At 43.0% G+C, this 144,179-nt stretch overlaps 1 protein-coding gene and 1 pseudogene across 3 annotated transcripts; one reads left to right on the top strand and one right to left on the bottom strand.

Annotated features, from left to right (window-relative positions):
* The first annotated feature begins 6,488 nt into the window (after positions 1–6,488).
* On the top strand, positions 6,489–6,597 carry LOC137373295 (U2 spliceosomal RNA; annotated as a pseudogene).
* Positions 6,598–22,709: 16,112 nt separating this feature from the next.
* On the bottom strand, positions 22,710–79,735 carry pomgnt1 (protein O-linked mannose N-acetylglucosaminyltransferase 1 (beta 1,2-)). Of its 3 annotated transcripts, none has more exons than XM_068037098.1 (21): positions 79,560–79,735; positions 74,834–74,936; positions 58,738–58,853; positions 56,925–56,990; positions 54,056–54,169; positions 46,455–46,572; positions 46,193–46,291; positions 44,670–44,797; positions 43,289–43,359; positions 41,868–41,943; positions 40,825–40,908; positions 40,341–40,382; positions 38,273–38,331; positions 37,983–38,055; positions 33,843–33,971; positions 28,948–29,073; positions 28,440–28,504; positions 28,123–28,167; positions 26,132–26,267; positions 23,667–23,776; positions 22,710–23,354 (listed from the first exon to the last, which is right to left on the bottom strand). In XM_068037098.1, the coding sequence occupies exons 1-21, from the start codon at positions 79,560–79,562 to the stop codon at positions 23,282–23,284; spliced, it is 1,836 nt and encodes a 611-aa protein (XP_067893199.1). In that variant the 5' UTR covers positions 79,563–79,735; the 3' UTR covers positions 22,710–23,281. The 3 variants fall into 3 exon arrangements, with proteins under 3 accessions (XP_067893199.1, XP_067893197.1, XP_067893198.1); XM_068037096.1 differs by having other exon boundaries at positions 79,396–79,735; XM_068037097.1 differs by lacking the exon at positions 28,123–28,167 and having other exon boundaries at positions 79,396–79,735.
* Positions 79,736–144,179: the final 64,444 nt, after the last annotated feature.

The raw sequence follows: 144,179 nt of genomic DNA on the forward strand, positions 1-144,179 counted from the left end.
TTTTGTGCAATACTGCAGTATAATCCTTTGCATTGTGCTGTATAAAAATTAGTATGTCATTTAAATATAATCAGAGAATGCATTTAAAGTCAATAAGCCACACAGCTGTCAGGCCATCAATGCTATTATTTTTTAGTCTACCTGGCAGTGGCCTGACAGCTGCTGTAAATGCAGGAAAAGCATAGCTATAGTTAATTTTAATCAGGGCAAATCTATGATAATTACTTTCTCTATTTTCTGTGAAGATAACAGCAGACTGGCATAAAACTATGGAGTGGTATGAGTAATAGTGCAAGTCACTTACTCTATAATGTCCTCTTTTGCGCTGTTATGACAGTACCTTCACCACATGAACTGCAGCAGTTCAAGAAGAAGGAGGCTCACCACCATATTCTCAAGTGTAACTAGGGACAAGCGATAAATGCCCACATCCCAAGAATGAATTTTTAAAAATTCCCCAGGAAATGTGGCCACAGTTTCTGACCCGTTTTGCTCTTGTAGCACAAATGAAATTGTTGAAACTTGCTTGAATCTTTCTTGTAGCTACTAAAGCTGTATTATGTCTTTTGTCAGTGATAGTTGGTATACATGCAGTAGCTAGGTAGCTCATTACAGTTCAGGCACACGTACTCCTCTGGGCCTTTGCCTCCATTTGCAGGTTCAGGTCGTGCCGCTCTTCCGGGTCTGGCCTTCAGGGTCGGGTTGGGTCCAAGTCGGGCCGAGTCCGTCCCGGGTCGGATATACACAGTAAGAATTGCAGGTAAGTGTTTAAAGGAAAATAACTTACCTGAGCTACGAGTCTGGACATCCAGCAGGGAAACTGAGACTGCGCAGTAAGCATCTCTACGACATCATCACGCTCCTGCTGTCGCTTCCTGAAGATTGGGAGTCCGAAGGTAAGTAAAGGGAGCACTGCGATGGTCGGGCTCGGGCTCGGGCTCGGGCTCGGGTGGAACTTGGAGGGACTTGGGCCGGGTGGGGCTCAGGTCCGATGTAGTTCTGTCAGGTCCGGATCGGGATTTTTTTGTGACTTGAGCAGGCTTTTACTGGAGAGGGCAAAGATTATAAGAACTATACAAGACAGGTGAGATTGCAGTTTAGATAGTCCATTCAGGCATATCCTTGACTGCAGTGTATATGGCCAAAGTCTATTCTCTGGAACTATCTGAATTAGATTCCCAAAGAAAGCCAAAACCAAACTCTGCACACTCTGCAACCAGACCTGGAGACCAGTTCAGGCACTGGCATAGCTGTCAATGGCTATCAAAGTTACAGTTGCTTTTGCCATTTTATGCAACAGACTTCTTCCAGAGGAATGTGAAGATTTCTGTCACACTTTCCAATTTTTAGTCCAAAATTCTATCAAATTTGGTAACTGCTGCACTTGTGAGGGCTGAGGTTTTTTGCGTGGAAAGTAGAAAGTGCCTTATCATTAAACACAGCTACAAATGTCAAACAAACATGCACCAATATGGGTTAATGCAGGATGGAATGAATGCATGAGCAAAGAGATGAGCCATACCCCTTGGGGGAGGTGTCCAAATTCAGCTTCCCCCATTCCCACTACTGTCTCCATACCCAGATCATCAAGGACTCCTCCTCAAAAATAATCTAGTGTCACAGCTTTGGTAAGCACCTTCTGTCTGCTAGCACTGTCTCCTGTTATGAGCAGCCTTCTTCTGAAAGCATATATGAAAGCAACATATGTAAAGAAGAGGATTGTGAGATGAGGTTTACCAAAGTGGCTCAGAAAACTATCATTTTATATGATTTGTTTTTCTCTATCTACTCTATTAATTCCTTTCAAAATCCTGAAAATCTCAACCTCTGCGGTTTAGGGAATACAAGCCTCATTTATTATGTAACCTTTCCCCATATGTAATTTAACTCTTTGAGCTGTACTCCTACCCAATAATTTGTCTCCAATTCCATGAGCTCTGTTAGACCTTTATCAAATGCCTTCTGGAAGTCCATATAAATGACAATCATAGACATTCCCATGTCTCCTACTTTAGGTACCGTTGCCACTCAGTCAGAAGTTGTGGGTTCAAGTCTTATTCCAGAGATTTGAGCACACAATCATGACTGGCATTTCAGTGCTGTATCAAGCGAGTGCTGCGTACTGTCAGAGATGCTATTTTTCAGATTAGATATTAAACTGAGGCCCTGTCTTCCCTCTCAAGTGGATGCAAAACATCACATGTCGCTATGCAAAGAAGAGCAGAACAGTTCGCCCGATGTCCAGGCCAACATTTATCCAACAACCAACACCTAACACCTAAAAGAGATTATATGGTATTGTCTCATTGTAGTGTGCAAATTGGCTGCTGTGTTGCCTACATTACAACACTTCAATAGTACTGAATTGGCTCTAACTAATGGAAATTCAAGTGTCTGCAACTGAGCACAGATGCAGATCTGGGTGCAAGTTTCTTTCCTTCCCTCTCAGAGGTGTGTTCTATAGGGAGGCATAAAGGACAGAATGGTGCAAGTAACAAAAATAATTATTCTCCGTATTACAGTCTAGACTTAATGGGGGTAATTCTCAGGATTGAGGTAATGAGGCCTACCATCAGCTCACCACCCAATTGAGATTTCCCTCTTCTGTCAGGGTCATCACTGCCCACTCCTTCCTCAGTCAATGCTTGCAGATTTTCCAGCTTTCTGGGACACTTACTGTCAGTTACCAGGGCTGCCATGTGGAAGGCTGTAGTATGCCCTGTGAAGCAGTGGTAAATTACCGGATGGATAGAAAACGTCTTGTAACAGCTTCTTTTCACTCCAGGTGGTCCCAGATTTACCAACTAAGACCATCTTTAGGAGCTTTCGTTCCAATCTGGAGGGTGCTTCTGCCCTCTTAAGGCTTCACCACACATCTTCTGGTGCTGCAGTGACATCCTTGCTTTGGTACGTCAGGGATTCTCCCTCCTGTCCCACTCCCCCACCCCTCCCCTCCCCTCCCCTCCCTGGTTGCACCCTCTTTCTGGTGGGAATCCTGCTGGGAACATCTCTAATTAGCCCTGACCCAAGACAATGGGTTGGAGTTGGAACAGACATGAAGAAGCGGATGACAATATTAACCTGTAAAATCTCCATCCTGCAGAGAAGCTATGCCCACACCTCAGATAGCTATTGATAGTGAGCGGGTAAGTGAAACCACTTACTGTAATATTACTTACTAGTAGATTGTAGAATTCCTGCTACAATAGTGTCTATGATGGCATAGTGGTTATGTTACTTGACTAGTAACACAGAGGCCTGGATTAATAATCGGTGACATAAGTTTAAATCCCACCTTGGAAGCTGGGGAATTTAAATTCAGTTAAATAAATCTGAAATAAAAAGCTGGTATTTGTAACGGTGATTGTAAAACTACTGGGTCATTATAAAAAAAAAACATCTGGTTCACTAATATCCACCTGGGAAGGCAATCTACAGTCCTTAGCTACTCCAGACCCACAGCAATGTCATTGACTCTTAACTGCCCTCTGAATTGGCCTAACAGCCACTCGATTGTCTCAAGGGCAAGTAGGGATAGGCAATAAATGCTGGTCTTGCTAGTGACACCCAGATCCTGAGAATGAATTAAAAACAAAAAAAAAGCATCCAAGTTGAAAATTCCTATAGTAATCGTTCTGCTAAAGTTACAGCAGGACATGGGGAGAATTCTACAGACACTCTAACATCCCTGCCCCAGAATAGTCAATCCGATTGCAGCACAACCACTGTGGGGTGAGAATTGCTATCCTGTTCAATCCTATAATCGACAAGAAATGTTGTAGCAATAGTATTAAATTGAGAAGAATTGTGAACTGGGTTATGGAGACAAAGCAGATTCTCTCCTTGTGAAAAATATGTAAGAAGATAGAGGATTTCTTTGAAATACTTACAGAAGTATCTGTGCAGATTGGTAGAGACCTTCCATGGAAACACAAATGAGCTACCTTTTTCTCCAGCATTTGCTTGTACAAACCATACCTGCGGGACAGACATCATCACTAGTTAATTAGACTAATTTGTAGGGGAACGAATGGGACACTTGTTCAGTAAAATAAACACAAATTTCTATTTGATAGCTCAAGGAATTTACAACTGACCAGAATGGCAAAAACAAGTACATCTATGTTGAATATCTGGAATAGTTAGTAGCCAGGAAGTATGCTGTTATTTTTTAGCCATCAGCTGTATTTAGTAAACCCATAAGATAGGATTTTTTCTGAGCTATTGACATTCCTTTTATGGATACTGAAGAACATGTTAAATGTTCAAATTCTAACAGCAGTTCCTTTTTAATTCATTCACCAGAGAAAATTATTTGTTAAGCAATGGTTTCCCTAGCAACACTCAAATCAATGGATAGGAGCTCCAATTAGTGCTCAGCAGTGACAACTTTTCAATTGGTAATGATAAAACCCATGACGACCTGCTAATTTAAGACGACTTCTAGGATCCCATGGTATCACTATGTTCCATAGCACCATCAGTCCTTAGTTTTATTCCTTTTTAATGACTCATTCTCTTACACAGTCAAATTAATTTTTTAGCAGACAAGAGTTCAATAGGTAAAAATGTATTGCCTGGTGTGATAGCGATACAGGAAGGTACCAGAATAATTTTTCCCTGTACTGGGTTGGATATTCGAAATCAGTTAGCAGAAAGTATGCTACAATTGGCCTTTTTTTTTTCATTTTACATGCAAGTGTTTATTACAATATTTACAAAAATACACAGCCATTGGTCAATACCTTGATTAGATCAAACCAGTTGTAATAGCAAGACACATCTAGTTCACTGTCTAGTGAAAATTACTGACTACCAAACAGAATTTGCCCCAAAATCTTAAGTTAATTAGCCAGATTTATCCCACTTAAAAAGTCAGCATTCATCGATACAATTAACATTCCACAGATTGGAATCAAGTGGTGATGAGAAACATTTATGCCATTGAGATATCATGGATTGAGCATCCATCCCAACAGGGACACAATTGGCCTTGATGTACCTAGACTAAGGTGGAAAATATCAAACAGGTTCTCACTCCAGATTGCAATTCAGTGACCCTTGCTGAAAATGCATGTGTATTAATATTTGGATAAAGATAGGAATGTTGTCAACTCTCATCAACATTCGCTGTCTCGGTTAATACATTGAAATGTATCACTACTGGCACCATTAGAAGTGCAAAGCAAATTCAGCAATTCCTGCTGGAAAGCAGTGCTCAAAGGGAACACAAGTTGGAAAATTGGCACATCACAGGCAATCTGAGTCATATGTTCAACCAACATTCATATCCTCCATATCCGCATACTTCTAGTAAATTGCTGGATAGGTAAGAGGAGCTGGAGCTGGGTATATTTGAGAAGCAGGGTTGCTTAGGTGAATTTTAGCTCCCTGTGGTCACCCAGGCGGCAATCAACTAACAGTAACAAACAATAATTGAACCTGGGATTTTCCTGTTCTGTATTGCTTAACTGCTCACTGTGTTAACCAGTTGATCTATTAAAGAAACATCTAAAACTTGCCTTTTATTGCATTTGTTACAAAAACATTTAATGTAGAAGTGGATCCGCAATCCCCTGAGCTTCAGTTATGTGCTGTATCAAGAGTTTGTGTCCTAGTCACAATTTGTGTGTTTGTTTTTTTGGCTATTGGACCTTTCTTAATCTTTGGAAACCTAACTTACTAACCTACATTGTCAGGCTGAATACTGAGCACATAACCAGAAAAATAGGCACCCTGGCACCATTGGACTCAGATATTTGTTTCCTTTGTTGCTCCAGCTTTGCTGTTCCCAATTACACGTTCTTTCTAAGTGGGTTTCAGAGCCTGTGGAGACAGTAGCACCACTTTACTGCACTGCTACTGGATTTTGGCAGATGCTGCCAGCACTATGGGTAAATGCTACAATAGAATCCCACAAATTTAAACGAGATTTTTTTCCTTCAAATTAGAAAGCTACTGTTACTAACAAACTGAACAAACGTAACACTTTAAAAAAAATACATTTTTTATTTTGAATGTTTTGTACTTTCTCTGGACACTAAAAGGTTAAATTCATAAGGGTTTAATCAGTGAAAAATTATCACATCGCTGACGATTAAATCATTTGACTTTCATGTGACTAACAGCTTAATGGACTCATGCAATCATGTTGTCTTCAGGTGCTATTAATCTAAGACTCCCTTTGTAAAACTGGGTGCGGTATGTTTGCTTTGTTTGATGGATTTAAGCATTTCTGAAGAAAAAGCAAGCTTTAATAGTTTTGGGTGGTAATTAAACTAGATATGGAATCATAAACGTGTCTGTGCTTTTGTATACAAAGTATGCAAAACAGTAATAAGATATTGCAGGTTTATACATCTGAATTTAATACTGCAGCTGGCTGCTTCCAGTTTAATGTAAGTACTATGACCCCAGCTGGAAAGTGAGTACATGCAGTTTTGAGATGACCATAGAATAAGCAGCTATGATTGATCTAACATTAATTAATCACTTCTCGGCCTTTTGGCTAAGATCAAGTGTAGTATCTGTTCTTATCAGTGCTTACTTGATTGAGAAGAGACCATGATCATTGCTTTTTGATCCTGGGGAAGCTTTGAGTAAAATGGCTATAACCAATCTTCGAGCTTCGGGCCAGGGAGTGTGCAACACCGTTCGGGTGGTCGTGAAGGACAAGAAAGGAGATGCACCGGTCGATCGCACCTTCTTCATCAAGAAAATTCTCTTCGATTGCTGCGCATCTCAAGCGACGGACGTCTTCCGCCTGCAGGATTTCCCCAGTAGTGGATACTTCGACGTGACGTTCCGGAATGTGGCGGGATGCATCAAGTTCCTGAAGGCCTTCAAGGAGAAAGGGGACCGGGAGCCACTGTCGATCCTCACAGCGGAGCCGCTCTTCACGCTTCCGTCACAACGGGACCGGGTGGTGACGATTCACCTCTACAACCCCCATGTTCCGGTGGTGGATGTAGTCTCCCTTCTCGCCAGGTACGTCGAGGTGGCCGGCAGCAGCACTGATGTCAAGGACCCCTTTGGGATTTGGACCAGCAAGCGGCAGGTCAAGGTCACCTTGAAGGTCGATCCCAGTGGAGCCATCATCCACCCTCCCTCCAGCTTCGCTATCGGGGGAAGTTGAGGCTTCTTGGTCTACGCTGGGCAGCCCAGAGTTTGCCGCACCTGTGGTCTGCCCGTTCCAGGATTGACTTCCTGTTTGTGTCCCGTGCTGTCACGGTCGGATCCACTGACGTTCTTCTCCGACCACTGCCTCTGACTGGCTGACTGTCACTTACAGGACGACCAGCGGGTTGGCAGAGGGACGTGGAAGCTCAATGCTACACTGCTGACCCCAGAGAACGTTGAGGAACTCAAAAGGGATTACAAAGGTTGGAGGACCGTGAAAACCCTCTTTGAGTCTCCAGTTCACTGGTGGGAAGCGATCAAGGAGAACATCAAGAGGTTCTTCATCCACAAAGGTGTTCAGAGGGTGAGAGAGAGACAGAGGGAAATGTCCCGACTCCAGAAAAGTATGCAAAATCTGCTCCGGTTGCAGTCAATGGGGGTCAAGGTCAAGGAGGACCTCCAAGAGGTGAAGAGCCAGCAGACCTCGCTGTTTGCCAAGGAGGCCTCCAAGATCATCTTCCAGTCCAGAGTCCGCTCCATCGAGCAGGATGAGACGTGCTCGCGTTACTTCTTCCAAAAGGTATACAGAGAGAGCTCTGTTATCAGCAGCCTGAAGGAGGAAGATGGCTCGGTAACATCTTCGCAGTCCGACATACTAAGGATCAGCAAATCCTTTTATGCTGGGCTGTATGACGCGAAGCCCACAGACAGCAGAGCCTCCCAGTCCTTCCTGTCATCTATCACAGAGGTCTTAGATGACAGCAGGAGGGAGAGACTGGACAAACCGCTAACTCTGGACGAGCTGACAAAGGCCGTCGAGTCCTTCGAGACGAGTAAAACTCCCGGAAGCGACGGCTTACAGGTCGAGTTGTACTCGGCCCTGTGGGACTGGGTCGGCCTGGACCTGCTGGAAGTATACGAGAGTATGCTCCTGGCCGGCAGCATGTCAGAATCCATGAGGAAAGGCATCATCACCCTCATTTACAAGCAGAAGGGGGAGAGGGCAGAAATCAGAAATTGGCGGCCCATCTCACTGCTTAATGTTGACTACAAGATTCTGTCCAAAGTCATAGCCAGTCGAGTCAAATCTGCACTGGAGTTGGTGATTCACCCCGATCAGACCTGTACTGTACCCGGCAGGAAGATCTCTGATAGTCTCGTGCTGCTCAGGGATACGATCGCCTACGTACGGGACAGGACAGTGGACACCTGCCTCATCAGCCTGGACCAGGAGAAGGCTTTTGACAGGATATCGCACACCTACATGATGGACGTGCTTTCCAAAATGGGGTTTGGGGAGGGAATCTGCAATTGGATCAAACTGCTCTACACAAACATCAGTAGCGCAGTCTCAATCAACGGGTGGGAATCGGTAAGTTTCCCGATCAAATCTGGAGTCAGACAGGGCTGTCCTCTCTCCCCGGTCTTGTTTGTTTGCTGTATTGAACCCTTTGCTGAGTCTATTAGGAAGGATGCAAGCATAAGAGGGGTGACAATCCCAGGCAGCGGAGGCACTCAGGTTAAAACCTCCCTGTACATGGATGACATCGCCGTCTTCTGCTCGGATCGGCTGTCCGTGCGCAGACTGTTGAGCATCTGCGACCAGTTCGAACTGGCCTCGGGAGCCAAAGTTAACCACAGCAAGAGCGAGGCCATGTTCTTTGGGAACTGGGCTGACCGATCCTTTGTCCCCTTCACCGTCAGGTCAGATTACCTGAAGGTGCTGGGGATATGATTCGGAAGGGCCGGGGCGTGCACCAAAACCTGGGAGGAGCGAGTAGCCAAGGTACGACAAAAGTTGGGCATGTGGGGGCAGCGATCTCTCTCCATTGTGGGTAAGAACCTGGTCATCAGGTGCGAGGCGCTCACATTGTTGCTCTACATGGCGCAGGTCTGGCCCACACCCCACTCCTGCGCTGTGGCAGTCACCCGAGCCATTTTCTGCTTCATCTGGGGATCTAAAATGGACCGGTTCCGGAGGGACACGATGTTCAAATCTTTGGACAAGGGCGGGAAAAATGTACCCAACGTGGCCCTCATCCCGATGACCACCTTCGTGTGCGGCTGCATTAAGCTGTGTGTAGATCTCCAGTATGCAAACTCCAAGTGTCACTACGTGCTGAGGTTCTATCTGTCCCCGGTGTTGCGAAGGATGGGCCTGGTCACATTGCCGCGGAACGCTCCATGCAGTTGGACCGTGCCGTACCACCTATCCTTCGTGGAGCAGTTTCTGCGGGAAAACACCTTGGACCACCGGTCCATCAGGCAGTGGTCTGCACGGAATGTCCTCAAGGCCCTAGGGGAAAAGGATACGGGGGATCCTGTCGGATGGTTCCCCAAGCAGACCGCCAAAGTCATTTGGCGGAATGCCTCATCACCAGAACTTTCAAACAAGCACCAAGATGTAGCTTGGCTGGTGGTGAGAAGGACCCTCCCCGTCAAATCCTTCATGCACACCCGAAGTCTCGCCCCCTCTGCACAATGCCCCCGCGGTGGCTGTAGTGGGGAAGAGACGGTCACCCACCTCCTCCTGGAATGTGCCTTCGCAAAGCAGGTGTGGAAAGAGATGCAGTGGGTTTTGTCGAGGTTCATCCCAAGCAGCTCTGTAACACAGGAGTCTGTGCTCTACGGGCTGTTCCCAGGGACGCACACCGAGACAAACATCAACTGCTGCTGGAGGACTATCAATTCGGTGAAAGACGCCCTTTGGTCTGCCCGAAACTTGCTGGTCTTCCAGCGCAAAGAGTTATCCACGACCGAATGTTGCAGACTGGCACATTCCAAGGTCCAGGACTACATGCTGAGGGACGCACTAAAGCTTGGGGCAGCCGCAGCAAAGGCTCAATGGGGAAAGACCACAGTGTAAGGTCCCCCCACCAAGCTGAACTGAGGGGCTGGATCCATGGAAAACCCCTCGAACTGTATCGGGAAAATTTTGTGTGCTGTAAATGTAAAAATGTACATGGCATGACAATGAAATGGAAGGGTTGTGAGGCAACTCATGATTGTATAGAAGGTAACTGATCACCTTTGCACTGTCTGTATTCTTTGACTTGATGCTGTTTTAAACTGTTTGGGAATGTAATTATTACAGATGTTTATGAATAATGTATATTTTGGAAATAAAAAAAAAAATTAATTTGCAGCATGTCAGAATCCATGAGGAAAGGCATCATCACCCTCATTTACAAGCGGAAGGGGGAGAGGGCAGAAATCAGAAATTGGCGGCCCATCTCACTGCTTAATGTTGACTACAAGATTCTGTCCAAAGTCATAGCCAGTCGAGTCAAATCTGCTCTGAAGTTGGTGATCCACCCCGATCAGACCTGCACTGTACCTGGCAGGAAGATCTCTGATAGTCTCACGCTACTCAGGGATACGATCGCCTACGTATGGGACAGGAGGGTGGACACCTGCCTCATCAGCCTGGACCAGGAGAAGGCTTTTGACAGGATATCGCACACCTACATGATGGACGTGCTTTCCAAAATGGGGTTTGGGGAGGGAATCTGCAATTGGATCAAACTGCTCTACACAAACATCAGTAGTGCAGTCTCAATCAACGGGTGGGAATCGGAAAGTTTCCCGATCAAATCTGGAGTCAGACAGGGCTGTCCTCTCTCCCCGGTCTTGTTTGTTTGCTGTATTGAACCCTTTGCTGAGTCTATTAGGAAGGATGCGAGCATAAGAGGGGTGACAATCCCAGGCAGCGGAGGCACTCAGGTTAAAACCTCCCTGGACATGGATGACGTCGCCGTCTTCTGCTCGGATTGGCTGTCCGTGCGCAGACTGATGAGCATCTGCGACCAGTTCGAACTGGCCTCGGGAGCCAAAGTTAACCACGGCAAGAGCGAGGCCATGTTCTTTGGGAACTGGGCTGACCGATCCTTTGTCCCCTTCACTGTCAGGTCAGATTACCTGAAGGTGCTGGGGATATGATTCGGAAGGGCCGGGGCGTGCACCAAAACCTGGGAGGAGCGAGTAGCCAAGGTACGACAAAAGCTGGGCATGTGGGGGCAGCGATCTCTCTCCATTGTGGGTAAGAACCTGCTCATCAGGTGCGAGGCGCTCACGTTGTTGCTCTACATGGCGCAGGTCGGGCCCATACCCCACTCCTGCGCTGTGGCAGTCACCCGAGCCATTTTCCGCTTCATCTGGGGATCTAAAATGGATCGGGTCCGGAGGGACACGATGTTCAAATCTCTGGACAAGGGCGGGAAAAATGTACCCAACGTGGCCCTCATCCTGATGACCACCTTCGTGTGCGGCTGCATCAAGCTGTGTGTAAATCTCCAGTATGCAAACTCCAAATGTCACTACGTGCTGAGGTTCTATCTGTCCCCGGTGTTGCGAAGGATCGGCCTGGTCACATTGCCGCGGAACGCTCCATGCAGTTGGACCATGCCGTACCACCTATCCTTCGTGGAGCAGTTTCTGCGGGAAAACACCTTAGACCACCGGTCCATCAGGCAGTGGTCTGCACGGAATGTCCTCAAGGCCCTACGGGAAAAGGAGACGGGGGATCCTGTCGGATGGTTCCCCGAGCAGACCGCCAGTCATTTGGCGGAATGCCTCATCACCAGAACTTTCAAACAAGCACCAAGATGTAGCTTGGCTGGTGGTGAGAAGGGCCCTCCCTGTCAGATCCTTCATGCACACCCGAAGTCTCGCCCCCTCCACACAATGCCCCCGCGGTGGCTGTGGTGGGGAAGAGATGGTTGCCCACCTCCTCCTGGAATGTGTCTTCGCAAAGCAGGTGTGGAAAGAGATGCAGTGGTTTTTGTCGAGGTTCATCCCAAGCAGCTCTGTAACACAGGAGTCTGTGCTCTACGGGCTGTTCCCAGGGACGCACACCGAGACAAACATCAACTGCTGCTGGAGGACTATCAATTCGGTGAAAGACGCCCTTTGGTCTGCCCGAAACTTGCTGGTCTTCCAACGTAAAGAGTTATCCACCACTGAATGTTGCAGACTGGCACATTCGTGCTGAGGGACGCACTAAAGCTTGGGGCAGCCGCAGCAAAGGCTCAATGGGGAAAGACCACTGTGTAAGGTCCCCCCACCAAGCTGAACTGAGGGGCTGGATCCATGGGAAACCCCTCGAACTGTATCAGGAAAATTTCTGTCTCCTGTATAAAGTAAAAATGTATCTGGCAGGACAAATGTGAAATGGAAGGGTTGTGAGGCAACTCATAATTGTATAGAAGGAAACTGATCACCTTTGCACTGTTTGTATTTTTTGACTTGATGCTGTTTTAAACTGTTTGGGAATGTAATTTTTACAGATTTTTATGAATAAAGTATATTTTGGAAATATAAAAAAAAAATTATCAAGTTTTCCTATTGCACACATCAAACACTTTGTCAAGGGAATGTATTCTTCAAATCTTCATTGAGACTTGCTTATTTATATCTGTATATCTGTCGTATCATTCTGACGATGCTATCTTCTACACATACTTCTGATATGTCTTTCTTTTTCCTGAACCGAGGATTCTATTTCACCATGGTTGATAGGTTCCTCCACCATTCCATTCTGTCCCATTTCCCGCACTTCTGCTCTCATCCATTCCCCTCCCTCCCAAAACCACAATAGGGTTCCCCTTATCCTCACCAACCTTCACTTTCAAAAGATCATCCGCCACCAGCTCTAGTATGATGCTGCCACCAATGCCTTTTGGCATTTCACTGTTCCCTCCAAGACACACTCGTCCATCCATAATCACTCCCAACATCCTTGCCCCTTCCCACTGCATCTTCTCATAAGGCAGGAGATGCAACACGTACTGTTTTTATATCCTTTTTCAACGTCCAAGGCACTACAGCACTCCTTCCAGGTGAAACATTGATTTGTTTGTACCACTTACAAGTTAATATACTGTATTTGGTGCTCATGATGCAGTCTCTGCTACATTGGCAAGACCAGATACAGACTGGGTGATCACTTTGTGGAACTCCTCCATTTAGTCCGCAAGCGTGACCCTGAGATTCTGGTCGTCTGACATTTTTATTCTCGGCCCTCGCCCTCCTACACTGTTCCAATGAGGCTCAACGTGAACTGGAGGAACAGCACTTCATCTTTCGATTAGGCACATTACAGACTTCTGGACTTAACATTTAGTTCAACAATTTCAGATCATAATCTCTACCCCATTTTTTTTGGGGGGGGGGGGTGTGGTTTTGTTCTTAGCAGCTGCTGGTGGTGATTCTGTTTTCCACCCACACCTGTTCTAGATGCATCATTTGTTTCTTTTACTTGGCCCATTAGCATTTCCTTTTGCCTTGCACCATCAACCCTTTTGTCATTTAATCTCTCCTGCCCTCCACTCTGTCACAGTCCTTTCCTTTTGTGCTTTCCTCCGCCTTTATACTTGCTTTAACCTTGTTACATCTCTAATATTTTTCCAGTTCGGATGAAAGGGCATCAGCCTGAAACTTTAACTCTTTTTCTCTCCACAGATGCTGCCAGACCTGCTGCGTTTTTCCAGCATTCTCTGTTTTTATATTCCCTACAGGCTTGGCTTGAATGAGTCTTTGTTCCACTGAGCAATACTTCAGGTCCAGATTGACAGTGCTATAACATCTACTTGTATTTATATAGCATCTTTTAACATGATAAAACATCCAAGGGTGCTTCACAGCAATGTTATAAAGCAAACTTTGGACTCCGAGCCCCATAAGGAGCAATTAGGGCAGATGACCAAAAGTTTGGCCAAAGAGGCAGATTTTTCAGAATGTCTTAAAGGAGGAATGAGAGATAGAGAGGTTTAGGGAGAGAATTCCAGAGTTTAGGGCCCAGGCAGCTGAAAGCATGGGCACCAATGGTGGAGTGATTGAAAGCGGTGGTGCCCAAGAGGCCAGAATTAGAAGAGCACATATATCTCAGAGTATTGTGGGGCTGGAGGAGATTTCAGGGAGAGATTTGAAAACAAGGATGAGAATTCTAAAATCAAGGCGTTGCTTAACCCAGAGCCAAAGTAGGTCAGCAAGCACAGAGGTGATGGGTGAATGGGACTTCATAGGAGTAAAGCCACAGGTAGCTGAGTTTTGGATGACCTCATGTTTACAGAAAGTAGAACGAGAGAGTCTGGTCGGGAGTGCATTTGTGTATTGTTTTCATGTGATGAAACAATATTTTGAAATTCAATATAATGTTCAAAATCATATTACATCCACTGCATTATATAAAAATGCATTGGAGTTGACATTGTGGGCGGCACAGTGGCGCAGTGGTTAGCACTGCAGCCTCACAGCTCCAGGGTTCGATTCTGGGTACTGCCTGTGCGGAGTTTGCAAGTTCTCCCTGTGTCTGCGTGGGTTTCCTCCGGGTGCTCCGGTTTCCTCCCACATGCCAAAGACTTGCAGGTTGGTAGGTTAATTGGCCATTATAAATTGCCCCTAGTAAAGGTAGGTGGTAGGGAAATATATAGGGACTGGTGGGGATGTTATTGGAATATGGGATTCGTGTAGGATTAGTATAAATGGGGGGTTGATGGTCGGCACAGACTCGGTGGGCCGAAGGGCCTGTTTCAGTGCTGTATCTCTAAACTAAACTAAAAATTGTGCCAAAACAGTCCATTATACTGTGCATCATTTAGCATTAACTACCATCTGATCTAACTCATCATCTGCCTTTCCTAATTGTCTCACAATGAGATTGAAATGCACTGATTCATCCACTTCGACGATAACATAAATGACTAAGAATGGCGGGATCTGTGATCTTCCGTTAAACTGTAAATGCATTTGAGGAAGAAAGCTGAAAAGGTCAATAAAGAAATAAATTTGAATCAAGACTGAAAATGCTGTACATACTCAGCAGGTGTGGCAGCATTCGTAGAGAAAGTTAACGTTTCAGGTCAGTGACCCTTCGTCAGAGCTGGGAGTGAATTTTCAAGCCAGGCCGGGAAAGGCTGGAGGGCAGGAGAGAACAAATGGGAAGGTCTGTGATAGGATGGCAGGCAGGAGAGAGCAAGTGACAAAAGGAATGATAGCCAAAGGCAAAAGAAAGGCAGTAATGGGATAAGAAACAAAATAATCAGTCTCAAGGTGTAAATGGGAAGGCAAAATCACTACCAACAGATGCCGTCCCAAAAAAGGGGGCAGAGATTATGATCTGATCTTGTTGAACTAGGATGTCGGAGGATACCCCCTCCCAGAACAATGATAAGTTTCCGCTTTTCCTCATCTTCCAAACCACGAGCCTTCGCATTCAATGGATCATCTTCTGCCATCTCCAGCATGATACCACTGCCAAACATACATTCTCCTTCCTTCCTCTTTGTCTTCCGAAGGTACCATTCCTTCCACGACACCCTGGTTCATTCTTCAATCACCCCCAGCACCACCGCCCCTCCCACAGCACCTTCCCATGCATGTGCAGGAGATGCAGCGCCTGCTCTTTTATCTCTTCCCTTCTCACCATCCAAGGCCCCAAACATTCCTTGCAGGTGAAACAATAATTTACTTGGACGTCTTTCAATTTAGTGTGCTGTTTTGCTGCCCACGAGGTAGTGTCCTCTACAATGGGGTGGTTGTTTTGTACAGCACCTTTGTTCCATCCGCAAGAATGAGCCCAAGCTTCTGGTCACCTGTCATTTTAATTGTCTGTGCCACTCCCATTCTGACCTTGAGGTACAGCAGCTGATCCTTTGACTAGGCACTTTACAGCCTTCTGGATTCAATATTTCAACTGAGTTTTTATTTCAGATTTCCAGCATTCACAGTACTTTGCCCAAATAAATCTGAATTTGAGTTAACTTGTTATTTCAAACTTTGATATCACGTAATTGTGTTGTATTGTACATTCTAGTAATTTGATAAATAATTCTTGAACTTGGTTGCAATTGCTACTGCACAGAAATGTATTATGGAGCCCCCTAGCTGTTGATAGAAACATAGAAAATTACAGAACGGAAGGCAGCCATTTGGCCTACTGCATCTGTGCCAGCTGAAAAACAGCTATCTAGCCTCATCCCACTTTCCAACTCTTGGTCTGTGGCCTTGTAGGTTACAGCACTTCAAATGCGCATTATATAAACTTTTTAAATGTGATGAGGGTTTCAGCCTCTACCACCCTTTCAGGCAGCGAGTCCCAGAACCCCACCACTCTGTGGGTGAAAAGGTTTCTCAACGTCCCTCTAATCCTTCTAACAGTTACTTTAAATCTATGCCCCCTGGTTATTAAGCTATCTGCTAAGGGACATAGGTCCTTCCTATCCATTCTATCTAGACTCCTCAAGCATTATAAGGCTGATCAGAAACTGACACGCTGCTTTCAGAGACAGTCATAAACACTACAGTACCCATCACCTCAGTCAGAACTGATGTGAACTTGAACTTCACATGTCAAAACCAGCTGTGCACACTGACCTAAACCAAACCAAGAGATTACACAAAGGGAAGTGGGCTCAGTGATTGGGGCTCTTCGCACCGGCACATTGTCCCAAACTCAGCACAGTACCAACATTTCTAAACCCACCCTTCTCTCAGACTCAAAACAGTTTTCATAGAATGATAGAAGTTACAGCAAAGAGACCATTTGCTCCTCTGTGCGTGCTGCCACTTCCTGTAATTCCAAACCCCTTTTACATCCCTTCTTTTCAAATATTTATCCCATTCCCTTTTAAATGATGTCCTAATCTCTACTGCAATCGGCACTTATGGGGTGATGCATCCCATGGTCCAATAGCACTCACTTCAAGAAACTTCTCCCTTGGTTCTTCCAGTGAAAATCTTGAATCTGCATCCCTGGTTCCTTATTCACTTACCAGTGGAAATAATTGTTCACTATTTATTCATGGTAAAGTCCCCAAGTTTCACCCCATTACTGCTGCTCCCCCCTCTGTGCCACCCCCACTCACCATGCTGCTGCTTCTTTCGGCTTTGTTGAAATTGCCGCACCCCTCTCTATTCAGTACTCCACAGATGCAAAACTACATTATTATAATGGTAACGACTACCATATTAATAATGTTATCATGGCATGGCAGATGTAACTCATTTGACTATTAGATTTAGCTGGGATCAATTTAACAAAGGCTACAGTTCAGCATTTGGTTTGAAGGACTATGCTTCTGGTGTCCTTTTCACTTTGTACGTTTTATTTGCATGTTTTACGATAAGAGTACAAGGGCATGCAACTTCTTTGCTCCAGAATTAACTGTATAATTACACAAAGTTGAATCTTCTTGTGCAACATGCTGATTTTAAGACATCAAGGTATGCCCCTGTGAATTCCCACAATTAACCCTCAGATCAAGTTCATCGGGCATCTTCTCTCTTAGTCATTGCTCTCAATGTAAGAACACATGTTGACAAGTTTAATACATTTTAAAGTAATTATCCAAACATCCAAATAAACCCAACGAACTGTATATTTTATTTGTAAAAATAAGAACCTACAAGAAATATTTGTTCATTTTTTGATAGTTGTGCATGCATATAATTGGTACATTTCTCGTCAATAAAAGCTTTAAAATAAAATACTACACAGGAATTCCTTTTCAGGGCTTGGTTTAATTTCTTATCTGAAAGGCAGTATCTCTGGCAATGCAAAAGTCCCTTGGTCTTACACTAAGACACCGATTTTAACTCTAGGCCAGTTTTCAGCAGGTGAATGTTGAAAACTCAAGCGTGGACTTAAAACACACCTGCTGCAGCCAGGAAAAATCTGGGGGTATTTTAACTCCCAGGCCTCATTGGAATCTCATGTGCAGGTTTCCAACCCAATTCACTGACATGCTGCAAACCCACCCACTTCCAGGGCATAATTTCTGGCTTATGAGCCAAAGGCCCGAGTAAGGACCTCCTAAAGTGAGGATGCAATACTTCATGCAAGACTCTGCTGTTAAGACTGGTGCAGCATGAAACTGACATAGAAGGAGTCACAGACAGGCCCCCTCGTTCTCGGAGGACTGCAGATAAGTGCCTCTTGAACTTAAGCTTCTAGTTGTCTCACTCAGGTTTGTAAAGCCAATGCCATTAAATTTTATGCAGCAGGTTGCCTGCTGAGCAGGACTTCTGACCCACCCAGTTAAAATTGTGCCAGGGGCCAAATTATGTAATTGGACCTCTTTCTCGCTGGTTCGAGTTGATCCCACAATCTGGAATTTAACTGAACAGCCAGATTGACTGAATTAAAAATTAAGTCTTAAGTGCTCAAGTCCTGGAGGGACAACCTCCTGACTCAGCAGTTAAAACAACACTTGTCATCATTTTCCCCAAGAAAACTAGCTTACCCATTCCTATTCAAAAACTGGATTTATAGAGCATTAATTCTCCATTTTTCCAGAAAACTATACAATTGATTGTAACCCCTATCCTTAAAGGAAGTTACAAAACACAGTGCATAATAAACAGTGAGAAAAATGTTGGAAACACTATCCTCTGTGGAGAGAACTGAAAGTGTGTACACATGAAACATCAACTCCTTTGTTTAACTGCCAGGATCTATAGTTTTATACTTGTTGACAATGTATAAAAATCCTTTATTACGATGCTGATCAATGCAAAATGATTGTACAGTCAGAAGGCAAGAATATGATTTACAAAAATCTTTTCTTCAAGTTTAGTCCATTTTCTTCTTTCGGAAAACATGAGGACAAATCCAACCCACTCAATTACTGCCGTATCAGTTTACTCACAATCATCAGCAAAGTGATCGAAGGGGTGTCAACAGTGCTATCAAGCGGCACTTGCTCAGCAATAACTTGCTCACTGACACTGTTTGGGTTCCGCCAGGGCCACTGAGCTCCTGACCTCATTACAGCCTTGGTCCAAACATGGAGAAAAGAGCTGAACTCCAGAAGTGAGGTGAGAGTGACTTGCCCTTGACATCAAGGAAGCATTTGACCAAGTATGGCATCAAGGAGCCCCAGCAAAACTGGAGTCAACGGGAATCGGGGAAAACTCTTTGCTGGTTGGAGCCGTACCTAGCGCAAAGGAAGATGGTAGTGGTTGTTGGAGGTCAATCATCTCAGCTCCAGGACATCACAGCAGGAGTTCCTCAGGGTAGTGTCCTAGGCCCATCCATCTTCAGCTGCATCATCAATGACCTCCCCTCCACATAAGGTCAGAAGTGGGGATGTTCGCTGATGATTGCACAATGTTCAACACCATTCACGACTCCTCAGATACTGAAGCAGCCTATGTCCATATGCAGCAAGACCTGGACAATATCCACGCTTGGGCTGATAAGTGTTAACATTCACACCACACAAATGCTGGGCAATGACCATCTCAAACAAAACAGACTCCAACCATCTCCCCTTGACATTAAATGGCATTACCATTGCTGAATCCCCCACCAACATCCCAGGGGTTACCATTGACCAGAAACTGAACTGGACTAGCCACATAAATAATAATAATATATAATAATAAAATAAAAACAAGAAATGCTGGAATCACTCAGCAGGTCCAGCAGCATCTGTGGAAAGAGAAGCAGAGTTAACGTTTCGGGTCAGTGACCCTTCATCGGAAATACTGTGACTGCAAGAGCAGGTCAAAGGCTGGGAATTCTGCAGCAAGTAACTCACCTCCTGTCTCCCCAAAGCCTGTCCACCATCTACAAGACACAAGTCAGGGGTGTAATGGAATACTCTTCACTTGCCTGGATGGGTGCAGCTCCAACAACACTCAAGAAGCTCGACACCATCCAGGACAAAGCAGCCCACTTGACTGGCACTCCATTTACTACCTTCAACATTCACTTCCTCCACCACCAATGCACAGTGGCAGCAGTGTGTACTATCTACAAGATGCACTGCAGCAACTCACCAAAGCTCCTTTGACAGCACCTGCCAAACCTGTGACCTCTACCACCTAGAAGGACAAGGGCAGCAGATGCATGGGAACACCACCACCTGCAAGTTCCCCTCCAAGTCATACACCATCCCGACTTGGAACTATATCGCCGTTCCTTCACTGTCGCTGGGTCAAAATCCTGGAACTCCCTTCCTAATACACTGTGGGTGTACCTATACCAGATGGACTGGAGCGGTTTAAGAAGGCAGCTCACCACCACCTTCTCGAGAGCAATAAATGCTGGCCTAGCCAGCGATGTCCACATCCCCCAAACAAGTAAAAAAAAAAAATCAGAATATTTGAAAGTAGCCACTATGAAACCACTACTTAATGCTTCAAAAAGCAGTTCTGCAATACCAGCAAGAGTAGCTAATGCAAAGAATCACAGAATGGTTACAGCAAAGAAGGAGGCCATTTGGCTCGTTATGTCCATGCCAACTCCCTGTCGGAGCAAATCAGCTAGTCCCACTCCCCAGTTCTTTCCCTGTAGCCCTGCAAATATTTTCTCTTCAGCTGCTTTCAAAAGGGAATTGGATAAGCCAAGATCGACACTGCCTCCATCAGACTCCCAGGGAGTGCATTTCAGATTCTAACCACTCGCTGTGTAAAAAGGTTTTTCCTCATGTCGCCATTGGTTCTTTTGCCATTCATCTTAAATTGCTTTCACTGGTTCTCGACCTTTCCGCTAATGGAAAGAGTTTATCCCTATCTACTCTGTCTGGACCCCTGATGATTTTGAACATCTCTATTAAATCTTCTCTCAACCTTCTCTTCTCCAATCTATCCACATAACGGAAGTCCCTCATCTCTGGAAATATTCTCACAAATCTTTTCTGTACCCTCTGTAAAGCATGGTGCCCAAAATTGGACAGAATACTTTTAGTTGAGGCTGGACTAGCGTTTTATGAAGGTTCATGCTTTTCTATGCCTCTCTTTATAAAACCCAGGATCATGTATGCCTTCTTAACCGCTTTCTCAACCTGCCCTGCCAGCTTCAATGATCTGTACACATATACCCCCAGGTCCCTCTGCTCCTGCACCATCTTTAGAATTGTATCGCCTTTCCTCGTTCTTCCTACCAAAATGCATCACTTCAGACTTCTTTGCATTAAGTTTCATCTGTCACATGCTGTCCATTCAACCAGCCTATGTTCTCTTGAAGTCTTTCATAATACTTTCAAATTTTGTGTCATCTGCAAATTTTGAAATTGTGCCCTGCACCCCCAAGTCTATGCCATTAATATAGATCAAGAAAAACAGTGGTCTTCATACCGATCCCTAAGGAATCCCACTTTACATCTTTATCCAACCCAAAAATCTGTTGACCACTACTGTTTCCTGACACTCAGCCAACTTCATATCTATGCTGCCACTGCCTCGTTTATTCCATGAGGTTCAACTTTGCTGGTAAGCCTACTATGCAGAACTTTATAAAATGCCTTTGGGAACCCCGTGTGCACCATATCAACTGTGGTCCTCATCAGCCATCTCTGTTATCTCATCAGAAAATTCAATCGAGTTAGTTAAACAGGATCTGTCTTTGCCTGGTCCAATCTGCACCTTCTCCTTTGTTATCTCTTGCCCCACCCCCACCTCACTTGTTTATAATCTGTGACTTTTCTAATATTTGTCAGTTCCGAAGAAGGGTCACTGACCCGAAACGTTAACTCTGCTTCTCTCTCCACAGATGCTGCCAGACCTGCTGAGTGATTCCAGCATTTCTTGTTTTTGTTTTACCAAATCCATGCTGGCTTTCCTTAATTAATCCACACTTATCCAAGTTACTGTTAATATAATTTCCAAAAGCTTTCCCACAAAGGTTAAACTGACTGGCCCGTAGTTGCTGGGCTTATTCTTACACCCTTTTTTGAACAAAGGTGTAACATTTGCAATTCTCCAGCCCTCTGGCGCCACCCTTGTATCTGAGGAGGATTGGAAGATTACGGCCAGTACTTCTGCAATTTCCACCCTTACTTCCCTCAGTACCCTTGGATGCATTGCATCCAGTCCTAGTGATATATCAACTTTAAGTACACCCAGCCTTTCTAATACCTCTTTATCAATTTTTAGCCCAGTGTCTCAACTACCTCCTCTTTCACTATGTCATAGACAATGTCATGTTCATACTACAGAATTTTTAAAAACTATTATAGTACCTATGTGTAAATAGCAGCAACTCATTGGCTGACACAGGTGTCAACAGAATCTCTGGAAAAAAAGATGTTCGATTTAAAAACATTTTAACAAAATGAGGGTTACTTCACACAATCCTCTCATCGTCAGTTTGAAACGGTGGTTTCATTCCTTTTATAAAGGAATCAAGGCCTGAACTACATTAATTAACAGTAGCTGTCAGAATTGTGCAGGAGTACAAATTGACAAAGACATAAATTCTAAAAGGGAACTAACCACACTAATATTTGAAGTACACAAGTTAAATCTTCTGAGAACTCTTTAGGAGATTCTCCCCTCCCCAAAAGCACTATCGTTTCCAATGGCAGCAGAATTCTCCTGGTTCCTTCATCGATCATGATTATGAGATGGACTATTTGGGTACAGAGGACACCAAAATCATGTCCAATCCAAGATGTGCACGTATACATACTTTCCAGCTGGGGTTACTGAATGGCAATCAGTACAAGTCAGGTTTAATTAACTGAACACAAACCGGAGACCTCCAGTCTATAAGGATTAGTGCTACACTGGACAGCGTCCTTTCTCACTAAAGGTAGCATTTTTAGCATCTGTCCAGTAAGAGTGCAATAACTGACCACAAAGCATGCTCAACTTCAATATCTCAGCTTTATATCACAGGTTACATGGGGACTGATGGCTTATTTGTAGTGGTTTATTTATCTCCAAAAGTAAATTCTATGACATGACATGACTTTGTGTTAAAATTCTTGCCGTCATCCAATTACACCGTACAAAATACAATTATGTGCAGAGAGTTACTGTAGAAAAAACTAATTCATGATATAAGGAAATAAAACATTAGTTAAAAGGGATCTATTTTGTCAAATTCTCCACTTATTAGTTATAATATTTTGCTACAATGAATTAGAACTCCATTCATAATTTCTGGGATTCATCCGCTTAACTTTCCAACATGATTGATATTGCCAATACTTTAGAAAATGCACATACAGTTCCAGCAAAATAAATATTTGACTCCATAATTTACAAACCTATGCCTATAGTAGTTTTACATGTAATCAAGTATTAGCTGCAGATAATGCTTTCTTTCATTAAAGCAGACCGTTATAAATCAAGTAAACACCATGAACATTGTACATTAAATATAGTGGTTTAAAATTGCCATGCTCGCCATAATGGACTCCTTATTTGTACATCCTCAATTCAATTCCACATCTTCCTTTGGAGGTGGTTCAAGGTATATGGGGGTAACTGAAACAGGTTTCTTTAAACTGTCAAAAAAAAAGAAAAACAATTCATATTACCCTCAATTTTCAACAGAACACTTGCAAGTTATGTTGCTTGTTTTATTGTGTAAAAAGTCTGAATTCCATTGTGCTGCAGCATAAAGCAATGTGCCTCCTTCCATCATGTTTATCTTTATTGAATGAATGAACACAACAGAATTCTGTTCCATTCAGCATTAAAAGAATCTTCTACCTGATCAGCAAATTTTTCAGCAAGCATGATACCCCAAACAGAGAGTTACATAAAGTACTTATTCAAATATGAGTAACTGATCGATGAGAGAAAAGACTACTTACGAATAAGGAGAGGAAGGCGTCCCCACAACAAGCAAGTGGTTCTTCTTTCTGAACAGCCGCCACATGCCTTTGTGGTTACCTCGGACATCTAGATCCCAGATGTGCAGGCACTTGAAAATACAATGGCAATTTTTTGTTAGAATAAATAAGGACAGGAGTCAGAAGATCCACTAGTCTCACAAATATCTCTAATATACTGCTCAAAATCAATTTTGACGTTAAAACCCTAATTTTCTATTTCTTTCTTGTAGACAGCAAGTATGTGAGAAAGAGGACGCAGGAGCACTTATTTAGCACCTTTCACAACCTCAGACTTTACAGTATTTTTGAAGTGTAGTAGTCACTGTCGTAATGCAGGCAAATGCAGCAATTCCTCAATATTGCACCAACCAGGGTTTGTTTCTTAGCTGGCAGTGGGCAGGGTGGAGAAAACAACTTCCAACCACCACAGAAGCCCTGAATCTCAACAGTTTAACCTAAGGACCAATTAAGTACTAGAAGCAAATTCCCTGTCATCCACTGTGAAATCCTGTCAAAATGGGGTACAGTTTAGCTGCAGTAGAGCACTGTAAAGGTGCTTTTTATGACAGGATTATAGATGATGGGAGATGCATGGATCTCATTCCATCAATTGCATTCTAGTGTATAAATACACTTATAATTGAGGACCTGATAGCATCATAAACTCAAAATTTTGCTTAAATGTGCTGCTAGATTGGAAGGAGACAGCCACATTTTAACTTTTGAAAATGTTTGTTCTTTAGTTGGGGACAGTGCTGACATTTATTGGCCATCCCTAGCTGTTCTAAAAAGGTGGTGGCTCCTTGATCTTGAACTACTGCAGTCTTGTGGTGATGATGATCCTGTGACAGTGTTAGGAAATTCAGGATTTTGACCAGCAGCAGTCCACATCCAATTCAGTGCAGTGCAGGATTTGGAAGAGAAGAAAATACATAGAAGTGCTGCTGTTCATGGCACAGCTTGCAGGACTGGGAGGTACTAATATAGCAACCAAGTTGCCCCATTCTGTAAAACTGAAACTAATGTACAGCTCTCTCCAAACAGGAAAAGAATATGCAGCAGGATGAAACATCCTTCCTGTAATGCAGTGACCAGAATTGTATGCTGTGGCCTAACTAATGTTTTACACAGTCCTAGCAAACCTTTCTGCTCTTATATGGTACGATTTTAAAGATGCTGCAGGGACAGAGACCCAGGTGTATGCAAACAAATCAATGAAGTGGATCGACAAAATAAGAAAGCATAAGGATCCTTCGCTTTACTAATAGTGGACTAGAGTACTAAAGCAAGGATAGTACACTAATCCTTTATTAAAAAAATGGTTAGGCCTTAGCTAGAGTACTGGGTTCAATTCTGGGCACCTCACTTTAGGAAGGACGTCAAGACCTTGGAAAGGATGCAGAAAAGATTTACTATAACGATAACAGGGATGAGGGACTTCAGTTATGTGGAGAGACTGTAGAAGCTAGGGTTCTTCCCCCTCAGAACAGAAAAGGTTAAGAGGAGATTTGATAAAGGTGTTCAATATCATGAAAAATGTTGATAGAATAAAGAAAGGAGAAATCGGTTCCAGCAACCAGAGGACACAAATTAAAAGAACCAGAGTAACATGAGGCATAATTAATACACTGTCTGAAATAGTAAATTACAAAAAGGAATTGAATAAATATTTGAAAGTATAATTATACAGCTATGGAGAAACAGCAGGGAGTGAGACTAATTGGATGGCACTTTCAAAGAGTTAGCAGAGGCACGATGGGCAGAATGGCTCCTTCTGTATTTTATCATTCTAAAAATATCTTAAACTTGAACGAGAGGCTTCCATTCATTGCCAAGGAGTAAAAAGACACACTCAGGGCTAGTTTTGTTGAATCGAAACAGGATCAAGTACAGGATGGGTACTGAGCAATTGCAGTATTATCTTATAAAATCCAGTAGCAGCAGCCTGTGACAGAATTAAGGCATGAAGATTTTTGTCTGGTCTGTTGCTTGAAATCAATAACCATTCCCCCCTCCCCCCCACCACCACCACAAAAGGAGAGTCAGTTGTCTGAATTGGTCCATTAGAATATACAGTGAATTGGTGTCTTAACAAAGCTTTGATTCACATTCCTATATGAGCATGGTGGCCATTAAAGTTTTAAATCGAAGGTGCTCGACAGGTTCATCTTAACTTAACCAATATTCCATCAGCTGCATAGCAGAAAATTGTGGCAAGAATTTGGGGTATTTTCCCCAATGTCTTGCAGTGATATTGTGGACTTTTGTTGACAAACATCTATACATAACTTCTAAATTAGGATTATTAATATTGCTCTCTCTTCTACCCACCCACTTCACAGAGGCACTCTGCTAGGCATGCTGGAACTTTACTCTCATGAGGAAAATCCAGCTCATGGTCAGCTACATTTTTCTTTAAAAAAAAAAGCACATTTCACATTTACCTTAGCTAACTGTGTCCATGTTGTAAAATCAGCCTCCTGTTCCATTCTAATATACATAATGTAGATTTTTCCTTCAGTGTCTGGAATAAAACTATCTTCACAGGGGTTTTTGCTGTGGTCTAAAACCTTGGCTTCACTGTGGGAATAAAAACCAATTAGTTGCAGTAATCTGGATAGTCTACAGAAACAGAGAAACATTGTGCGCAAGGGTGAATAAATTTTATTTAGTTGACTATTACAGTGCCGATTTACCAACACGGGCTTTTGGGGTGATAAGTCTTTTAACCAAGACTTAACCAGAAGCTGGCCGAGCGCGTCTACCCTCAGGCACAGTGTGGCTTTCGTGCAGAGAGATCGACCGTTGACATGCTGTTCTCCCTTCGTCAGATACAGGAGAAATGCCGCGAACAACAAATGCCCCTCTACATTGCTTTCATTGATCTCACCAAAGCCTTTGACCTCGTCAGCAGACGTGGTCTCTTCAGACCAAAGCTACTAAGTATCATCACCTCATTCCATGACAATATGAAAGGCACAATTCAACATGGTGGCTCCTCATCTGACCCCTTTCCGATCCTGAGTGGCGTGAAACAGGGCTGTGTTCTCGCACCCACGCTTTTTGGGATTTTCTTCTCCCTGCTGCTTTCACATGCGTTCAAGTCCTTGGAAGAAGGAATTTTCCTCCACACAAGATCAGGGGGCAGGTTGTTCAACCTTGCCCGTCTAAGAGCGAAGTCCAAAGTACGGAAAGTCCTCATCAGGGAACTCCTCTTTGCTGACGATGCTGCTTTAACATCTCACACAGAAGAGTGTCTGCAGAGTCTCATCGACAGGTTTGCGGTTGCCTGCAATGAATTTGGCCTAACCATCAGCCTCAAGAAAACGAACATCATGGGGCAGGACGTCAGAAATGCTCCATCTATCAATATGGCGACCACGCTCTGGAAGTGGTTCAAGAGTTCACCTACCTAGGCTCAACTATCACCAGTAACCTGTCTCTAGATGCAGAAATCAACAAGCGCATGGGAAAGGCTTCCACTGCTATGTCCAGACTGGCCAAGAGAGTGTGGGAAAATGGCGCACTGACACGGAACACAAAAGTCCGAGTGTATCAAGCCTTTGTCCTCAGTACCTTGCTCTATGGCAGCGAGGCCTGGTCAACGTATGTCAGCCAAGAGCGACGTCTCAATTCATTCCATCTTCGCTGCCTCCGGAGAATACTTGGCATCAGGTGGCAGGACCGTATCGCCAACACAGAAGTCCTCGAGGCGGCCAACATCCCCAGCTTATACACCCTACTGAGTCAGTGGCGCTTGAGATGGCTTGGCCATGTCAGCCGCATGGAAGATGGCAGGATCCCCAAAGACACATTGTACAGCGAGCTCGCCACTGGTATCAGACCCATCGGCCGTCCATGTCTCCGCTTTAAAGACGTCTGCAAACGCGACATGAAATCCTGTGACATTGATCACAAGTCGTGGGAGTCAGTTGCCAGCGTTTGCCAGAGCTGGCGGACAGCCATAAAGGCGGGGCTAAAGTGTGGCGAGTCGAAGAGACTTAGCAGTTGGCAGGAAAAAAGACAGAGGCGCAAGGGGAGAGCCAACTGTGTAACAGCCCCGACAATCAAATTTTTCTGCAGCACCTGTGGAAGAGTCTGTCACTCTAGAATTGGCCTTTATAGCCACTCCAGGCACTGCTCCACACACCACTGACCACCTCCAGGTGCTTACCCATTGTCTCTCGAGAAAAGGAGGCCAAAGAACAAGAACATATTAAACATAACTTTTGTTTAATAATGACATGGTACACCAAGTGAAGAAAACATTCACTTTTTCAGCACATATCTTCTAGAAGTGTTTAAAATGAAGAAAAAGATTACAATACAGTAGCTGAAAACTGGTTTTAGAACCTGCACTGTTATTGGCTACTACTACTCAGCAGGTAACAATATCAGAAACCAAAGGAAGGATAGAAAGCAACAACAGTCTTACCTCATCAGTTTGTAAATTTCAGTCTCATAGGCATCCTTTTTCAGACTGTAAAAAGGTGTTAAATTTGAATCCACGTATCAAAGGCATCTTACCAAACATTTTAAAATGTTTTCAAACTGAATAATTATAAAATCAATATAAAAGCTACATGAATTTTGATCTAGCTACAAGTAATGAACTAAAACCTGGTTTAAATGAAAGTTAAACACAAAAGTTAGCTAGTAAGGTCCAATTTAAAACGCACAGGAGTACTCAGCACACATGAGAAAGGTGGGAGCAGGGAAAGAGCGAGAGATAGATCAAAGTATCACGCATACCTGTCCACATTTTTGAGCTGCACATTTGGAACAGTGTTAAGCTTGTGCTTCTTGAAATAGGCTTCCTTCGATAAAAAAAAAATTAGAATTTTAAATTAGTGTTCTGTTTGTTATGTTACTTCAGGATTGCATAAACTCTGTTTCATATACATTTGGAATGTATCGATCAGTCCAAATGTATATGAAAGCATGATTTATTCTTTTAATCCTCAACCACTCCCAACTTAATCAAGGAATAATTTACATAAAACATTCCCCTAAAGTTATGCAAAGCTAATTTTTTTTTTTTTTAAAACACCCTAATTAACAAATGAAGTGGTTACTGATTTAAAAACTATACTGGTCAGGAGTATTCATATATGCAAACATCAACAGACCAGGAAAGTTGCAAATTTTATCAGCTGCTGCACCAGTAGCAACAGAACAATTGGGCTGATCGCCCCTCAAGTATCCTGTCGAAGCAGTTTTATATTAATTACAATTACAAAAAAAACTATCCATTACTCACGTGGAAATAACCATTCATATTGAGTCCAACAATGCCAAAATGATAAGATCTCGATACATCTGGGATAATACACTCCCGACCTTTTCTTTGCTCAGGCATTCTGACCCACATGTCCCAGTCCCAGAGCTGTAAAGAAATCAGAAATGAAGGTCAAAGATTTTCTGCAAATAAAGAATAAATTAAGATAGTTAGCAATGTTTATATTTACTCATTTCCAGGTTTCTCTGTGCCATATAACACATCTGAGTTACTACAGTGTACCAGCTAGTAGTCCTGGCTCTTTTTTAATGCCAATTACATGTCACTACATACAAGCCTTCCCAATGACAAAGTCCTCAGTTATTGTATACCACCATATCTGAAAGTGTGAAAAAGCAATGTCTCAAGTTCAACATTTATGCTGTTGCCAAATTTTTGACAGACAAGTTGAGCTCCAAACAAAAATGATATTTGTCTACAATACATTAATAGTGTGCAATGGCTAAGGAAATTTTTAAACTACATTAAGCATTGGGTAGAAACAAAACTGCAGTTAATTGAGGAAATGTATAAAATATTGCGCATCTAATCACTCAGCCTGGAAATTATAATTTGTTCTTGCGATAAAGGTGACTTTGACAAGGCTTTGAGATTTGGTGGGCATTTTCCTTATTCTGCTGCAGTCCTTTTGGTGATGAAGAATATAGTGTTAGGTGGGGAATTCAGGCTATTCACCCAGCAACAATGAAGAAATGTCAATGTGTCCAAGTCAGGATGATGCGTGATTTGGGACATGACAAAGTTTCCACAAGTTTGCTGTTTCTGCTCTTATTGGTACAAGTTGCAGGGGAGGAAGAGTCTATCAAAGTAAGCTTGATGAGTTATTGTAGCACATTCTGTACGTTATATATATTGCAGTCACGATGTGACAGTATTCCATCACACACCTGACTACCCTCATTGATGGAGAAAAGGCCTTGGAGATGGGCAGAGTGTTAGGTCAGGAAGTGAGCTGCTTACCGTAAAGTACCAAGTCTCTGCTCTGTTCTTGTAGCCACTGTTATTGATATGGCTGGTCCAGTTAAACTTCTGGTCGATGATGAACTTCTAAGATATAGATGGCAGTGAACTCAATGATGGTAGTGTTAGAGTAATGTAAAGTTTTGGGACATGTAAGCCATGAGAAAGTTAGAGATAGGTGGAATGAGGCCATGACATGGTTTGAACACAAGAATGAGCATTGCCAATTTGCGGCGCGAGGGAACAGAGTCAAACATAGGCCTGCGAAAATGGGTGACTAGGACTTAATGCGACATAGCATACGAACAGCAGAGTTTAAGCAGTAAAATTCACTTACTAATAGTGTTGACAGTGGTCACAGAGAAATCGAAAAAAAATGTTGATGGAGCTACTAGGGAAAACAGTGTTTTTCATTGATTTTCCCCAATTGCGGTTTGGTTTACCACTGACACACATGGGATTCACGGTACAACAATGTACATGATGTAGTGTATGCTGCAATCGAGAGTGCGTGTTATTGAGTGGCTTCTCTTTGGATAGTAATTGTTTTGAGTAGTCATTGTATACTGCAATGCTTGCCCACGATGTCAGTGCCAGGAGCATTTTAGCAAAGCCAGTATAGCTCTGCGCACTACCCTTCAGATACAGTGGAATATACTCCAAATAGCAGAGAATTGATAAGTTATTCCTGTACTTAATATTTTATTTAAAATTGGGTGGGATTATTAGATTAAAAATATTATATTTAAGTTCTATCTGTATTAAAAACTGTGTCTGTAAAAATTAATACACAGCTCTTATTGATTCATACTGTTATTATTTAGTATAGCCTCTGACTCATCATGAACACTACCATTGGAAATACTGAAAATTATACTTGCAACAACCCTCAGAGATAAGGTCTTGGCTAATTAGATAGCACAAGACTTGTAGTCAATTACTCACAAGTCAACTGTGCTCAATAGGCCAAGTATACACAGAAAAGCTGCAAGATTTGGCTCTGTAGTGCCGCATGAAGCCCGAATCTAATAAAATGTCAGCCGGAGAGCTTCCGATGTGGTGCACCTCGACTATACGGGCACTCGCATAGGCGTGCCATGGAGCGCTGGAAGCATGCAGAGTGGGCGGATTGTGACGTCAAGCCATATCTAACATCATTTGGCACACAAACTGCCATTTTGGACCTCACAGGTCCTGTTAACGCCCTCTCTTGGTGAAAAGGATCAGCATGGGATTTCCAAGTGAGGTACTTTTGACTTTCTTTTGCTGCAGAGGAGGAAGTGGAAGTACTATATTGAAAGCTATTGAAGGAGCTTGGAAAACCTTTTGAATTTATAAAGGGAGTGGTGCTGGACTTTGGCAAGGAGATCAGAGAAGTTGGAAGGCCTGTCAGGAGAAAGCCTGCTTTTAGTAATGAAGTCTATGGTTGCAGTTCCTCTTGGGCTGCAGGATGACTTGGAGATGGAGAAGCAGCAGCAGAGAGGGGAAGCTATGCATAGGAGGTGGTGGAGGGCTCTGAATAGAAGGCCCTATCCACTGAGAGTCTTCAGACAGCACTTTTACCTCCACCTCAACCAGCAACAGGGTGAGGTGCCTATGTTTCATCAAGGAGGCAGTGACTTAACTGTGCCACCTCCTATAACCGGATCTGCAGCTGCACAGCAGGCCAAGGATGGTGCTGTCAGTGGCTGTGATGACTTCCAGTTGGGAGCAGCCGACATTTGCAACATTTAACAGTTTGCCATCCATTGCTGCATCAGGGAGGTGACAGATGCCCTGTACAGAAGGAAAGAGAACTTCATCATCTTTGCCTGCTACCAGAGAGAAGCAGGAGGAGCAAGCTGGTGGCTTTGCCAGGTTAGCGGGATTCCCAATCGTGCAGGACGTCATCAATGGCAAGCACAGGCTGTGCAGGCCTCAGAGGTTAACAGGGAGGTGTATTGCAACTGCAAGGGCTACCACTTTATGAATGTGCATTTTGATATCTCTTATATTTCTATCATGCTGTAAGGCATTTTAATATCTGTTGCATTTCTGTTTATAAGTAAAATGTAAGCGGTTGTGGTGTAGACCAGAGTGTGGAGGTCACCGGGTGGTAAGAACATGGAGTGCAGAGGACAGAGGGACGAAGGGAGAAGCATTCTGACCGACGACATCATTGCTGAGGCTCATGTTGGACTTATTACATACACGACGACGGTTTGAGTGAACAGGGACACAGACACAGAATGGTGGCACCGAACTATCAGACACTCGGACTACAACAGCTCTCATGGACAATGCCCTCTCAGAATACATGTGAATGGTTTCCTTCCTGCCTTACCGAGATGCAGATATCGCATCCATTGCTGGTATGCACCTAAGACACCCCCTGCTGAGAGCAGCATATAACTACATGTCTTGCACAGCCATGGTGAGATTGATGAGGCACGGAAACCCAATTGGATGACCCAATTCGAGATATTACCTTATATGTCAAGGGACGAAGGTTGGAAAAAGGCATAAAGCCACAGCACACAAGCACATTGTTGCTGCAGCCAGGGACGTGTGACTTAGTCACAGGAAGTTGTATGGACTAATTCATTCAGCGGACTGACTGTCCAGGAACGGGCTCCTGTACGCAGCCCTAACTAAGCAACTGATGTTGTAAGTATATACTGTTGCTTAGTGAGTTAATAAAGGTTTTCCACATAAAGTGGAAATTGTATCCAAAGTTTGTTTCGTGTCATTGATCCCTAGTACGGGGTAAGGACCTTAGAGGGAAGTGAGACCCCCTGTTTAAGAGTCTTACAGGTGCAAGACCGGACCCAGTACATCCTGCACTTGCCATCTTTGGGCCACCCATGGCTGCTGGGTGATATGGGCTGCCTGCTCTACATCTGGCTCATGACTCCCCTCTGCGATTTGACCACGCATGGACAGCATGCCTACAATGCGAACCATGCAGCCACCAGGAATGCTGTGAAGCAAACCACTCGACATCTTAAAACAACGGTTCCTCTGCCTAGACTGCTCAGGGGGAGCCCTTCAATTTTTGCCAGGGAGTGTTTACAAGTTCAAGATGGTCTGTTGCGTCCTCCACAACCTCTGTCCCATGAGGGCACCTCAGGAGGATGACGAGAACAACATTACGATCCCCGCACCCAGTAATCAGGCCTAATTGAACTTCGCTCCCCTCCTCCCCCCAACTCAAAAGTGCCTTCAGATTCAATGGCACTAATTGCTCTCTCACTCCACTTCCTAGATCACAAGCTGGGTATAAACAACAATCCACAATAAGCAGAGCAAGCCAATTATGCTTTTATTAGGTCATTATGGCTTCTTATTAAGTATTCATAAGCAATTGTCTGTGGGAGAGCTGCTCCAAGGTGAACAAAAAACTTTAATTGAGAGAAAATAGTCGATTAATGGTCTGAACCTAAAAGGAGTGCTGCAGATAAAACTCCAGTGTATACATTGTTCCTGATTGAAAATCTATTTTAATGGCCCATTCACTGAGGAACAGCCTTAATCACAAGGCAATAGGAACTAACAGAGAAATCTGCTTCCAACTGGGTTGTGTTCTGCTTTCTTTTCCCTCTGTTTCATCCCACTACAAGTCAACAAGATTTGACTTTGTCCTTTACTGTTTGGACAGTTATACTACTCCACAAATGGTTGATAGGAAACATGTGTTAGCGTGAAGACAGATGTACAGCTAATTTCCCCTTCATGCTTTCTTCTTACCTTGAACCAATTAAAATAGAGATAAGAGCAGAACTCTTCCAGTGTTTGTCACAATGACACACCCTAAGTGATCATTTAAGAATAATGCAAATCCTCAAATGGAATTGTTCATTAAAAAAACACCCAGTTTATGGACTTCAAGAGATTAAACTATATTTAGCACACACTACCTTCTCTGGTGTTGGCCACTTTGGCTCCAGCTCATCTTTATAAAGGCTCTTCTTTAAAACCCAGCCAAGCCCTGGCATGCTCTCCACTCGATACAGCAGTGCAATATCTTCTGCCGTGTGCTCATAACCCTAAGGTAAACAAAAAAAACCCCAAATAGTTAGAATACTATCACTCTTGATGGGGAGATGAGAGCAGCAAATAATCAGTAAGAAATACTGACCTAGTACCTGCAAGGTTATCAAATCATATTTATAACATGTACAGCAGCAATCAAAACAATCTTTCAGTGTACTATCCAGTAAAGGGAGCTTACATGCATCAACCTGCTTTAAAACAGAGGTTGTTACAACCTTTTCCATTTCCCTTCCCAAAATATCTGAAATATCATCTCAAGCTTAGTTTGGTATAATCAGTTTGAAGAGACATCTCCACCAGAAGTACTATCATGACTTGCTGCATGTTTGTAGTATAGGATCTCCCGATCTTCCATCAATGATTTTCTCCTCCTACCTCAAGGAGCGAAGCAGAGGAGACGAAGAGCTGAAAGACGCTGGCAAGTTGGCTATTTTGAGCAGGTCACGTTGTTGGTAAGGGTAACACTGATTGTTCAAACACATGGATGCCTTTACAAATGAGTTATTGGTTTTTAATAAAAACTCAATTAAACCTATGCGTTCAGAACATTTGGTTGACCTACTTTGAAAAAAGCAACTGCTCGGTAGAATGTTAGAATAGCACATTAAATCAGGAAAGCACTGAAACATAAACTGACAAGAAAGGGAGTTACATGGTCTTGATCGTTCACATTGCTGAGTTCTAACCTCAGCCAAGTTATTGCCGAGAAACAGCTGAAATTTTGGTCCTTCCTATGGAGGATATGGGGGGAGAGAAACAGCAGAATGGCATCACCTGGCTGTTCCCACATTATCTTGTGACCTGTTCATTACAGTACTGACACATGAATCAGGGAGGAAACAGGAACTTTTAAACAGAACAAATTTTTGTTGTGTGTCACCGATAAGCAATTGAGGTATTCAAAATGCATTGCCAAAAGAATGCATACTGATGGTAATCAAAAGCTTGATCAGATGCAGATTTTGAACACGATCTTAAAAAGGATGAGAAGGAGACAAAGAGGTTTATGGGGAGAATTTCAAAGTGTGGGGTCAGGCATCTAAAGAAATAAGCCCTAATTAGTTGGGCAAAGGGGAGAGGAAGAGATAGACACATAAGGTACCAGAGACAGAGGAATTGAACATTTGGAGGACCAAGGAAAGGGGAAGATGGGTTATTACACTGTAGAAGTTTACAGAAATAGGAAGGGGTAAGGGCGTAAAGGGATGGTCATGAGGTTTTTAGATGGACTGAGGTTGGGGCCCAAGCAATATTATGGCAGTGGAAGTAGGTAGTCTTTGTGATGGATAGGATAGAGGGGCAGAACTAAACTTAAAATAGGACGCTAAGGATGTGCACAATCTGGTTCAATCTGATACTGGCCAAGAGGAGGAATGTAGAAGGTGAAAAAGGTATAGTTCCTGATGGAGGTCAAAGGTGACGGCTTTGCTTTTCCAATATCTAGCTAGAGGAAATTATGCCTCATCCAAGACCAAATGTTGGACAAGTAGTGAGATAGTGAAGGGGTGAAGAGAGATGGTTCAAGAGGTAGAGCTGAGTGCCAGTGTATTTGTGTCTGCAGATAATGTTGCCAAGGGATGGCATGTAGGCAAGGAAGAGGAAAGGGAACTATGATTCAATCCTCGGGGGAAGCCAGAGATGATGTTGCAGGAGTGGAAAGAGAAGCCATTAGAAGAGATGCTCTGGCTACAATCAGACAGACAAGAGTGCAACCAAGCTAGGATAGTCCCACAAAGTTGAACAATGGTTTGAATGAGAGTTCAATGAGAATGGTTTGGTCAACAGTGTCAAAGGCTGCAGGGCAACTGAGGAGGAATAATGACCCAACTGTAATAGAGAACATCGGTTACTTTGGTTAGGGCTGCTATGGGAGAGATGAAATCTGAGTGGTGGGATTCAAACAGAGAGCTGTGGGAAAGATGGGTGTGCATGGATCTGGGAGGAGACATTCAAGGACTAGAGAAGAAAGGGTGGACAGATGTAAAGAGAGGGATTGAGGATGTGTTTTATTTTTGAGGAAGCTGATGCTGGATGTTTTGGAGGAGAGTGGGAAGGCGTGGGGGGAGGGGATGGGTGCGGGGTTAGAACAGCGCCCGAGAAGAGGAAACTATTTACAATGTCGGCTAGCATAGAGGCCAGAAAAGGAAATTAGGTGACAGGAGATTAATGAGAATTTGATCGAAGGAGCAGGAAGAAAATCTCGTGGATAAGTTTAGCTTGAGGTGGCACTGAAAGAGGTGGGAGATAGAGAGGGTTCAGAGCTAGTTTACAGTAAATACTGGGGACTGGAAGTGGAAAACAGCAGAAGCAGCTGAAATGATGGGCTCTATCTTGGTAACATTAAATAAATGAACTCCTTTCATTTATTAGTAGAGGAAAGGGATAAGGGAAGAGGGATTTAGGGCTTATGGTAATGGGGACTTAATTAAAAGCCCAAGGTTATCTTTATTCCCAGGCTGATTTTGGAGCAGTAGGCAGTTTTAGCAGAACAGAGGCCTACTACAGCTTTTTCCTCTAACCAGAACTTAAGAACACAATTTTCATAGCCACCAATCTATATTATCGTGTCTAGATATATACTTAATATAAAACTCAGTACACATGAAACAAGGATGTCAGTTCTACAGAGCGAGGAACATAGCAGTCATATATAAAATGAAAGCACAGTAATCTGTCTGAGCTTAACATTTAAAAAAAATAATACTGATCTTCGATGTGTTACACAAATGACAGACTTGTCATACAACAGATGTATTTATTCTCTAGGGATTTTTATGTAATTTATACTCCTCCCTTTTCCCTCACTTAAAAGCCAATTTTTCAATGGGAGATGGCAAGAATCCACAGGCTTGTTAACTGTTGGGAGCATAACAATTGAGCCTGACCTGTCCCCACCCAGCATTCACACACACACAGTTTGAGTTTTCACAGGACAGCGATCAAGAGAGGGATAACTTTTCTCTTTCCAAAGGTGGGTGTCGCTGGTTAAGACAGCATTTATTGCCCATCGCTAATTGCCCTCAAAGGTGGTGGTGAGCTGCCTTCTTGAACTGCTGCAGTCCTTGGGGCATAGGTACACCAACAGTGCTGTTAGGAAGGGAGTTCCAGGATTTTTACCCAGTGACGGGACAGGATGGCGCGTAGCTTGGAGGGAAACCTGCAGGTGGTGGTGCTCCCATGCATCTGCTGCTCTTGTCCTTCAAGGTGTTAAAGGTCGAAGGTGCTGTTGAAGAAGCCTTGGTGAGTTGCTACAGTGCATCTTGTAGATGGTACACATTGCTTCCACTGTGCAACGGTAGTGAAGGGAGTCAATGTTGAAGTTGGTGGGTGGGGTGCCAATCAAGCGGGCTGCTTTGTCCTGGATGGTGTTGAGTTTCTTGAGCGTTGTTGGAGCTGCACCCATCCAGGCACGTGAAGAGTATTCCATCACACTCCTGACTAGTGCCTTGTAGATGGTGGACATGCATTGGGGAGACAGAAGGTGGGTTACTTGCCACAGAATTCCTAGCCTCCGACCTGCTCTGGTAGCCACAGTATTTATGCGGCGGCTCCAGTTCAGTTTCTGGTCAATGGTAACCCCAGGATGTTGTAGTTCCACCCATGACAGAGATCACCTAACACAGCATGCAGCAGGAACCGAAGGGACCTTCTTGGTCTATATGGCTCAATACCAGACTAGATATGAACCTCTTGATATGTCCAAGCATAGTTGGGAATTAATCGGTTTTTCTTTTGATCAAAATGAAAAATTTCACAGTGATAAATGAAACTGAATTTTGACCATTGAATTTCACAGTGATAAATGAAACTGAATTTTGACCATTGAATTTCACAGTGATAAATGAAACTGAATTTTGACCATTTTTAAAAAACTGCTTTTAGCATCATCAGGAACCTCCATGTCAAGTGTAATATGTTAGCTGTATATGCAAAGCAAAAGCCCCAAAATACTCTCAAAATCCATGTGTGTTCATAGGTCCAAACAGAAGTGAGCAATGCCTTACCTGATCATTCCAAGCAGATATGCAGTATAAACTCTCATCATCTTCAAGTAAGTGAATTGTTTGGCTGAGAAAACTAACATGAGAATAAAATTGATTCAATAAGGGGTAATTGGCTATCGATACAGTTAAGAATTTGATGTAATCATGCAGCAAATGTACAAAGTCAACTGTTCTACAAGATTAGCAAATTTAATCTAACAACTATAAATAAAGCAATATTTTACAATGCTTAGTTTAATGGCTCTCTTTAGCTAGAAATAGGGTGGGGAAGACTGGCACTTTGTACTGACCTGAAGAAGTCCACTGAGATATCCAAGTCTTCCTCCAGTACCACAGTAAACTTTGCATCCTAAAAAGGTACCATGCCAAAAATAAATATTTTAATTCCATGCGATGATAAACTAATTAAAAAAAAAATGTTAAAAGATGCTACTTTAAAGTTTCATTTTTATAGTAATTTAACCATGTTTCAAAAAAAAGTCAAATCTCTCTCCTTTTTGGTCCTGGATACTGATCATTTATTTCAATGTTGTTGATTGAAGGATGAATGTAGGCCAGGACATTGGAAGGTTACCTATGGATTTTTTATGTATAGCTGAGGAGGTCAGACATGACTCATCTAGAATTAAGAAATTGGAAGGGAGATGGTACAGGTCTTGGTGGACATTACAGGGCACCAGAGAGTGGAAATGAGATACAGAGAGGGGTGAGGGGGAGAGGTAGGGGAAGATATCCAGACAATTCAAAGAAATGCAAGAATAATAGGGCAATAATATTGGTGGTATTAACTACCCCATAATAGACTGGAACAAAAATAATGTATGTGATCAAAGAGGAATAGTTTTTTTTTAAGAATTCATCCATTCATCCAATAAGAATGTTTCCTAGATTCATAGGTTTCTAGCCCAACAAGGAACAAAGCATTGCTTAATTTAATTCTGGAAAATAAATAGGGCAAACAAAGGATTAAAGCAGGAGAACAACTGGAAAAATGATCAGTGTATAGTTAGGCTCAGTACAAATTATAATGAAAAGAGTCAAAGATAAGAATACGAAACTAGGAAATGGCAAAGTTCAAGAGGGGAATGGATCTGATACAATCATATTAGCTGGGCAGACGTATTATGCCTGATCCACTGATACATGAAGAAATTGTGTTGTCAAACAGGAAACAAAGTTAGTGTAAGTGGGTGTTGCCCAAACTGGAGAAGCTTGAAATGCTGTACCCCAGGAGTCTAGTACTTGGTTCACTTTTGTTCTCAGTATATATAGTTGAAGACTTGGGTAGAGGGAATAAAATCTCAATTTGCTGATGACACAAAAGTAGGGGTTTGGCAAACAGTGAGGAGCACTGTAATTATCAGGAAGATAAGACAGTAAGCAGAACAGGGAAATAGGAAGATATAATTTCATATGGATTTGTGAGGGGTGATATTTTTGAGAGAAAAAAAACAAGGAACAGGAGCATACACTTGATTGAAAAACACCAATAGGTTTGGATGAGCATAGACATCTGAAGGATCAAATACATAATTCCCTGAAAACGCTAGTGCGGGTAGATAAAGTTATTAAAAAAGCTAAAGGCATTTTGGTTCTATAAATAAGGGCACAGATTACACAGAAAGAACTAATAATAAATTTGTATCAAACATTAGTTATGCCATAGTTAGAGTTAAGTGTATAGATTTGGGTTACTATTATAGAAAGGACATTAGTGCATACAGCACAGATGGAAAACTATGGTTATGAGGAGAGTTTGAGACAGCGGGACTATTTCGACTGGAGCACAGAAGGCCAAGAGATGATATAGTTTTTAAAATTAAGTGTTTTGATAGACTGAATAAAAAAAAGACAGGCTCGGAATTCAGTGATGTGAGGTCATCAACTTAAAAGTACCAAGAATAACAAGAGGAAAGGGGTAGGAGATTTTATTTCTAATGCAGTGAGTTGATGGTGCATAGTATGCTTTACCACAGGGAGTAGTTGGGGTATAGACCACTTCACCTTTTAAAGGAAACTTGGATAAACTGGATAAATATTTGAAGCAATGAAATATATAGGACTACGCAGAGGGAACAGAACAGTGGAATTACTTTTGAGTTGTTCTCGCAGAGTCAGCATAGACATGGTGAACAAATGGCGTCCTTCTATGATGTACATTTCTATGGTTTTGTCCCACATGACAGACCAAACAGCTTTAGTTGGAAAAGGTGAAAACAGATTCCACAAATCATCAAAATCCAAGTTTTCCTACGATCTTTATTATAAATATTAAACAGTATTGTTGAAACACTAAGAGCAATAAAGCAGTTTTCATTTTAAAAACCTCACCTCAATGAGAGGTGTTACATTGCTTACCGGGTGTAAATTGAATGTAGCAGTCAAACTGGCTTTGTAGTGCTGCATGTATGAAGAATAAAAAAATTAGAAAAGAAATGTGATTGTGATGTAAGTTCGATATGTATTTAGACCAATTGTGATACCTCAAATCACTGATGCTCTAGTTAATGCAGATGGAACACAGAGAAACACTGTTTGTACAAAGGTGAAGTCAAAGAAAAGTGTGTCTGATTCAGGATTCCCACAGTGGCCATTTCATCCACTGTAAATGATTCTATCCCACTATAGTTTAAAACTGAAATGTCTTGTCATCATATGGAGCTTAAATGCCGACACATACCAGTTTCTGTATTCTGACTTCTATGTACTTCTTTTCACCTTTAAACTATCCATCAGGAAACATTATTACTGAGAAAAAGAATTCTAATTGCACTTTGCTAGCAGAGGACGAAAATGGTAAAACCCAGAAGGCAGCCAGATTGCAGAAACTTGAAACTGATACCTGAGAAACTCGAGCATTCTTAATACTAATGGGCGTGTGCTGAACACCTTTCAAGCCAAAGAGCTCCACCACATCCATTGGCTCCTAATGAAGAAAAAGATTTCAGTAACAAAGTACCTCAGACTTGTATATACATATGGTAATTTATTTTAAAATACATTTTCTTCTTTTGAAGGCTTCAATATATGCATCACAAACCACTCTATTTTAAATGTCAAAAAAAGTTCCAGAAACATGAACAATATTTTTGGGGCATTGTAGGCTGAACATTGAGGGAAGTGCACCTGAATTAGAGCAGATACTATTCATGCTGGCAAGACAGGAATGAACAAACAATGTTACAGCTGAAGCATCCTGGGTTATTCACTGATGCAACAAACTAGATGATGCTTTTGTTTTTAATTTATATTTGCACATAACAGTTTAAGTGTATTAGTAGTGACCTCCAAAAGAAAAATAATTCTGGGATTTGTGGGGGGAGGGGGGGGGGCGGTTATCTTATGAAGAAAAGTTGGATAGGTTGGGTCTGTATTCATCGGAGTTTTGAGGAATGAGAGCTGATCTTATTGAAACATATAAAGATCCTGAGGAGACTTGACAGGGTGGATGCTGAAAGGATGTTTTCCCTTGTGAGAGAGACCAGAACTAGGGGACACAATTTAAAAATAAGGGGTCACCCATTAAAGACGGAGATGAGGAGAAATTTTTTCTCTCAGAGGATTGCGTGTCTTTGGAACTCACTTCCCCAGAGAGCGGTGGAGGCAGGGTCATGTAATATTTTTAAGGCAGAGGTAGATAAATTCTTGACTAACAAGGGAGTCAAAGGGTATCGGGGTAGACGGGAAAGTGCAGTCGAGGCCACAATCAGATCAACCATTATCTTATTGAACAGTGAGCGGGCTTGAAGGGGCCGAATGGCCTATTCCCACTCCTAAATCATATGTTCATATGTAATTCAAATTCTGTGTAGTTTTTTTCATTTTTCGAAGAGAATTTGATTTTTGCAAGAAGTCTATTAATAATAAACACTAGTAACTTCTTACCTCATAGTAACCATCTATGAAGACAATAATCATCTCCGGGTTCACACCCTGTGCAGACAGTAATGAGCGCAACATTCTGCAGAAAAGGAAAAGTTTCATTCAAGACCAGTTATTCATGCATGTCATCTCCCTATTAGGTGAGTAAGTAAACCGTTAGGCGATATAAACAGATTAAAAATGGACAACATTTCTTACCATTTACTTATTGACCCATTGAAGTTTACAGCATAATAGGCAACCAGCTGGGCCTAGCTTTCTGCTGAAACAATCCAAAATCAGACCCACTGCCCTGTATTGTGCCCATAGCTCTGAATCTTCCTCCACTTCTAACACTGAGTTTTCCCTCAAAATGCAATGGTCTCTGTCTCAACTCCCCACGCCAATACATTCAAAGCTGCAACAATGCTGCATAGAGGAATTTCTCTTTAGCCTCTCTGTGGTAATTTTAAATTGATGACCCCTCATCACAGACTCCCAAGTGGAAGAAATAAATTTCCCCAGTTGCCCCATTAAAACTTACATAATTATAAAATCACTTACTAAATCTCCTCTTCTCCTTCTCTGTTTCAGGTGTAAGTAGTACCAGACCATTTATTTGGATGGTCTTTTTGATGAATAGGGGCAGATCTTAATCTTCTTCCAAAATTTGTGGAAAAAAAGAACACTTCATTGAACATCGCCTACATCAGTCTTTGCTCAGGTACCCTTGGAGAGTGACCATGCAGTGCCTACCAGTAGACTAGAGGTGGGTACCAAGGATTCTAAATGCCCCACTGACGTGACAAACCAGATGCTGATTTAGTTTCCAGTTGTAATTGCACATAACAGTTTGGGTGGACCATTTGTGTATTAGTAATGACCTCCTATGGAGTCATTTGCAGTGACTTCTAGTGGTTCAGTCCAAAATAATTCTGTACCAGTCCTCTTTAAAGCAGCTTTAGACATACCCAGTCATTCTGGACTTTCCCACTGATTTTTTTTTTCCTTATCAGATCCCACTTTTATTACTGTACACAAATTATAAAAAGAATACTTTGGTTACATTTCACCCCCAATTTGGCCAGTGACTGGAAGTTGTAATGTATCCACTGTTTAGAACTGTTCAGATCAAGTGTCTCGTAAAGAAATAACTTAAGTAAAGATCAATGTTATATTTATTGTAAGCATAAAAACAAAATTAATCAAATACAAAAAGGAAAAAATGTTAACAATGTCTGTTACCCTGGGAAAGTAGCTTTACTTTGCAAAAAGCATTAATTGCTAGCTTTGCGCTTGAGTAGAATATTAAAGAATTGCAGAGCTCAAAAGACTATACACAGTAAACATACAAAAGGGAGTAATACATCATTTTACAGACTTGAAGTATAGCCAAAAGTAACAACTTCAACAGCACAATCTATATGCTAAACCCCAAATCTCACCTGTAAAGGTAGTTAGGCCTGTTACCAGCTATCACCGCCACTGGAACATCATAAACTTTGTTATCTTTTAACTGCGAAAATATAACGCGACACAGAAATTTTACTCCAGTTACTGAGGTTCCCATTGCAATTGGAATTTAAATTTCACCAGATGATAATCTGCAACAGTCCTGATATTTTGGCTTATATTAACATATAAATTCTCATCTCCCATTCCTCTTGTTGGATCTGAATAAATCATTCTTACATCTCTGCCCAATATTTTACTTGTCTCATATCAAGAGAAAGCAAGCATTAGTTTTTCTACCTATTCTCTTTCCCCAAACGCAGCAAAAATTCCCTGCAGCTAATGTGCTGCCAGGTCGATCTCACTGCTACTCAGATCCGGCCAGTAGGAATCGCTCACCTATGCTACAGAAATAACTTTCCTGGCAAATGTCTCTCCTGCATTTTATGGCACCACATTGCAGCGTGATAGAGATAGTAATTTAGCAGCATATGAATCAAACTCCTTTCACTGCTATTACAATGCACTGCCCAAATATTTTATAATCGAAAAGTCTAGGGACTGAGTGACAATCCAAAGTCTGAAGCTGTAACTTGCAGCAACAGAGCTGCCTGTCAGTGGAGTTTAATTTGTCTACAGAGGGATTACTAGAGATGGAAGATGGGACCAATTAAGGAAAACAGATAAGGAGTTGTGCTTTCTGCAAGATTCTGCAAGTTGGGCAGATTTCATGAAACTGATATGAAGATAAGCAGCTTTCAAAAGAAATGGAAAAATTCTCTAAAATTATAAATTAACCCAACTGTAACATCATAGAGTGGGAGGACAAGGGTCACGCTCACAATTCTCCTCTGGATTCCCAACCAGAGTTGTTTCATTATGGACATGCTTCCTTAAAACGCAGAGAGGTAAGGGAAAGGGGTGGGAAGAAAGGAAGAGAGAACGCTTGAAAGATAAAATTGCACCAAGTCAGTTTAATGTGTCAACTGTCTATAGAAAGAGCCCATGAATATTTTTCCAGCTTCGTTCTCAGCTAGGTCTTTTTTTTTAAATTCACTCTCTCATCTATGGATACCTACACTTCAGATGGAGACGATCAGATGACACATGTCGAGTTGAATTTCTCGAAGCATTGAACGGAAGCATCCGCTAGGATGACACGTTCAACTGGTTGATCAACAAGTCAAGATTGTTCACTGAATAAATCACATTATATCAGGCAATCTGTTCAATTCCACACAGACCAGCTGCAGCTGATGCAGTCATCATACCAAGCTCACTGCAACCATAACAGCCACGTGGAATCAGCTGATTGTTTGACTGAATATAGTGAAAACATCAGGTGATGAAGCAGTTCAAGAGAAATAAACTTACAGGCTCTGGGTTAAATTCAATAGGTGCTGGATCCTTACAGCTACAGATGCTCCCATATCCTTCCACTTTGCTACAGAAAGTCTTCCTCCTCCGATTGGCATTGGTGTCTGCCCAGCGACACTCGGCATCTTCAAAAGAAATGCACACAAACCTTTAACAGATACTTGTTAATCTTCAGTGGTATCCCTCACCAAAGAATTGATTTGGAATACATTGCCATTTATTTCCTTCAGAACCTGCTAACTGCTATTTAAAAAAAAATATACCTCTAACCACATGAGGGACATCTCAGTAGTCCTTATGTAATTAAACAATATATGAAAAAGTACTTTGAAAAGAAAATGTAGTTCATCATTTAATATAAAAGTAGTAAGAATATATGCTTTTACAGTGATGTAACCCCATTAAATAACACCAGAGTCTTGAAAAAAATTAAAGTTAAGTCCCTGTTTTGACCCCAGTGTCCATGGATAGGCAAAAGGTTAAAGAGGCCAATTAATGGCAGCAGGTAGGGCAGCCAACCACTCAGCGGCTGGAGGCAGCAGCCATATCATCAGCTGACACGGAATGAAGTGCTGGGGTATGTTTAAAGGGCTGCCAGCACCTGAACCCTGGATTAAACTGGCCAGCAGGAAACCTGTAACCAACGACTACCCTATTCAGCCAGCAACCAGACCCCTGCATCCTCCAACCAAGGAACCCCATCAGCCTGCACAATGTCCATGCCACCTGGGCCCTGTGCTACAACAGGGCACCCTTCCAGTGGGTGCTGAAATGCTACCAATCCCACCCCCTTCGCAGGCCCCTTTCCAGCGAGTCCCCTGGCATGATGAATAACTCAAGAAGGTCTTGACCGCAAATAAATGGTTGCCCTACTCCTTCCTTGCAACGAAAGTGAAATGCCTCACTGCACTGCTACCAAGTACAGCAACACCAACAGCTGCCGCTCCGTTGCTACCCTTTAAAAGCTGCCGAGGCTCTGACGCCTGTGGCATCGTGCGCAACTAGAAAAACTTGGAGGGGCCCATAAAGTCAGTTTCAATTGCCTCCTTAATCATCTCTACCATTTAGTTGCTTGTTTTCAAAATGTGAGCAGAGTCCCCATGTGATTTGCCATCGCGATGAAGTCAGTCCGACCTGATGCCATCTCACGCGATCTTACAGCCCCTTCTTCGCCATCGCCGTCTGCTTTTTCCCTGTAAAATCCCAGCCAGATTCCTTGTCACTGGGTGAGGGGGTACAATGGTGAAGAATGTGCTCAACTTGCCATATGCTTCAACTGGGATGGTACACTGCACTCTGGGTGTTGGCCCTTCAGTTTAGTTTCGCAAATTATTTTTTTAAAATACCAAAGCTTTTATTATGGTTTCATGAACATTTATCTAAAATTTCCCAAAGGCTTTTATCATTTTATTTATCACTGATTAATAAGATAATGGAAGTTGCAAGAAGAGAATTACAATGGACTGCAGTGAGCCTTAGATCATATATATTTTAAAAAACATGAAATGTTAAAAACCCACCTTCAGCCGAGGTTAGCTGAACTTCAGTCTTCAATAAAACAGGATCTCCCCAGGTGGCCAAGGCTGGAGACTTTGAATGTTTTTCACCATATACTTGACCTAAAAATAAAAATGTCGTATACTTCACAAACTCAGATTTCAAGAAAATCTCAATGGGACATCTACCTACAAATGTTCACCTTTTTATTCTTGAAAAAATCATTTTAACATTTGCTTATAGCAGTAAATTGAAGATTTTCATACAAATGTACAAAAACTGCACCTCCTTTCTTTACCACAAAAGTCCACATGTCTCGCCAACTTAACGATGAGGCAATCTGACTACCCAGTCCTTTAAGTAGGCTTTTGGCTGTGTCTTTCAGATGGAAGGATCCCTCATCCTGAACCAGAAAATGTGGGGAAAAAAGGTTAGTTCTTTCCTGCAGTGAACTCATCGACAAGTAAAGAAAAAATGAAATGTTGAATAGAACACAGCAATATAAATGATATTTAACCTCAGAGTCACATCCCAACAACCACCATGGCCAATTTTTTTCCCTTATGCTCTCTGTACAATGTCACTTGTTTGTGGATATACACTGCACCTATCCCAAGAGACTGGGTTTTCTTCGACGTATTTCTGTATGCTTGAACTGTGAAAGTCCTTCAAGAGTTTGGGGGAGTGCATTAGGAAAATAAATTTGTTAAATTTATAAAATCTTGCTTTATAAAACAAGATTATTTGAAAATATTAAGCCACTGCAGACTGAAAAGAACATCCAAGGTACAAGGAGTAAAAAAATGAAATTATATCTGGTACAGCTGCTGGGGGAGGGGATAAGGGGTATAAATATACTCAACTGAGAGCTTTGATTTTAATTGTTTAGACTTAAAGTTTAGGAATATACATCACGACTGCTCCGCCATTCAACTAGATCATGGCTGATCATCTACCTCAACGCCACTTTTTCACGCTATCCCCATATCCCTTGATGTCATTAGTATCCAGATATCTATCAATTTCTGTCTTGAACATGCTCAGTGATTGAGCTTCCACAGCCCTCTGGGGTAGGCAATGCCAAAGATTCACCACTCTCTGAGGGAAGAAATTCCTCCTCATCTCAGTCTTAAATGGCTATCTCGTATTCTGAGACTGTGTCCCTAGTTCAAGACTGATTTGCAAACGAGTTTGAGAAGACCCGAGATCACATCAGGCAGACATCAAGGGCCTACGATAGGGCAATTTTCTATCTTCTTGTTCTCCTAATTTAGCACTAACCAAAGATTTTATTTTTGCTTGCAATTAAGATGAGCATATGTGACCTTAATGTTCACATCTGTACAGGTACCAATTTCCCCTCCTCTATTTCTACCTTCCAAAAAAATTGTTTCCTTTCCTGCAGCTCAAGATTGGATGGGGCAAGAAGAATAAATCCAAAACTGAAAATTTTAAAAACAAGAGAATGGCACTGCTCAATTCCCAAACAGAGTGATAACTACAAGCATAGAGATCAAACAGAAGTCTTTCATGCAACCTTTACGTAATCTCTTCTCTTCCCACACCCTGTGTCAACAGAAAGTCAGTCTGGGCATTAAACCCAATCTGGAACGTCTACACCTCAACTAGTGTCGTTTGTGAACTCACACCAAGAGTGTGGTAGAAATTGGCACCTAATGTAGGATCCTTTATGAAAACTTGGGCATCTGAACAATAAAACAAAAAGACCCCCTAACCCAATAACTTACTTGATGTAAAAGGGCAATAATTTTCTTGAATAAATTCTAGTGCATAGATATCCCCAATTCTTCTCCCCCCATTTAGAATTATCGGGTTACATCCATTGATCAAATTGCCAAGTGGAGGAACTTGCACTGAAAGGACAAACAATAAGGGAATCTGCAATTACATTAATGAGTTTGAGAAACAAGCTAGAGTACAACTTTCAGTTACATACAAAACATTCAAGTTTACTTTTTAGGACAGGGCACCTTACTAGTTCAAATTAAATTTAGTTTAAACATTGAGCATGTGACATTATTAGTGTGCAGCACCCTCTGCTGGATAATCTCATCTGTATAACAAGGTATTGGCCAGGATTAAAGCAAGGAGAATGAACAAGCGAATCTCATGGTTCGCTGGCAAAATAAAATGAAAGCCTGTTGGGTAGGAGTACAGGGTTTGAACTTCAATCATCATTCGTTGTTCATGTTACACATCTCAGTATTTTAACCTCACAGGTGTAAGTCCAATAGATTTCTGGAAATTATACAAAAGACCTATTAGTGATAAAAACTGTGACATTGCTGTACAAAATGGAATGGTTCAAGTTACAGTTTCAAACTGAGACCTGGTAGAAGTCCAGTTTGAATTGCTTTTGGGTCAGTTAAAAGACAAGGATGTATAAGAAAAACAATAGAAACAACTATAGCCAGGGGGTGTGAAAGATGTACACCAAATCTGTTCACTGCAAAGAACTAAGTCTTTAAGTTCCAGTTATAACACTTTCCTTCACTCAAAATACATGCAAATGAAAGGCATCATTTTGAATTTGTGGCCTCTTTCTACATAGCAGTCTCAGCAGCAAATGACTGTAATCACATTTGAGTCTTATAACTAAACCAGATTTAGATTGTCTGACCACTACTGTTTTCAGAAGCTTTTACAAATAATCAGATCTGGCTTTTCTCAAGTAAAAGAAAATTTGCTCTTTTTAAGTACATGATATGCATCCAAGGTATTATCACCAAATAAGGGCAACAAGGTGCATCATACGATTAGTTAAAATTACATCAAAAAAGAGCTAATTGAAGAATCCAATGTATAAAAAGATGGTGTTCTTGGCAAGATCAGAGAAGATGCATAGAAGTTGTGTAAGAAAGTGTGCGAGCAGGGAAGAGCACGACAGGAGAGAATGATGGAGGCAGAGCAAGGGGAGCAACCGAGAGATGGGGGAGGGGCAGTGAGGAAAGAGTAATTGTGATTACAGGAGTTCAGAGAAGTTCAAGAACTACTCTAGCCAGAGACAGGCAAAATATTCAGTGTGTTACTGGTATGTAAGAAGTTAAGAGAACAGAAACAAAGCCAGTGTTACCGAGAGAAGACATCTGAAGATCACTAAAAGATTATGATGACAGATACAAATTATACTGACATCCCAGAGGCAGACCCAAGCATCACAGAGGGAGGCAAACCATCAATATAACTCAGAAATGAAACTGTACAAGATCGAGAAATCTTTACCAAAGTTGGCAAACTACATCTGCAGGAAGTGTACCAACTGCAGCTCCTCACAGACCACATGGATTGGTTGGAGCAGCAATTGGATGCACTTAGGAGCATGCAGGTGGCGGAAAGCATCATAGACAGGAGTTTAAGAGACGTGGTTACACCCAAGGTGCAGGCAGACAGATGGGTGACCACTAGAAGGGGCAGGCAGTCAGTGCAGGAATCCCCTGTGGCTGTCCCCCTCTCTAACAAGTATACCATTTTGGATACTGTTGGGGGGGATGGCCTATCAGGGGAAAACAACAGCAGCAGCCAGAGCAGTGGCACCACAGCTGGCTCTGTTGTTCAGCAGGGAGGGACAAAGCGCAGAAGAGCAATAGTTATAGGAGACTCTATAGTCAGTGGCACAGACAGGCGCTTCTGTGGACGTGAAAGAGACTCCAGGATGGTATGTTGCCTCCCTGGTGCCAGGGTCAAGGATATCTCTGAACAGGCAGGAGACATTCTGAAGGGGGAGAGTGAACAGCCCGAGGTTGTGGTACACATTGGTACTAACGACATAGGCAGGAAGAGTGACAAGGTCCTGCAGGGGGAGTTCAGGGAGTTAGGTAGTAAGTTAAAAAACAGGAGCTCTAGGGTTGTAATCTCGGGTTTACTCCCTGTGCCACGTGCCAGTGAGGCTAGAAATAGGAAGATAGTGCAGCTAAACACGTGGCTAAACAGCTGGTGTAGGAGAGAGGGTTTCAGATATCTGGATCATTGGGATCTCTTCTGGGACAGGTGGGACCTGTACAAGGATGGGTTGCACCTAAACTGGAGGGGCACGAATATCCTGGCTGCAATGTTTGCTAGCATCACTTGGGAGTGTTTAAACTAGTGTGGCAGGGGGGTGGGAACCAGAGCAGTAGGTCAGCAGGTGAAATAACTGAGGGGGAACCAGTGAATAAGGCCAGTAAGACTGAGAGGAAGAGCAGACAGGGAGATGTTGCTGAGCACAGCGGGACTGGTGGTCTGAAGTGTATTTGTTTCAACGCCAGAAGTATAACAGGTAAGGCAGATGAACTTAGAGCTTGGATTAGTACTGAGAACTATGATGTTGTTGCTATTACAGAGACTTGGTTGAGGAAAGGACAGGATTGCCAACTAAACGTTCCGGGATTTAGATGCTTCAGGTGGGATAGAGGGGGATGTAAAAGGGGTGGGGGAGTTGCATTACTGGTTAAGGAGAATATCACAGCTGTACTGCGGGAGGACACTTCGGAGGGCTCATGCAGCGAGGCAATATGGGTAGACCTCAGGAATAGGAAGGGCGCAGTCACAATGTTGGGGGTTTACTACAGGCCTCCCAACAGCCAGCGGGAGATAGAGGAGCAGATATGTAGACAGATTTTGGAAAGATGTAAAAGCAACAGGGTTGTTGTGATGGGTGATTTTAACTTCCCCTATATTGACTGGGACTCACTTAGTGCTAGGGGCTTGGATGGGGCAGCATTTGTAAGGAGCATCCAGGAGGGCTTCTTGAAACAATACGTAGATAGTCCAACTAGGGAAGGGGCCGTACTGGACCTGACATTAGGGAATGAGCCCGGACAGGTGGTCGAAGTTTCAGTAGGGGAGCATTTCAGGAACAGTGACCATAATTCCGTAAGCTTTAAGGTACTTGTGGATAAGGATAAGAGTAGTCCTCGGGTGCAGGTGCTAAATTGGGGGAAGGCTAATTATAACAATATTAGGCAGGAACTGAAGAATTTAGATTGGGCACGGCTGTTTGAGGGTAAATCAACATCTGACATGTGGGAGTCTTTCAAACTTCAGTTGATTAGAATCAAGGACCGGCATGTTCCTGTGAGGATGAAGGATAAGTTTGGAAAGTTTCGGGAACCTTGGATAACGAGGGATATTGTGAGCCTAGTCAAAAAGAAAAAGGAAGCATTCGTAAGGACTAGAAGGCTGGGAACAGACGAATCCCTTGAGGAATATAAAGAAAGTAGGAAGGAACTTAAGCAAGGAGTCAGGAGGGCTAAAAGGGGTCATGAAAAGTCATTGGCAAACAGGATTAAGGAGAATCCCAAGGCTTTTTATACGTATATAAAGAGCAAGAGGGTAGCCAGGGAAAGGGTTGGCCCACTCAAGGACTGAGGAGGGAATCTATGTGTGGAGCCAGAGGAAATGGGTGAGGTACTAAATGAGTACTTTGCATCAGTATTCACCAAAGAGAAGGACTTGGTGGATGATGAGTCCAGGGAATGGAGTGTAGATAGTCTGGGTCATGTCGATATCAAAAAGGTGTTGTTGGGCGTCTTGAAAAACATTAAGGTAGATAAGTCCCCAGGGCCTGATGGGATCTACCCCAGAATACTGAGGGAGGCAAGGGAGGAAATTGCTGGGGCCATGACAGAAATCTTTGCATCGTCATTGACTATAGGTGAGGTCCCAGAGGACTGGAGAATAGCCAATGTTGTTCCTTTGTTTCAGAAGGGTAGCAAGGATAATCCAGGAAATTACAGGCCAGTGAGCCTTACATCAGTGATAGGGAAATTATTGGAGAGGATTCTTCGGGACAGGATTTACTCCCATTTGGAAACAAATGGACTTATTAGCGAGAGGCAGCATGGTTTTGTGAAGGGGAGGTCGTGTCTCACTAACTTGATCGAGTTTTTTGAGCAAGTGACGAAGATGATTGATGAAGGAAGGGCGGTGGATGTTGTCTACATGGATTTCAGTAAAGCCTTTGACAAAGTCCCTCATGGCAGACTGGTACAAAAGGTGAGGTCACATGGGATCAGAGGTGAGCTGGCAAGATGGATACAGAACTGGCTCGGTCATGGAAGACAGAGGGTAGCAGTGGAAGGGTGCTTTTCTGAATGGAGGGCTGTGACTAGTGGTGTTCCGCAGGGATCAGTGCTGGGACCTTTGCTGTTTGTAGTATATATAAATGATTTGGAGGAAAATGTAGCTGGTCTGATTAGTAAGTTTGCGGACGACACAAAGGTTGGTGGAGTTGCGGATAGTGATGAGGATTGTCAGAGGATACAGCAGGATATAGATTGATTGGAGACTTGGGTGGAGAAATGGCAGATGGAGTTTAATCCGGACAAATGTGAGGTAATGCATTTTGGAAGGTCTAATACAGGTGGGAAGTATACAGTAAATGGCGGAACCCTTAGGAGTATCGACAGGCAGAGAGATCTGGGTGTACAGGTCCACAGATCACTGAAAGTGGGAACACAGGTGGATAAGGTAGTCAAGAAGGCATATGGCATGCTTGCCTTCATCGGTCGGGCATTGAGTATAAAAATTGGCAAGTCATGCCGCAGCTGTACAGAACCTTAGTTAGGCCACACTTGGAATATTGCGTACAATTCTGGTCGCCACACTACCAGAAGGACGTGGAGACTTTGGAGAGGGTACAGAGGAGGTTTACCAGGATGTTGCCGGGTCTGGAGGGCATTAGCTATGAGGAGAGGTTGGATAAACTCGGATTGTTTTCACTGGAACGACGGAGGTGGAGGGGCGACCTGATAGAGGTTTACAAAGTTATGAGTGGCATGGACAGAGTGGATAGTCAGAAGCTTTTTCCCAGGGTGGAAGAGTCAGTTACTAGGGAACATAGGTTTAAGGTGCGAGGGGCAAAGTTCAGTGGGGATGTGCGAGGCAAGTTTTTTTTTACACAGAGGGTGGTGAGTGCCTGGAACTTGCTGCCGGGGGAGGTGGTGGAAGCAGGTACGATAGCGAAGGTTAAGAAGCATCTTGACAAATACATTAATAGGATGGAAATAGAGGGATACGGACCCCGGAAATGCAGAAGGTTTTAGTTTAGACAGGCAGCATGATTGGCGCAGGCTTGGAGGGCCGAATGGCCTGTTCCTGTGCTGTACTGTTCTTTGTTGTGAGCTCATCAGCAACACACTGAACTAGAGGGTTAAATCTATCAAATGGATTATCTACTCAAAAGAGTGAACTTGTCAGCTATGTACAAAGCCCAATTTAAGCTAATACTCAGTTACTACGATACGCTTGAATTGCCTTTGCACCTGCATTTATTAATTCTGTCATTAATAATGGCCATCTAAATTGAGGATGCTTACTGTTTACAATTATGATGTTTCTAATTGCATCAAAAATCTGATAAATGTTAGTTCACAATTTCATGGTTTGGATTTCTCTGGTGACTTTGACAAGAGGTCAGCTCATTCATTCATAAGGGGCTGGTAATATAAATATTAATATAATTTGGACTGATTGATGAGAGACAGTTCAAGCAAGTTAAATGAAGGCATCTAGTACTTTCTTAGACATGGACAGTGGATTCCCAAACAGTTCCTGGACATGGAGTTCAGGTGAGGGACTGAAAATTAGTCTGGTGGCCTTTAATTAATAAACCTTACAGGATTTAGTAGGGAACTGATCCCAGTGTTTTTATAACCAATCTCACTAACATACATTTTCCAATGTAAATATTTGAATGTGCTAATTTATGTCACTTTCTTCAGGTGTTCCTGACCTTGCAAATCTCTGGAGACTGTTCTTTTTGTTCACTTGATAAGTTTAAATTGAACACCTCTCAAATAAAATTAAAATGTCAAACAAAAGCCAACTGCTTGCACAGCTCTCTAGTCTCCTCGATGTATTTCTGGAGTATGTGAGACTGCTCTGACCTTGATACTAAAGAGAAGGATTCTTCCACGAGAGACCATATTTAAGAACAGAATCATTGCTTCATCTTCGTGGGGTGAATAGGTATCAAACACACGCTTAGCCATCACATGACCCTGTTCAGAAAAAGAATAATTCACTAGCATCATTACAGCCACTTGTACTTGCAGAAAGCTATTTAAGATTTCAAACAATATTTACACTTTAAAGATTTAAAATCATCTAGCAGTCTAGGATATACATCGGAACGTACTAATTTTACTGACCGTCTCTCAGTCAACTACAGACTGACTACACCATAAATGCACTTATTTGAAAGGCAAAATGTGCGAAAGTGAAGCGATTCTGGAAAGTTTCTTCCTGCATCTGGAAAACGTGTTCATTTTCATTAAGGCCCACTCAGTATAATATTTACCGCAGCCACTTATTTCCCAACTGTTTTTAATTATTTTTCTTTCAGCAAAATAAGTCTAATGTATGTAGAAGATAATTTTGAGTCTCCAAAATGAAATTCAAGAATTCTACTGTTGGGACCTGCGCCCTGTAGTGACTGTTTTGATTACAAGTCAAGCATGTAGTATTTGCATTGCTGCCAAAGGTCATGGTTCTGGCACTGCTCAAGAATCTATCTCAACAATGACTACACATCAAAAGGAACTCATTGGTTATGAATTATTTTGAGAACATCCTGAGGATGTGATAGATACTATATGAAAATGAAATTTCTACTTTCATAAAAGTATCTTATGAAATCTATTTTTCTATTTCACCACGTTACTAACTTACTAACACTAATACCATCATCTCGGAAAGGAGTTTGGTGATCAAACTGTCTGAGAGTGTGAACATAGTAATCCAGAAGTTACAACATGGAAACAGGTTCAACCAGTCCCTGGCAGCATTCATCCTCCAGATGAGCAATAATTCTAATAAAATTTACCCACCTGTACCTATGATCCCTTTATTCGCCTATTCTTCAAAACCTATCAAACTTAATCTTGAATGTTGACAGTTTCTGCCTCAACCACTTAAACCTGGAAGTGAATTCTACAGCCTCACAATTTTCATTGACCCTCTGTTCAGAATCTTCGATTTAATCCTGTATACATAACCACTCTTCTTCTTCTTTGGCCTCCTTGTCTCGAGAGACAATGGGTAACCGCCTAGAGGTGGTCAGTGGTTTGTGAAGCCTGGAGTGGCTATAAAGGCCAATTCTAGGGTGACAGACTCTTCCACAGGTGCTGCAGATAAAATTGGCTGTCGGGGCTGTTACACAGTTGTCTCTCCCTTTGCGCTTCTGCCTTTTTTCCTGCCAACTAAGTCTCTTCGACTTGCCACACTTTAGCCCCGCCTTTATGGCTGCCCGCCAGCTCTGGCGATCACTGGCAACTGACTCCCACGACTTGTGATCAAAGTCACAGGACTTCATGTCGCGTTTGCAGACATCTTTAAAGCGGAGACATGGATGGCCGGTGGGTCTGATACCAGTGACGAGCTCGCTGTACAATGTGTCCTTGGGGATCCTGCCATCTTCCATGCAGCTCACATGGTCAAGCCACCTCAAGCGCCGCTGGCTCAGTAGGGTGTATGTGCTGGGGATGTTGGCCGCCTCGAGGACTACTGTGTTGGAGATGCGGTCCTGCCACCTGATGCCAAGATTCTCCAGAGGCAGCAAAGATGGAATGAATTGAGACGTCGCTCTTGGCTGACATACGTTGTCCAGGCCTCGCTGCTGTAGAGCAAGGTACTGAGGATACAGGCTTGATACACTCGGACTTTTGTGTTCCGTGTCAGCACGCCATTTTCCCACACTCTCTTGGCCAGTCTGGACATAGCAGTGGAAGCCTTTCCCATGCGCTTGTTGATTTCTGCATCGAGAGACAGGTTACTGGTGATAGTTGAGCCAAGGTAGGTGAACTCTTGAACCACTTCCAGAGCGTGGTCGCCGATATTGATGGATGGAGCATTTCTGACGTCCTGCCCCATGATGTTCGTTTTCTTGAGGCTGATGGATAGGCCAAATTCATTGCAGGCAACCGCAAACCTGTCGATGAGACTCTGCAGGCACTCTTCAGTGTGAGATGTTAAAGCAGCATTGTCAGCAAAGAGGAGTTCCCTGATGAGGACTTTCCGTACTTTGGACTTCGCTCTTAGACGGGCAAGGTTGAACAACCTGCCCCCTGATCTTGTGTGGAGGAAAATTCCTTCTTCCAAGGACTTGAACGCATGAGAGAGCAGCAGGGATGAGATCCCAAACAGTGTAGGTGCAAGAACACAGCCCTGTTTCACGCCACTCAGGATAGGAAAGGGGTCTGATGAGGCTGAGCGTGTGTACCCTGAGGCACAGTGTGGCTTTCGAGCAGAGAGATCCACCATTGACATGCTGTTCTCCCTTCGCCAGCTACAGGAGAAATGCCGCGAACAACAGATGCCCCTCTACGTTGCTTTCATTGATCTCACCAAAGCCTTTGACCTCGTCAGACTACTAGAAAAGATCGGATGTCCACCAAAGCTACTAAGTATCATCACATAGCCCCGAATTCATGAATTAACTACTGGAAACAGTCTGCTTCTGTCTACCCTATCTGCTCCTATCCAGCCCTTCATAATTTTATAAACTTCTATCGTACTGCTCTATAATTTGCATTGTTCAGAAAAAAAAACCAAGGCTTTCTTACATTTCCTTTGGTGTGCAGGGTGAAATGCAAACAGCGTTCTCTCGAATTAGTTGATATGTATTGCCTGTTGTAATCAAAAGAGCATTACATGGTGTCTCAATTGTGTCATGTATACCCCAATAGTGTTTGAAACTAGGTGCAAAATGCTGGTACGTGTGGATGAAGTTTCACAGCCTTATCGCAGAGTACTCACTGTAGCTTGGTTCAAAACAATAACATGTATTCCTCGACCCTGTTCTTTAACTTCATCCTCAAGGACCTATAATGGTAAAAATATGAAAGTGCATTAACTGAAGCAATAAGTAAGGAAACGCTGCATAACTGAGCACTCCCCAACCACCTCCCAAGTGACTGGGAAAATAGATTCACAACTCAGATCACAACTTGAATGAACAGTCTGTCCTTCATGACAGGCTGCCAATAAGTAAGCACTCTGCACCATCTTTTCAATCATTTGCCATGCTCAATGATAGGATTAGGTTTTTAAAAAAAATCCTTCAGCGAAAATGCAGAATAAGCACACATCATGACTCTATAATTTGATTACTAATTTCTTTTAAAAAAGTCAAATGCTTATTTTACAGTATAAAATAGGTATACTTCATGGAATGAAAGAAGTGGTTCAGCTTTTATTTGCAACAGATGACAGGAATGACACCTGCAGGCAGCTATACACTGGCTCCATAGCAAAATTAGAAACAGCAGAAAAACTGAAACACCAACAACCAAAATGCCTCCTCCCATTGGCCAATCCTCAATAGCTACTGCACTCATACTTATTTTGGCCATACTAAAATAAGTTTAAAAAGGTACTGTGCAACACAATGGTTTAGATCAGTTGTTTTTATTCACAGCACTATTCAATTCCAGACAAGACTGACAAGGCAACATCGCTTCTCTTAAATCAGTAAGAATCTGATGTGAAATGAGTACAGGCAACAAACCCACACACTAGGAGCCGGGTTGACACTGCAAAACTACTGGCAATTTTGCAAAAGGTAGCTGAAGAGGACAAGAAAAATTCCCAGTATGTTGTATGGCCCTCAGTATTTCATTAGGACACTCGATCAGGTTTCCTTAATCTGTTATGCTATATCTAACTTGGGAACAATTGGCAGAACCCAAAAGTGTTGCATTGTCCAATATTGATTTACTTCACTTGGCAAATACATATATGAAATACTACTGTTTTTAAGAAATTCCCATCAACTCAGCAGCGATGATGAGGCTGAAAAAACATGAAACAGCTTTTTGAAACGAGTTTAGAAATGAGCAATAAAAATCCCTCAACACTTCAGCTGAGCCATGTGATCAGGAAGGTCTGAGGTTGGATTCCTGTCATGTTGAGTTAGCTGATCTAGTGATAGGCGTGCTGCAGTTAGCTTTAGGACATTTAGTGCAAGGAAGGGGGTAAGGGAGGGCAGAGGTGAAAGTTATTCAGGGTTCGAGTTCTTAATCACACTTGTAAATCTGAAGGGACAGGATGGCTTGGATTTCATGCCATTGTGGTTGGATTTCCCGTCAACACCCAATGTCAAGGTCTGCATGAATAATGGCTACTTGGTCAATGTACTGAAGGGCAACCAGTGACTTCAAGAAATTAGGGAGAGGAAATTTTAAAAAACAAACTGGAGAAAAAAAAAAAATCTGTGCTCACACACACACACATACAGAATCCACCCTTCCAAACAGAAGCTCAAATAAAAAACATCGCCATAAAAGAGTAAGCTGAAAACAAGCAGTCGTATCTCTTTCCTACCGTCCAAAATAAGAAGTGCTATCTCATAATACTCAGAACCAGATACAAAGCTCAAACAAATTACGAATTTAAATACTCCTGATATGCTGGTTTACTATTACGTCGACAATATCTTCCGCTGACAAAAAAAGCTGCTGGTCTCTCCATACCTTTTCCCTTGTGTACAGTAAGTCAGTATTAGCAACAATATTGCAGTTGTGCTGGAATGTACTGATAAGATTAAATAAAGCAGTGAAAATGTACTTACTGTGGTTCCATCAACAGCAACATAAACTTTTGATCTGCTGGAATACACTTCAATGTCCAGGACCTTTCGGCCATGCAATGGCCTGCGAGCTGTTTCCATATTGGGCATGGCATTATCTACCATAGAAACAAGACAATAAGTCCTTTAATTCAAATCTGTAATAAGACATGCCTGCAAGTAAATTGGTAGAATTGAGTTTTGCAGAATAGCTACTTCAACCTTTCTTAGGATACAGACATTGCCTTCTATCCCAAAAAGTCCCAAGAAGAGGCTGCCTTCTTGAACTGCTATTCTTGGTAGCAGTTTGATACAACAGAGAGGCTTCCTAGGCCACATCAGAGGACAGTTATGAGTCAACCACTCTGGTGTGAGACTGTAATGACATATAGACTAGACTGCTTAAGGATTGCAGGTTTCCTTCGCTGAAAGACATTGGTGAGCAAGTTTTGTTTTTACAATAATCTGACAGCCTCATGGTCACTTTTACAGATATCAGCTTTTTATTTCCTGACTTTAAAAAAAATGAATTCAAATTCTCAAACAGGTGGGCTTTAAACAATCAGTCTCAGAATAATTGGTCCAGGCCTCAGGATAATTGGTCCAGTAACATAACCACGACACTACTTTAACCCTAGGGGAGATTAAGAGGGTCAAACTGCAAGAAAAAAGCTCTTGCAAGTAATTTGAACTCTAATATTGTATTACTACAGGTTTACTACACTGTATCAAAACAAACAGCCTTACTTCCTGCTTTTCAATTGAAGATGTTAACTCAAACTTGCATTGCTTACAGCACAACCATTAATCCTTCATCGCAAGCACCCTCACACATTAACTGGCAACATAGCCACTATGACACTTGGTACTATTCCAACCCAAAACACCAGCAGAAAACAGATTGAGATATGGCAGTCATTTCAAGACTATAATTAACCAATCTAAACTGGATTCGAGTAGTGCCTACACCACATGGACTGCCACAGTTCAAGAACAGAAGATAAGAAATAGGAGCAGGAGCAGGCCATAAGGCCCCTCACACCTTCAATAAGATCATGGTTGAACTTCTACCTCAACTCTACTTTCCCATCCTATCCCCATATCCACTGATTCCCTTATTGGCCAAAATCTATCAATCTCAGTCTTAAATATACTCAATGACTGAGCATCCAAAGCTCTTTGCGATACAGAATTCTTAAGATTCACAACCCTCTGAGTGAAAGAAAAAACTTCTCATCTCAGTCCTAAATGGCTGACCCCTTATTCTGAGATTATCACATAGTTCTAGACTCTTTAGCCAAGGGAAACAGCCTCTCAGCATCTACCGGTCAAGCCCTCTCAGAATTTAATTACATTTCAATGAGACCACCTCTCATTCTTCTAAACTGAAGAGAATATAGGCTTATTTGACTCAATCTCTCCTTCGAGGACAGCCCTCTCATCCCAGGAATCAATTCAGTGAACCTTCATTTTTAAAAAAACCCACCATCACCCACCCACCCCTCTCAAGGCAAGTATCTCAAATTCTACACAGTACTCCAGATGTGGTCTCATCAAAGCTATATATAATTGCAGCAAAACTTCCTTATTCTTATATATTCCAATCCCCTTGCAATAAAGGCTAACATACCATTTGCCTTCCTAATAGTTTACTGTACCTGCATGTTAACTTCCTGCGATTTGTGTACAAGGGCACTCAAATCCCTCTGAATACCAACATTTACTAGTATCTCACAAGGTTCTGGGTTCAAGACCCACTCCAGGGCTTCAGCACAAAAATCGAGGCTAGCACTCCAGTACAGTACTGAGGGAGCACTGGAGGTGCTGTCTTTCAAGTGAGACGTTAAACCGAGGCTCCATCTGCCAGCTCGAGTGGATGTAAAAGATTCCATGGCACTATTTTGAAGAGCAGGGGAGTTATCCTGGATAATATTTATCCCTCAATCCACATCACAAAAACAGATTATCTTGTCATTATCACATTGCTGTTTGTGGGAGTTTGCTGTGCGCATACTGGCTACTGCATTTCCTACTTTACAACAGTGTCTACACTTCAAAAAAAAGTACACCATTGGCTGTAAAGCACTTTGAGACATTGCTAGTCATGAAAGGCACTATGTAAATGCAAGTCTTTATTTTTGAAAAAACATTCTGCTTTTCTATTCTTCCTACCAAAGTGGAGATTTCACATTTCCCCACAATATACACCATCTACCATCTTCTTGCCAACTCACTTAACCTGTCTATATCCCTGTGTCCTGCTCACACCTTACTTTCCCACCTAGCTTTGCACTGTCAGCAAACATGGTTACATTATACTCAATCCCCTCATCCAAGTCATCAATATAAATTGTTAAAATAAAAAGCTGAGGTGGGGTTGGAAGAGAGAAAGGAAACAGTCAGAAGTTGTCATCCACATGTGAACCAATGACATAGGAAGGAAAGAGAGTTGAGGTCCTCCAGTCAGAGTTTCAGGAGCTCAAGGAGAAACTAAACAGCAGGACCTCAAAGCTAGTAATCTCTGGATTATTCACATTGCCACAAGGATTAGACAGGTTACTGCATGGCTGGAGAAATGGTGCAGGAGGGAGGCCTTCAGATTTCTGAGACATTGGGGCAGGAGGGATCTGTTCAAGGTGGGCAGGTTACATCTATCCAGAGCTGGGACCAATGTCCCAGTGGGAAGGTTAACTAGTGCTGTGTGGGAGAATTTTAGTTAATTTGGTAAGGATTGGGCACCAGGATGAAATATTACACATAAAAAACAAAGCACTGGGCTCATTTCTAAAAGCATAAAATTGAAAAGCAGAGAAGTTATGCTAAACTTGTACAGAACCTTGGTTAGACCACACTTGGAGTACTGTGCACAGTTCTGATTTCTATATTATGAAAGGATTATAGAAACATGAGAAAATGCAACAAATATTTACTAGGATGATACTAGAGAGAGTGGAGTACCGCAAGGATCAGTGCTTGGGCCACAGCTATTCACAATCTATATAAAATGATTTGGATGTGGGGACCAATTGTAACATTTCCAAATTTGCTGATATCACAAAACTAGGTGGGAATGTAAGTTGTGAGGAAGATGCAAGGAGGCTTCAAGGAGATTTGGACAGGCTAAGTGAATGGGCAAGAACATGGCAGATGGAACATAATGTGAAGGAGTGTGAAGTGATCCACTTTGATAGAAAAAACAAAAAGACAGAGTATTTCTTAAATGGAGAGGGGTTGGGAATTGTTGATGTCCAATGGGACCTGGGTGTCCTTGTTCATGAGTCACAAAAGCTAGTATGCAAGTGTAGCAAGCAATTAGGAAGGCGGATGATATGTTAGCCTTCATTGCAAGGGGTTTTGAGTACAGCAGTAAAGATGGCTTGCTGCAATTGTATAGAGCCTTGGTGAGACCACACTGGGTGTATTGCATACAGTTTTGGTCTCCTTATCTAAGGAAGGATATACTTGCCATAGAGGGAGTGCAATAGAGGTTCACCAGCCTAATCCCTGGGATGGCGGGATTGTTTTAGGAGGAGAGATTGCAGAAACTGATCCTGTATTTTCTAGAGTTTTGAAGAATGAGCAGTGTTCTCAGAGTCAAAGAGCACAGAAATAGGCCCTTCAGCCCACCGTGTCTGTGCCAGCCATAAAGCCTATCTATTCTAATCCCATTTGTATGCTATGGCATTTTAAGTGCTCATCTAAATACTTCTTAAATGTTGAGGGTTCCTGCCTCTACCACTCCTTCAGGCAATGTGTTCCAGATTTCAACCACCATCTGGGTGAAAAAAAAATTCCTCAAATCCCCTCTAAATCTCCTGCCCCTTACCTTAAATCTATGCTCCCTGGTTATTGACACCTCCGCTAAGTCATAGAGTCATCGAGAGATACAGCACTGAAACAGGCCCTTCGGCCCAACGAGTCCGCGCCGACCATCAACCACCCATTTAAACTAATCCTACATTAATTCAATTTTTTCCCTATCTATGCCCCTCATTATTTTGTAAACCTCAATCAGGTCCCCCCTCAGCCTTCTCTGCACTAAGGAAAATAACCCTAGTCTTTTAAGTCTCTCTTCATAGCTGAAATGCTCCAGCCCAGGCAACATCCTGGTGAATCTCCTCTGCACCCTCTCCAGTGCAATCACATCCTTCCTATAGTGTGGTGACCAGAACTGTACACAGTACTCCAGCTGTGGCCTAACTAGCGTTTTGTACAGCTCCATCATAACCTCTCTGCTCTTATATTCTATGCCTCAGCTAATAAAGGCAAGTATCCCATATGCCTTCCTAACCACCTTATCTACCCGTGCTGCTGCCTTCAGTGATCTATGGACAAGTACACTAAGGTCCCTCTGACCCTGTGTACTTCCTGTGGTCCTACCATCCATTGTAAATTCCCCTGACTTATTAATCCTCCCAAAATGCATCACCTCTCACTTCTCAGGATTAAATTCCATTTGCCACTGCTCTGCCCATTTTACCAGCCCATCTATATCGTCTCATTGAAACTCATTAAGTACAGAACATGACAGGGTGGATGTGAATAGGATGTTGCCTCTGACTGGTGAGTCTAGAAACAGGGGACACAGTCTCAGAATAAGGGGAGGCAATTTAAAACTGAGAGGAGGAGGAATTTCTTTACACAAAGGGGGTGGGGGGGGTGAATCTTTGGAATTCTCGATCCCAGAGGGCTGTGGAAGCGCAATCATTGAGCATGTCAAGACAGAAATCGATAGATGATCAGCCATGATCTGTTTGAATGGTGCAGAACAGTCTCGATGGGCAGAATGGCCTACTCTTGCTCCTATTTCCTATGATCCTATTATACCTATCCAGAGGACTGAATAGGTTGGAGCTATTTTCTATAGAAAAGACAAGACTGATGGATAACCTGATAGATGTCTTTAGATTATGAAAAGGCTTGACAGGTAGACGTAGAGAAGCTCTTTTCACTTGCAGGGGAGACCAGAAGTAGGGGCCATAAATACAAGGTGGTCACTAATAAATCCAAGCGGGAATGCAGGAGAAACTTCTTTACTCACAGGGAGATGATGAAGCAATTAGCGTAGATGCAGTTAAGAGAAAGTTTGATAAACACACACATAAGAATGGAATAGAAGGATATGTTGAAGCGCTTGGATCAACAAGAGTTCAGAGGCGGCTCATTTGGAGCATAAATACCGGCATGGATCTGTTGGGCCAAAGGACTCATTTCTGTGCTGTAAATACTATGCATTACTATGTTAATTAGAGAGGAGAAACAAGGTGGACGGAGGACTGGGAGAGACCAATAGTACAAGAACTAGGAGGATCAGAAAGGGGCCAAGCGTGAGCCATGAAACTATTATAGCACTGGACGGGGATGATGTAGTTAAGGCAGCAAAGGCAAATTCTATTTGGTTAGAATTAAGGAACAGAGAAGCTATTTATGCCACTGGATGTATACTATGGGCCACCAAATAGTGGAAAAGAGATACAGGAGCAAATTTGCAGGTGTATTGCAGGAAGATGCAAGAACAAGAACTAGAGTAGTGATTTTTATTGGGGGACTTCAATTATCTGAACTTATATTGGGATAATAACAGTGTAAAGGACAAAGAAGGGTAGGAATTCCTGAAATGTATACAAGAGAATTTTCAGCGTGTTTCCTGCCCAAAGGAGGAAGCAGTGCTGGATCTAGTTCTGGGAAATAAAGATGAGCAAATGGAACATGTTTCAGTCGGAGATCATTTGGGGACCTGTGATCACAATATCACAAAGTTTAGAATAGTTATCGTAAAGGACAATGAACAATCAAATGAAAAAATACTTAACTGGAAGAGAATTAACTTCAGTGAGTTGAATTGGGATCCGGCCCAGCTGGATTGGAATCAAAAATTGGCAGATAATACAGTAATTGAATTATGGAAGACCTTCAAAGAGGAAATGGTGCAGGTACAGAGTAGACACATTCCCATGAGGGGGGAAAGGAAGAGCATCCAAAGCTGAGCTCCATGGATGACTAAAGGGATAGAGGTTAAAATGAGACTGAAGGAGGAGGCATATAGTAAATAATATTCATAACACAGTAGAGAGCCAAGATTAATACAGAAAGTACAGAAGAGGACCTAAAAAAGGAAATGAGGGGCAAAGTGAGAGTATGAGATTAGATCAGCAGCTAACATTAAAAGGGAACCCAAAAGTTTTTCTTATAATCACATAAACAGTAAAAATGATAGTCTAAAGGATGGGTGGGGTCAATTAGGAACCAAAAAGGAAATCTTCTTGTGGAGGCAGAAGATGTGGCATTAATGAATACTTTGCATTGTCTTCATAAGAAAAGAGGATGCAGCCAATGTAGCAGTGACGGAGGAGGCAGTAGCAATATTGAATAGGATACAATTAGACAAAGAGGAGGTACTTAAAAGATCGCAGTTCTCAAGTCGAAAAGTCGCCTGGTCGAGATGAGATGCAGCCTAGGTTACAGACAGAAGGGTAGAAATTGTGGAGGCTCTGGCCACAATCTTTCAATCTTTCTTGAATATGGGGATAGCGGCAGAAGACTACAAGATTGCAAACATTACTTGCCTGTTAAAAAAGGAGGAGGGATCAACCCAACAACTACAGGACAAATCAGCTTAAAGTGAGAAAACTTTTGGAGACAATACGAGACAGAATTAATTAGCATTATGAAAAGTTTGGGCTAATAAACAAAAGTCAGCATAGATCTGTTAAAGGCAAATCGGATTGACTAACTTGATGGAGCACTTTGAAGAAGTAACGGGGAGGGCTGATGAGGGTAACATTGTTGAAGTTGTGTATATGGATTTTCAAAAGGTGTTTCTCAACGTACCACTTAACAGATTTGTTAGCAACATTAAAGCCCATGAAATTAAAGGGACAGTGACAACATGGATACAAAATTGGCTAAGGAACAGAAAGCAGAGAGGTGAATTTTTCAGACTGAAGGGGAGTGTGCAGTGGTGTCTCCCATAAGGGCTGATATTAAGGCCACTGTTTGTTTTAATATACATTAACGGCTTGGATATACAGGGCATAATTTTAAAGTCTGCCGATGACATGAAGCTCAAACACAGTCAACAATGAGGAGTATGGTTACAGATTTCAGGAGGACAGACAGACAGGTGAAGTATGCAAACACATGGCTGATGAAATTTAAAGCAGAGAAGTGTGAAATGATGCATTTGGTCGGAAAAATGGTGAAAGGCAATATAAACCAAATGGTACATTTTGAAGAGGGTGCAAGAAGAGGAACCTGGGGTGTATGTACACAAATCTTCGAAGATGGCAGAACAAGTTGAGAAGGCTGTTAAAGCATTTGGAATCCTTGGCCTTATTAATACTGCGAAAACAAAAGCAAGGAAGTTGTACTAAATCTTTGGAAAACAATGGCTAGCTTTCAGCTGGAGTATTGTGTTCAATTCTGGGCACCACACTTGAGGATATTTGTCAAGACCTTAGAGAGGGTGCAGAAGAGACTTGCTAGAATGAGACCACGGATGGAGGTTTACAGAATCATAGAAATTTACAGCAAGAAAGGAGACCATTTGGCCCATCGTGTCAGTGCCAGCCGACAAGGAGCCATCCTGCCTAATCCCACTTTCCAGTACTTTTTAAATGTTATGAAGGTTTCTGCCTCTACCACCCTTTCAGGCAGTGAGTTATTTAGTTAATTAAATTTAATTACTTTCTTAGTTAACATAGAAGAATTCCCATGTATGCTACAATTTGCTGTGCTTATTAAATGCTAGTGCCACCTACAACTAAGAGTTATACGTTTCTTAATTACACAGGTATGTGTTTTAGCTCTTTGTATTTGTAGATCTTCCCTACCTCTCGGCTGGCTGTTAACACATTGTCCCTTACACTAAGCAATTAGCGGCCTATCAACTTAATAACTTCCTGTGATGTCACAGTTTTTTTTCCCTAGTCAGTTTCTTCAAACTGAGCACGTGCTGGCTCACAGCAGCTGAAGTGGTCCTGCAGGTCCGCTCCGATTCCCAGGTAGGTTAGACCACACACTGATCCCCGGGCTTTATTTATAGATGCTCCACTGCTCCCCACTGCCTCCCGCAGGTCCACTCCGACACCATGTAGGTTAGACCGCACTCCGATCCCCGGGCTTTATTTATAGCTGCTCCGCTACTCCCGACTGTCTCCCACAGGTCCAACTCTTAGGTAGGTTAGAGGATGTATACCAGATCGATTTGACGCATGTTGGGCAGAAGAAGCATGAAGAATTATGCAAAGAAACCTCAAAAGGCCTAGTCTTGAAGACGCTATGGCAACTCATTATTAAAGGATGGCCTGACAGCAGAAGAACATAAGAAATAGGAGCAGGCGTAGGCCATTCAGCCCACTCCACCATTTAATGAGCTCATGGTTGATCTTCTACTTCAACACCATTTTCCTGCACTATCCCCGTAACCCTTGATGTTTTCAATATGTAGAACTATAAGAATGCAAGAGCATACAAGCGGTTCCTGCGGAGTTCAGAACTTTCTGGCCATACCGGGATGAGTTGGGCATTTCTAGAGTGTTATAGTCAAATGCAGGCAGGTAATAATTCTGCAGACGCTTCACCCTAACACCCTCTCACAGTTACATATCAGCATATGGACGTTCAGAAGTCTAGAAAACTTGTGCGCGAGACCATCTACTGGCTGGGTATGAACAGTGGCATTGAGTGAGTGGTAAAGTCACGTGATGTGCGTCAGCAGCACCAACCATGCTAGCATAAAGAGCCACTTCTTCCTTACGACATCCTGTCACATCCTTGGTCAAGGATAGCCACCAAGTTCTTCACACAGGTGACGATTACTTGTTGGTCACCAATTACTACTCTAAATTTCCTGTAATACACCAATTAAGGGACACTTCGGGCACATCAGTTGCCAATACTACCAGGGCAAATTTCAGCTTGTTCGTTCCTTGGAAGAGAGAGTATTGGACAATGGTCTGCAATGTGATGCCAAGCCATTCCAAGACACGTGCAGGGGATGGGGTGTAAAACGTGTCTCTTCTTCACATTACCCTAGGTCAAATGGCCTAGCAGAGAGAATGGTATGTACAGACAAATCATTGATTGTAAAATGTTGTGCAATAAAGCAGTATCTACATATAGCCATGTTACACCCGAGGGCAACACCAATCGACTCAGGACTGCCATCCCCTGCAGAAATCATATTTAGAAGACAGGTTAAGACAACACTTCCAAGTCACCATTTCAGGAAATCCTCCTTGATACAAGGGAAGGAAACAGAAAGCAGGCCAGTTAGCTTAACATCTGTCATATGGAAATGTTACAAGCTATTAAAGACGTTATAGCAGGGCTCTTAGAAAAATTCAAGGTAATCCGACAGAGTCAGCATACATAGTTTTGTGAAAGGGAAATCCTGTCTAACCAGTTTATTGGCGTGCTGTGGATAAAGGGGAACCGGTGGATGTACCGTACTTAGATTTTCAGAAGGCATTTGATAAGGTGCCGCATCAAAGGTGATTGCGGAAAATAAAAGCTCATGGTGTCGGGGCTAACATATTGGAATGGGCAGAATGGCTAGCTAACAGGAAACAGAGCAGGCATAAATAGGTCATTTTCTGGTTGGCAAGATGTAATAAGTAGTGTGCCACACGGATCAGTGTTGGGGCCTCAATCTTTTACAATTTATATAAATGACTTGGATGAAGGGACCAAAGGTATGGTTGCTAAATTTGCTGATGACGCAAAGATAGGTAGGAAAGTAAGTTGTGAAGAGGACAAAGAGGCTACAAAGGGATATAGATAGGTTATGTGAGTGGGCAAAGATGTGGCAAATGGACTGTAATGTGGGAAAATGTGAAATTGTCTATTTTGGCAGGAAGAATAAAAAAGCATATTATCGAAATGGTGTGAGATTGCAGAGCTCTCGGATGCAGAGAGATCCGAGTGCCTGAATCGCAAAAGCTTAGTATGCAAGGTCAGAAAGTAATTGGGAAAGCTAACAGAATGTTACAGTTTATTGCAAGGGGAATTGAATACAAAAATAGGGAGATTATACTCCAGTTATATAGGGTATTGGAGAGACCACATCTGGAGTACTATGTACAGTCTTTGTCTCCTTATTTAAGGAAGGATGTGAATGCGTTGGAGGCAGTTCAGAGGAGGTTTGCTAGACTAATACCTGGAATTGACGGGTTATCTTACGGAAGAAAGGCTGGAAGGCTAGGTTTGTATCTGCTGGAGTTTAGAAGAGTAAGAGACAACTTGATTGAAACATACAAGATCTTGAGGAGTCATGACAGGGTAGAGGTGCAAAGGATGTTTCCTCTTGTGGGACAATCTGGAACTAGGGGTCACTGTTTACAAATAAGGGGCTGCCCATTTCAGACAGATGAGAAGAATTTTTTTCTCTCAGAGGGCCATGAGTCTTTGGAACTCTCTTCCTTAAAAGGTGGTGGAAGCAAGAGTCTAAATATTTTTAAGGCAGAGGTATATAGATTTTTGATAAGCAAGGGGCTGAAAGGTTATTGGGGTAGGCGGGAATGTGGAGTTGAGGCTACAATCAGATGAGCCATGTTCTTGTTGAATGGCGGAGCAGGCTCAAGTGGCCTACTCCTGCTCCTAATTTCATATGTTCGTATCTCATCGTCCACTTGGACGTTCTAGTGGAACATCTTCTCATTTTCTGAGATAAGGTAGGATGCTTAAAGCATTAGGAGGTACCATGAGATTCCCTGACTTGTATTTGACTTCACAGTCATAGCCCTGCACTTTTATCAACAGCTGTTGTAGCTGGGAGGTGCGCCTATGAGCGACTTCTGCCAGATCATTGCTAATGGCTTATGATCTATTTCAACTACAAAACACTTCCCAAAGAGATAAGTATGAAACCTTACGATTCTGAACACCAGTGCTTCTGTTTATCTTTCTATATTGGAATAGTTTGCTTGTGTAGGGGATAAGCTTTCAAATCAAAACTATTGAACATCCGTCCTGCAACAAGCATGCGCCCAGGTCCTTTTATAAGGCATCTACTTTGAGAATGGTATCCTTGTTGGGATCATTGTATTGCAAACATGCATCTGTTGATAATGACTGCTTCAGCAAATCGAGAGCTTGCTGGTGGTCCTCATGCCACATGGAGTTTCCTTTCTGAGGAGTTCCCATAGAATTGAAGACTCCTCGGAGAAATTTGAAATGTAAGGAGCTAAGAAATTGGAAGAGATCGAGACATCTCTACAAGTCTTTTGTCTTGTAGCTTGGCATGGACTGGATATCCTCTATCTTGCTGGGATCCGGTCTAATACCTGTGTCTGAATAAATGGAGCCAAAGAGGTTAGTGTGTTTCGTGTTTAAATGAGAGGCCTTCTTTCCATTAGGGTGTGTAAATTCCTGTCATGTTCTTCTTTTGTGGTGCCCACAACTGAGATATCATCAGAGATACATATACACCATGGCACATTTTCTGTAACGTGATCCATGCTTTGCAGAAATAAATCCTGGCTTACTGATAAGCCAAACAGTAGAGGCAAGAAGCAATATTGTCCAACCGGAATCCTGAAAGTCACCAATTCTTGCGAACTTTCAGAGAGTTGGAGTGACCAGTACCCGTGCTTTGCATATAGTTTCGAAAAAAACCATTGGCCTTTGCGAATTTCAGATTCAGTTCTTCAAATTGAAAAATTCTGTAAGGACATTTCAATGCCGTGTTTAGCCTTCTGGGGTCCAAACAAACCCGGATGGTGCCATCCTTTTTAACTATAGCTGTTTCCGAGCTGCAACAATCTGTGTGTTGAACACGCCTGATGATTCCTTGCCTTTCCATAGTATCCAGCTATTTTCAGCTTGTCCATGACATGGACAGTACATTTCCTTGGCAGATTTATAGAAGGAACCATTCGCCCCTCACGTGTAGGGCAGCTTCTCCTTTGAAACTTCCCACTCTGTCAAAATAGTCTGGGTATATACTTTGTAAATTTTGGATGGACTCGATTGAACCTGTTCTGGTCTCTGGCACGCTACTGATCCATGAATTGTTACAATTTGAAGCTCGCTACATGCTGCCAGGCCTGCAATTGCTGGTCTTTCTGTGTCGACGATGTAGAAAACCTGTTGTGATCAGACCAAGGTGCCATACCTGCACTTCAACTCGAGTACCTATGCAGTTGATCGGTGTACCATTGTATGCATTGAGTCTCGTCTTCATTCTTTGTATCATGGCTTTCCACATTGTCAGGTACATGTCCTTCACTCACTATTCGCACTGCTTCAGAATGTCCTGAGGTGTTAATCCACTGTAGCCCATTATTACTGATAGCTCTTTTATCTTGACCGCTTGTTTTTCGAGCACCAGATCCAAAATACAACTCCATACGTTGTTTAAAGAGTTGAAACTCATGGTGGAGGTCTTGGGTTTTCCAATTCACGAAAGAATTGGACATGGTGCCAAATTCCCAGTTTTAAAAATGCAGCTGGAGCATCCCCCTTTAAATTTCTGCTTTTTTTTTCTTGGGCCTTTCCCTGGAAAGAAAAAAACCTGCAGGTCTACTGTGTCTGCAGCGTCGAGCTTTAGCATCGCCCAGAATGTCTGCCTGCAGCGTGGGCTTTTTGCCTGCGATTGGGGAGGCCCCGCCCACAAAGTGCTAAAAGCGGGAAATCTGCAGCCTTGATGAGAACCGACCTTGCTCGCTATTTCAGAGCAGAATTCCACTAGATTTCTGTTTCTTTCCAGACACCGTTGATCTAAACAGCCCCCTTCGTGTACTCACTGTGTCGTGAGCACCCACTTTATGCAAGGTCATTGAACTTGCCCATGCCGAATCGCCACCACCTGACAAAAGGTTGCGCTGCCTTGTCCATGCTGGACTACAACGAGAGAGATCGCTGGTCTCGATGTCCTGCCCGAGATCGCTGGTCCCCGTGAGTACCATTCCTGAGCCTCTCTATATTAGTGTTACCTCGGAGCTGTAATCTTCCCTGTGCGTCGCCATCACCACGTTGCAAATGGTGTTCTGCTTCAGCGACCACATGCTGCCACGATGTCGAAGAGGGTGCGATTGAAAGTCAAAAAATCTTCAGAAACTATACACTGTCACCGATACCACCACTGTCACCATACTGCATTATTACTTTTATGTAGCACTAAGGTACCAAACAATCTTAAGTTGAGTGTTCATAAACTGTAGATTCTTTATTTGTAGTGCAACACGTTTACAAGAGAGCTGTTTTACACGTGTGACTAGGTGTTTTGCTCAACTCCAACTGAATGACATCACTTCCTGTGATGCTGTGTGGCATATTTACATTATTAATGCAATATCACAACAAACCATACAGCCAATTTTTGTATTGTCTGCAAACTTCTTAATCATACTCCCTACATTCAAGTCCAAATCATTGATATGTACCACAAAAAGCAAGAGACCTAGTACTGAACCCTGCGGCACTCCAGCGAAAACAGTTGGAAACCCATTGACCACTACAGTTTGCTTCCTACCTCTGAGCCAATTTTGGATCCAACTTGCCACTTTATCTTCAAACCCACATGCTTTTACTTTCATGACCAGTCTGCCATGTGGGACCTTATCAAAAACCTTACTAAAATCCATACATACTTCATCAAATAAACTACCCTTATCGACCCTCCTTGTTACCTCCCCAAAAAATTCAATCACATTAGTCAGACATGATCTTCCCTTATCAAATCCATGCTGACTGTCTTTGATTAATCCGTGTCTTTCTAAATGAAGACTTGCCCTGCCCTTCAGATTTTCTTCCTATAATTTTCCCAACACTAAGGTTAGGCTGACTAGCCTGTAATTACTCAGTTTATCCTTTTCTCCCTTTTTAAACAAAGGTACTGCGTTAGCTGTCCTCTGGCACCACACTTTTAGCCGAAGAGGATTGGAAAATGATGGCCAGAGCCTCCGCTGTTTCTTCTCTTGCTCCCCTTATCAGCTTAGGATATATTTCATCTGGGCCTAGGAATTTATCCACTTTCAAAGATGTTAAACCCCTTAATACTTCCTCTCTCACTATGCTAATTTCATCTAATATTTCACACTTCTCCTCTCTGATTGCAATGTCCCCTCTCTTTTGTGAAAACGGATGTAAAATGTTCATTAAGAACCATAGCAATGTCGCCCGCCTCCACTCACAGTTACCCTTACGGCTCGTAATAGGCCCTATGCTTTCTTTAGTTATCCTCTTGCTCTTTATGTATTTATAAAAAAACTTTGTGTTTTCTTTGATTTTATTTGACAATATTTTTTCATGCTTTCTCTTTGCTTTCCTAATTTCCTTGTTAATTTCACTCCTACACTTTTTATACTCCTCTAGGTTTTCTGCAGTATTGAGTCTTCTGTATCTGTCATAAGCTTCCCTTTTTTCCCTTTATCCTCTCTTTTAAGTCCCTTGACATTTGGGGGCTCTGGATTTGTTCATCCTACCCTTTTTCTTTAAGGGAACATACTTGCTCTGAACCCTCACTATCTCTTCCTTAGATGCTTCCCACGGATCTGGCACTGATTTAGCTTCAAGTAGCTGTTTCCAGTCCACTTTAACAAAATCATATCTCATTTTAGTAAAATTTGCTGTTCCCCAATTGAAAACTTTTATTCCTATCTTTGTCATTTTCCATAACTAAATCTAACTGAATTACAATCACTTCCACCAAAGTGCTCCCCAATTGATACCCCTTCAACCTGCCCAACCTCATTCCCTAAATCAAGTCCAGAACCACCTCCCTCTCTTGTTAGGCTTGCTACCCAAAAAGGTTCTCCTGAATGCATTTTAATAATTCTGCTCCCTTTGTGCCTTTCACACTAGCTCTATCCCAGTTAATAGGTAATTGAACTCCCCCTCTATTACTGCCCTATAGTTTTTAAACATCTGAGAGATTTGGCTGAATATTTGCCCTTCTCTCGCCCTTTACTGTTTGGGGTTTATAGCATACCCCCAGTAGTATGATTGCCCCTTTTTTGTTCTTTAGTTCAGCTGATATGACCTCAGTTATGTGGACAGACTGGAGAAGCTGGGTTGTTCTTCTCACAGAAGGTTAAGAGGAGATTTGACAGAGGTGTTCAAAATCATGAATAGTTTCAATAAAGTAAGGAGAAACTGTTTCCAGTGGCAGAAAGATCAGAAACCAGAGGACATAGATTTAAGGTGGATTAGCAAAAGAACCAGAAGTGACATGAGGAAGCATTTTTTTTTTAAATAAACAGAGCAAGTTGTGATCTGGAATGCACTGCACAGAAAAGTGGTTGAAGCAAATTCAATAGGAACATTCAAAAGGAAATTGGATAAATAACTGAAGGGTAAAAAAAAATTACAAGGCTACAGGGATAGAGCAAGATAGTGGGGCTAATTGGATAGTACTACCAAAGAATCAGCACAGGCACAATAGCCCGAATGGCCTCCTTCTGTGCTGCGTCATTCAATGATTCTAAATGGCGTAGTCAAAGATATTCAAGTTAGCTAGTTAGAATGTAACAACAAAGCATACTTTATGAAAAGATAGAAATTCCAGTGTGAAGAACCCATAACAACGTACGATCCCATAAACTTTAAAAAAATTGCATATACACTTAAATTTTAAAAGATGTGACCAACCATGGAGTTGGATAAATATCTGCAGTGCAGTATGTATAACACACTCCTAATGAATCACAAAATGACATTAAAAAAGGCAACTATTTAAAGCTGTAATGTCAAAAACAGTTATAAACCCTTAGATCAAAGTGTCACTTTATAATCATTTCTCTGACTAACATTTATTTAATGTTGCCTATGCTGAAAAAAGATGAAGACCTGATTCTAGACTCGAAAGGCTACACTGACCTGCTCTACTGAATAAAAATGCTTGCCAATTTGGTTGAAAGATCAAACAAATTTTCAGTGTAAATCCCTACCTTCTAACATGTATTTTACATTCGGAGCCAAAAAACACACTCGTCATCAGGAAGGTCGCATGTTAATTTCAATACAGGTAAGAGAACTGAATTCACTCCACTTTCTCTTTCATTGCTGTATTCCCCAATATAGTCAGCAACTTGTATTCATATACAGTAACACCTTTAAAGTAGAAAAAAAAGTCACAAACTGATTCACAGAAGCTTACCATAGTCTTGTACTAATTCCTCCTCAGTTGCAGCTCTTCTTGTATCTAAAATAAGTTTGATGTTGACAATTACGGTCACAAGTAAAAACAGCAGTGCAGCCGTCTGAAAAACAGGAAACGCCTGTTCAATCTAGTGAACAGAATCAGAAAAGGGAAAACAGTGTCCTAAACAGTTCAGTGGGAGAGATTTTAGTTACAAGAATAACCAACAATGAACCACTAAAACAAATGTATTCCATGGGTTTTAAAGACAATTAAATCAAGCAAAAAATAGATTACTATAAATGTCCCAATAGTAAATAGGTAGAGTCTTAAGAGATCACACTAAGAAATCAAGAGATTTAACTACCAAGGGTGACTCAGTGCCAGTCTTAAATCAAGTGTGCCAATGTAATCCCAAAAAGAACATGCTTCCATTCACCCCATAGATAACTGGTCATTAATCAACTTATACAGCAGACTATACATGTGTTTTTACATCAGGCCAAGTTAGCTTGGTAACAGAACATTCAGACATCGACCTGAAACGTTAAGCTGAATTTTACCATTGGCTTCAGGACCTCAATGTCGGGACCAAACAGGGTCCTGAGCCTGTGCTTGCCGAGAGAGTGACCGGCTCAGCGATTTTACCAGAGGCAGCCTCTTAATTAGCCGCCCTCTGAGCTCACTATCCAATTAAGAAGGGCGCTGGCTCCTGATGCTGCCAGCCCAATCAGAGTCCCACCGGGAGAGGTGGGCACTGCTGAGGTGGCTCGGAGAGCTCACAGAGATATGTGTCAGCAAGGTTCTGGACGGCCGAAGGCGGAAGGCTGCACTGACTGAAGGGGAAACCCCCCCAGGGAGACTGTCTGGGTTACGAGGCTGCCTTTCCTGTCTGCAGCACCTTCTTTGGGTCACGGAGCCTCTGGCTCTGATGGCTTCCTGGGCTGTTGCAGGGAGGCCACCTCCATGAAGCTGGCAGCCTTCCTACTCAGTGGGGGGCACACTGCCACTAGCAAAATGCTAGCAGCCCCGTGAAAGGACCTAAATTATGTAAATTGACTGCTGCCTGCCTCTGTGGAGCAGGCAGTCGACCTGCACCCATGGCCACCTCCTGCGAAACTTCCCCAGTGGCCAGACAGCATGGGGAGCTGTCCTGATGTGGCTCCCCACTACTTTACCACCCCCCCTCCCCCCCTCTGCTTCTGACACCCGGGAGGTGGTAAAATTCAGGGCGTGAACTCTGTTTCTTTCTCCACAGATGCTGCCAGTCCTGCTGAGTACGTTCTGCTTTTATTTTTGATTTCCAGCATCTACAATATATTGCTTTTGCAATTATCAGCTGTAACCTGGAGTACTGCTGACATACCAAACTCAGGTATCAGTGCAGATTTAACTACTAAGGGTGACTCAGTGCCAGTCTTAAATCAAGTGTGCCAATGTAACCCCAAAAAGAACACGCTTCCATTCACCCCATAGATAACTGGTCATTAATCAACTTATACGGCAGAAACCTTGAACTGGATGTGAGCTGCACAACCCAGCATGAAATCTGAACACAAACCACTACACCCCCACACTACTAGACTAGACACACACACAAACCACAACTTGTAATTATATAACATCTTTAACGGAGTAAAGCGTCCCAAGGGTCTCCACCGGAGCATTAACGAACAAACTCTGACACTGAGCCACATAAGGCAATATTAGGGCAGATGATCAAAAGCTTGTTCAAAAAGGCACATTTTAAGTAGTGTCTTAAAAGGACGAAAAAGAGGCAGAGAGGTTTAGGGAGGGAATTCCAGAGCTTAAGACCTTGGCTGAAGGCAAGGCCACCAATGGTGGAGTGATTAAAATCAGTGATGCCCAAGGGACTAGAATTAGAACAGCGCAGATATTTTGGAAGCTTACAGGGTTCGCAGATATTAAAGATAGGGAGGATGAGGCCATTGGGGAATTTGAAAACAAGGATGTGAATTTTAAAATCGAGGCGTTGCTTAACCAGCAGCCAATGTAGGTCAGCAAGCTCAGGGTAATAGGTGAACAGGACTTAGTGCGAGTTAATACAGGGGCAGCAAAGTTTTGGATGACTTCAAGTTTATAAAGGGTAGAACGTGGGAGGACAGCCAAGACTGCATTGGAATCATCCAGAGATAAAGGAACAGATGAGGGTTTTGGCAGATTAGCTGAGGCAAAGTTGGTATCAGGCAATGTTACATAGATGGAAATAGGGGATCTTAATGATGTGTGGTTGAAAGCTCATCTCAGGATCAAATATGACACCAACATTGCAAACAGTCTGAGTCAGCCTCACATAGTTACCAGGGAGAGGGATGGAGTAGTTGGTGAGGGAACAGAGTTTGTGGTGGAGACCAAAAATAATGGCTTCAGTCTTCCTAACGTTTAGTTGGAAGAAATTTCTACTCTTCTAGTACATAATGTCAGACAAGCAGTTTAACAACTTAGAGACAGTGGAGGAGTCGAAAGTAGTAGTAGTGAGGTAAAGCTAGGTGTCATCAATGTAAATAGAAAGACAGACTTGCATTTATATAGTGCCTTTCATAACCACAGGATGTTCAAGTGTGGAACAGCCAATGAAGTACTTTTGAAGTGTAGTCATTGTTGTAATGTAGGAAATGTAGCAGCCAATTGCACACATCAAACTCCCACAAACAGCAATGTCACAATGAGCAGTTAAACTGTTTTGTGGTATTGATTGAGGGATAAATATTAGCCACAACACCAGGGATAACTTCCCAGCTCTTCTTCAAAAAGCGGTGCAATGGGATCTTTTACACGCACCTAAGGGGGCAAATGGGGCCTCAGTTTAGTGTCTTATCCGAAAGAAGGCACCTCCAACAGTACAGCACTGGCTTGGTACTGCGCTGGAGCATCAGCCTAGACTTCGTCCTTAAGTCCTGGACTCAGGCGAGAATTTTGGATAGTTAGAAGCTTTTTCCCAGGGTGGAAGAGTCAGTTACTAGGGGACATAGGTTTAAGGTGCGGGGGGCAAAGTTTAGAGGGGACGTGCGAGGCAAGTTCTTTACACAGAGGGTGGTGAGTGTCTGGAACTTGCTGCCGGGAGAGGTGGTGGAAGCAGGTACGATAGCGACGTTTAAGAGGCATCTTGACAAATACATGAATAGGATGGGAACAGAGGGATACGGTCCCCGGAAGTGCAGAAGGTTTTAGTTTAGGCAGGCATCAAGATCGGCGCAGGCTTGGAGAGCCGAATGGCCTGTTCCGGTGCTGTACTGTTCTTTGTTCTTAATACTAGCGTAAGCCACAGTTGGAAGAGGACATAAAGAGGCGGCAAAGGGATATAGATAGGTTAAGCGAGTGGGCAAAGATGTGGCAGATGGAGTATAATGTGAGAAAGTGTGAATTTGTCCACTTCGGCCAGAAGAACAGAAAAGCAACATATTATTTAAATGGAGAGAGATTGCAGAACCCTGAGATGCAGAGGGATCTGGGTCAAACACAAAAAGTTAGTATGCAGGTACAGCAAGTGATTAAGAAGGCAAATGCAATGTTGTTGTTTATTGCAAGGGGAATGGAATATAAAAGTAGAGATGCTTTGCTACAGTTGTACCGGACATCGGTGAGACCACATCTAGAGAATTGTGTACAGTTTTGTTCTCCTTACTTAAAGGATAAAATTGCATTGGAAGCAGTTCAGAGAAGGTTCACTCGACTGATTCCTGGGATTAGAGGGTCTTATGAGGAAAGGTTGGACAGGTTGGGTCTGTATTGGAGTTTAGAAGGATGAGAGGCAATCTGATTGAAACATAAGATCCTGAGGAAACTTGACAGGATGGATGTGGAAAGGATGCTTCCCCTTGTGGGAGACTAAAACTAGGGGGCACAGTTTAAAAATAAGCAGTCTCCCATGTAGGAGAGAGATAAGAAGAAATGTTTTCTCTCAGAGACTCGTGAGTCTGTTGAGCTCTCTTCCCCAGAGAGCAGTGGAGGTAGGGTCATTGAATGTTTTTAAGGCAAAAGTAGACAGATTTTTGACAAACAAGGAAGTCAAAAGGTATCAGGGATGGACAGGAAAGTGGAGTTGAGTGCAGAAACAGATCAGCCATGATCTTAAAGAATGGCAGAGCAGGCTCGAAGGGCTGAATGGCACGTGGCCTGTGACAACTAACACTATGTTGTCATGTTGCTGCTGATGGGTAGCGTGTAGATGTGAAATAGGAGGAGGCCCAAGGATAAATCCTTGGAGCCCACCAGTGGCAACAGTGCAAGAGCAGGAAGAGAAGCCATTACAAGTGATACTCTGGATATAATTAGATTGATAATAATGGAACCAGGTGAGAGCAGTCCCACCCAGCTGGATGATAGTCGAGTGGCATTAGAGGAGGATGGTGTGGTCAACTGTTTCAAAGGCTGCAGACAGGTCGAGAAGAATGAGGGAAAGTTTACCTTTGTTACAGCCACATAGGATGGCATTTGTGACTGATATGCATCAACTAGAAACACACACAGGTATATTCACCAACCCCACTCCTACCCAAAATCCAGTGGTTGTAGCACTGGCCACAGCCCAATCCCCAGAGGCACCGAAGCCTCCTCACCTGGCACAACCTCCTCACTGACCGTTGCCCCGTTAACCTGTACTTCCAGGCAATAAACCAGCTCCTGTGCCGCCGCGGGACGAAGGGTTTGGCCCGCGGGTTCGGCTTCCATTCGTCCATCACCAGGGGAGGGGGAAGCAGCAACTCTCAGCCCGCGGTCTCACCATAGAAACTCTCCCGCCGCCGGGGCAAGCCCCTACCCCGCGACCACCGCCACTCGCAGCCAGCTAACCAGCACAGCCCACCCTTCACTCTCCTCCGCAAATCATTACCAAACCCCCGGACCGCGCTCTAGCTGCGGTCGGGCCCGGACCACGACCCCCAGTGAGAACCCACCCCGGAGCTTTCACTTCCGGGTCCCGGCTCGAGATAGATCATATTCACAACCGCCATCTTGAATCCTGCGCCCTCTGCCGTTTGAGTTGCTCGATAAAATTTGATAGAGGTTCACATAACCGCAAAACAAAATTAACAAATTCTTGTTGCAGAAAAATTAAGACAATATGTCTGTGTTTGATTAAATGAATGTTTTGGATGAATTGGATTTTTCTCCATGCATTTACCTTATTCAAGGTACTTTGCCCGTTTGCAAGTTTGTTTGCTCCACTCCCCGGTTTTCTTACATGTTCACTTCTGAAATTATTAAATTATGTCTTTTTTAACGAGACCTATCGGTGGGATCCATACTATTTCAATTCTAAAAATACATTTCGAGCAGTTTGGCACAGTTGCTATTCTGTTAGATCACATGCAACATGGGCGGACTGGTGGATACTATTTATTTGTTCAAATCCACCTATAGCCTAACTTTATTTCACCAACTATTCTTGGGAGAATATGCTCCCCATGCCATCTTGGATTTTAGAATATCTATGTCAATATCAAAATTTGGAAATGATGCTAAGTTCGCTAACACGGAGAAAAAATATTACGTAATACAGGACGATATTAGAAAACTTGCAACAAAAACAAGAAATGCTGGAGTCACTCAGCAGGTCTGGCAGCATCTGTGGAAAGAGAAGCAGAGTTAACGTTTCGGGTCAGTGACCCTTCTTCGGAACTGCTTTTGCTTTTATTTTAGAAAACTTGCAGACTGGACAGGTAAATGATAAATGAAGTTTAACATAGATAAAGGTGAGGTGATGCACTTCAGTAAAGAAAAAATAGAAACATCACCTATACCTTAGAAAATAAGAAATTGAATAGGGTGGAAGAGCAAATGGATCTAGGGATGCAGGTGAACAAATTATTAAAAGCAGTATCAGAGGCCAGCAAAGCAATAAAAATGTTAACAAAGCATTGAGATTTATTTCTAGGGAGTTAGAATTCAAAAGTAGTGAAATTATGTTAAACTTGTATAGGACCCTGGTCAGGCCCCACTATGAGTACTCTGCATAGTTCTGGTCTCCATAATATAAAAAGGACATAGAAGCACTGGAAAAAAGTGCTAAAAAGGTTTGCAAGGATGGTACCAGAACTGAGAAATTACAGTTATCAGGAAAGAGTGAACAGTTGGGACTTTTTTCTTTAGAAAAGAAAAAAACTTCAAAGTGACCTGAAAGAGGTCTTGAAAATTATGAATTGGTTGGATAGAGTGGATATGGAGAGAATGTTTTCACTTGTAGGAGAATCTAAAACTAGGGGTCATAAATATAGGATAGTAACTACTAAATCCAACAGGAAAAGAAGGAGAAGTTTCTTTAGCCAGAGAGTGGTTACAACGTGGAACTCAGTAACAGAGAAAACACATGAAGCAAATAGCTTAACTGCTTTTAAAAGGAAACCAAATGAGTGCATGAGAGAAAAGATAGGCTGAAAGGTTGAGATGAGGTAGTTGGAATGGAGAAGATTCGTGTGGAGTATGAACACCAACAGAGACCAGTTGGACCAAATGGCATGCTTCTGTGCTGTATAATCTATGTAATTCTATGTTATTACTGCAGATTATTATCTGGTCATTATCTCATTGCTGTTTGTGGGACATTGCTGTGTGCAAATTGTCTACATCTGCTCCTACATAACAACAATGACTATAGTTCAAAAGTACTTACTTGGCTGTAAAGTGCTTTGAGATATCCTGAGGTTTGGAAGGTGCTATATAGTGTATATAGGATCACAGGATCCATGGGAAATAGGAGCAGGAGTAGGCCATTCGGCCCATTGAGCCTGCTCTACCATTCCATCAGATCATGGCTGATCATCTACCTCTACGCCATATTTTCGCACTATCCCTATATTCCTTGCTGTCATTAGTATCCAGAAATCTATCAATTTCTGTCTTGAACATGCTCAATGATAGAACTTCCACAGCCCTCTGGGGTGGAGAATTACACAGATTCACCACCGTCTGAGGAAAGAAGTTCCTCCTCATCTCAGTCTCAAATGGCCTGCTGCTTATTCTGAGACTGTGTTCCCTGGTTCTAGACTCACCAGCCAGAGGAAACATCCTATCCATATCTACCCTGTCACACCCTGTAAGCATTTTCTAAGTTTCAATGAGATCACTTCTCATTCTTCAAAATTCTAGAGAATACAGGCCCAGTTTTTTCATCTTTTCTCGTAAGACAATCCCACCATCCCAGGGATCAGTCTGGTGAACCTCCATTGCACTCCCTCTATGACAAGTATATCCTTCCTTAGATAACGTGACCAAAACTGTACACAATACTTCAGATGCAGTCTCACCAAGGCTTTATACAATTTCTTTCTGTCTTTCCATATTGTAAATCAGGTGGAGCTGATAAGAAAAGGGCAAGAAAAGACCATCAGGCCTGTCCATCTAGAAAACAGTGCAACTATACACACATTAACCCAACCCATAACCTTGCAAGCTCATGGGAGTTAAGAAAAAAAAATCTTTAAAAAAACTTGTGCCCAATTGAGGAAAAGTGGAAAATGTTTGACTTCCTAGCTTCTCATAATCACAGTTAACAAATAATTTACCCTTTTAACTGGAAATTCCCTCTTCTCTTGGGAATTTGACAAGTTCCCTTTTACGTAGAGGCCTCCCAAAATGATGATGCCGACACCAGTGAAAAGCAGGAAGCAATCCCACTGCATGAGCACTCATCAAGCACAGGACCAGGCAGCTAGCACAGATATGGAAGTGTTGGTGGAATTAGTAGGACCATCTCATGACCAAACAGAAATGGAGAATTTACCACAGGCAAGTCACGAGGTCCCTATTGATGATCATCAAGGATCACTATATTTTCTCCTCCCACTAAGATGGCACTTAGAAGGAGAACAAGATTAGAAAGTAAATCATACAGATGCATATGGAGTAAGGAATTCTCCTGGAATGTTTGATGATGAGTTGTTGGAGAGGAAGGACATATAAATGTTGAGGTTGGGGCAAACATGTGCAGATTGTAATGAAAGCAGAGCAATTCAGCTCAGCGTGTTGGCATGGGGCGAGTGCATTACAGTGACTAGCATAGGCCTTTTACAATAGAGGCTCAGGGGCTATGTCTAAATTATGTCCTATTAGTTTGTCTGGCTGCACCTCAGCCCTGACCAGTCCTTCTTCTTGCTTCTCCTCCTCATTTTTGTTAATGGAATACTGGGCTTTATGGTAAGAAGTCTACAGTATTTTCATCACAGCAAGAGGTCGTCTGTTGAGGGGTGGATCTGTTGTTATCCAGCTGTTGGAAAGGTGGCTTGATGTTTTGATTGTTTATTTTTCCTCTTGATCCTCTTCATTGTCTCTGTTTCTCTCTCCTATGCTGTCTCTGATTATTCTCTCTCTCTCACTCACTCTTTTGATGCCTCTGGTTCATCGTGTTTTTATTACTTAACAGTTCAACCATCTTCTCAACATTTTTAACCACAAACTCCTGATTTTTGAAGAATTTTCTCACCACTTATTCACGCTAGATTTGGCAATTTTGAAACAGACATGCTTCTACATTAAAAGGAGCTGCACCAATATTGTAAAACATTTAGGGGGAATTTGAACAGTTGGATCTTAAAATTGACTGCAATAGCAGAATTTCTGCGGGAGACACCTCAAAATTCTAACTATTGATCTTAACTTCTGAACCTTAAATTCACTATCAGACATGTGAGTGTAGAATTTGAACGGGCTTTCTTCTAATCTCCTGCCATAACTTTGACGCAAGATAAGCAGAACCCTTAGAGAAAATTGCGAAGGGCAAGTGATCTGGAGAACTTCAGCGGAAATTCTAGGCGTTTGCAGGAATACCTAGTATGATCATGACAATGAACCTTAAGGTAAAAGTATAGTTGTGACACAGAAGCTGCTAAATACTTCCAACTCACATAACAATGGTGTGTTACTAGGCAATTACATCTCACATGTTTAATATAGAAGCACAGAAATATTGTGTAAGGCAAGTATGCAACAGTAAGTCACCACTAGATGGCAGTGAGGTAATACTGTCAGGAATAACAGTAGAGGATTTTTGTAGTTTATTTTCCACTAAATATCCTGTAATATAGTTAGTTCCATTTTGTCTAAATACTGCTCCTATCAAATGCCAATGCATAGGTGTAAATTTCAGTGTAGGCTGCATCTGAGCTTTGCAATAAGATCATGAAATGACTCACACAACCATGAAACAAATTCACCAGCTGTGAAATTCCTTGGCACCCATGTTTTCGATGCTATGTGTGTTGTTTTGCTTCCAAAATGACTTCTGCAGCACATACATATTTCTGGTGCGAGCTGCACTGGGCCCCAATTTAGTGAGGACGTTAGCGTGCGTGCAGGGAGCTGATTTGACTCCAGCACTGCCATTTTAGAGGTCAATGCTCCAACTAATGCCGTCTCTTAATCTTGTACAGTTGAACATGGGTTCACTAGCAGGAAGGATACCTCACCAATGTTATTTAAAGGGATCATCAACTACTTTCCAGTAAGTTGCTGATTGATTTCTACTGGCAGTTACTATGATTGTAGAAGTGTTTGGTGGTCTCTATAGTTGTTTAAAGTTGCTAAAGTCTACAGGGGATGGTGTGGCACATGCTGAAGGACTTTGTCCTGACTTCACTGATTCTGCACAAACCACTGGCTCCCAGACATGGGTACAGTAGTGTGCATCCCCTTTGGACAGCGTGACAGGGAGAATGAGCAGAGACAGCAAAGCAGGACAAGCTTCTGGAAGATGGAGGAGGAGGAAGAGAAGGGCTCGCCATAGGAGGCTATAACCACCTAGGGTGTTTATGGTGCAATTCTCCTTCCTGAATCTCAGTGAGGAACAGTGTCTCAGATGTCCTCGCTTCACTAAAGAGATCCTCACTGAAATCTGCCATCTGTTGCAACCTGGACTGCAGCCTCAAAGCAGAGCCAGAACAGCATTGCCATTGGCTATGAAGGTGACCATTGTCATGACCTTTTATGCATCTGGCACCTTTGAGGCTGGAGAAAATATTTGTAACATCTCCCAGTTTGCTACTCACTGTTGCATAAAGTAGATCACTGAGGCTCTGTATGCTAAGAGAGATGAATATGTTTCAATCTCTCCTGCCAGAGAGAAGCAGGAAGAGAAAGCACGTCGCTTCACAAGGACTGCAGGCTTCCTCGTGATGGAGCTTGCCATTATTTCCATACAAGTCTTTTTGTGGAAGCCAAATGCCAACTCTGAGTTGTACCACAATCAAAAGGGATTCCACTACTTCAACGTCCTGCTGTTGTGCGGCCATATGCAATGTCAATGCCCAGTATCCTGGCAGCAGACATGATGTCTTAATTCTACTGCAGTCCACTGCGCCATCTGCATTTCAGCCACCATGGCAAACCAGAGGGTGGGTACTGTGTGGCAGAAGCTATCCTTTGATGACATGGCGCATGAATTCAATATGTAAGCCACACATAGGTGGGCAGTATGCATATAACAAAAGCCATGCTGCCACATGAAATGACATTGAGCAGATCATTGGGGTGCTGAAACAACAATTTTTCTGCCTGGACTGTTCTGGAGGATCTCTCCAGTACTCAACAGAGAGTGCGTGTCAAGATTCATGGTGATCTGCAACATGCTGCACAACCTCGCCATCATGAGGGCATAGTCCTTGCCTGCAGGTATACGGTGAGCAACTGAGGCGAAGGAGGTGGAAGAGGAGGAGGAAAGGAGGAAGCAACCAACACAGCCCCTTTTGGGCTGGGTTGTCCATGATCAATTCATCTGACTGCATTCCCAGTAAACGCACCCCAATTCCCTATTCAGCAACAGTCCCACACCTTACCTTCCATCTGTTACTGACCATCAGAGTGGCTGCTTCATCACATTGCAAAAATAAAAGCCACCAGAAAATAAAAACTCCAAATCAAATTTATAAATCAAACCATGCCATATTGCCTACAAACGTTAACTGATCACCCTTGTACATTCCCTTAGTGTCTGTCTTTCTATGTCTCATGCTTCTACACAGTTCTACCCCAGAGTCTGCAACAAGGCTGCTGGCTTTCAGTGGAGGAGACTTCAGATGGCCTTACAAGATGACCTCGAGCAGCTCTGGCCCAGACAGCACCATCTCAGCATGGGCAGCAGCAGTCTGGTCTGGTTGGTTGACAGGCAATAGCAAGGGCACTGACAGAGCATGAGCTCGAGTGGTGGGAGGAGGAATGCTGTCATCCTGAGAGGACAGGAGGTTGGTGCCCAATAGAGCCACTGCCACTGCCCAGCGGAAAGGCCTCAGCAATCCTAATAGTTCCGATCAAAAAGTAGGGATTTTTCTGGATGAATGGACCTGTTCACCTGCAGCTTCATTGTTGTCATATCTCCAGGCTACTGAAGTTCTCAACACGTTGATTGGGTAGCAATGATTTGGTACAAGTAGTATGTGTCAGGCAGCACTTGTTGGTTCCTCAACATTAGCACCACAGCCTCACAGCTCCAGCGACCCGGGTTCAGTTCTGGGTACTGTCTGTGCTGAGTTTGCAAGTTCTCCCTGTGACCACGTGGGTTTCCGTTGGGTGCTCCGGTTTCCTCCCATGCCAAAGACATGCAGGTTGATAGGTAAATTGGCCATTGTAAATTGCCCCTAGTGTAGGTAGGTGCATCCACTATCTCCATAGCTACCTCTTTCAACACTCTGGGATGTAGAATATCAGGTCCTGGGGCCCTGAGCTGTGAGCAAATTGGCAAAGGGTCAATAAGATTAAAGAGGTAAATGCATGGCTCAAAGATTGGTATGGGAGAAATGGGCTCGAATTCGTGGGACATTGGCACCAGTACTGGGGAAGGAAGGAGCTGTTCCGATGGGACGGGCTCCACCTGAATCATGCTGGGACCAGAGTCTTGGCGAATCACATAACTAGGGCTGTAGATAGGGCTTTAAACTAAATAGTGGGGGGGAGGGTTCAGTTGCATGGAAAAACAGGAAGTTAAAGGAGAAGGTAGGAGTGCAGCTTAGTGGTGAGGCTGATTGTTACCAGAAAATAAAAGGAAGGGACAGAACGTGTGAACATCATATTGCACCAAAGAATTGTACAAGAGTAGGGAAATTTAATAATAGAACAAACTTAAAGGCTTTGTATCTGAATGCACGAAACATTCGGAATAAAATAAATGAGTTAACAGCGCAAATAGAGACAAATGGGTATGATTTAGTGGCGATTACTGAGACGTGGTTGCAGGGAAACCAGGTTTGGGAATTGAATATCCAAAGGTACTGAGTATTTCGGAACGGTAGACAGGAAGGAAAAGGAGGTGGTGTAGCTTTGTTAATGAAGGAAGAGATCAGTGCTGTAGTGAGAAACGATATAGACACTGGAGATCAAGACATAGAGTCAGTCTGGGTAGAAATAAGAAATAGCAAGGGAAAGAAGTCACTGGTGGCAGTAATCTATAAGTCCCCAAACAGTAGTTCCGCAGTGGGGCACAGTATAAACCAGGAGATACTGGGGGCTTGTAAGAAAGGTACGTCAATAATCATGGGTGATTTTAATATGCATATAGACTGGATTAGCCAAATTGGCAAGGGTAGCCTCGAGGGAGAATTCATTAAATGTATTAGAGATTGTTTTATGGAGCAATATGTTGTGGAACCAACCAGGGAGCAGGCTATTCTAGATTTGGTGTTGTGTAATGAGTTGGGATTAATAAATGATCTCATTGTTAAGGATCCTCTAGGGAAAAGTGATCACAGCATGCTAGAATTTCAAATTCAGTTTGAGGGCGAGTCCCACACAAGCATTCTGGAGTTAAACAAAGGAAATTATATAGGCATGAGGACAGATTTGGCCCTAGTGGACTGGGCAGGAAGACTAGAAGGTAGGACAGTTGGCGAGCAGTGGCAGATGTTTAAGGAGATATTCAATTTATCCCAACTAAAATATATTCCAGACAGGAAGAAAGATTCTAGGAGGGTGAAAAAACATCCATGGCTAAGCAAGGAAGTTAAGGATAACATAAAGACAAAAACTAAGGCATACCATATTGCAAAGGCCAGTGGCAGGCTGGAAGATTGGGAAACTTTTAAAGATCAACAAAGGGTTACTAAAAAAGCAATAAAAAGAGCAAAGGTAAATTATGAAACAAAACTAGCGCAAAATATAAAAAGGGATAGCAAAAGCTTCTATAAGCATATAAAAGGGAAGAGAGTAGCTAAAGTGAATGTTGGTCCATTGGAGGATGAGACTGGGGAGTTAATAGAAGGGAACACAGAAATGGCAGAGACACTAAATCAGTATTTTGCTTCAGTTTTCACGGTGGAAGACACTAGTACCATCCTAATAGTACCAGGTAATGCAGAGGTTATAGAAAGGGAGGAACTTAGAAAAATCATCATCACTCGGGAAAAAGTACTGAGCAAACTATTGGGGTTGAAGGCAGACAAATCCCCAGGGTCTTAAAGGAAGTGGCAGTGGAGATAGTGGATCCATTGGTTATAATATTCCAAAATTCTCTGGATGCTGGAAAGGTTCCAGTGGATTGGAAAAAAGCTAATATTATTCAAAAAGGGAGGGAGGCAGAAAGTAGGAAACTATAGACCAAATAGTTTAACATCTGTCATTGGGAAATTGTTAGAATCCATTATTAAGGAAGTAATAACAGGACATTTAGAAAGTCAAAACGCAATCCATCAGAGTCAGCATGGTTTTATGAAGGGTAAATCGTGTTTGATTAATTTGCTAGAGTTCTTCGAAGCTGTAACAAGCAAAGTGGATAATGGAGATCCTGTAGATGTAGTATAACTGGACTTCCGGAAGGCATTTGATAAGGTGCCGCACAAAAGGTTAATACACAAGGTAAGTTCACATGGGGTTAGGGGCAATTTATTAGCTTGGATAGAGGATTGGCTAACCAACAGAAAACAGAGAGTCGGGATAAATGGGTCTTTTTCTGGTTAGTAAGATGTAACTAGTGGGGTGCCACAGGGTTCGATCCTCGGGCCCCAACTATTTACAATCTATATTAATGACTTGGATGCAGGGATAGAAGGTACTATAGTGAAATTTGCAGATGACACTAAAATAGGTGGGACAGTAAGTTGCAATAAAGAAATAAGAAATCTACAAATGGATATGGATAGATTAGATAAATGGGCCAAAATTTGGCAGATGGATTTTAACGTGGATAAGTGTGAGGTTATCCATTTTGGTCGGATGAATAGAAAGGCAAATTATTATTTAAATGGAGAGAAACTTCAGAGTGCTTCGGTGCAGAGGGATCTGGGTGTCCTCATGCATGAATCGCAGAAAACTAGTTTGCAGGTACAGCAGGTGATAAGGAAGGCAAATGGAATTTTGGCATTTATTGCTAAAGGAATAGAGTATAAAAGTAGGGAAGTCTTGCTGCAACTGTACAAGGCATTGGTGAGACCGCACCTGGAGTATTGCGTACAGTTTTGGTCCCCTTACTTGAGAAAGGATGTAGTTGCATTGGAGGCAGTTCAGAGGAGGTTCACTAGATTGATTCCAGAGATGGGGGGCTTGTCTTATGAAGAGAGATTGAGCAGTTTAGACCTTTACTCTCTGGAGTTTAGAAGAATGAGAGGAGATCTAATTGAGGTATATAAGATGATTAAGGGGATTGACAAAGTAAACATAGAGAAGATGTTTCCTCTTGTGGACCAATCTAGAACGTGAGGTCATGGTTTTAGGATAAGGGGTAGCAGATTTAAAACAGAGATGAGAAATTACTTCTCTCAAAGGGTCGTGAATCTATGGAATTCACTACCCCAGAGTACGGTGGATGCCGGGACATTGGGTAAATTTAAGGAGGAGATAGACAAATTTTTAATTTGAAATGGGTTGAAGGGTTATGGAGAACGGGCAGGGAAGTGGAGTTGAGGCCAAGATGAGATCAGCCATAATCGTATTGAATGGCGGAGCAGGCTCGAGGGACTGAATTGCCTACTCCTGCTTATGTTCTTATGTTCTTATCAACCTCAGCCCCATTAATTTATCCAATACAACCTTCTTACTAATACTAATTTCCTTCAATTTCTCTTTCTCCCTAATCCCTTGGATCTCTAATTCTAGGCTATTTCTTATATCTTCCTCAGTGAATACAGATACAAAGTAATCATTTAGCTTCTCTGCCATTTCTCTATTCCCCATTATAAATTCTGCTGACTCTGCCTGTAATGGTCCCACATTTGTCTTAGCCAAATGTTTCCTTTTTACATACCTATAGAAGCTTTTACAGTCCATTTTTATGTTTTTGCTAGTGTTTACATTGATATTCTATTCTCCCTTTCTTTATCACTTTATTGGACCTCCTTTGCTGTATTCTAAAATCCTCCCAATCCTCAGGTTTACTATTATTTCGGGCAACTTTATAGGCCTTTTCTTTTAATCTTATATAATCCTTAACTTCCTTTGTTAGCCACAGTTGACTGCCTTTACCTTTGGGGTTTTTGTGCCTTGAAGGAATGTATAGTTGCTGTAAACTATGTAATATTTCTTTGAAGACTATCCATTGTCTATGCACTGTCATATCTTTTAATGTATTTTCCCAATCTACCTCAGCCAATTTGCTCCTCATACCTTCATAATTTCCTTTGTTCAAATTCAACTCCCTTGGTTCAAATTGAACTACCTCACTTTCAAAGATAATGTAAAATTCTATCATATTCTGGTCATTTATCCCTAAAGGTTCTTTTACAACAAGATTATTAATTAGCCCTTTCTCATTACATAATACTAGATCTAAAATAGCCTGTTTTCTAGTCGGTTCCTCAACATACTGCTCTCGAAAATCATCCCTAACACACTCCACAAACTCTTCCTCCGCAGCATTAGTGCTCATTAGGTTTACGCAGTCTATATGCAGATTGAAGTCACCCATGATTACTGTATTACCCATGTTACATGCTTCTTTAATCTCCTGATTAATACCATGCCCCACACTACCAGTACTGTTTGGTGGCCTATAAACAAATCCTACCGATGTTTGTTGCCCCTTGCTGTTTCTTAGCTCCACCCAAACAGATTCCACATTTTGTTCTTCTGATTTGAGATCCTCCCTTACTAATGTACTGAACCCATCTCTTACTATCAGCGCAACACCACCTCTTTTTCCTTTTTTCCTGTCCTTCCTAAATGTCAGATATCCTTGAATATTCAGTTCCCAGTCTTGTTCACCCCATAGCCACTTTTCTGTCATGGCAATTAGATCATGCCCATTTACCTGTATTTGTGCCTTTAAATCATCTACCTTGTTGCGAATGCTGCATGCTTTCAGGTAGAGTGCCCTTAACCTTGTCTTCTTGACATTATTCTGCATTCTAAACCTAGTTGATGCTTGCCTTTGTTTCGCCTGCCTTCTAATGTCCCTTACTACTTTTCTACCTCCTGTTACCAGCTTTACTTCCTTCCAATTTGAACTACCCCTCAGATTCCCATCCCCCTAACAAGCTAGTTTAATATAAAAACAAGAAATGCTGGAAATACTCAGCAGGTTTGGCAGCATCTGTGGAGAGAGAAACAGAGTTAACGTTTCAGGTCAGTGACCCTTCATCAGAATTGGCAGAGCCAGAAAGGTTTTAAGCAAGTAAAGCGGGGTGGGGCAAGAGATAACAAAAGAGAAGGTGTTGATATGACAAGGTCACAGAGAATAACTGACCAGAAGGTCATGGAGTAAAGGCAAATGGTATGTTAATGGTGTGGTGAAAGACAAAGCGTTAGTACAGAGAGGGTGTTAATTGACAAAACTGAACAGCCTGGCCCCAAGCACAAGCATGAAAAAAACAGTGGGTAGGCACAGTAGAAACAAACTAAACAAACTAAAATAAAAAAACACATAAAAAATAAAAAATAAAAATGAAAAAATAACAACAAATAAAAAGGGGGGCCTGTCGTGCTCAGAAATGATTGAACTCAATGTTCAGTCCGGCAGGCTGCAGAGTGCCTAATCGGTAAATGAGATGCTGTTCCTCAAGCTTACATTGATGTTCACTGGAACACGGCAGCAATCCCAGGACAGAGATGTGAGCATGAGAGCAGGGGGGAGTGTTGAAATGGCAAGCAACCGGAAGTTCGGGATCATGCTTTTGGACTGAGCGAAGGTGTTCCACAAAGTGGTCACCCAGTCTGTGTTTGGTCTCCCTAATGTAGAGGAGACCACATTGTGAGTAGCGAATACAGTATACTAAATTGAAAGTACAAGTGAATTGCTGCTTCACCTGAAAGGAGTGTTTGGGGCCTTGGATAGTGAGGAGAGAGGAGGTAAATGGGCAGGTATTACACCTCCTGCGATTGCAGGGGAAGGTTCCATGGGAAGGGAGCGAGCTGGTGGGGGTAATGGAGGAGTGGACCAGGGTGTAGCAGAGGGAACAATCCCTTCGGAATCGTTAAACCCTCCCCAACATCACTAGCAAATCCCACTGCGAGGATATTAGTTCCGGTCCTTTTAAGGTGTAGCCTGTCCATCTTGTACAGGTCCCACCTGCCCCAGAACTGGTCCCAATGCCTCAGAAATCTGATGCCCTCGCTCCTACACCAATTCTCCAGCCACGTATTCAATCGATCCTCCTATTCCTATGCTCACTAGCATGTGAAACTGGGAATAATCCTGAGATTGCTGCTCTTGAGGTTCTGCTTTTTAATTTCCTTCCTAACTCCTTAAAATCTGCTTTCAGGACTTCATCCCTCTTCCTACCTATGTCATTGATACCAATGTGGACCATGACCTCTGGCTGTTCACCCTCCCCCAGAAGGATGTCCTGCAGCTGCTCCATGACATCCTTGATGCAGGCACCAGGGAGGCAACATATCATCCTAGAGTCACGTTTACTGACGTAGAAACACCTGTCTGATCCTCTGACTATCGAATTCCCTATCACTATTGCTCTTCCACTCTTCTTCCTTCCCTCCTGTGCAGCTTAGCCACCTGTGGTGCCACGGACTTTGCTATGGCTGCATTCCCCTGAGGAACCATCGCCTTCACCAGTTTCGAAAGTGGAAAACCAATTAACAAGCAAGATAGACTCAGGGGATTCCTGTACTGCCTGCCTGGTTCTCCTAGACTGCCTGGCGGTCACCCATTCCCTCTCTGTCTGCATGCTCCTAACCTGCATTGTGACCACCAGCCTAAATGTGCTATCCAAGTAGTTCTCTGTCTCACGGATGCACAACAGTGACTCCAGCTGCTGCTTAAGTTCCGAAACCCAGAGCTCAAGCTTCTGCAAATGGTGACATTTCCTGCAGATGTGTTCATCTAGGACATGTGGTGCGTCCATGACTTCCCACATACCGCAGGATGTATGTTTCACTTTGCCGAGCTGACCTGCCATACCGTAACTTTAAAAACTATTTATTACAATTAGAAGGAAAATAACTTACCAGTTACTCACCAATCACCTTCTTCCCCTGTACCGAAGAGAGAGGCAGCTACTGGAGGCTGAATAAAGGTAGAAAAAGAAAGAAAAAGGAGCCCCTCCCTCACTGAATTCCCTTGCGCACCAACTCCCACTTTACACTCTGTGCACTCAAAGTAACTCTCAGTGAAGACAAATTTATTTTCCTAATTAATTTATCGTTCCCCTCCTTACCGAAGTTAGCAAACTCCCTCTTCACACTCTGTGCCCTCCAGCAACACTCAGTGAAGCCAAGCAGCACTGAGAGTCCCCTGAATTTATGCTCTCCTGTAAACATGGCTGTGTCAGCTCTGCTAGTACTCAAAAACCAGTTTAAGCTAGCTACCTAATTAATGAGCTAGAGCTACTCTCAGAGAGCTTGTATATCCCTGTTTAAAACTGTAAGAAACCTAACTTTCCTCTTAACTTAAACAGTAATTTCAATTGCTCAATGTAAACAAATCAAAAACAGTAACCCTTAAAATCCACTCACTTACCAAACCCCCTTCTTCACACTCTGTGCCCTCCAGCAACACTCAGTACAGACATCAAGCCACATGAGGACTTAGGACAGATGACCAAAAGCTTGGTCAAAGAAGTAGGTTTTAAGGTGCATCTTAATAGAGAAAAGATATAGAGAGGAGAGAGGGTTAGGAAGGAAATTCCAGAACTTAGGACCAAGACAGCTGAAAGCATGGCCACCAATGGTGGAGCCATTAAAATCAGGAGGAACAAGAGGCCAGAATTGGAGCGCAGGTATCTGAGGGTTATAAGGCTGAAGGATTTGAAAATAAGAATGAAAATTTTAAAATTGAGATGTTGCTTAGCCAGGAGCCAGTGTAGATTAGCAAGCACAAAGGTGATGGGTGAACAGGATTTGGTATGAGTTAGGACATGGGTAGCAGAGTCTTGGATGAGCTCAAGTTTATGGAGGGTGGAAGATGGGAAGTCATCCAGGCAAGCACTGGAATATTCAAGCCTAGAAGTAACAAAGGCACAGATAAGGATTTCAGCAGTAGATGAGCTGAGTCGGTGTTGGGGTTGTGGGGGGTTGGTAGGGAGGGGCTGGTGGGAGTACGGTGATGCTACAGAGGTGGAAGTCGGCAGTCTCGGTAATGGAGCCAGTATGTGATCAGAAGCTCATCTCAGGGTCAAATACAAATGAGGTGGCACAGTGGTTAGCACCGCAGTCTCACAGCTCCAGCAACCTGGGTTCAGTTCTGGGTACTGCCTGTGCGGAGTTCGCAAGTTCTCCCTGTGACTGCATGGGTTTCCACCAGGTGCTCCGGTTTCCTCCCACAGCCAAAGACTTGCAGGTTGATAGGTAAATTGGCCATTGCAAATTGCCCCTAGTGTAGGTAGGTGGTAGGAGAATGGTCGGGATGTGGTAGGGAATATGGGATTAATGTAGGCTTAGTATAAATGGGTGGTTGTTGGTTGGCACAGACTCGGTAGGCCAAAGGGCCTGTTTCAGTGCTGTAGCTTTAAATAAACAAATAACATGAACATAGCAAACAGTCTCATTCAGCCTCAATGGCTTCAGTCTTCCTAATATGTAGCTGTAGGAAATTTTTGCTCATCCAGTACTAGATGTCAGACAAGCAGTGTGATAATTCATAGACAGTGTAGGAGTTGTGAAAGGTGATGGTGAGGTAGAACTGGGTGTTGTCAGCATGCATGTGGCTTTTGTGGATTTGTCTTCAGCATTTGAAATGATGTGGAGGAATGGTCCTAACTGCTACAAACCAACATTGCTCCTCCTAACAGTTTTGCTCAGCAATCGCAAATCCCATGTACATCTCATGAAGCAAATTAACAGAATTCGACCACTGAATAATGAGCTCCTGCAGAGCTCAGTTTTGGCACATCACCTCTGTTTACATCAGTTGCATACCACCTATCCAGTCAAGGAAATCTGGTTATCTGGTGAACCTTGCAATAACCATCCGGTGCCAACTCTTATCCAAGTGAAAGGCAGGTTCGCAGAAGGCTTGCAGAAAATAACTTGAGAGTTGTTATAAGCTTTTGAGGGCTTTGTCTAATTCCACATAAAATGCTTGTCTCTGTATTTCATTTGAGCAAGAAAATGCCTCAGTAATCCCTTCTATAGTGTTGAAATCAGGCACAAGGACTTCCAAAATGACCTTGGAGTGGCTCTGGATCCTAGTCTCACATACCATCAACATTCGATGAAAATTGAAGCCAAGATAAAGATCAATATAATCCATAAATTAGCAGGGACCAGCTTTTTAAAAAATTAATTTTGGGGGATGTGGGCGTCACTGGCTAGGCCAGCATTTATTGCCCCATCCCCAATTGCCCTTGAACTGAATGGCTTACTAGGCCATTTCTGAGGGCATTTAAGAGTCAACCACATTGCTGTGGATCTGCAGTCATATGTAGGCCAGACCAGGCAGATTTCCTTCCCTGAAGGACATTAGATGAGTTTTTACAACAATCAACAATGGTTTCATGGTCACCATTACACTAGCTTTTATTTCCGGATTTATTAATTGAATTCAAATTTCACCATCTGCCATGGTGGGATTCAAGCCCATGTCCCTAGAGCATTAGCCTGGGCTCTGGATCGCTAGTCCTGTGACATTACCACTACACCATCGCCTCCCTGGGGAGAGCTCACAGCCATCCGACCAGCACTTTGGCTCTTGTTTTCGCAGGAGCTGAATTTTGCACACCAGATGCGGCAGGAAGTGCACTTATAAATCTTATGGACGTGCAATTGAACACCATGATGATAATCATCGCAGGAATGCTGAAATCAACACCAACAGTCTGGTTCCCGGTTCTCTCACACATCTTATTGCCACTTCAGAAGAAAAGTGGCAATAATCAGGGAATACAACTGGGTCCTAGAAAGCTCAGTTCTATTCAGATCTCCAGAGAATCCCGCCTTCAATCCAGAGATCCTCCTCACCCCACCCTGCTTCTGGTTAGCAACCAAAATTCTCAAAACCTCACAACTCTCACCTAAAGATAAGTGACAGTGCATGTAAGGAAACCAGCAGGGTTAAGAATTGAGATTTAGTCATGGACCCCGTGGATCAGCCACCCAGCTTCACTATGCCACACCTAATATGGGTCACCGCAAACAGCATCAGAACGTCTTCTGGGTGGTACAACCCTATGCTATATAAAGCAAGAGTAGTCCAATGTGTGGCTGTGGAGACCACGGAGCATCTTGTGAACCATTGCTGTAATTTCTTCTGCTCACTCCATCTTACCAGAGGCCATAGAATGGATGACAAATCTGAATGTCATCATTTAATGTTACTTTGCAAGGTCCCTTACGAAACAGCGAGACAGACAGACAGACAAACAGAATTTTCTGGGATTTTTGCTCATGTTTTAAGCATTACCTTCCATGATTGCCTCCCTTTTTTTGTAATCAGAAATCAAAAGCTTTGCTTGGGATCAGATGAACAGTAAGGTGGTATCACAGATTGTGGTCATTCAAATTCACCAAAATTTAACTTAACCTATTTACGTTTTTGACAAAGCATCCAGTTGACATATCATTTAGAATTCCTCTCGAACTGTATCGGAGAAATTTTGTGTGCTGTAAATGTAAAAATGTATACGGCATGACAATGAAATGGAAGGGTTGTGAGGCAACTCATGATTGTGTAGAAGGTAACTGATCACCTTTGCACTGTCTGTATTCTTTGACTTGATGCTGTTTTAAACTGTTTGGGAATGCAATTTTTACAGATTTTTATGAATAAAGTATATTTCTGGAATAAAAAAAAATCAATTCGAATTCCCAGACACTCTAAGAAGTTTAGCAGCAATCTCATACAAAAATGTTAATTCTGTAAATTTTAGGTATTGGAACTAAGGATGCATAATTTAGTTTTCACTGGAAGCAGAACAGCTTAAAATAATCAGCTTCAATAAAAATCCAAAGTCACTGTCATTTATTTTAAGAATTTTTGATGGTTGCTCTTTTATATCTCTGCTATTCACAGTTCCACATGCCAGTTATTTAGTCCTAGAAAGAGTGGTTTGGAAACAATATTTTTTTCCAGATGATGAGAGGAGATACATTGCTCTTGCTGAGATGTATTATACCTGATTTTTGGGAGTTCTATTTGGTAGATAAAAAAAATCTTCCTGTTGGGAGCAAAGGCTGGAATATAATTATTGAAGGCAAGCTGTCAGATATATTCATCTGTTTCCTAAATTATCCTTTTCAAAAAGCCTGTGGCAATCAGACCCACTGGAAGTATTCCATATTTATATCTTGCAAGAGGTAATTTTGTTTTAAAAAAAGACACATTCCTTCTCCTCTGACGCATTTGGAATCCTGTCTCCCAGTTTCAGGACTCATGCATTGGAAAGGTCCCAGGTCTAATCTCTGATCTGTGCTATGCTGATTTCAACCAAAGCAGCAGTGGAATCTCTAAAATTAGGCTCAGCATTCTCAGACTAGGAAGAAAAAAATCAGTGTTTTTCTTTGGTCCCAGATGTCAAAAAATTACAACTACTAGAAGTGCAGCTTTTTTTATTAAGACATTGAGGGCAATTTAGTTATTATTGCCACATTTACCTCTAAACATGGGGTGGTAGTGGGACCGAAATTTGGTGGGACACAATTGCCGAATTAATGCCAGTTGTCTGCCTTTTCCGAGTTTTGGAAAACCTCAATTCGGGTAGCCAGAACTCCTTCCAGAAATAGGCAGGGGCCTAATGAATATATGCAAATTGGAGTGAATGACATTGTCAAGATCTTCACTTCCAGCTTGTCTCTGCCCATGTCATTCCCACTAATTCCTGATCCTATCCACAAATCATGGGCAACACATGTCAGGAGACAGCCATTTCCAGCAATATTTGAAAGGGATTTCTGGCAAAATGCTGGAAAGTTTTGGGAGGCATTTTGCTTGTATTACATTGTGCTTTTTTACGATGTGGACCATTTCAAAGTGATTGTAGTGGCTGCAGAATGTTCTACAATCTTAAAGGGTTTTCTGGCAACATACTTTGTAGTTCATGGAGTTGCTTCTCGCAATTCCACTGTGGGATGAGCAGGAGAGGGAGCAGCAATGGGATAAGGAAGGAGCAAACCAAGCTGCAACTGCAAGGAGAGCAAATAGAAGGAGGTGTGTTCAGAGGAATCCTTACCTTCCCAATAGAGTTTATAAACTCAAGGCAACACACCTGCAGTTCACTGGGCAGCAAGGCTGTGAGGATGGGACAGAGTTGTGATGCCTCCTGCAACAAGACTTACAACCCAATGCCACAGTTAGCACAGCACTGTCTTCTTCTTCTCTTCTTCTTCTTTGGCCCCCTTGTCTCGAGAGACAATGGGTGAGCGCCTGGAGGTTGTCAGTGGTTTGTGAAGTAGTGCCTGGACTGGCTATAAAGGCCAATTCTAGAGTGACAGACTCTTCCACAGGTGCTGCAGATAAAATTGGTTGTCGGGGCTGTTACACAGTTGGCTCTCCCCTTGCGCTTCTGTCTTTTTTCCTGCCAACTGCTAAGTCTCTTCGACTCACCACTCTTTAACCCCGCCTTTATGGCTGTCCGCCAACTCTGACAATCACTGGCAACTGACTCCCACGACTTATGACCAATGTCACAGGACTTCATGTTGCGTTTGCAGACGTCTTTAAAGCGGAGACATGGACGGCCGGTGGGTCTGATACCAGTAACGAGTTCGCTGTACAATGTGTCCTTGGGGATCCTGCCACCTTCCATGCGGCTCTGCCTATTGCAGTCAATGTCACTGCAGTCCTGAACTTCTTTTCCCTCTGGCTTCTTCCACAGTAACATTAAGAAGTCTGCAGTTCATGCTTGTGTTAAGCAGGCGGTTGATGCCATGTTTTCTAGAGCAAACACTTTCATCACTTTCCCCAGGGATATCCAGAAACAGCAGGATAGTGGCCCTGTGGTTTGCAGGTTTCATACTTCCCCTGCCACCAAGCCCAAGACATCACAGACTGCAGTGTTTCATCTTGCAGGGCGGCCCCACTCCCTTCATAAATCGCAAGGCTTTCCACTCCATTAATGTGAAACTGGTATGTGATCATCAGCCTGCAGAAGGGGGTCCAATAGTTGCATGCAGTCAGAGCCCTTTGGCAGCAGCTCGTTAATTTCGGGGCCAATTCCTATTTAAGGGCAACAAGTAGCTGTTTACCAGGTGTCAGTTCTGGATGTTCAGCCCTGGCCCTGCATTCTCCCAAAGCATCATTCGCCTTGAGCGATGAAAATGTATTTAAATGAGTTGATTTTGCTTTGGAGCACAATGGTGTAACAAGTGATTACAATATTGCCCCTCTATGTATATTTGCAGATTCTATAAAGGACAAGGTGAACATCTGAAGGAATATAGCTAGTTTGGCCAGCTTTAGACTGGCAGTGACAAAGGCTAAGGTTTGGATCAGTGACCCATCTTCTTGAGGAACTGAAAGAAATCAGTATTCGTAAAAAAGTAGGACTGGAGAAATTAATGGGACTGAAAGTTGATAAATCCCTTGGACCTGATGATCTACATCCCAGAGTGTTGAAAGAGGTGGATGTAGATATAGTGGATGCGTGGTGGTCATCTTTCAAAATTCTATAGAGTCTGGAATGGGTACTGCAGATTGGAAGGTGGCAAATGTAACCCCACTATTTAAGAAGTGAGGGGGAGAGAAAATGGAGAACTACAGATCTGTTAGTCTGACATCAATAGTAGGGAAAATGTTAGAATCTATTATAAGGGATGTGATAACTGGACACTTAGAAAATAATGGTAGGATTGGGCAGATCAACATGGATGTATGATAGGGAAATCATGTTTGACAAACATGTTGAAGACTTTGAGGATGTAATTAGCAGAATGGATAAAGGGGGAACCAGTGGATGTGGTGTATTGGATTTTCAGAAGGATATCAATAAGGTCCCACACAGGAGGTTAGTAAGCAATATTTGAGTACATGAGATAGAGGTAATATACTGGCATGGATTAAGAATTGGTTAACGAACAGAAAACAGAGAGTAGGAATAAATGGGTCATTTTCAGGTTGGCAGGCTATGACTAGTGGGGTACCATAAGCATCAGTGCTTGGGCCCCAGCTATTCACAATTTATATCAATGATTTGGATGTGGTCACTAATGTAATAATTCCAAGTTGGCTGATGACACAAAATTAGGTGGGAATGTGAGTTGTGAGGAGGATGCAAAGAGGCATCAAGGGGATTTAGGTAGGCTAAGTGAGTGGGCAAGAACATGGCAGATGGAATATAATGTGGAAAATGTGAAGTTATCCACTTCGGTAGGAAAAACAGAAATGCAGAGTATTTCTTAAATGGTGAAAAATTGGGAGATGTTGATGTCCAAAGGGATCTGGGTGTCCTTGTACGTAAGTCACTGAAAGCTAGCATGCAGGTGCAGCAAGCAATTAGGAAGGCAAATTGTATGTTGGCCTTTATTGCAAGAGGATTTAAGTACAGGAATAAAGAAGTCTTGCTGCAATTGTATAGAGACTTGGTGAGACGGAACCTGGAGTATTCTGTACAGTTCTGGTCTCCTTACCTCAGGAAGGATATACTTGCCATAGAGGGAGTGCAAAGAAGGTTCACCAGACTGATCTCTGGGATGGTGGGATTGTCCCATGAGGAGAAATTGAGGAGACTGGCCAAAATTCTTTAGAGTTTAGAAGAATGAGAGGTGATCTCATTGAGGCATACAAGATTCTTAGAGGGCACGACAGGGTAGATGCAGGAAGGATATTTGCCCTGGCTGGGGAGTCTAGAACCAGGGAACACAGTCTCAGAGTAAGCGGTAGGTCATTTAGGACTGAGATGAGGAGGAATTTATTCACTCAGAGGGTGGTGAATCTTTGGAATTCTCTACCCCAGAGGGCAGTGGAGGCTCAGTCATTGAGTATATTCAAGACAGAGATCGATAGATTTCTAGATATTAAAGATATCAAGGGATATGGGATAGTGCGGGAAAATGGCGTTGAGGTAGATCAGCCATGATCTAGTTGAATTGTGGAGCAGGCTGGAGGAACCAAATGGCCTACTCCTGTTCCTATTTCCTACGTTGTGTAATGTGGAAAGGTTCTGAAGCCAAGAAGGGAAGAAATAGAAATTTTTAAAAAAGAGAATAATTTACTTGATGAAAGGAGAATCAATTCTCTCTGGTGCCATTCACCATTATATAATTATTTTATGATGGTTTTTACAGTGCAAGTTGAGATCAGTCTGTTTAGATGTAGCAAAATTCTAAATATGTTTCTAAAAACTGGAGATTCTTCCCCAATGATGCTGAAAGGTTCTGCTGTTTGTCAGTTGTTTCTTGTCCTGTGAGTGCCAGACACTCAGCAATGTCAGTGTGTAAAGAATGCACGCTTCTGAAACTCATGTTCCTGTAAGAGCAACAAAAACCAGAGTGCTGCTTGGAAGGAGAATTTTTTTTTTTTAAACTGGTTGGGCTTCTCCAGCTCTTGGGGAGAGAAACTTTTTGTGGGGACAGCAGCTTCCGCTGAATTTATATCCCTCAGAAATACTTTCCTGTTGATAGTTTAATGTGGTTCATTTGTACAGTTACAGCTTATTAGAAGAACATAGCTCAGTTAGTAGCACCAGCCAAGATACACAGCCCTCAAAAGATTATTACTTAATGCAATCCAGAGCTGCTGGAAGCAGCACAGAAAAACAAACCGAAAACAACTACAAGATAAACTTATCCATATGAACTTGGCTTCACATACTGCAGCAGAGCTACAGTAGTATTTTATATTCTCATATTGTTTATTTTTCAGACCTTTGGTTTTGTTCCATTCTTTTATTACTAGTGCATCGTACAGTCTTCCCTGAATATGTCAATAGGCAGATGACCTTCTCGCTTGATGTCGCTCAACCATTATCACATGATCCTAGATTTCCTGCTGGTGACCACCCCCCACCCCTGCCCCCATTTCCCCCCCTCCCATCACCAAATTTTAGGGTGTTCATCAGGTGGGCAGCAGTGGGAAATGGAGATATGTCATGGAGAAATCTCTGCCTACTTTCAGATATTCCTCATTGTATGCCGTATTTTTGAGTGACAGCAAGATGCCTGCTCATTTTTTGGTGATCAGTGTGGGCTGTCAACAAAGTGGTGACAACATATGTCCTCATTCTTCATCATTATTCCATATTTGTACTGAATCCTCTTCATATAAAATGAACACCCAGGGTTGCTGGGCAGTCTGAAGAGGGCAGAGAGGATTTAAAGGGCCTAGCATCACATTTATCATCAGGTGTAGTTTAAAACTGATTTCTCATTCCTTTTTACTGTCTTTTTTTGCTGCAGCCAGTTACTTTGTCACCAGCCTTTATGTCATTCATTGGGGGCAATTCCCTGTTTTTCAGGCAGATAGAATGACTTTCCCTTTTGGAATTCCCTTCTATTCTTGTTTCTTGGAAGACAAAGAAGAAGTAGAGTTATAGAGATGGCAGACTGGAGAGACTAAACTGCAGGTACACAGTACCCAGCTGCCAGTATTCCCATACCAGAATATAGAGGCATGGGCACTCTTACCTGCATTAGACAGAAGAGCAGTGCCTGCATAGGCTATGATTTCCAAGGGAATCTGTCACTAATACCACATACTGTCAATTGATTTATAGCCCACCTCCACCAGTGCCTGTTCAGTTCACAACCGCCATTAACATGCATGCTTTGGGGTCAATCAAAGTTCTCACTGGGACATACATAACATTCGATAAACAGCTGTGCACAGATGCATTAAGAACGTCACGGATGCATTTTTTCTCTAGAGCTAGCAATTCATCTTCCCCCCCACCCCCCCCACCCCCAACCCACCCCCAAAGACAATCATAACAGGGTAATGCAATTTCATAGAGTGGCAGGATTTCCTAAGCTCCAAGGATTCATTGATTGCACTCATGTAGCCAGAAGTGCTCCAGTTCTCAATCACAATAGATCAATCCAAGCACCAAAAGCATCAAGAGGGAAGGATTACACTCTCTCAATGTGCAGTTCACATCATTAAAAAAGTGAATGGTTGCTTCCCTGGGAGTAACCAAGGTGCCTTCACATAGCCAATTTAAACATCAACCATCTTCATATTATCTGAGTGAGATTACCAGGTACTACTGCCAAATTATGAGTAGATTTGTGGTATATTCATTAGAACCAAGTTGAGATGGGCCAAATATTTCCTTTTTGACAGCTGTAGTATTTATTAATAAGTTCAGTTGGTAATACATAAGACAAGACTTCATAGCTTCAAACATTTGCAGTCATTTTAACTCACTACATGCAGCTGTAAATTATACAAAATTCATAGTTTGGAGAAAGAAGGTAAGAATATATTGTGTGGTATCATGCTGCCAGTACATCCTAAAATGTTTCAAACAAATTAATTACTTTTGGGGCAGAATTTATAGCAGCCTTTTGGAGCAGGAACGGTGGGTTGGGGGGGGGCGTGGTGGGGGGGGTGTGGGGGTACTGGAGAATTGCATTGGAAGTGTCTGCCTGGAAATTCAACATCAGTCCCAGATTTAGTCAGCAGTGGGAAAGCACCAAGGTGGCCTTGCCACCCCAATGTGATAGTTTAAATTGTTGAGCGCTTTGTTTTAATATATTAGCATCTATTTCATCACGATCCAATGGGGGATATCAAATTAAGTGGACGACAGGCGGTCCTCACATGCCTTCAAATTCATGGCCAGTGAAAGCTGGTGGCACCAAGGTGAGGCCTCAGTGCCGCAACAGATAGGCAGCCATGACCAGCAGTGCGTAGAGGAAGAGGAGGTGAGTGGAGGCCATTGTCGGCCTACAGCGCTGTGTGCTCTGAAAGCGGGGGTCATGGTCTAGGGTAGGATGCCAGCTGAGCAGGGTCTCAGGTGGTGTGCGAGGGGTGGAGGGGAGGTTTGAGTTTGGGTGGCTGTATTGGACACTCAAACTGTTGGGTGAGAGGGTTGGGTGCCCATATTGCTGGATGAGAGGGTCAGCTATCAACAAGGGTGGGCACTGAGGGCCATCAGGGAGTCTGCCGGGAGAAGTAGCAAAAGGACAGCTGCCAAGGCAGGGTTGTCCCTGTAATGACAGTGCTCTGGAGGCCTACTGATCACCTAGCATGGGCCTCATACACCCTGTCTTTTTGGACCCCCATGGTGTGATGCAGCACCTCCAACAGCGGGAGGGCCATGAGGCAGTTGCGCCTGCCCATGAAGCTCCGCGATAAGAGCAGCAGCAGCCGGCCATGCCAAGAAAGGCACTCCTGCGCCAGAGAGTGCACCGGACTCAAGTCAACTACCTCCAATTGTCCAAGCAGCATTGTCAGCAAAGACTACAGCTCTGTAGGGAGGCCATCATTGACTTATGCGCCCTGCTGCACAACGATTTGCGACCTATAGGATTTGGTGGTCACCCTATTCCTTTGGCCCTGAAGATCACAGTGGCACTAAACCTTTTTACGTGTCTGGATCTTTCAAAGAATCCACTAGGGACATGCGTGGAGACTCCCAGGCCCACCACTGCATGAAGGAGGTGACCAATGCCCTGTTCAAGAGGGCTGGAGACTATGTGTGCTACTGGATCCATCCTGACCATCAGGCCAAGAGGGTCTTGGATTTCATGTCATCGCTGGATTTGCCCGGATGCAAGGTGTGATAGATTGCACACATGTGGCCATCAAGGCTCCAATGAATCAGCCAACCACCTTCATCAACAGAACAGGCTTCCATTCCATCAACATTTAACTGGTCTGCGAGGGCATTTCCTGCTGGTGTGTGCCCACGCCGGGAAGCATCCACAACACCTACATACTTCAACAGTCCCAGGTGCCACAGCTTTTCTGGCCCTCCACTCACCTTCAGGGATGGATTAGCAGGGATAAAGGCTACCCATTGAAGACAAGGTTACTGATTCCTTTGAGGAACCCTCACAATGCAGAGGAGGATAGATACAACACTTGCATGGCTCCACCCGAGCAATCATTGAGCAGGCCATCGGGCTGCTGAGGATAGGATTCTGTTGCCTAGATTGAACTGGTGGAGCCGTGCACTATGTCCCAGCGAGGGTCTCACGTACCGTGGTGGTCTGCTGTGCTCTGCATCGTCTAGCACTGCAGAGTGGGAAGGCCTTGCACGATGAGGACATGATTGAACGACACTCCACCACCAATGTAGAAGATGCATAGGAGGGAGATGAGCAAGCAGCACTGGATGTTGAAGCCCTTGCACTGGAGGACAGGCAGATTGAGCAACGCGTTGCTCCACCCCCACCTTGCCACTCGCACCCCACTTGCTCCCCCCCACCTCCTGCACTTCTCCTGCCACTTCTCCAGGCAGTGAGGTAGGGTGCAAGCGGTGAGCAGTTGGGAGTGAGAGAGAACAGTGGGATGGAGTGGCAACCAGTTGCGAGTGTTGGGAAGGAGCGGTGAAGAGAAGCGGTGACTGCGGCAGTGATCGCAGGAGGGAGTGGAGAAGAGAAGCAACGATTGACACTGATCGCAGGAGGGTGTGGGATACCGTTGGAGGGGTAGTGGAGGCAGTGATCGCGGCCATTAAGGGGTGAGGTAACGCTCGTCATTGCGTCTAACATCATTACATGGCGACATTAGTGCTGGATGTGCGGATTCATACTGGCAAATGTTCGGATGCACTGATGATGTCAGCGATCACCCTGGGCATGGTCTGCGCTGTCAGAAGACACTTTGAAATTTAAAAAATTTCAAATCTGAACCTGACCCATCTTGAACCCGGCCTCTTCCGGTTTTAACGGAGGTGAGATGGCGGGGGGCAGGCAACCAATCAGCCCTCAGGAGGCAAGTCTTTTATTTAAATATATTAATGAGGCTGCATGCATAAGATTTTTTCTCTCTTGCAGGTTTAACCCTGGCTGGTCAGTTTCCCAGGAAAATCCAGCAGTGCAATGAGGGTAAGGACTGTTGGATAAAACAGGGAAGTTTTCATTCCTCCTCAGCCCACAATCTCCTTCTTGTCCTCTCCGCTATGTCCTCTCCAGATCTTCTCACCCCTGCCCAATCTCTCTGGGCTGCGCTCATCGAAGTCCTCCAAAACCCAATCCTTCCCTCTCTCCTCTCTGCCTACTTGCCTGACAGCCAGCCTCTTACTGTGACTGGCTGCAGCGGCAAAATGAATTCCAAAATGGTAATGAAGTCCAGCCATAAAATTTGGCAGGACCTGAGGGAAACCCATACCCCTGGGTTTCCAGATCACTAAACTACATATTCCCCCCATCCCCAGCTTCCCCATAAATATCAGGGCCAAAGTTTCCACATGACTGACACTGTAGCATCTGCTCAGATCACTGGAAAATAAACTACATGTTATATACCATCAGTGAATAATGGAATCCCTTTGTACAAAATTGTGGAGATTTTCCCCAGACAGGTGAAATACCTCCAGATTTATTGCATTTGCTACAAACACTTCAGCTGAGTTATTTGATGCACATTTGCACTATGGACCACGTGAAAAATAGCTTTTCCTTTTGGGATAATCTTGGTACCATAGCATCAATTTGAAATACTCTGAACCAGCTGCTATTTATTTTGGGAACAAGAGCAGATTACATTTACTTATGTGAGGGTATAACATTGTTATGTGAGATTGTGTGCACCAGAGGTGAAATCTATGGGTCACTAAGGAGTTCACATTACAGAAAGGCTAAGCTGCTTGCAGTAATGTGCATTGAATGTATCACAATAAAGTCTCAGCGTGCAATTGATATTTATTGATTAGTATACAGGATTGAATTCCACATATGGAAAAACAATTGATTAGTGCATTTAGGAAATTAACTTCATTAACTGTACACATTGCACCAGGCTTTTGCAAGCAAGGTGATACATCCTATAATATTAGAAATAGAGAGCTTAGGAGCAATCATAACTAGTCACATGCAGAGAAAATGAGAGGAAGAAATTGGCATTTATATAATGCCTCGTCACATCACCAGGACACATCACAATGACTAAATTACTTTTAAAGTGCAGTCACTGTAGTTCTGAAGGGAAGCTCTTCAGCAAATTGCCTACAGCAATATCCCTCAAACAGCAAATGAGGTGACTGATGTGTTTTTAAAGTGTGTTTGAGGGAGAAATGTTGACAAGAGCAGTGAGAGAACTATACAGTGCCATGGAATCTTTGATGACCACTTGGCCATCTTACGACCAGGTGAGAAGTGGTCTAGGGTTCCCTCTCAGCCTTCACCTGGTCTTACCATAACAGAGTTTTATTTGAAACGCATCATTTTTTTTAAGCTCCCCCCGAGTGAATCCTTGTTCACTACTTTCCAACTGTAAGGCAAAGAAACCAACCAAAAAGGTTTCTTAGGTTTAAAGAAGAAAGGTTGAACTTTATTAAACTTGAACTCTAATTCGGTTAATGCCTACGGATGCGATACAGCCACGCTAGCATGCATACATGCAGATAGAGACAGAAAAGAGAAGAAATTAAGTGACAAAGTTTGAGGCAACTGGTTCCAGTTCTTCAGGCTCATTGATGAGTCCTTGATTGTAGGTAGGTCTTGCTTTCCGTAGGGGCCCAGTATTCTTCTTAAACCTTGTTCGATGCAGGAGACTTTTCCCTCTTGAGGTTCACGTGTCTTCAGTGGATTTGGAATTCAGTGAGAAAGAGATGGGAGCAGACAGGAGAGGCTGTAGCAAGCCAGCCAGGAGAGGTCCTTACTGTCCAGGAGCAAACTGCCTCTCTTTCTCAAACTGTCTGTGCAATTCAAAAAAAATTAAGTTGCCCAGCAGGTTAGTCATGTGACTAGCTGGTTTGACCACATTGGTTTGTGGATTCGGCCATCTTAGCAGTCATCCTGGAATGTGAGCTTCCTCACCTCAATGACTGGTGATCAAAGTCCATTATGGATTGAATGTGTCAGAGATTGATCCTTTGTCTCCACAAGCACTGTCTGTTGGTATGTAAATGTTTTTTCCAGCCATGGCTGATCTGTTTAACAAGTCATTTCCTCGCTCCAGTAACAGTTTAAAATCAATGCTCATATGATAAAATTAATATGCCTCATTCTTGGCAGGTGGGGGCCTGCATGACACCTCCACACCCAGCGGAATAAAATGTGATTTTTAAAAAGGACATTTCATTAAAAGGTTCGAGAGAGAAAATATATGATACAGGGTCAAAAAACGCATCTCTCTGTCTCTCATACATCTACATTCATTCATAATCCTAAAACTTATTACAGCCTGTCTTTTCTTGGTGGCAGTTCTGTTTTAACTACCCCTTTTTTGGCATCATGATAAATATGTGCTTCTTTGGGGAAGTTTTTCTTCAGATTGCCCATTTCCATGAGTGCCTAGGGTCTTTGTTCCTGTTGAGATCTGCAAAGGAGTAAGTGTTAAATTTAATTAGCACTAAATTGGAATTTTTTCCCTCAGGAGTGTCAGTAGTGGGCAGGTCTATCCTGAACTCTCTTTCAGTGCTTTGCGGAGTCATGCAAAGGTTATTGACTTCAGGGGATGGATGTTTTTCTTTTTTTTCAGACTGTGGGGGAGGGTTCTTTGCTAATCTCCCCTTTGTCCTCTGGGACACTCCTGCTTGCAGGTATTTGTGCAGACTCTACTGCCTTCCCTGTGGCACTTCAACTAGATGAGGCATCACCCTCATGGTTTCTCTGCCCCCTAGAGATCTTTCTTTGTCTCTGCAGGTTCCTGTAAATGCTGTTAGCAACTCTGGTGGGGTGCTTCTAGAGTCTGCATTTACATAGGGGGATGTGGGATCTAACTTTTCAAATTTTCCAGGGTTGGCTGACCGGTCAGTAGGGGTTTTGATTTGATTTGATTTAGAGATACAGCACTGAAACAGGCCCTTCAGCCCACCGAGTCTGTGCCGACCATTAACCACCCATTTATACTTATCCTACACTAATCCCATATTCCTACCACATCCTCACCCGTTCCTATATTCCCCTACCACCTACCTATACTAGGGGCAATTGCTAATGGCCAATTTACCTATCAACCTGCAAGTCTTTGGTTTGTGGGAGGAAACCGGAGCACCCGGAGGAAACCCACGCAGACACAGGGAGAACTTGCAAACTCCACACAGGCAGTACCCAGAATTGAACCCAGGTCGCTGGAGCTGTGAGGCTGCGGTGCTAACCACTGTGCCACTGGCCTCACTCATTACACATTCAGGGAAACTGCAGGGGACCATCTCCTGCCACTGCCCTGTCTCTCTGACCTCCTGTGGTCTCTCTTTCACTACTGGGGGGCTACCACCTTCACCCCTGCCAGATCATTACCTAGGAGCAGGCCAACACCGTCCACAGGCAAACAAGGGACAATCACTATGGTCAAAGGTCCCGAAACTAGGTTGCACTCCAGGTGCACCCAGTGTACAGATACAGGCATACACTGCCCTCCAATACCATTCACCACCATTCTGGTATTCACGGTACTCTCTGGGGGAAAGGTCAGGCCTTTTCCCAGTAAAAGGGATCTAGTGGCCCCAGTGTCTAGAGAATTACTATGGGCTTGCTTGCCCCACTCGAGGGGTATGGTGTTACTTTCTCTTCAAATACAAAACCCTGATAGCCTTAAGGAATCCTATTAACTTTTCTTGTATTTGCAATAGTAAACTTCCTGGGTTGCACTCTTACTGCAGTTAAAGCTACTGCTTGCTCTGTTGTGCTCTCCTCCAGAATTCCTTCTTCACTGAGTGGATGTGCCCTGATGAACCCTACCAGTTTCCCTTTAATTTCCAGCAATCAGCTTTTAGATGACCTGCCTTATTACAATGGAAGCACACAGGTCTCCGGGTCTCACTCGTGCTCACAGCACCTTCCTTTTTGGCTAGAGGAGGACCCTCTGTGTCCTGTTTTTCTTTCTCTCCCAGGACTACTTGGGCTCCTAGAACCTTTCCGGCCTTTGTCCTTTTCGGATTTGTAGGGGTGACTAGGAAAGGTTCACTCCGGGAAACTGATTTATAAATTAAAGCAAAGTCATCAGCCAGAATGGCTGCTTGCTGGGCTCTCTGAACCTGCTGTTCCTCTACATGGGTCTTTATGGAGAGTGGGAGAGAGTTTTTAAATTCCTCTAACAGAATTACTTCTCTGAGATTCTCATAACTGAGCTGTACTTTAAGAGCCCTCAGCCACTGGTCAAAAGCCAGCTGCTTACTTCTTTCAAACTCCAGACAGGTTTGATTAGCTTGCTTCTTGAGGGTTCTAAACTTTTGGCAATAGGCTTCGGGTACGAATTCATATGCTCCGAGGATAGCATTTTTTGTCAGTTCATAATTTGATGAACTTTCATCTAGCAATAGGGAATAAACCTCATGGGCTTTTCCAGTTAGCTTGCTTTGCAATAAAAAAGAGGCCAGGTATCAGCTGGCCATTTTAGCTGCCTTGCCAGTTTCTCAAAGAACACAAAATATGTTTCCACGTCTTCCTCATTGAATTTTGGGATTAGTTGAGATAGTTTTAACAATTCTGTACCTAGCCCTGAAATACGTTCCTCCGTATTGACCATGTTTTCACCTGGGTTACTCTGTTGCCCCCTAGTAAACTCAAGCTGCCTTATTTCTCTTTCTTAGCATTCTTTCTGGAAGGTTGTTTCTCCTTCTCAGTCCTCTAATTCCAGTTTCCTCTGTTCCAGTTGTATCTTTGCTACCAATATCCCGTCAGAGTCTACTTCTAACCTGTTTCTGCTTCTTCAGTTTCAAGGGAAAAATGGTTGGCCACTAGTTGTAGGAGTTCAGACTTCCTAGCCTTGCCACGTACAGTGATCCCACACTGCTCAGCCATTTTCCTCAACGCCTTCATAGACAGTGCTTTTAACTTATCTCAAGTTACTTCACCCTGGCTTGGAGAGATACTAGCTTCAGTTGTAGACATGTTAGTATTCTAGCACACACAACCACAAGAAAATCTGTTTTGAAATCTTGCTGTTTTTTTGATTAGGAACAATTTGGCTTCCCACTTCCAATTTCTCTCATTTGCCTGTGGGTAAAATCCAGAATGGTAGCCCCCAAATTTCTGTTACAACCAGGTGAGAAGGAGTCTGGGATTCCCTCTCAGCCTTCACCTGGTCTTACCTTAACAGGGTTTTATTTTAAACACACCATTTTTTTAGCTTCCCCCTAGTAAATCCTTGTTCACTGCTTTCCAATTGTAAGGCAAAGAAACCAACCAAACAGGTTTTCTTAGGGTTAAAGAAGAAAGGTTGAACTTTATTAAACTTAAACTCTAATTCAGTTAATGCTTACGGATACGCGACGCGCCCACAAAAACTCAGGTTGCCCAGCAGGTTAGTCATGTGACTAGCTGGTTTGACCACATCGGTTTCTGGATTCGGCCATCTTAGCAGTCATCCTGGAATATGAGCTTCCTCACCTTCAATGTCTGGTGATCAAAGTCCATTGTGGGTTGCATATGTCAGGGAATGGTCCTTTGTCTCCACAAGCACTGTCTGTTAGTATGTAAATGTTTTTTCCAGCCATGGCTGATCTGTTTAACAAGTCATTTTCTCACTCCAGCAACAGTTTAAAATCAATGTTCATATGAAAAAATTAATATGCCTCATTCTTGGCAGGTGGGGGTCTGCATGACAGTCCACAAGAGCAGGCAAACAAGGTCCCTGTTTAATGTCTCATTCAAAAATAAGCACTCCATCAATGCGATACTTCTTCAATACTGCACTGAAGTGTTGAGTGATCCTGTTTGCACTGCCAGAAAGATGCTTCAGAATTTACCACCCACCACCAAGCCCCCCGCTGAGTCCATGTGATCAGGAGTACTGGAAATCATAAGCAGACAAACAATAGATGCACTAAGAGGTGGCAAGAGAAAATTGGTAAAAGTTGGGAAAATGCTTATTGTAGGTTGTGCTGACTTCATGTATGTTAATGCTCTTGCTCCAAACTGCTGTTTCTCCAAGTGGGATGTCACAATTTGGGCAGTTAAACATGTTCTTCTGTCTCTCACACATGTGAATTGCCTTTTAGGAGGATTCAAAAAACCTCTGGTGATCACCGAGGTACTTCTGAATTAGAATCTGTTGGCATGCCCAGATCCTTAAGTGGTTCAATTTCCTCACCAAGTGTATTATGACATCTTTAACCATTGCAAACACCAGCACAGAGACACATATTGAGAAATAGGAGTAAGAAGGGTTTTCACTGAACACTAGTGAGCTTAAAAATCTTGGAGTGGAGGAGGGTGAGAGGGCCATATGTTCTAGAATAGCAGCTGACTCCTGCAGTAGAAGCTTTTCACGTGGCACCTTCACAGTGATTCCACATACTGACCAGAACCTATGCCAAGCACCAGTGGGCTGCAAGCAGAGCACAGATGTTGTTATCTCTCTGGAAATTGACAATGAACCCACTTCCTTAAACCCTCAGCCAATACTTGCATCTGGTGGTGCTTCACACCTGGGCGTGACACCAATGCCCCTTCTAACATTTTTTAAAATTGTGCACAACCTTTTCATTTAAGTATGCAGACTCTTTAATTTTTTTAGTGTGGCCATGCCCGCACTAACTTAAAAGGGTCAACTTGTGCTCGGCCTGCGCAGGAACTTCTAGGTTAATGGCTCCTCTAGGATAGCTGCTTCCTTAAGACAAAGATCACCACAGGTCCCTAAGGGGAACCATCCTAACTACCAATCACTCAAGCTTATCTCATTCAGGGAGCGTCTCATTGGAACAGTAGATTAGGAGCGCCAAAGCAACAAAATTGAAGCCAAATGGAAATAAGCATCAGGAGAAATGTATAATGGGCAGCTAAGTCACTATCATCTGTTTTACACTGGCGCACAGTCAAAATTATCCTGTTCGAAAACATTCCAAGTTAAAAGTTAATTTTTGTGCATGCTTGCTGATTTTTGGGACATTGATAATAGCAGGGAAATGTGGATTTCTGTCTTATGAAGGAAACCGGCTGAATGAAGTCTTTGACAGTAAAAGACTGTGTTGAACACGTGCTATGCTGAATGATTTTTTAAAATCCATCTGTTGGAAACCTGAATTAAACTTTAAAAAGAAAGCATGAGACAGAGAACTGCTGGCAGCTAAAATGGTCACTGCAATTTGCATCTCAGTACCTCACATATCAATGTATTGAGGTGGAGACGTATGTCTGGTAAAATCTCCAACTAGAACAGTGGCTTGAGCATTTTGAATGAACTACCTGCCCTGCTTTGAATGTCTTGTTATTCTTGGAACATTATCACTGGTGAAGACAAACCACTCAAAGGGTAATTAGATACAATGGGACTTGAGAGATTGGCAATTCTTAGACCTGATCTAATTAAATTTCAAAAGAGAGAATACACTGGACAATCATGTGACAGTCTCGCCAGCTGTGTGAAAATTTGCAGTTCCATCTCTCTACAGCAGACAAGCACCTGGATTTGACCAGTGAAGGATTCAAGTGGGGTGTCTCTCTCGTCTCTCATCTTTTCCACCTCCTCCTCTTCATCACAAAAATAAAGGGATTCCCTTTGAGAATTCAAAGCTCTGCTTTGCTTTACAAAGCTTCCCAAAACTAAATAGTTAAAGTCTTGACTAAACCTCCAAAGTACCAAACAAATTAATATGCAAGCACAGAAACACCAGTCTTCAGTTTCAGCAAACAAAATAGCATTCTCTAAACAGTATCCACCTCAGGGATGCCTTAGTGGTGCTTCTACTATCACTTATATAGTGGCATTTTAAATTAGGAGCCAGTTTGAGTAGAAGTTGTGGAAAATGGGCTGGAGCGATTAGTTACCCCAGTTATGTTATCACAGCAGGCTATACATATCATATTCCATGTCTCAAATTACTCATGCACTCTATCCCAAAATATTACTTTCCAAAAGAAATTATTTAATGAGTTAAAAAACATTAACTGCTTCCACTGTCTCCCTCGGGAGACAATTGATAGATTGAGCACTCACTCAATGTTTTCACAAATTTGTTTTGAATTTACTCTCCTTCAAGCTGGTTCTACTGCTCTGAACAAGATGAAACATCTTGTCATTGTCCACATTATAGAGTCCCTTTATAATCCTTCTCTTTCTTTCTTCTCTTTGGCCTCCTTGTCTCGAGAGACAATGGATAAGCGCCTGGAGGTGGTCAGTGGTTTGTGGAGCAGCGCCTGGAGTGGCTATAAAGGCCAATTCTAGAGTGACAGACTCTTCCACAGGTGCTGCAGAAAAAATTTAACCCGTAACTGCTGTCTTCCGTGTTGTTTCGGTCGCTGTGAGGCGACTATGGAGTGACCTCTCCATGGCGCATGCCTGGGCGAATGTATGGAGGTTGTGAGTTGCCCAAGCGTCAAAACCCCCCTCTCGGCCTTTCTGGTGGGGTCCAAAGGAGTGCAGAGCACGACGTTTGGCACCGGTATGGCTGCAGGAACTGCTGGAAACATGCCAAAGGTGACACATGACCGCCTACGGGGTTCCGCTCCGGATTTTCTGTTAGGGTTTACTCCCTTAGCCTTGGTCTCTCCCGAGACACCCACAAGGCTCTGCAATATCATTTATCAACCTTCTCTTCCAATGTGAAGATGTCCAATTTACATAAATCACTCATAATCCAATCCCCCAATCCTCTCAATCATTCTGGTTGTTCTCAGCTGCAGCTTTTCAATAGCTACAATATATTTTTTGTAAAAGCAAAATACTGCAGATGCTGGAAATCTGAAATAAAAATAGTGCTGGAAATACTCAGTAGGTCTGGCAGCATCTATGGAGAAATTTAACGTTTCAGGTCTGTGACCTTTCATCAGAACAGGGTTAGAGTCATTTATACTTTGGTGACCAGAGCTGTATAAATGGATCTAAGCCAAACAGCAAAGAATGAAACTAGACACAAATCCGTTTCTTGATCAGTTTATCCAGAGCATAGCATTACACATCTCTACTTGTGGTTCACCCAACCCGTTGTGTCCAGCAGGCTCGCTTTATATTCACAAGAAATGCTGGAGATACTCAGCAGGTCTGGCAGCATCTGTATAGAGAGAAGAAGAGTTAACATTTCAGGTCAGTGACCCTTCATCAGAACTGACAGATATTAGAAATGTAAAACATTTTAAGCAAAAAAAGAGGGGGTGGGGCAAGAGATAACAAAAGAGAAGATGTTGATAGGACAGAGGGTCACAGAGAATAACTGACCAGAAGGTCATGGAACAAAGGCAAACGGTATGTTAATGGTGTGCTGGAAGACAAAGCATTAGTACAGAGAGGGTGTGAATTGACGCTAAAATGAACAGCCTTGGCTCCAAGCACAAACATTAAAAAAAAAATGGGTAGGCACAGTAGAGACAAACTAAACAAACTAAAATAAAATAAACAAATAAAAAATAACTGAAAATAAAAGGGGGGCCCCATCATGCTCTGAAATTATTGAACTCAATGTTCAGTCCGGCAGGCTGTAGTGTGCCTAATCGGTAAATGAGGTGCTGTTCCTCGAGCTTGCGTTGATGTTTGCTGGAACACTGCAGTGGTCCCAGGACAGAGATGTGAGCATGAGAGCAGGGGGAGGGGGGTATTGAAATGGTGAGCAACCGGAAGTTTGAGATTATGCTTACGAACTGAGCGGAGGTGTTCGCAAAGCAGTCACCTAATCTGCATTTGGTCTCCCCAATGTAGAGGAGACCACAGTGTGAGCAGCGAATGCAGTATACTACATTGAAAGAAATACAAGTAAATCGCTGCTTCACCTGAAAAGTGTGTTTGGGGCCTTGGATAGTGAGGAGAGAGGAGGTAAATGTGCAGGTATTACACCTCCTGCGATTGCAGGGGAAGGTGCCGTGGATAGGGGACGAGGTGGTGGGGGTAATGGAAGAGTGGACGAGGGTGTCTTGGAGGGAACAATCCCTTCGGAATGCTGACAGGGGAAGGGAGGGGAAGATGCATTTGGTAGTGGCATCATGCTGGATGTGGCAGAAATGGCAGAGGATGATCCTTTAGTTTTAGTTTTTAGTTTTAGAGATACAGCACTGAAACAGGCCCTTCAGCCCACCAAGTCTGTGCCGACCATCAACCACCCATTTAATCCTACACTAATCCCATATTCCTACCACATCCCCACCTGTCCCAATATTTCCCTACAACCTACCTATACTAGGGGCAATTGCTAATGGCCAATTTACCTACCAACCTGCAAGTCTTTTGGCTGTGGGAGGAAACCGGAGCACCCGGAGAAAACTCACGCAGACACAGGGAGAACTTACAAACTCCACACAGGCAGTACCCAGAATTGAACCCGGGTCGCTGGAGCTGTGAGCCTGCGGTGCCAACCACTGCGTCGCCCAAATGTGGAGGCTGATGGGGTGGAAAGTGAGGACAAGGGGAACCCTGTCGCGGTTCTGGGAGGGAGGGGAAGGGGTGAGGGTAGAGGTGTGGGAAATGGGCCGGACACGGTTGAGGGCCCTGTCAACCACAGTAGGGAGAATCCTCGGTTGAGGAAAAAGGAGGACATATCAGAAGCGCTGTCATGGAAGGTAGCATCATCAGAGCAGATGCGTCGGAGACGGAGGAACTGGGAGAATGGAATGGAGTCCTTGCAGGAGGCAGGGTGTGAAGAAGTGGGCGGCACAGTGGCGTTGTGGGCGGCACAGTGGCATTGTGGTTAGCACCGCAGCCTCACCACTCCAGCGACCCGGGTTCAGTTCTGGGTACTGCCTGTGTGGAGTTTGTAAGTTCTCCCTATGACTGCGTGGGTTTCTGCCGGGTGTTCCGGTTTCCTCCCACAGCCAAAAAGACTTGCAGGTTGATAGGTAAATTGGCCATTATAAATTGCCCCTAGTATAAGTAGGTGGTAGGAGAATATAGGAACACATGAGGACGTTGTAGGAATATGGGATTAGTGTAGGATAAGTATAAATGGGTGGTTAATGGTCGGCACAGACTTGGTGGGCTGAAGGGCCTGTTTCAGTGCTGTATCCCTCTAAGCTAAGCTCTAAGTGTAGTCGAGGTAGCTGTGGGATTCAGTGGGCTTATAATGAATATTAGTAGACAGTGCCTCCCGTTTTTATTTTTAGTTATTATTTCTTTTTTCTTCTTTTTTATTTGTTTAATTTATTTTAGTTTGTTTCTACTGTGCCTACCCACTTTTTTTAAAAATGTTTGTGCTTGGAGCCAGGGCTGTTCATTTTACAGTCAATTGACACCCTCTCTGTACTAATGCTTTGTCTTTCAGCACACCATTAACATATTGTTTTCCTTTGTTCCATGACCTTCTGGTCAGTTATTCTCTGTGACCCTCTGTCCTATCAACATCTTCTCTTTTGTTATCTCTTGACCAACCCCCGCTTTACTTGCTTAAAACCTTTTACATTTCTAATATTTGCCAGTTCTGATGAAGGGTCACTGACCTGAAATGTTAACTCTGCTTCTCTCTGCACAGATGATGCCAGACCTGCTGAGTATCTCCAGCATTTCCTGTTTTTATTTCAGATCTCCAGCATCTGCAGTATTTTGCTTTTCTTATCTTTTTATATTCACTTCATACCCTTAATTGAACAATGCCCTTCAGCTGTTTACTTTTAACAATTAACCATTTATCTTTAACAACATAATTAACCATTAACTAGCTGTACACAGAATTCTAAGATAGGAATACATACTGTAAGATCCTAAGTTAGTGTCTCCTTTAACCAGAGCACAGTGTTAACAGTTAGTTGTGTCACTCTTAATTTTGGAGTGAAGACTGTGCAGGTGCCCAAATTAATCAAGGTAGAAAAGGAAGAGTGGCCAGTGTGTTATCTTACCCACCCTGGCCAGGTCAAAGAACTTGTTACAGCTTTGGAGGTGAGAGAGGTGGCACTACAGGACAAAAATACAATTTTTCTGCAGCTTCCTCCTAGAAGACCAAACAGTCTGTCTTTTGTTTGCTCAATCTCACCCAGCAAGTTTTGTGGGTTACTGTCACAAAAATTCTGTACTCTTTTGTTCCTGTTTGTCATTCTCTTGTCAGTGTCAGATGCTACAGTGATAGCCATTCTTGAAGACTGGGATAAAAAGACATGTGAGTCATGCAGTGTAGTGAGTGATCCAAATACTTTGCCATTTACACATTGTTCCCCTGCCAGCTTCTGCGATTTTTAGAGACTTCACTTTAATCTCCAAAGGCCCCAGCCCATTACACCCAATTTATATGAGATTTGTGCCAATGGATTCTCCAATGCATATGCAAATGAACTAACCCACAAAATCTAGAGGATTCAGCTCTGCAAGGTTTGATGGTCGCTTTCACAGCTCAGGATTCTTTGGTGCAAATATAATTCAACTCACTATATGACATTTTGGGGTCAAGGTAATTAAAGGGTAGAGGTACTTCAAGATAAGGCAAGGAGTAGAAATGTAAGGCATAAACTAAAACTTATTAAAAGAGAACTTAGGACGCATGCCTGACAAGAACTTGTTTAAAGCAGCCTATAGTCATCTCAGCACCTGTCTAAGCTTGATTTCAAGCCAAGGCTCCAGAGCTGACATTGTAATGTTCTAATCTACTATACTACACCATCCAGTCTCAACAATCAATCTTTTATTCTATATGTCTTTATTTACCTGAAATGCTAGTAAGTTTGCCATTTTTTCTCATTTTGCAACCAATAACACACCAGTAAAATTTGGCAGGGAGCATATTATTTAGCTGCAGAGGATGAGTTCTTTTGTTTTATGTAAAAAGGTGTAATCCACCAGCAGAACTTGCTTTACAAGTATGATCATAAAAGGCCTTTTATCTCTCATTATTTTGACTTGCCTGGAGAGGAGAACAAAAACGATCTTTTACTCATGATTTTCACATTGGACAGATCACTGCAACAGCTGAGGTGTAGGGGAAATGAATAGTAACCTAAAAGTCACAGAACTGGATTACAGTTGTGTGACCTGATAGTGAAAGTGGTATAGTTGCCAAATGTCTCAAATGATATTTTTTACTGAATGAACATTGTTTCACTTTATGGGCTGGATTTTACTTCAATGTCGGGGTCCCAGCAACAAACCGGAAGGTGGGGGCTGGGCGGCTACCGCACCTCAGCCTTTTATCGGACCCCAGCCGAATTCAACGGTGGACAGGCAATGAACTGTTTGCCATTGGGAATGCCATCCCCTTTAAGGGACAAGAACCTGCCAAAGAGCTGCCAGCCAATCAGAGGACACGCATCACGCAGTACCAGCAGCGACACCAGAAGCGGTAGCCACTGCTGGTTCTGCAGGAGGGCTGACAATGCAGCCAAGGAGGAGTCCCTCCAGAAGATAGATAAGTGGGGTCGGGCTCACTGGGGCCACTTGGGCAGGCCCAGGCAGGGGGGTTTTCATTCAGTGGAAGGGGCCTTCTGTGAGACACAGTGGGCAAGTAAGAGGGCCCCCCCAGCTGCCTGAGCTTGCTAGGAAACCAACAGGTTTTACCTGGCGGTGTCACCACGTGGCGGCAGGCCCTTCCGACATTGGCTAAATGCCAACAGAGGTAGGAGGAGGCCCATGGGCCACTCAAGTGGCTTAATTGACCTCCCAGTGTACTTCCAGTCTGCTATGGTGCTCGCTGCAGACAAAATGGCATGGGGCAGGACAACGTTGGGTCCGCCAACCGTGCCACCCCACACCATTTTGTCTGCCCCCACCTCTCAGCCCGTCTCCAAGGGCCGGATAAAATCCAGTCCTGTATCACAGCCAGCATGGGAGTTCCAGGCATTTGTCAGGAGTACTGATAAGAGTAAAATGTTTAAAATTCCATTCTATTTAATAAATGTAAGTAATGTTTCCTGTTTGCCTAGACCATACTTAAATGACGAATACACAGTTCACAGCATGTTGTAAGGCCATTATCACATTAACATCTTTGGATGATGCCATAACTCTTGGGTGCAAAGTTTATTAATGCCACTTGAACCCTACAGTTGAGCTCTGGCAGTGATGACCTGGAGCTGTGATGATTGGCCTCTGACATCCTTCTGTGTGTTAGCTGTAACTGATGCCACTGGAGACCAGTCCCATTGACCTCAATTTTGTGAGGGTTCCTTGATGTCACAATCAATCAAATGCCCAAGGCAGCTACTCTCACCTCTTCTCTAACATTCTGCCTTCGTGGCCATGCCCTCTCTCAGATTCTGATGAGAGGTCACTGGCCTGAAACTTTAACTCTGTTTCTCTCTCCACAGATGCTGCCAGACCTGCTGAGTATTTCCAGCACTTTGTTTTTATTTCAGATTTCCAGCATCCGCAGCATTTTGCTTTTATATAGGTATGATGCTGTTGGACAACTCTCTCAGCTGACTTCTATTCCTCCTCAACGTCGTTCCATTCAGGGTGGTTACTGCGTATGAACATGGCTCATTACAGATCTTTGACACTTCTGTGGGGAACCATGTCTGCTCTTAGAATCATAGAAAGTTTAAGGCACAGAAAGAGGTCACTTGGCCCATCGTGTTTGTGCTGGCTGAAAATGATCCACCTATTCTAATCCCACCTACCAGCATTTGGTCCATAGCCCTGCAGATTACGTCACTTGCGGAGCATTTCCAGACTCCTTTTGAAGGAGTTGAGGGTTTCTGCCTCAACTATCCTTTCAGGCAGTGAGTTCCAGACCCCCACCATCCTCTGGGTGAAAAAGCTTTCCTCATCTCCCCTCTAATTTTTCTACCAAACACTTTAAATCTATGCCCCCCTAATCACTGACCTCTCTGCTAATAGGTGAATAGGCCCTTCACCTCCACTCTATCCAAGCCCCTCAAAATGTTGTACATTTCAATCAGATCTCCCCTCAGCCTTCTCTGTTCCAGGGAGAACAACCCCAGCCTATCCAATCTTTCCTCATGCTCCTCTTGCCGGTGGATCACTCTGACCTTCCATCCTACATGTAGAGGAGACAACTCCGTGCTTGCATATTTGTCATGTGTGATTTTCATTTTCTCTTGGCTTACCAATAATTTATCTTGGACTGGCCACTGTCTGATCCGATGATGACTCGGAAGAGTTGTCCTGACTTACCTTCCGACCATGAATAACTGCTGGGGATGGTAATCGCGTAGCTAGTGGTGTAGCTCTTAGGTGCAACATTGATATTTGAATGTCTTGATTTTTCTCCTTACATTTCAAGATGAGTGACTTTACTATCTGCACCATCCTTTCTGCTAGTCCATTTGACCTTGGATAGTGTGGAGATGATGTAATGCGATTTTTAGCCCACTTTGTGCACATGTCTTGAAATGGTTTAGCAGTGTGCTGTGGACCATTATCCGTCAATATCTCCTCCAGTGAACCAAAAACTCAGAAAATTGCACACATCGTGTTTGCCACCAATGCAGTTGATGTATCCCTCAGTTGACGAAAGATAGGAAATTTGGAGAAATAGTCGGTAATAAGCAAAAAGTCATCACCTCTGACAGTAAATAAATAAGTAACTATTCTTGACCATGGCTGTGATGGAACATCATGGAGATGAAATGGCTCTCTGTGTTGACTCAGCTGATGCTCTTGACATCCATCGCACATCCTCACTGCTCATTCTATGTCGTTATTGATCCCTGGCTAATAAACTGTCTCAGGTGCAAGTCGTCTTGCTCTTTCAATGCCCATGTGACCTTGATGCAATTAGGCAAGGATATCTTGATGAAGCACTGGCCTGACTGAGTGCAGCTTCAATAACTCTCTGGAAGCTCGACACCATCCAAGACAAAGCAGCCTGCTTGATCAGCACCTTAAATATTCACTCCCTCCACCATCGATGTACAGTGGCAGCAGTGTGTACCATCTACAAGTTGCACTACAGCAACTCACCACACTTCCTTCGACAGCACCTTCCAAATCCACGACCTCTTCCACCTAAAAGAATAAGGACAGAAAATGCATGGGAGCACCACCACCGGCAAGTTCCCTTTCAAGTCACACACCATCCTGACTTGGAAATATATTGCTGTTCGCTGGGACCCACTGTCGCTGGGTCAAAATCCTGGAACTCCCTCCCTAACAGCAGTGTGGGTGTACCTACACCACATGGACTGCAGCGGTTCAAGTAGGCAGCTCACCACCACCTTCTCAAGGGCAAATAGGGATGGGCAACAAATGCTGGCCTTGCCAGCAATGCCCACATCCCATGAAAGAAGAAAAAAAGAAGAAAAACTTGGACGTCTAATGTTACATCTTCTGTCTTCTTGGGGTTGGGTAGCCTGCTCAATGTGTCTGATGTAATCACGAGGTTTCCATGTTTGTACTGGACACCGCAATCATACCCCTATACAAGAAATGCTGGAATCACTCAGCAGGTCTGGCAGCATCTGTGGAAAGAGAAGCAGAGTTAACGTTTCGGGTCAGTGACCCTTCTTCGGAAGGTTCCGAAGAAGGGTCACTGACCCGAAACGTTAACTCTGCTTCTCTTTCCACAGATGCTGCCAGACCTGCTGAGTGATTCCAGCATTTCTTGTTTTTGTTTCAGATTTCCAGCATCCGCAGTATTTTGCTTTTATTATAATCATACCCCTATACTTTGATTAGCAATTTTTGGAGTTGAGGTGGCATGCTGGTGAGCGGCTTTTGCCAAATCATTTCTAGTGGCATTGGATCAGTCCCGCCAGCGAAGTGTTTGCCAAATAGGTATGTATGGAATCTGATGATACCGAACACTAATACCAATATTTCTCATTCTATGTTTGAATAGCTTGCCTGAGCAGGTGACAGCTTTTAGAAACAAACTCATTGGTCTACCTTTCTGTAACAAATATGCTCCGAGACCCTTTTGTGAAGCATCTACTTTGAGTGTAATCTCTTTCCTTGGGTCGTGGTATTGTAAGCGTGCTTCAGCTGAAAGTGACTTTTAACAAATCGAATGTGCTCTGATGATTTTCATGCCACAAGAATGGCATATCTTTCTTGAGAAGTTCACGCAATGATGATGCTTTCTCAGAGAAATTCAAGATGTATGGTGGTGAAAAATTAAACAGGTCCAAACACCTCTGTAAATTTTCTTTATCTTGAGGAATAGGTATTGATTGTACATCCTCAACTTTACTGGGATCTGGTCATATTCCAGTGTCAGAATAGATTGAACCAAAGAAATTCATATGGCTCACATTGATAGCATGTTTAGTGCTCTTAAACACAGGACCTTCTCTTCTAGCTGTCTCCATTAAAATGTGAAGATTCTTGTCATGCTTTTCCTTGGTACTTCCCATGACTGCTATGTCATCCGCAATGCAAACACAGCCAGGAACACTCTTGGTAATGCAATCCATATGCTGGAACAAGTCTTGACTCACTAACAGACTGAATGGTAACCATAGAAAGCAATACCTCCCAAATGATGTTCTGAATGTTGTTAGTTCCTGTGAATCTTCGGAAAGGTGCACTGATCAATATCCATTCTTCACATCCAATTTTGAGAAGAACTTGGCCTTGGGTTGAGCTCCTCTAGAGTAGGCATCTTGCGATAGCACCTTTTGAGTGCTCAATTTAAACTTCCTGGATCCAAGCATAATCTAATGGTACCATCTTTCTTAATTACAGTGGTTATAGAGCTACACCAACCAGTGTGTTGCTGAACATGGTAGATAATCCCTTGTTGTTCTATCGTGTCAAGCTCAGCCTTTTGATTGTCCTTTATGTGGATATTGCACCTCCAGGCTGAATCTATGGAGGGAACTGCATCATTTTTCAGGTGAAAACAGCATCTCCTATGAAACTGCCCATGGTGTCAAATTTGTCTGGGTATTTCTCTTGCAGATCTTGAATAGACTCAATAGACGCTTGCCCTGATTATCTAGCATTGGCACTTTACTGATCTCGTGAATCGTCACAATCCGGAGTTCACTGCATGCTAGCAGTCTTATTACCGCTGGATTATTGGTGTCAACAACATAGGAGATTTGTGGCGGGGACCATGCAGAACTTCCATAGCTGCACTTCAACGTCAATTCTCCCACGCAGTAGATTGGTGAACCATTATATGTGGTGAGTCTAACTCTTGTTGGCTGTAACATAGACTCCCACTTCGCTAAGCACGTGTCTTTGAGTATCCGCAGTGGTAAAATGTTGACACTTGTCCAGTGTATAGCTTGTGTTTGCCACTTTTTTTAGGACATATGATTTCAACTGTGGTGAAAGGTTCCAGTTATGTAATCGCATCCAAATGTTGTGTGACTGTCACAGTGTGGAAAGCTTGTTCACTTTCTAGCTTGAGTTTGCCTCTTTCAATGCTTTCTTTGCTCTCCAGGTCTCTGCCTACTTCGTTTTCATGCCTGTGCTTGAAATGGTACTTAGTGAGCTCTTTTTTTATTCTTGTCACTAGGCAGTGTCTGTTTTTTGTTGAGCCGTGGCTTCTGATTGCTCCTTCACTGCCAGATTTTCTACACAGTCTTTCCCAGTGTCCCTTTTAACTACACGCCTTGTAGGTAAATCTGAACATAGGACAATTATGTGGCTGTTGCATAAGACTGCACTTGCTACATGCAAGATGTCTTGGCTACCTCACCTGTGGTTGTTGCTGCTCCAAGTGCTTGTATATATTGCCTGCTTGCAGCTATGATTTTATATTTTCTGCCATCTTTAAGTAGACTGTTGGTGTCATATCCTTTTTCTTATCAAGTAGATCCTTTTGGAATGCTTCTATTGGAGTCAATGCGATTATTAGCTACATTATTCTCTTGGCGAGTTCTGTGTCTGAGAAATCGCAATCTTTGCCTTTGTCTCAACATCTACTGACGAATTGGTCAATAGTTTCTTCGGACTGACGTCTATGGGCCATCAGTTTGAGTTGATGGATTCTAAAGTTGAACTTGACTCTTAACTGATCTTCCAGCATTGTCCAGAGTTTAGATGGGTCTTTCTGTTCTACTTCCAACTGTCCAAAAGCGTTGATGCAACGGTGACCTTCATTGTCAATCGTTATCTTTATTTTTGCTGCTTGCTTGTCAGGTTCTGCGACTGCAAGCATAACTCCATACACTGTCAAAATAATTGAAATTCATGAAGGACATCTGGAACCTTCCAATTCATAACTGGATATTTTGTTGTCATGGCATCAGAATTTCTTGCTTCACAAGAATTCTTTTTGCCAGGGCTTTCCCCTTAAATTACTTTCCCTTTAATGACTTTTCTTGAAGGAAAAACAATGCAGGTCTATTGCGCCTGCGGCACTGGATATCTGCCATGCCCAGAACTCTGTGGCTGCAATGTGGGCTTTCAGCCACTGCATGGGGAGACTCCACCCCGGGAACTCCTTACGGTGGGAAACGCATGATGTTTAATGGTGGTGTAGTCTCATAGCCCTGATTCGGATCGACTTTTTCTTTTTTAGCCCTCTTCCGCCAGAACGCTGCCTTTCTGGTCAACTACTGTTCTGATAAAATTCCCCTTTCAATTACACACTCTCTCGGAGTACTGAATCTTGAGGGTAATTTTCAAATCCTGTCCTAAATCTCGCTGCTGCTGCTACTTCTTCTAGCTGTTTCCAATGTTGTCCCATGCTTTTATGGCTTCTCCCATTGTCCACGATGCCACGCTTGTGATCGCTGTCACTATATCGAAAACTGCTGCTAACACATTGTGCACATCTGCATCGCTGCCAACATATTGTGTTATTGGCTCTTAACACAAATGTACCAAACACTACAACAATGATTGATAAACTAAACAAAGGGTTCTTTATTAGAGAAAAACAGGATTCCAGAAGAGCTCTTCAATACACATGCTGCACTCTGGTACATGCTGGTATGTTGGCCTTCATAACAAGAGGATTCGAGTACAGGAGCAGGGATGTCTTGCTGCAATTATACAGGGCCTTGGTGAGGCCACACCTGGAATATTGCGTGCAGTTTTAGTCTCCTTATCTGAGGATGGATGTTCTTGCTATAGAGGGAGTGTAGCGAAGGTTTACCAGACTGATTCCTGGGATGGTGGGACTGATGTATGATGAGAGATTGAGTCCGTTAGGATTATATTCGCTGGAGTTCAGAAGAGTGAGGGGGGATCTCATAGAAACCTATAAAATTCTAACAGGACTTGACAGGGTAGATGCTGGAAGGATGTCCCGATGGTGGGGGAGTCCAGAACCAGAGGTCATACTCTAAGGATACGGAGTAAACCTTTCAGGACTGAGATGAGGAGAAATTTCTTCACCCAGAGAGTGGTGAGCCTGTGGAATTCACTACCACGGAAAGCAGTTGAGGCTAAAACATGGTATGTTTTCAAGAAAGTTAGATGTACCTCCTGGGTCTAAAGGGATAAAAGGGTATGGGGCGAAAGCGGGAACAGGTTACTGAGTTGGATGATCAGCCATGATCATAATGAATGGCGGAGCAGGCTCGAAGGGCCGAATGGCCTCCTCCTGCTCCTATTTTCTAGGTTTCTACACTGCTCCAACTACTACATCACATGTTAACTTGCATCACTTCCTGTGATGATGTATACTGAACTATTTACATATTCAATAACATGTTAATCAGTATTAAAGCAATTATAGCAATATCACAACATAAGCAATAAAATAAATTATTCAGTTCAAAGTGAAGGGACAATTTCTATATGTATTGTCATAGAAAGAAAGACTTGCATTTATATAACGCCTTTTGCAACTACCAAATGTCCCAAAGCACTTTACAGCAAATGAAGTAGTTCTGAATAGCAGTCTCTGTTGTAATGTAAGAAACAGCGCAGCCAATTTGCACGCATCAAGCTCCCACAAACAGCAATGTGATAATGACCAGATAATCTGTTTTTATGATGTTGTTTATGGGATAGACTGTGCCCAGGACTGCAGGGATAACTCCTCTGCCCCTCTTTGAAATCGTGATATGGAATCTTTTGCGTTCGCTCAAGAAAGTAGATGAAACCTCGGTTTAACGTCTCATCCAAAAGCCAGCACCTCCAACAGTGCAGCACTCTCTCAGTACTGCACTGGAGAGTCAGCCTTAATTTTAGTGCTCGTCCTAGAATGGGACTTGATATAGCATGTTATATAGAGATAAAATATAGATATATCTATAATATATTGACTTCACATAACACGTAATGCCTATATAAATGTTTATTTTTTTTGGCCAGATGTCAATTCTCCTTATTTGACATTTTCATGTCTTCAGTTTTTCCCTTTACTCATGGATGCCGTGAGCTTGTGTATCAATGAACTGCCATTGGAATAGTAGTACTGAAACTTGAGCCCATGAATGTTTCTACAGTCATTATCAGACTTCAAATGGACTTTCAGCTATGCGTTTTAGAAAGCTAAGCATTTCCCCACAAAGAAGGAAGAGGTATAACAGAACAAGTCACCTCGACATCAAGGTGCAACTCCTAACAATCAGTTAAAATATCAATGATGGAGGCCTTTAATCAGCCTGCTTGCCTGCTGTCTTGGCTGGGTGTTGTCAAGTTGTATGGTGGAGGTGGAACTTCATATAAAGGGCAGAAATAGCAAAAGCTGAAGGTTTCAGTACTCTAAATCTCTAGAATATGTAATTCAAAGGTCCTTGGTGTCTTTGCTATCTTTCATTAAAAGGCATTTATAAGTAATAGCTTACTTTCATAGCCTTTTACAACATTGAATAAAACTCAGTGGGTAAAGGTTAAGTAATCAGCTTTGCTGACAACTGGCATTAATGGAGTGATGTATAATTGGATGGACGGTCCATCAGAAAGTCCTTCACTTATCCTGATTAAGACCTCCAGGCATGAATTGATTCTAAAAGCTTTGTCAGTCACTGTCCATTTTTGGCTGATCAAACTGGGAACAGAGGCTTCAGGATTTGTGAGCAGTAATATGATACTAGTCAATACTTTCTGGAATTTAACAATTGCTGGAGAATGCTGATATTTGTCAAAGTGTTTCATACAGCAAATTAAGATATCTGTTCATTTTTTTAACTTAAGGATTTTAACTGTTTCAAAAGCCTCATAAATCCTGTTGGACGTCTCTCAACATGCTGCGGTTTGGTACAAGAGGTTATTGGCACATCCAACATCTTCCACATGTTGAGCGTCTCAGCTCAGGTCTACTATTGGGAGGACAGAATACAGGTATCGAGTGGAGGTAAAGCAACTCCCCAAGGAACAGCAGTAAAAATGGAGGCATCATTATTCAGGTTGCTCGCATGTATTTTCAAGCAGCTGGTATAAGTGTACTGGGTAGAGGAAGGCCCGGGAAGAGGTTACTTCTTCTCCTCTCCACTAGTGATAGTGCATGGTTAGAGCAGAACTGAGAAAAAAGAAGTGGGAGATAAATATCTAAAAAAGGAAGTTCTCAGTGTACACAATGCCAAAAATGTTGGGAGGAGTTACAGACATTCCCAAGAATTCAAGAGGCTGTTGAGTACTGTTATAAGTACACAAGCTGTTATTTCATTTTTGGGTCTGGATTGAATTCCAGACAAAGATAATAGGATGAAAGTTTTACTTTTTTGATGCCTGTAAGGTTTCTAAATGTAACTGGTTTGGACCATGTCAATGCAGTTGCTAACTGCCGATGATTCTGCATTGTCATCCTCCTCATACTGTAAGAGAAGTCTGAACTAGCAGCATTAACTTACACTGCTGTTTTTGCATTGCTATCAGATCAGAAAAACATAGAATCATAGAAAATAGGAGCAGGAGTAGGCCATTCAGCCCTTTGGGCTTGCTCCGCCATTCGAAAAAGATCATGGCTGATCATCTAATTCAGTACCCCGTTCCCGCTTTATCCCCATATCCCTTGATCCCTTTGGCATTAAGAAATATATCAACCTCATTCTTGAATATATTTAATGATTTGGCCTCCACTGCCTTTTGCGATAGAGAAGTCCATAGGTTCACCACCCTCTGAGTGAAGAAATTTCTCCTCATCTCAGTTCTAAATGGCATACCCCGTATCCTGAGACTGTGACCTCTGGTTCTGGACTCCCCAGCCATCAGGAACATCCTCCCTGCATCTAGCCTGTCTCGTCTTGTTAGAATTTTATAGGTTACTATGAGATTCCCTCTCATTTTTCTAAACTCTAGTCAATATAGGTCTAGTTGACCCAATCTCTCCTCATACATCAATCCTGCCATCCCGGGAATCAGCCGAGTAAATCTTCTTTGCACTCCCTCCATGGCAAGAACATCCTTCCTCAGATAAGGAGACCACAACTGCACACAATACTCCAGATGTGGTCTCACCAAGGCCCTGTATAACTGCAGTAAGACATCCTTGCTCCTGTACTCAAATCCTCTTGCAACGAAGGCCAACATACCATTTGCCTTCCCAATTGCTTGCTGCACCTGAATGCTTGCTTTCAGCGACTGGTGTACAAGGACACCCAGGTCTTGTTGTACCTCCCCCTTTCCCAATCTACCACCATTCAGATAATAAACTGCCTTTCTGTTTTTACAACCAAAGTGGATAACCTCACATTTATCCATGTTATATTGCATCTGCCATGCATTTGTCCACTCATCCAACTTGTCCAAAACACATTGGAGCCTCTTTGCATCCTCCTCACAGCTCACTTTCCTCCCCAGCTTTGTGTCGTCTGCAAACTTGGAAATGTTGCATTTAGTTCCCTCACCCAAGTCATTAATATATATTGTGAATAGCTGGGGCCCAAGTACTGATCCCTACGGTACCCCACTAGTCACTGCCTGCCACCTGGAAAAAGACCCGTTTATTCCTACTCTCTGTTTCCTGTCTGTCAACCAATTCTCAATCCATGCCAGTATATTACCCCCAATCCCATGTGCTTTAATTTTGCACACTAACCTCTTACGTGGGACCCTATCAGAAGCTTTCTGAAAATCCAAATACATCACATCCACTGGTTCTCCCTTATCTATTCTACTAGTTCCATCCTCAAAAAACTCCAGTAGATTTGTTAAGCATGATTTCCCTTTCGTAAACCCATGCTGACTTTGCCCAATCCCGTTTATGCTTTCCAGGTGTTCTGCTATCACATCCTTTATAATAGACTCTAGCATTTTCCCCACTACTGATGTAAGGCTCACTGGTCTGTAGTTCACTGTTTTTTCTCTCCCTCCTTTTTTAAATAGTGGGGTTGCATTTGCCACCCTCCAATCTGTAGGAACTGCTCCAGAGTCTATAGAATTTTGGAAGATGACCACCAATGCATCCACTATTTCCAGGGCCACTTCCTTTAGTACTGTGGGATGTAGATTATCAGACCCTGGGGATTTGTCAGCCTTTAACCCCATTAATTTCCCAGCACTATTTTTTTTACTAATACTGATTTCCTTCAGTTCCTCCCTCTCATTAGACCCTTGGTTCCCTAACATTTCTGGGAGGTTATTTGTGTCCTCCTTTGTGAAGACAGAACCAAAGTATGTGTTTAATAAAAAAAAGGCAGAGCATTGCACATGAAATGGAAACACAATCACAGAGCTCTAACTGGTATCTGACTGCCAGTGGCATTTTTGATGTTAAAGTAAGTGATCCTATAAAATCTTTCGAGCTCAGACCTACTGTTGGAGGAGGGGATACAGGCATCAAATGGAAGTAAAGTACCTCCCCTAGGAACAGAGGTAAAAATGGAGAGATCATCATTCAGGCTGCTCTCATCTATTTCCAAGCAGCTGGTTTAAGTGTGCTGGAAGATAAGTGCAAAGCAGTGTTTTTGCAAAGTATGCTGTATAACTACACTATAAGAGAGGTTGCAAGATGACTGATATGGAAAATGGAAATTCATACTCATGCAGTACAGCTCTTCTGAGTTTAGGGCTGGGTAGGGTATCTGGCCCTTATATATCTGGCCCTTATGCACCTGACCTAGATGTCCTTGATGCTTCCTTTGGCTGTCTGAAATTCCTCATCTGATGTATATCACCTGTACTTGATTTTCTATAGTGTGTTTAATATAGAAAAGTTCACAGAGGTGTGAGGAGAAAATGGTCGCTAAGCCAAAGAAGGAAATTGGTTAAGAGGGTTGATTAGAACTTGGTCAAGGAAGTGGGTTTTAAGAAGGTTCTTAAAATAGGAGAAGGAGTTGGAGAGGCAGAGGGGTTCAGAGAGGGAACTCCATACTGTGAGGTCAGGTGGCTCAAACCACAGCTGGCATTGGTCGGGCAAAGGGAGGGGGAGAGGTGTTTTAGCACTGGAGGAAATTTGAGGTAGGGAGGGGCATGCTGATGGAGGGACTTAAATACAAGGATGAGAATTTTCAATTTAGTGGCATTAGGGACTGGGAGATCATCAAGGTCAGGGGTGTTTGGTAAGTTGGACTAGATGCAGAATAGGAGGCAGACAGCAGAGTTTTCGATGAGCTGAAGTCTACAGTGGGTAGAGGACGACAGGCCAGCCAGGTGACTATTGAAATAATTGAGCACTGGAGTAACTGAACATGGAACTATTTAATCTGGTGGTAACAGAAGCATGGATAAGGGTTTCAGTAGTAGATGTGCAGAGGCAGGCAACATTACAGAGATGGAATTACCTGCTGTTTGCGATTGAGAGGCTTTGGAGTTCAAAGCTCACCCTGTTGAATAGGACACTGATGTTGTGAACAATCTGAGACAGTGGCTGGGGAGGAAATTGGATTCAATGGTGAAGCTATGGAGTTTCTGATGAGGGCAGAAATCAATGGCTACAGCCTTCCCAATATTTAGCTAAATGAAATTCTACCTCATCCAAGATTGGATGTCAGGCAAGAAGTCTCACTGCACAGAGTTCAAAAGGGCTGTTGGAGAGGTAAATTTAGATGTCATTAGTATACATGTTAAAGCGGGTCCCTTGGTGGATTCCAAGGGCCAGCATGTAGATAAACTGGAGGATGGGGGCCAAAGATGGATCCTTGGGGAACTCCTGAGCTGATAGTGCAAGGGCAGGAAGGGAAGCCATTGATGGCTAGAATCGGATATGTAAGAATGAAATTAACAGAGGACAATTCCAATGAGTTGGACAATGGAGGAGAAACATTAGGGAGGAATGGCACAGTCAGTCATATCAAACATTGCAGAGAGCACAGCAGTAGAAAGGCAGAAGCTTGAATGGAGGGTTTTAAACAGTTGTGGGAAGGAGATGACAATGTGTTCAAGATTTGAGTGGAAAGAGATGTGGGAGATGGAGTGGTTATCTGCAATGGACACAAAAGGGGTTGTGATTCACCCGGATTTGGTGATGGATGGCTAAGCCAGTAGTGTGCAAGGTGCATTCGAATTTGCATACCATGGTGTTGGGGAAGTAAAGATGGGGATTGTGCCAGGGCAACAACAGAGATGGAAGGCAGTGAAAGATTTCTGGGGATTATGATCAAGACCACAATAGCAAAGAGGCCACAGAAAAGGGTGAGGTCAAAGATCACCTTGAGTATGAGTTGACAAAAGAAAAACAAGTAAATAAATCACTGATGAAAGTTGTTCCAAATCAGATCCTGTTCCATATAGCGAAACATATAATGTAATCAGATCATGCTTACCAAACTTTAACATTAATTGGCTAAGAAAAGTAATTTGTGGTTTCTATAGTAACTAAAAGCCATTTGCCGACAAATATTTTTTCTTCCACTTCAATCCTGATGAGAACTGAACAAAGTCATGGTCCCAATATTGTCTCAGAGGTGCGTGGATGGGAGCGTGGATGGGATACTTGGAAGTATGAGTTGCCGAATGTGACATCTTTTAATTTTTTTCTCCAGGTTTCCCACCTGGCAGCCAGTCTGATTCTCAAGTTGGCTACTTGTCGGATGAGAAAGCCTGCAGCAGAAGTATACAGCAGAGCAGCAGGTAGGGAGGAATCACTATCAGAGTTCTAGTGGGTTGTATGGGTGGGAGAGATCACATGCATGGGGGAAGGGAGCGGTTGGGGCGTACAGCATGGTCGGCGGGAGCAGATGGAGGTTGAAGGTGGAGCTGATGGTTATATATGTTGCTGTATGTTGTTATGTATGTTGTTATATATGATGTTGTATAAGACTCTATTTCAGCCTCAGCTGGAGTATTGCATCCAGTTCTGGGCACCCCACTTTAGGATAGATGTGCGGGCATTAGAGAGAGTACAGAAAAGATTCACGAGAATGGTTCCAGGGATGAGGAATTTCAGTTATGAAGATTGATTGGAGAAGTTAGGACTGTTTTCCTTGGAGAAGAGAAGGCTGAGTGGTGATTTGTTCGAGGTATTCAAAATCATGAGGGGGCTGGATGGAGAGAAACTGTTCCCACTCGTGAAAGGATCGAGAATGAGAGGGCATAGATTTAAAGTATTTGGTAAGAGAAGCAAAAGCGACTTGAGGAAAAACTTTTTCATGCAGCGAGTGGTTAAGGTCTGGGAAATGCTGCCTGAGAGTGTGGTGGAGGCAGGTTCAACTGATACATTCAAAAGGGAATTAGACAGTTATATGAAAAGGAAGAATGTGTAGGGTTATAGGGAGAAGGCAGGGGGATGGAACTGAGGGAATTGCTCTTTCGGAGAGCCAGTGTGGACATGATGGGCCGAATGGTCTCCTTCTGCACTGTAACGATTCTGTGATGGGGGATCTGATCACAGGGGAGGGATGGGATAGAGATCATGGGGTGGGGTGGAGATGGTTGCTGGGTTGGTCTGATCACAGGGGGATACGCAGACAGATCATGGAGTTAGTTCACAGGTAAATTTGTTGAGCCAGGGAAGCACTCCTACTCCTCCTGACCCACAAGTAGTGCTGTAAAGGCACTTAGGTAATGGATCCAGCCTTCTCATCTCCTTTTACCTGCCAATTTTTCCGAGGCTGAAGAAACTCAGCGATTGTGGTTGAAAATAGAATCACTGTAAAAAAGAAGGCACATCCTTAAAAGATTTGAAGACTGACCCGCCTCCTGCGAGTGGGTTGGTTGCCTGCCCCATGGCCTACCTCCATTAAAATTAGAAGTGGGCTGCTTGGAAGTGGGTTGAGTTTCCATTTCAGATTTTTAACTTTTTAACTTCCCACCCGAATTAAACCCATCCGTGTTTGGGAATCAAAATTAGTCCCCATATTTCACCACCTGTGGGACCACCGTATCATCCTATTTTAGTCAATGTGCTTAAACATTCTCTTTAAATAAATTTCTGATTATTTTGTTTGCCATGGAAATCTAAAGTCAGATGGATGTATTTTCATAGAACTGTTACATTGTTACCAGATATAGAATTATAAAAAGGTAAGTTCTTTCAGGAACTTCAAATCCAAAATACCAGTTCAGAAATTATTATGTTTCACTTTCTTTAAAACATCTGTCAATCTATTTGATTTTCCTCATATGATTGCCAAACAAATTATTGTTCCTTCTGGAATATTTTCTTGATGCATTTGTCAATCTTAAATGGGCTTTTGAAGGAGTAAAACTATTAATTTAAATATATATTAGATACTTGTTGAAAATATACTATCACATTTGTTTATACATTCAGATGAAACTTTTTTGCTGCTTTAATGACTGGGTTACTGACTGTTACGACCTCAATGAGACCATTAACATTAAAAATACGAGATATGAACCCCCAGACTAATTTAAAGAATTACACGACAAGATTTCACGTTTCAAGACTTTTATTCTAACAATTAAACTAAAAGAAATCACCATTAACTAAATACTACTTTGTATGTAGCTGATACCCCAAATTACAAAGAAGGTATTTTCTTTACTTTTTAAAGTACTTGAAAACCTCACATCACATTTATACATTACACAGTCCTTTTTGTTGGCAAAATCCTTTGCAGTTAAAAGTGCCAAACTCCTCTCAATTGCAATGGGTTGGATCTCCCAGACCTTTTCAAAAATCAGTGTCCTCTTCACTCACTTCTCTGAACACTGCCAACCTGAACATCTGTGAATAAGGCAATTCCTGGTGATCCTGCTGGTCTGCCACTTCTCTGCAAGCTTTAACTTTTAAAACAGGTTCGAGTCTTTGCAGCCTTTCACTGTCTCAAGCTTCCTATAGCAAACAAAATAATCAGAAACCTATTTAAAGAGAATATTCAAGCAGATTTACTAAAATAATGAAACATTGGGTGAGTACAGAACTATGAAATGATGCGAATATACTGGCGTATCATAGGATGATATGGTAGTCCCACAGGTTCCCTTTCTCCCTCACTGTCTTGAGGCTGTCACCACTGGCTGGCTTCCTTGCAGCCTTTTCTGAAGCTGCAACTGCTGCAAACCTTCTTACAGCCTACCTGCCTTCAGAAAATCTGTTAAATTTATCTGAACTCAAACATCAATAGCTGATTGTCCTTTTTCAATATACAAAGTCCAGAAGTCTGGTTTCACAGAGCCACCTGGGCTTTCAATTGTTCCCAGGTGTTAACAGCTGCTTGGTACATTTGCATCTTCAGAATCACTGATTCCTTGTTGACAACCCCAATGTCTGGGAGAGTGAAACCCATTGTTCTTCAGGTGTTATCCCTGCAGTCTCTGTTTTTTCCAAAAGAAAGTCTTTGATCTGTGTTTTCTGTTGTTCGGTTAACCAAGATTTCTGACTTGTCCTTTAGCAGAGTGGATGTGAGGTTACCTGACCTTCCGGACTCCATCTTAAACTTTTAAAAATGACAATTTTAAAAACATAATCATGTTACAAAGTCCAGCATTCATAACACTGACTTTGTTAAAATAATCAACAGAGGACTTTCACTTGAATGTATCAATCAATCTGTTGCAAATCATGCTGAAAGGAATCTCTATTCCATAGTGCCTGTGCATGTTATTGGGTAGAGACCAAATCAGGAGCCTTGACCGATTTCTCCTTTTCATGCTCAGAATGCCTTTGGCTAATTGTATCATTCCTAATATAATCCTATCCAGTTCAATGAGCTTAGTGAACACCTGAGACCTTCCAGGTCAACTTGACTTTGAATCGCACAAAGCAGTATGTATACCCACTAACAGTGGCGCAGTGGTTAGCACCGCAGCCTCACAGCTCCAGCGACCTGGATTTGGTTCTGGGTACTGCCTGTGCGGAGTTTGCAAGTTCTCCCTGTGACCGCGTGGGTTTCCGTCCACAAGCCAAAGACTTGCGGGTTGATAGGTAAATTGGCTATTGTAAAAATTGCCCCTAGTGTAGGTAGGTGGTAGGAGAATTGAGGGAAGGTGGGGATGTGAGAGGGAAAAATGGGATTAATGTAGGATTAGTATAAATGGGTGGTTGATGGTCGGCACAGACTCAGTGGGCTGAAGGGCCTGTTTCAGTGCTGTATCTCTGTATGACTCTATAAACCAGGTTTATTTTTAAAATTGCTCTGTGTTGACAGTCCATTAACAGGGCAACTAATAGTTTATCTTTTCTTTAACATTGCAATCTCCTTCCATAAGATAGCTCTTACCTTTCCTCTGCATTATGCTTAGTTCTGCAATTTCCTGAAATAGCCCAAAAATTAAGAATTGCAGCAGAGGCCAAGGGAAAATTTGGCAGCGAGGCATATCGTCACCCCCAGCTGGCAGTCCCACACCTCTCCCTGCTGCATGGAAATGGTGACATGGCAGGCAGGGCCCATCTATCCTACTCCTGCGGCCACCATAGGGAAGGTGTTAGTAGCCCTGGAAGTTGCGGTAATAGTCTACAGGTCACCAAATCTCAACCTTAGGGCTGGATTGTGTGCTGGAGGTGGGGCTGTCAGAGCCAGGCCAAAAAAGTGGGAGAAACCCGCCTCTGCCTTTTCGTGCCGCCACAGAGTGACCTTCTGGTCTTTTTAAAACAAAGTTTCAGGAGATGGGATCCCCGTCCCTTTAAAAACAGGGATCCTGCCTCCAAGAGCTGCTGGCCAATCATCGTGCCAGCAGCTCAGCAGTATCGGCAGCGCCACCAGGCGCGGTGGCCACTACCAGTACTGCAGAAGCCTTGGACCCAGGCCCAGCGCTGGAACCCTGGAACATAGGTAGGTGAGGTGGGGGAGGTGGGGTCGCTGGGGCCAGTCCGGAAGGCTCCAGTGAGGGGGGCTAGGGGCTGGTTGTGCAGTGCAGGGAGAGGGGGGGTCATGGCCTGTAACGTTGTTCCTATGGGTGTCCTCAGTGGGCCACAAATTGTCCTCAAAGGAGGGCACCCACTCCAAGCCTGCAGGGAGGCGCCTCATGTTGCAAGGCATCCTCCTCGTGCAGCGGAGGCACCCTGCTGCTGGTAAGATCCCAGCAGCGGTGGGAAGAAACCCATAATTGGCTGTTAATAGGCCATTTAAGGGCCTCAATTGGCCTCTGAGCGGGAAGGCCCGCATCAGCCTATCCCGCCTCGGGAAGATCATTTGGCGACAGGGAGGCGACCGGGCCTCTACCTCCCTGCCTTCCCCACCCATCATGATACTCCTTGTACCCTGCCTCTAACCCCACCTTGGGGCCTCACAAAATTCCAGCCTTAATCTCAATCAATGACGCAATGTCTAGAATAGTTTTATACACCTTTTTGCAGAAATATACTGCATGGAGCTATCCAGATGATTTGATTGGTAAATGGGACATAGTGCCAAAGCACATCTGCACTATTTACTGCTGGCAACAAGTTCAGCCAGCCAATAAAATTTTAATTATTATTGTCCAAACCAAATAGTTTAGCAAAAGTAAGTTAAGTTCTTGACTTTGAACAATGGGTCGAAACTTATTTATACTGAGGGAAATTCCTTGAAAAAACCCACTGAAAAGAAAACCACATTTTAATACTGAGGGAACATTGGTGTAGTGCAATAGTCAGCAGCCCAGTTTACATTTCTCCTGATTTTTATTTATATTGGCTTTAATAAAGATCGTTGAGTGCCAGTTTTAAATGGAATGAAGAGGTCTCCTTGCCGTTTGTTGCAGAACAGCAATCTTAAAGCTGCCCTGTCCAGTTTTTACAAGTTGGAATTTTCTTGATGTTTGGGAGTTGCTGTATTGTATTTTTTCCATTCATGTCACTTTATTTCTCTGTTTTTGTGTAATTCAAGATTCCCTTGGCACGCCTAGGGCTGGATTTTGTGCAGGTGGCAGGGATCCCAGCGCCGGGCCCAAAAGGCAGGAGGAACCCCACCTCTGCATTTTTTCAGACCCCTGGGGCAATCCTCTTGTCTTTTGGGGTCAAAATTTAAGGAGGCGGGGACCCCCCCCCTTGTCCCTTTAAAGATTTAATAGGAACTGGGATCCCGCCCGCAAGAACTGCCGGCCAATCACAGGGCCGGCAGCTCAGCAGTATCAGCAGCGCTACCGGGAGCAGTGGCCACTGCCGGTTTTGCAGAGGCCTCAGACCCAGGCCCAGCGTTGGAACCCTGGAGGAGAGGTAGGTGAGGCAGGATTGCCGAGGCCAGTCCTGAAGGCCCCTGCGAGGGGGTTGGGCGCTTGGTCCAGTGGGATGGGGATCCCTGTGGGTAGAGTTGATCCCGGTGGGAGGTCTTCCACGACGGCCGCCCCCTCCCGCTGGTAAGATCCCAGCAGTGGCGGGAAGAGGCATTTTTTGGCCTCTGGGCAGGAAGTCCGTCGTTGGCCTATCCTGCCCCCAGGAGAATCGGAACCAGGATTCCGTGGCGGGCAATTCTGCCCCAATTCTCCGCCCCCACCCACCCCCCCACTATGAAACCCGCCGTTGGGATGAGAACAAAATACAACCCCTAGCATGCCCAAATTGATTACATCAATGCTCAGGTAGCCTTTTGACCAGGGGGACGGAATAATGCTTCATCCCGTAAAACCAGAAAGTGACAACGGGGTCAAGGACCAGCATAACGACCTTCCAGCCTAATTCTTGGGCCTCCCTTACACTCTCACCTGACTTATGGCAGAAATGTGTTGGAAGGTCTGTGGATTTGCAGGGTCCAGAGTGCTTGACAGGTGTGCAGCTGGTAGGAATACTTGCTGCTCCTCCCTCCTGCCAGCATCATCATCTTGGGAAACTCCTACAGAAAAAGAAAAATGTGCACTAAGTGGCAAGGGCAATATAAGCAAGACCTGTTAGTCACTGATTGAGTGTAGCATGCTAGCAAGATGATAGTGAAACAAACACTTATGTTGTTAGACTACCACAAAGCCACCAGGCTCTCCTTCACTTATTCCCTCAATGGTCTGCACACTAATTATAGTCAGGATTCTCATGTTGGTTGAGGTGGCGGAGGTTAGGTGATCTGCCACCAATGCAGGTTCTCTCCTAAAGGCTGTGTGTAGCCGTCTCTTACAGAAATAGAGCAAACAGATACTTCCAACATTAGAATGTAACACAAGGTGCAGTTTGAAGCCCAGCTTACATTCCACTTGGAGTACCTTCACCGCTATTGAGAGCTGTAACGACACCGCAACTTCCAGCAATCACAGATGTGCTGCAAACCGGAAGTTGTGGTGCACCTCAATGGGCTCTGGAGGAGCATACAGTGATGTTCCTGCTGGGCCACTCTTTAAAGTGACAGGGACCAGTACTATGTGAATTTAGGCTAATTTCCCACAACATGCACAGATTTTTATGTGCCATGTGTTAGAGCTGATATTAACAGGCGTAAAGCCTGTTGATGTCCAGCCAGCACAGTGGCGCAGTGGTTAGCACCGCAGCCTCACAGCTCCAGGGACCCGGGTTCGATTCTGGGTACTGCCTGTGCGGAGTTTGCAAATTCTCCCTGTGTCTGCGTGGGTTTTCTCCGGGTGCTCCGGTTTCCTCCCACAAGCCAAAAGACTTACAGTTTGGTAGGTAAATTGGCCATTATAAATTGCCCCTAGTATAGGTAGGTGGTAGGGAAATATAGGGACAGGTGGGGATGTGGTAGGAATATGGGATTAGTGTAGGATTAGTATAAATGGGTGGTTAATGGTCGGCACAGACTTGGTGGGCTGAAGGGCCTGTTTCAGTGCTGTATCTCTAAACTAAACTAAAACTAAAGCCAGCTGATGAGTGGATCAGCCATATCTGCAGACACGATGGGCTGAAATCTTAACAGGTTATATGAGAAAAAAGTTTATTGCTTTGCATATGTTTGGTAAAGGTTTCAATGAATCTGTACGGAATATAATTCCAGATGCTGACTATTTCCTTTTACATGTCGTAAAACTGAGTTTCTTTGGGATGCAAAATCATTTGTGTGTGTGCCTCCTATAGAGTACATGGTGAAAAGGGAGGGAGGGGCGTAGGAGCATAGGAACATAAGAGGCCATTCAGCTCATCGAGACTGCTCCGCCATTCAATTGGCTCACGGATGTTCATCTACCTCAAAGTCACTTTCCCGCGCTATCCCCATATCCCTCGATGTCATTAGTATCCAGAAAGCTTTTGATTTCAGTGAACGTGCTCAAAGATTGAGCTTCCCTAGCCCTCTGGGAGAGAGAATTCCAAAGGTTCACCACCCTCTGAGTGAAGAAATTCCTCCACATCTCAGTCTTAAATGGCCTAGCCCTTATTCTGAGACTCACCAAACAGGGGAAACATCCTATCTATAACCACCCTGTCACGTCCTGTAAGAATTTTCCAAGTTTCAATGAGATCACCTCTCATTCTTCATAACTCTAGAGAATACAGGCCCAGTTTTGTGAATCTCACCTCAAAACAATCCCACTATCCCAGGGATTAGTCTGGTGAACTTCCGTTGCACTCCCTCTCTAGCAAGTATATCCTTCCTTAGATGATCCTTCCTTAGAGACAAAAACTGTACACAATACTCCAAGTGTGGTCTCACCAAGGTTCTATACAATTGCAGCAATACGTCTTTACTCCCGTACTCAAAATCACTTGCGATGAAGGCCAACATACCATTTGCCTTCCTAATTGCTTGCTGCATCTGCATGTTAGCTTTTAGTGACTCATGAACAAGGACACCCAGGTCCCTTTGGACATCAACACTTCCCAACCTCTCACCATTTAAGAAATACTCTGACTTTTGTTTTTTTCTACCAAAGCGGATAACTTCACACTTATTCACATTATATACCATCTGCCATGTTCTTGCCCATTCTCTTAACCTGTCCAAGTCCCTTTGAAGCCTCCTTGCATCCTCCTTACAACTTACATTCCCACCTAGTTTGTGTTATCAGCAAATTTGGAAATATTACATTTTGGAGCTCATTGCACAAGGAAGAAAGGGGCCCGTAACTCAATTGAGATGCAGTTTACAGGTCTTCCAAATTGGGGTACATGCTACATTCAGTTGCTCTGGTCACATTGACAAAATTCCAGATAGCATCTGCTTTGAGGTGCTCCAAAGTCTTTCCTCCTTTTAATTGTGGGGAAAGTGTTAAATGTCAAGGGTGACTGGACTTCCTCATAAGTAGGCTGTTCGTTTCGAGAGAGAGAGAGCAATTACCATGCCACCATAAAGAAAGTACTGTTTCATTATCAACAATAACAGTTTTTTCTTTTGTGCTTTTCTCAAGTCTACACGTGTGGTTTACATTTTACGCCAGTGATTCAGGTCAAATTGTTATACGCTTTCTGGCAGTTCTGAGGTTCAGAACACTTATGGAGCTGAAGCAGAGTTCTGTTAAGGATGATCAAAAGGCCACAGCTTTCTTCTTCAGTTATTCAGGCTTATGAAGCAAATTAGGGGAATTGTGACAGTTGATGTGTTCCTGGGAGTCCTTGTTTTTTCTTGAAAAAACAAAGTTGTTGGGAGTTCCCCCTTTGAAATGATCCTGAGAACCTTGAATAGCATGCATTGTGCTAACTCAATCTGGCCCCATTCATTAAAGGTGGATTCAGCTGGGATTTAGAGAGCTTGGAGGCCAGACCAGATCAGCTTCACACAGCCATGCAGACATTAATTTTTGTATAATTTTTATAAAAAATCTCATAGGCAGAAAAAACTGTAATTAAACAGAGCTGTTAAAACTGCAGAAAACAGAGGAGAAAATAACTGAGTCAAGCTGGAAAGTTCTGGGCAGTCAAAGTTTGTTGAAGCATTTTAAAGTGTTTCAAATCGATATAAAACACTTACCTGCTTTTGAGCTGAAGACTGACCTCAAAGGGTGTATCTTCTGCTCGTGATGTCACTAGGGGCATGGCTTCATCTGCAATGTACCTCACTGCTGGACCTCACATATCATTTCATTGGTGGGCTATGCTGCAGCCAACAAACCAGGTAAGCTCATACTCTTACTGCAATCAGCGGTGACTGCTGCCACTTTGCCGCTAACCACAAAATCTGGATCATTAAACATGTGTTCACAGATATCGTCAACAGTAATTTCTAGGTTATGATGTCTAGCTGGAATAAAATGAAGGGGATTCTGGTCAGTATCATGGTAGGGAAGAGATTGAACAGGCTCACAGAGATGACTAAAAAGAGGAGACTGGATAAGGTCATGCGGTTTTGGCAGGAGACAAAGAGAATGATTTTTGTCCTGACACGCGAAGAAACAGAGCAGGTTTTACTAGGATTAGAGTAGAGAAGCATGAAACTATAACTGGGCAAGAAGCATTTTTTTAAACAGAATCGGCAGGCTAATTGTGTACATGCATGTGCAGAGAGGAATGTTTTATTTTATTTTTCAACTGGCTCACCTCAAACTCCGACTGGAGCCCTAGTTTGCCTTGGGCTCAGACTGACCTGGAAAATCTCTGGCTCAGTCTTTCTCTAACAATTTATCTGTCTCCTATTGACATCAATAAAATATGTTCAATCTTTATTGGTGGATCAGTTCTGATAAGCAAACAATAAATTCAGTCATAAGTTGTTTTTAACTACTTTTTTTTTACCCTTGAAGAAACAGTTGAATATTCCCAACACTGTGGAGACTTTGAGATTAAAGATCACGCTGATAGGAAGCTTCAATTCTGAAAGATTAAACAACCTCAAACAGCACACAGTCTCTGAAATCTGGAGCAATGACTAAATAACACATCGAGAAGACTCTTTTTAAAATTTGTCTTTCTGCTGGTGACAGATCCTTTTGTCAAGTATCAAAACAATTTAAAATATCATTCCCTTGTGCTGTAATTAAAATAGTAATAGGGTGCCAAGCTGTCAAGAAGTCAGTCAACTTTTGTTTATTATTTATTAATAAAATGTTTAATGCAAGATATCTCCTGAAAGTGGAATAATGATAATTGCTCTTGAAATAGGAGCCAGATGTTTTGTGAACAGATGTGGTATGCATTCTCAATATGTCAGTGCCATAAATGTATTGTTAACTTTTGAACTAGCAAACACCAAAATAGAACAAGCAAAAAGTAATCACGACACAATAGGTTTGCACTATACCCATTTTCAAAAGCCTACTTTCTATGCATTTTAATGATGAATATTATAATGTGGAACTTAAGTAACATTTGGCTGTTCTATTTATTAAATCCAAGAATGTTGTGAATGAAAAGAAAAGCTGAGGATAGAGAGGATACTTTTGGTGTAAATTATATAATCACTCAAATGTTGGGAGTATATTATACCTTTGAAAAAGCTCTTTAAACACTCTTTATTATTTATAATATGGACAGTTTTGTGTTTTGAGGTTTCCTGCCATTTCCAGTTTTTTTTCCTATATGAGTCTAAACCACATCAAAGAGGGAGAAGTATTCATAGATTCATAGAATAATACAGCACAGAAAGAAGCCATTCAGCCCATCATGCCTTTGGTCGAGCTATCCAATTAGTCCCACTCCCCTTCTCTTTCCCCTTATCCCTTTAAGTTTTTTTCCCTTCTAGTATTTATCCAATTCCTTTTTGAAATTTACCTTTGAATCTGCTTCCACCACCCTTGAAGACAGTGTATTCTAGATTACAACAACTCACTGCCTTAAAAAATGTTTCCTCCTGTCATCTCTGGTTCTTTTTTCAATCACTTAAAATCGGTGTCCCCTGGTTACTGACCATTCTGTCACTGGAAACAGTTTCTCCTTAGTTATTTTATCAAAATCCTTGATTTTAAACCCTTCTATCAAATCCCCCTTAACCTTCTCTGGTCTAAAGTGAACAGTCCCAATTTCTCCACATAACTGAAATCTTTCATCCCAGTATCATTCGAGTAAATCTCTTCTGCTCCCTCTCCAAAGCCTTGTTGTCCTGACATTCTATAACATTTTGGCCTTGATTATGCCCTTGGTGGAAACTACCATCCTGTTTTTGAGTGCATTTTTCCCGGTGACAACAGCAATAGGTTGATTATTTTTCCACTGACAATAACCATGGAGTATAAAATCATCAGGAGGTGGTTGGAACAGGATAATCTGACACAGATCAAAATAATTTCTGATTTTCTCTCAATTTTCCACCTTTTCAACATGAACTGTGATGAGAC

This window comes from Heterodontus francisci, chromosome 8, assembly GCF_036365525.1.
Source record: "Heterodontus francisci isolate sHetFra1 chromosome 8, sHetFra1.hap1, whole genome shotgun sequence".
NCBI classification, from domain to species: Eukaryota; Metazoa; Chordata; class Chondrichthyes; order Heterodontiformes; family Heterodontidae; genus Heterodontus; species Heterodontus francisci.

Coding starts and splice junctions, on each gene's coding strand:
- pomgnt1 (XM_068037096.1), bottom strand. CDS start 79,515: ATGGACGAATGGAAGCCGAACCCGCGGGCCAAACCCTTCGTCCCGCGG. Junction 44,798..46,192: donor TCAGCTAACCTCGGCTGAAG/GTGGGTTTTTAA, acceptor TTTCTTTTGAAG/ATGCCGAGTGTCGCTGGGCA. Junction 38,332..40,340: donor CTACATTCAATTTACACCCG/GTAAGCAATGTA, acceptor GTACCTTTTTAG/GATGCAAAGTTTACTGTGGT.